At 44.5% G+C, this 123,862-nt stretch overlaps 5 protein-coding genes across 17 annotated transcripts; 2 read left to right on the top strand and 3 right to left on the bottom strand.

Annotated features, from left to right (window-relative positions):
* Positions 1-7,094: 7,094 nt before the first annotated feature.
* Positions 7,095-41,095, bottom strand: LOC118364652 (mucin-17-like). Of its 7 annotated transcripts, XM_052491251.1 has the most exons (7): positions 40,836-41,095; positions 40,678-40,756; positions 36,725-36,811; positions 24,657-25,373; positions 24,219-24,306; positions 12,396-12,622; positions 7,095-12,203 (listed from the first exon to the last, which is right to left on the bottom strand). In XM_052491251.1, the coding sequence occupies exons 4-7, from the start codon at positions 25,276-25,278 to the stop codon at positions 8,074-8,076; spliced, it is 5,067 nt and encodes a 1,688-aa protein (XP_052347211.1). In that variant the 5' UTR covers positions 25,279-25,373; positions 36,725-36,811; positions 40,678-40,756; positions 40,836-41,095; the 3' UTR covers positions 7,095-8,073. The 7 variants fall into 7 exon arrangements, with proteins under 7 accessions (XP_052347211.1, XP_052347210.1, XP_052347214.1 ...); XM_052491250.1 differs by having other exon boundaries at positions 40,678-41,095; XM_052491254.1 differs by lacking the exon at positions 36,725-36,811 and having other exon boundaries at positions 7,095-11,331; positions 11,404-12,203; positions 40,678-41,095.
* A 3,414-nt stretch (positions 41,096-44,509) lies between these two features.
* LOC118365546 (mucolipin-1) lies at positions 44,510-58,894 on the bottom strand. Of its 3 annotated transcripts, XR_008088678.1 has the most exons (16): positions 58,751-58,894; positions 58,532-58,601; positions 52,468-52,706; positions 52,209-52,370; positions 51,856-52,012; positions 50,777-50,858; positions 50,433-50,529; positions 49,785-49,884; positions 49,533-49,639; positions 47,534-47,683; positions 47,303-47,404; positions 47,032-47,154; positions 46,695-46,901; positions 46,335-46,473; positions 46,148-46,242; positions 44,510-45,710 (listed from the first exon to the last, which is right to left on the bottom strand). XR_008088678.1 is itself a non-coding variant. In XM_052491247.1 (15 exons), the coding sequence occupies exons 1-14, from the start codon at positions 58,772-58,774 to the stop codon at positions 46,342-46,344; spliced, it is 1,752 nt and encodes a 583-aa protein (XP_052347207.1). In that variant the 5' UTR covers positions 58,775-58,894; the 3' UTR covers positions 44,510-46,242; positions 46,335-46,341. The 3 variants fall into 3 exon arrangements, 2 of the variants coding, with proteins under 2 accessions (XP_052347207.1, XP_052347208.1); XM_052491247.1 differs by having other exon boundaries at positions 44,510-46,242; XM_052491248.1 differs by having other exon boundaries at positions 44,510-46,242; positions 58,684-58,831.
* LOC118365544 (N-acetylmuramoyl-L-alanine amidase-like) lies at positions 57,957-68,501 on the top strand. Of its 2 annotated transcripts, XM_035747841.2 has the most exons (6): positions 57,957-57,975; positions 62,130-62,264; positions 62,525-63,370; positions 63,592-63,802; positions 67,696-67,990; positions 68,420-68,501. In XM_035747841.2, exons 2-6 carry the CDS (start codon positions 62,153-62,155, stop codon positions 68,432-68,434), a joined length of 1,479 nt encoding a protein of 492 aa, XP_035603734.1. In that variant the 5' UTR covers positions 57,957-57,975; positions 62,130-62,152; the 3' UTR covers positions 68,435-68,501. The 2 variants fall into 2 exon arrangements, with proteins under 2 accessions (XP_035603734.1, XP_035603735.1); XM_035747842.2 differs by lacking the exon at positions 57,957-57,975 and having other exon boundaries at positions 62,111-62,264.
* Positions 59,394-61,589, bottom strand: LOC118365545 (trafficking protein particle complex subunit 5-like). Of its 4 annotated transcripts, none has more exons than XM_035747845.2 (4): positions 61,413-61,589; positions 60,941-61,093; positions 60,415-60,702; positions 59,394-60,291 (listed from the first exon to the last, which is right to left on the bottom strand). In XM_035747845.2, exons 3-4 carry the CDS (start codon positions 60,682-60,684, stop codon positions 59,995-59,997), a joined length of 567 nt encoding a protein of 188 aa, XP_035603738.2. In that variant the 5' UTR covers positions 60,685-60,702; positions 60,941-61,093; positions 61,413-61,589; the 3' UTR covers positions 59,394-59,994. The 4 variants fall into 4 exon arrangements, with proteins under 4 accessions (XP_035603738.2, XP_035603737.2, XP_035603740.2 ...); XM_035747844.2 differs by having other exon boundaries at positions 60,415-60,687; positions 61,413-61,547; XM_035747847.2 differs by lacking the exon at positions 60,941-61,093 and having other exon boundaries at positions 61,413-61,585.
* Positions 68,502-69,308: 807 nt separating the features above from the next.
* LOC118364651 (protein Wiz) lies at positions 69,309-91,123 on the top strand. The gene is made up of 18 exons (XM_052490271.1): positions 69,309-69,573; positions 70,172-70,367; positions 70,520-70,703; positions 71,040-71,115; positions 74,203-74,351; positions 74,452-76,167; positions 77,550-77,966; positions 78,143-78,577; positions 81,637-81,756; positions 83,327-83,759; positions 83,811-83,839; positions 83,933-84,376; positions 84,515-85,006; positions 85,136-85,678; positions 85,904-86,118; positions 86,921-87,212; positions 87,305-87,470; positions 87,795-91,123. Exons 2-18 carry the CDS (start codon positions 70,242-70,244, stop codon positions 88,168-88,170), a joined length of 6,213 nt encoding a protein of 2,070 aa, XP_052346231.1. The 5' UTR covers positions 69,309-69,573; positions 70,172-70,241; the 3' UTR covers positions 88,171-91,123.
* The last annotated feature ends 32,739 nt before the right edge of the window (positions 91,124-123,862 follow it).

Raw genomic sequence — 123,862 nt, 5'->3', positions numbered from 1 at the left:
CTAATCTGACATTGCAAAGTGGAAATGACCAACTTCAGAAGTCTTTATAAACCTCAAAAACACTACATGCTTTAAATGTCCTGCATAGCAGGAAAGTTCTCCTGCAACAGGGTGATTCAATTAAGACCCTACACCTGTAGCTACTGTCTGGAATAGATTATTGCATATCATTGCATGTCGTACTAGGAATACAGTACTACAGCTACTTGATTTCTTTATTTTCTAAAAATGTATTGGTGCAGTAAATGCATTGTATCCATAGCATTCATCTTCACATAGTATCATTTGGGATGTATTTATGAACTGTTGTCCAACATCCAGCACACTCACCACCCACCTCTAACCACAGGCATAGTTTGATTGGGTCAGGATTGCATCATGGGGTTCACCTTGTCCCCGACACAGCTGTTTACACAACATTAGCGAGCCCGTTCAATCCGACCCACCGGTAGTTTGAGTTTGTTTTGGGTGGGGGAAAATAGTTTTTTGAAAAAGTTCAAAAACATAATCAAAACTGTGTAGAAATGATAATGGATGTACATGTATAGGCTCTTCACTCTGTCCAGCTTGATAACAGTAATTGAAACAAAAGCTAGACAGCGACAAATTCAAATATTTTTGGACAGTGGACTATTTTTTTGAAAGAAAATAATACATTTTAATGCGTCCCTCCGGACGCGGTGAAGACCGAATGCGGCCCACGTGCAAAATGAGTTGGACACCCCTGGTTTAAAGAACTGAATGCATTAAATAAATATCCTTTTCACAAACGCTGCATTCAAACTGAAATAAGTTGTCATACACAGCATCACATACATTTATAATATCACCATGCGGATACATACATATATACTTTTAAAAATATTAGCCTACCTGTCAAAATAGTTTCATAGATGTGCTTGCACAATACTAACATTTTATATCCCACTGTACTGATAATGGATAGAAGACAGATTACATGGGGCTACAGTATTTGTTTACAGTAGTCTAACTCAACCATTAGGTGGCAGTGTTCATCTACCTCTATTTACAAACGGAACTAAAAGAAGACATACAGTATACTAGCCTTTAATAATTAATGCAAATAAAAAATTGACACTACATATACCTGTATAGATGATAAAATTAGAACGAATTTGCATAAATAAACTAAAATTCTCATTAAGTCTAAACTAAATGATGTGCAACTGATATTACTAATATTGCACAATTCACCATACATTTCTGATTGCACATAACAGTAGAATTATATAAAAATTGCTTTAAATTTGGCATCCCGACTGAAACTCTACCCAGCCATTGTGCAGCCTTCCCAAGTAGGATGTACATACATGACATACTATAGTAGACCTGCCACCAAGGTAGTACAAGCAGGAATCAAAACTGCTGCGTATTCAGAACTCCAAAACAGACACAGGTGGCTCATAGTTTAAATCAATTTGTTGATAAATCAACTGTTTACATGGAGATAGATGAAGGATATTCATTTGACAAATGTAGCATACGTTTGAGGCTTTGTTTGAGGCTTCAGGAACCTAGTTTCCCCCTCCTTTGAGCCATTATGGCATTTGTCATACACAGCACTTCTTTAGTACAATGTTAAAGTCCTTCCAACACTTCATATCCAGTTTCCCATCTCACAACATTGCCTCGTCACTACTGCAAATAACTCCCTCTCTTGGGGCGTTTAATAAATGGCAATGTATGTTGATGTAATTCTCTGAACAGTTAGTTACATTTTTATCAGTGCTCTGAGTGTTGTGCTCTCTCTGTGTGGTAGTGTCGCTGTCTCTGACTTCTGTTTCTCTCCTATCATGACATCATTTGTAACCTCGGGAAACCCATTGAATAAAGGCCGACCCAAGAAATGAGGTTATAGCTTTGGAATGCAGGGTGAGACCCCCCACCACCACTACTGTGTGAAAGGCAGAGCAGAACAAGGACGTCCTTCTCTCACCCTCCCTCTTTTCCTGTGTGATTGACAGCCCGATTATTTTGAGACATTGCGCTCTCCTTAAAAGGGTGTTCTTCTACAGACAAAGGATTGTGTCAATTCAAAGCAGTCAATTTGGTCCAGACCATAGCTAGCAGCAGTATTTTCTCCACAAACAAAACAGCTTCTCTGAGGATTTGAAGCTGATGATAATTTAACACAACCAAATCTAATCCCACTTACCTGTAACATTTAAATTAATCAACAAGTCGCTCATAACTATTGCTCAGAATAAGGTTCATACTGTACAGTTCATCAAATTTGGATTTTGGTTCAAAGCAATACACATAGTATTATCTCTCTCTCATATATATTATAGTACACCTATGTGTATTATTAAAGTATATTAGTTGCAGTACCAATGGGGGATGTGCCATTCTTAGTTCTCCACTGATGAGTAATAATATATACCATTCTCTGAAGATTAGTTTGACAATACAGTGAATGTGGATTTCTATGTAGATATGAAGTTAGAATGTATAGCATGCTCTTTTTGTGAGATGGTGTGGTTTGATCAGTGTACAGTGTACCTCGCTGTTATTCTGGCCCATGTCATGAATTTATAGTGTGGAGATGTAGTGCCAACTTGTGTCGTGTGAATACAGTATGCAGTGCATAGATATGACAGTGATGAGTGGTGTGTCGTCCTCCTTCCCTGGCTTTCAGTGCTGTGTCTCCAGCTCCACCACGGTCCAGTCTCCCTGGGGTGAGCTGCCCTGGCTGTCTGGGGAGTAGCTGCTGACAGAGGTGACAGTGGCAGAGGGAGGACTGAGCGGGGACAGCAGGTTGGGCCACATGCTGCTCTCCAGGGGGCTCAGGGTGCCCCCGCTGCCCACAGGCAGCAGGAACAGAGGGGGGCAGCCCCTGTCTCCAGACATCAGCAGGGTTTGGTTGATAAGCTGCTGGACGATGTCCACCTTCTTGCTCCAGTCCAGATCCGTTGGAGGAATGGGACGCGGCCCCTGCTGGCGTGAGTCTGGCCAAGTCTGCTTGGATGTCCACTTCTCCTGCTGCATCCTTGTTTCCCTCTCTCTGTTCTGCTCTCTTTCCTCACTCTCGTCCTCGCTGGTTTCCATGGCCTCATAGATGGTGCATAGCCCAGAGGATGGGGAGAGCATGACTGCAGACGGACTCCTCAACTGCTGCTGCTGTTGTTGTTTCTGCTGCTGTCTGAGCTGTTGTTTGAGTTGTTGCTCCAGCTCTAGCTGCCACTGCAGCACCTGGCGGCGGTGTCTGTGCTCCTGCTGCTGCTGCTGGAGTTGGAGCTGGAGGAGCTCCCGACGCTGCCTCTCCAGCCGCATCTGCTGCTCCTGCCTCAGACACTCCTCCTCCAGCCACTGCCTCTTCTGCCTCTCCTGCTCTCTCAGGTGCTTCTGGTGCTGCTCCAGCCTGCACAGCTGACCGTTGGCTACAGCTGCAGACTGGAAGGACCTGGAGGTGGTGTCAGTGGGTCTCCTGTTGCACTGCTGCTCTGCGAGGTAGTGGGCGTTCACTACGAGATGAGGAAGCTGGATGTGGTCCTCTTCCTGTAGGCCCATGGTTGGCGCATCCCAATTCTTCTCCTCCAGTAGGCCCACGGGTGGCCCGCTCTGCTTCTGTTGTGACTGGTGGGACTCCTCGGTCTCCGCTTCGTCACTCTTGGGCCCTCCTGCTAGACAGTCAAGATAACTTGGGATGTGCGTTAGAGACGCATGCACCAAAAAGGAGGGGTAGGACAGAATCCAGGGCCAGAGGATTCAAGGAGAAGAATCAAAAGGAGTGAAGGGAAGACGCAAAGCAAAATGAGGGAAGTGCTGAGGGATTGACGTCTTTACACAAAGGAATAAAGTAAACAAAAACCTCTGTCTCGATCAGTTGAAAAAGGACAAATAAATTAAGTGCGACCACAGTTTACTATTATGTTAGGTTTGTTATAATACTTAGATGAGCCAATACATAACAGTCTTTGTATTCTGTTATTTTTGGGTATACATTTGTGATGTGGGAGGACATACCAAATTCTTACTGATCAGACCGTCACATCGAATCTTTGTGGTCTGGCTTCAAATGTCCCCGAGGGTAATAGCGACTGAGTAGTGGAAAACGAGTGGAGGATGGCATGCATCCTGGACTCATCCTAAATCCTCCCTTATCTTATTGGAACATGCAATGACTCATTATTAACATGACATCTGTCTAATTGGAGTACTTGCCAACATCTATGACCTAATCTAATACATACTACATAACCCATCTACTATATAGAAACAGTATTACAGTCAAATGAGGTCTAGAGTTTGCTCTCAAATAATTTGGAACAAAGGTTATGAAGATGACATTGAGTTGAGGTTTCTCTATAATTGTTAAATTGTGGAGACACTTCATGGATTTATCAACAGCTACTACAGTACATGTCTATACATTTAATATGATAAGACATTTCAGACAGTTCTAAAATCCTCAGAAACCCAGAACTAAAATCTCATGTAATAGCGTCAGAGTTTAGGTAATTTAGATACATTTGCAACCCATTCATACAATGTAATAAATTGGTGCGCAACATTGTTGGAAATTATTTTGTCTTAAGTCTTTGCCCTCAAGATGCTGGCCTGATACTCAGAACAACTATATGTAGTAGAGGTCGACCGATTCATCGGAATGGCCGATTAATTAGGGCTGATTTCAAGTTTTCATAACAATCGGATTTTACACATTTTTTTTTTTTTACACCTTTATTTAATCTTTATTTAACTAGGCAAGTCAGTTAAGAACACATTCTTATTTTCAATGACGGCCTAGGAACGAACGGTGGGTTAACTGCCTCGTTCAGGGGCAGAAAGACAGATTTTCAACTTGTCAGCTCGGGGGATCCAATCATGCAACCTTACAGTTAACTAGTCCAAAGCAATAACGACCTGCCTCTTCTCTCTCGTTGCACTCAACAAGGAGACTGCCTGTTACGCAAATGCAGTAAACCAAGGTAAGTTGCTTGCTAGCATTAAACTTGTCTTATAAAAAACAAATCATAATCACTAGTTAACTAACTACACATGGTTGATGATATTACTAGATATTATCTAGCGTGTCCTGTGTTGCATATAATCTGACTGAGCATACAAGTATCTGACTGAGCGGTGGTAGGCAGAAGCACGCTCGTAAACAAACAGCACTTTCGTGTGTTTTGCCAGCAGCTCTTCGTTGTGCGTCAAGCATTGCGCTGTTTATGACTTCAAACCTATCAACTCCCGAGATGAGGCTAATGTGACCGAAGTGAAATGGCTAGTTGGTTAGCGTGCTCTAATAGCGTTTCAAACTTCACTCGCTCTGAGCCTGTGGTTGATTCCCTTGCTCTGCATGGGTAACGCTGCTTCGATGTGGTGGCTGTTGTCGTTGTGTTGCTGGTTCGAGCCCAGGGAGGAGCGAGGAGAGGGAAGGAAGCTCTACTGTTACACTGGCAATACTAAAGTGCCTATAAGAATATCCAATAGTCAAAGGTTAATGAAATACAAATGGTAGAGGGAAATAGTCCTATAATAACTACAACCTAAAACTTCTTAACTGGGAATATTGAAGACTCATATTAAAAGGAACCACCAGCTTTCATATGTTCCCATGTTCTGAGCAAGGAACTGAAACGCTTTCTTACATAGCACATATTGCACTTTTACGTTCTTCTCCAACACTATGTTTTTGCATTATTTAAACCAAATTGAACATGTTTCATTATCTACTTGAGGCTAAATACATTTTGATGTATTATATTAAGTTAAAATAAGTGTTAATTCAGTATTGTTGTAATTGTCATTATTACAAATACATTTTTTTAAATATAAAATTGGCCGATTACTCGGTATCGGCGTTTTTGGTCCTCCAATAATCGGTATTGGTGTTGAAAAATCATAATCGGCCGACCTCTAATATGTAGCCCTAATATGGGATAAAGATCACATGACTAGGAGCAATTAATCTCCTTTGGCTCTATGGTCTGGCATTTAACTACCATTAATCCAAAAATGAATTGACACATTTAAAAATGTCCCAGCGAAATATCCCCACATAAAGGCTAGATTGTGATAACATGAGCATTAACATGACAGACCTGACAAGCCAGGGACTAGACAAAGAAAATGGGGAACAAGGGATTAACCATTTTACTTAGGAACTAAATCATAAACTACTCTGATAAAGTTGACCAACCAGATAGTTTCTTCGTATGTGTGGTGTCACCACATACACCTGACTGTTTTGACAAGCATTCTATCCCACATCAAAATAAAAAAAATAAACTCAGCCAACACAAAGATGCCCCTGGGACCTGCTCGGCTAATTACCAAAAACATGCACCTCAACATTGACCATGCCTTACTCAAGGGCAGCCATGGCCCCAACAGACACATACAGTACTATACATGCAACAGAGCGTTCCCAAAGCAACATGAGACACCTGTATGTTCATGATAGGCCTACTGGGCAAAACACCAAATCTGGCACTTATTTTATTTTAGGAAGACCATAATGGTGAAGAAGGTAGGAGAGAAGGAACACGGGATGCTCTGATTTCAGGACTGACAAACATAGGGATCCAAGGGCTTTCCTTGTCTGGGTTGAGCAGGAGCAGGCAGATCTCTCATCCGCTTCTTCTTAACCACCACATTCAGGTGGGTGTGGGGTAATGCCCGTGTGTGTGTGTGTGTGTGTGTGTGTGTTGGGTGGAGCATTCAGGAGGATACAGGCAGGTTTGAGCTTCACATCGCAGACGAAGAGGATGTGAAACCTTCAGGACATACAGTAAAGGGACCCAGGAGGAGGAGTCTTCCCTGGTGTCTGTTTGGGGACTAACACCTACCAAGGACATTTACAAATGTGGTGTTGGTCTGCGTTGAATCCATGGAGGTCAGAGAGAAACATATACATGCTGGAAAACAGGGTATGGGACACCAGGTGGATTGCCTCCTAACCAAAATTCCATTGCGCATCAACACCATTCCACAGATAAAACGTCACTTCCTGATGGAAAGTGATTCCCATGGTGAGGACAGTGATGTCATTGAAATACATAAAACTGACCTAGACAACAATTGAGACATGCTACGCTAATGGGAAATAACAAGAAACAGGAACGTGCCTTGCAATGATGTTTAATGGAATTTTGAAACACCTACTTAGCGTGAACCATTCATTTATGAACATCCCTACTGTATAATGGTTTAATCAGATACAATTTCAATGTTAGCACATGCAAGTTGGAATATGCAATATCACTAAAAGCGTTTCAGTGAGAAAAGCATTCTAAAATGCAGAGGAATGCACGGTTTTCCCCCAGAAATAGTTGTTAGTTGGTTCTGAAGCACAAATGATCAACTAAGAGGCATGAACACTTAAAACAGATGCCTCAAAAAACACTGTACATGACAACTTTACTTGCCATGGTAATCTATGCAGGGAGAGGCAAACTTCCTGTAGCGCAAATTAAAACTAGACAAACTTCAAATTGAACACTCCCATACCGACCTCGACAAAACTAGAAGGGGAGGAAAGCCATGTTAAATATCTAGTCTTTATTCAATACTAAAATGGTGCTGAAAACAAGACAAACTTGTAAAAAAAAGAGAGTAGGATATCTCTACGGTGCAGGATCAAATGGAGCCTGTACATAGGGGAGGGAGGACCAGGTTCCAACTAAACAAGTACAAAAACAAAAGAACTGACATTTGTTTGGTAAAAACAGTAGGATAAATACACATGTAGGTAGAGTCCATTCTCCTTTTACTCCTTTTCTTTTAAGAGCTTTGTCCCAACGGACCAGTCAGTCAATGCCCCCTCAGGGGTTACGGAGTACGCAGTGTTACTTAAAAAGAACATTCTAATAGAAAATGGTAGCTAGTGTAGATATAAAGTAGTGCCAGACATTCATAACCATAATAGTAGTATGAAAGAGGGAGGCTTCACTGATCTACAGTCTTTTTCGTTCCCCTTGCTTTTTTTGTTTCCTACCATCATTTGCTTGTTTTTCTAAAACCATCTAACCCACCTGGAGAGAAAAACTAAGAACAACAAGGGGGAGGGGTGCGAGGGAGAAGGTGCATTCCAGGGGTAGGGACTTATACGTTACCTGCCAGAAAGCTATCAGTCTTATCGCATATAGCAGAGTAGTAGGGTGGCTGGCCCTCGCTGGCCTCCCCGGCATGCTGGGGCCCCAGGCGGAGGGTGTCCTCCAGGTCGTCAGCATCCATCTTCCCCCCCAGCATGTAGTGGTGCTGGTCCCCAGGCTGGCCCAGGGGCAGCAGGTCTACAGGGCCTCCCAGCAGCTCCTCTGACTGGGCGGCCGCTGCAGGCAGGGTCAGCTCCTTGATGAGAGAGGGGTCCTTGGCCTCCTCAGGCAACTGGTCCTCGTTCTCCAGGGAGAAGATGCCGGGACTCTTACCGCAGCTCTCGGCAGTGGAGTGGGCGTTGGAGTTGGACATGGTGCAGTCGAAGCCGTAAGACGCCACCGAGTTGGCAGACTGGGGTGTGCCGCCACCCCCGTCCTCCTCCTCTCCTCCGGCCGGCGCCTCCACCACCTCCTCATCCTCTTCCAGGGCAGGCAGGATACGGGCGGAGGGTGGACTGTCGAACTCAGCGCTGTCATCCATGGTGACGGGGACATCTGGGTCATTGATCTGCATCTCACCCTCCGTGTCACTGGCCTCGTCTCCCGAGGTGGAGGGGGAGGAGGGGGCAGAGGCAGGGGCAGTAGGAGGGCCTGCTCCCAGGACCTCGTCAGCAGGGAGCGTCTCAGCCTCCTCCTCCTCGTCACCTCGCTCCAGATGGATGCCCAAGTCCTGCTCCAGGTCAGGCTGCACATTGGATGGCACGGGAGTCTGCTGCTTGTCAGAGCGTGACTCCACCCCAGAGCTGCTGTCATAGTCACGGAGCTCCTCGGGAGTGCTGGTTTCACTGCTGCTGTGGACGGCCAGGGCCGTGCCACTCAGGGTGCTGGACTGAGACATGCCCACAGCAGGGGGGCCTGGGGGGGCAGAGGCCTCCACTGGGGAAGAGCTCTCCATCTCCTCAGGGACAGACTGAGGCTCTGAGGGCTGCTCTGACCGGAGCATCAGAGAGGGGGCACTGAGATCCAACCAGGCCTGGGCAGAGGACTGGGTGGGCGTCTCAGGGCCGTCAGCCCCGTGGTCAGACAGGGGGCTGGAGGCGGTGTGGGGGGAGGAGAGGTGGGGCTGGGCCCAGGGGTCAGTGAAGGGGTTTGTCTGACCCCAGGCTGAGGAAGGTGGGACGGTCGAACGGTTGAGGTTGTCCAAACGGTCCTCCTCTGTGTAGTCATCCTCATCTGCATTCCCACAGCTCTCCAGTCCACTCTCCGTCACCCCTTCGCTGGGCATCTCCACATCATCATCCTCCTCATCCTCTTGCTGACACACGTTCTGGTGGTCCACTGCCCGCTCTGAGCTCACATCCATATCATCAACTCGCTCCTCATCGTTGGACAGGGTCTCCACATTGGTGGTACCCGTGAAGGCCCCTTCTCCCTCGGAGCCCTTGAGGCTGGAGTCTACCAGGACGTCGGAGCTCTGGGTACCCTGCAGCAGGCCCGTATGCTGGGTGCTGCTAATCTCTGATGACCCCTGCAGGCGGCTGCTCACATCCTCAGAGTCCATCCCTGACAAGACGTCATCCCCATGCCAACCGGTGGAACCACTGAAGCCTGCAGGTTTGGCCTCCTCTGAGGGCTGAGAGCTACTCATGGCCAACAGTGATGTCGGCTTACACACTTTCCTATCCTCATATTCCTCTTCATCTTCATCTTCCTCCTCATCGTTGGACAGGGTCTCCACATTGGGGGAGCCCATGAAGGCCCCTTCTCCCTCGGAGCCCTTGAGGCCGGAGTCTACCAGGACTGTCCTCTCCTCTTCCTCATCATCATCATCTCCGTTGATCTCCTCACCCTGCAGCAGGCCCCTATGCTGGGTGCTGCTAATCTCTGATGACCCCTGCAGGCGGCTGCTCACATCCTCAGAGTCCATCCCTGACAAGACGTCATCCCCATGCCAACCGGTGGAACCACTGAAGCCTACAGGTTTGGCCTCCTCTGAGGGCTGAGAGCTACTCATGTCAAACAGTGATGTCGGCTTACACACTTTCCTATCCTCATATTCCTCTTCCTCTTCATCTTCCTCATCGTTGGACAGGGTCTCCACATTGGGGGAGCCCATGAAGGCCCCTTCTCCCTTGGAGCCCTTGAGGCCGGAGTCTACCAGGACTGTCCTCTCCTCTTCATCATCATCTCCGTTGATCTCCTCACCCTGCAGCAGGCCCCTATGCTGGGTGCTGCTAATCTCTGATGACCCCTGCAGGCGGCTGCTCACATCCTCAGAGTCCATCCCTGACAAGACGTCATCCCCATGCCAACCGGTGGAACCACTGAAGCCTGCAGGTTTGGCCTCCTCTGAGGGCTGAGAGCTACTCATGTCCAACAGTGCTGTCGGCTTGCACACTTTCCTATCCTCATATTCCTCTTCATCTTCCTCCTCATCGTTGGACAGGGTCTCCACATTGGGGGATCCCATGAAGGCCCCTTCTCCATCGGAGCCCTTGAGGCTGGAGTCTACCAGGACGTCGGAGCTCTGGGTACCCTGCAGCAGGCCCGTATGCTGGGTGCTGCTAATCTCTGATGACCCCTGCAGGCGGCTGCTCACATCCTCAGAGTCCATCCCTGACAAGACGTCATCCCCATGCCAACCGGTGGAACCACTGAAGCCTACAGGTTTGGCCTCCTCTGAGGGCTGAGAGCTACTCATGTCAAACAGTGATGTCGGCTTGCACACTTTCCTATCCTCATATTCCTCTTCCTCCTCATCGTTGGACAGGGTCTCTACATTGGGGGAGCCCATGAAGGCCCCTTCTCCATCAGAGCCCTTGAGGCTGGAGTCTACCAGGGCGTCGGAGCTCTGGGTACCTTGCAGCAGGCCCATATGCTGGGTGCTACTAATCTGTGACGCCCCCTGCAGGCGGCTGCTCATACTGCTCACATCCTCAGAATCCATCTCTGACAAGACATGATCCCGATGCCAACCGGTAGCACCACCGAAGCCTGCAGGATTGGTCTCCTCTGAGGGCTGAGAGCTACTCATGTCCAACAGTAATGTCGGCTTGCCCACTGTCCTCTCCTCTTCCTCCTCATCATCATCATCTTCGTTGATCTCCTCATCTGCCTTCTCCACTGCCTCTTCCTGGTCCTGAGAGGGAGAGACCAGGACCTCTGAGGTGAACTCATCCATGGGCTGAGACATTATGCTGAATGCAGCAGGGGCTGAAGAGGAGGGCATGAGGAGGTCCTCCTGCTGCTCATCTGGCTGGACCTTCACCTCCTCCTGGACCGGGCTCTGTGGAGCTATGGCAGACTGGGTCTGGGCCCAGGAGTCTGACTGGAATATCACCTCCTCCTGGACCGGGCTCTGTGGAGCCATGGCAGACTGGTTCTGGGCCCAGGAGTCTGACTGGAATATCACCTCCTCCTGGACCGGGCTCTGTGGAGCCATGGCAGACTGGTTCTGGGAACTGGGTTCTGGCTGCACGTGCATGTCCAGCAGAGCAGAGGCATTCTGGGGCTCCCTGACCGGGGACATGGGCCCGGTGGGGGAGCATGGAGGAGACATGACCGTGGTGCCCAGGGGAGACACTGTGTCTGCTGGCTCTTCCAGGGGGACCAGGTTCAGCTGAGCTGACAGCTGAGAGATAAAGGCCTCTGGGGCCTCCTCTGGCTGGCTGGCCTGAGGGGGCACCGTCTCCTTCTCCTCTGGGACCACAGCCACCACTGCTTCTTCCGAGGTTGCCATGGAGACCACAGCAGCCACGGCAGCTGCAGATATGGTGGCAGCAACAGCGGCGTCCTGGGTCTCACCCTCTTTAGTTGCGGGCTCTGCCGCCATCGTGGGTTTGGGGCCACGCTTCACTGCCATGGGAGTGTTGCTGCCCACAGTCTTCTTAGGGGTGGAAGCCTTCCCTGCTGGCTTGCTACTAGGGGTCTTGGGGCCAGCACTGACATCCTTTGAAGGCGTGGGCTTGCTTGGCGTCTTCTTGGTGTCTGCGGCCTTGCTGCTGGCAGCCGGCTTCTTGGGGGTGGAGTCTGGCTTGGATGCGGAGGATGATTTGGGAGTCTCAGGTTTGGTGGTCTTGGCTGGTGAGGTGCGATTGAGAGGAGCCGCTGCAGGCTTCTTGGTGGCTGATTTGGTAACATCTGGAGGAAGAGTATAATAAGTAGATGTTTGTGAAGAGGAAAAGGACAAGGGTTGGATGGAAACTTAATTATGATGAACAAATTATCTAATAGATATATTTTGAAAAATGTAACAGTGTAATGCTAGTAATAAAAAGTTAAAACCTTTGTAATTAAAAAAGAAATTGAACCAAAACTGATGTCCCCTCTTACCTTTCTTGATGGGAGTCGCGGTTTTTGAGGGCTGTGATGTTGGTATCCGTCCAGCAGAGGGTGTTGTAGAGCCAGCTTTGGCAGAGGCTGGTCTGGGAGTGGTGGAGGTGGTTTTAGCCGTGGGGGTGCCAGGCTTGGCTGTGGATGTGGAGCTCTTGGCTGTGCTGGCTGTGGCTGGCCTGGCTGCAGCAGAGGCAGGGCGAGATCCTGGAGCAGCAGTGGCAGGCCTGAGGGACAACAGGAGAGCGGTGGGGTCAGAATCACTGAGCACGGCTTTCAAACCAGGGGGGTCATCTACCAGACACCATGAACCAGTATTTCTGTAGAGGTGATAAAATATTGAAATGGAGACATGACTGCGAGGGCTATATATTTAAATACAAATAAAGTGACAAACAACAATGTTTAAACAGACTCTTTTGCGTCGTCAAGCGAACGTTGGTCCCTCGAGTTCCACATGCTGGTAACCCCTGGGCCATAAATCACAGAGCAAGAGGCCCTGTCGACTGTATTCACAAGTCATTCTGTTAGTCCCTTCTACAGCCCTGCCAGACACTAGACACCCTCAGGAACACAGCACAGAGAGGTCATAAACCAAGTGACGACGGAGAAAACACAACAAGAACATGAGAGGACGAAGAGGAGTCAACTTCCATTCACTCCTCATCTCTTCAATGCCTGGAGTGGCTGGCCCCGACAGGGCACTAATACAGTAACTCACCCAGTCAACCCAGCAACCCCCTCCCCACATCACCACAACACCCTGAGGCATCTGAAGCAGTGCAGTCTGGGAGATGAGTCACACCACACATACAGAGTGGAGCCCCCCCAACTGCCAAGCCCACCCCCATCCTCCTCCCTGCTACATCCAGCCCACCTCTCCTGACATGAGGGTAATGTGCACTCTGGTCAAGTAGCTTCCACGTCAGGCCAGTGCAAAGTAGCCGACATGCAGTGACACAGTCGTGAGATCTCGTTAGCCTACGCTGCACTGCACCACCGCCTCTAAATAAAGAACAGAGTTAGCATCGGCGGCGGGGAGAGGGAAGATCGCTGCGGTCATGTTCATCTTTAATTCACACGGAGCACTGAAATAACTTGCTCAAATCCCTGTTGGAAATATGGATGGAGTTAAAAGCATATTTCATTGTACAAGAGCAAACGCCGCCAGTTTTTACACGGTAAGGAAACCCAGAGTGCCACGCACACCCTGTCAAGTATATGCCTAATTGAACACACAGCGTGTCTGGTAACATCTAGCCACGACATGATGTCCACTGGACACTAGCAATGGATTACAGTCATGCACAGCTTCCTTCCCTGTACAGTATGAGTTGTCATAGGTAGAGAATGAAGAGCGGTGAAGAGGGAGGGAAGCAGCTGATGACCCTGTACAGTATGAGTTGTCATAGGTAGAGAATGAAGAGCAGTGAAGAGGGAGGGAAGCAGCTGATGACCCTGTACAGTATGAGTTGTCATAGGTAGAAAATGAAGAGTGGTGAAGAGGGAGGGAAGCAGCTGATGACCTTGTAGAGTATGAGTTGTCATAGGTAGAGAATGAAGAGTGGTGAAGAGGGAGGGAAGCAGCTGATGACCTTGTAGAGTATGAGTTGTCATAGGTAGAGAATGAAGAGTGGTGAAGAGGGAGGGAAGCAGCTGATGACCCTGTACAGTATGAGTTGTCATAGGTAGAAAATGAAGAGTGGTGAAGAGGGAGGGAAGCAGCTGATGACCTTGTAGAGTATGAGTTGTCATAGGTAGAGAATGAAGAGTGGTGAAGAGGGAGGGAAGCAGCTGATGACCCTGTACAGTATGAGTTGTCATAGGTAGAGAATGAAGAGTGGTGAAGAGGGGGGGAAGCAGCTGATGACCCTGTACAGTATGAGTTGTCATAGGTAGAGAATGAAGAGTGGTGAAGAGGGGGGGAAGCAGCTAATGACCCTGTACAGTATGAGTTGTCATAGGTAGAGAATGAAGAGTGGTGAAGAGGGAGGGAAGCAGCTGATGACCCTGTACAGTATGAGTTGTCATAGGTAGAGAATGAAGAGTGGTGAAGAGGGAGGGAAGCAGCTGATGACCCTGTACAGTATGAGTTGTCATACATAGGCAGAGAATGAAGAGTGGTGAAGAGGGAGGGAAGCAGCTGATGACCCTGTTGTACCAAAACAAGAGAATGCCTGTTATTACTCTAAAGATGAGGGATTACAAGCTCATGTTAATGATATTGTTTGGTGTGGTGACGTCTAGACTAAGGCTTCTTATGAAGCATTAACAGCCTAGGTCATGGTACAAAAAGGCTATTGTTTCTATCCAGAGTTGAATCACAAAAACTGGCCCTTTCCTCTAATAGAATGCATGATAACCTAGTCCAGGAGAAGAGCTTTTTAATTGGCTGGCCCTTCAGCTGATTAACTCCGAGCGAGCAGAACGTGACATTCACTGTGGTTTCCTCAGGTATCAATCTGACAGGTCTAGACGTAAGTGAGGACACACTAAAAAGAAAAGTAACGTGGTAAAATCCTACATTTAGGTGATTTGTAAAAAGTGTGTGCTAACAGAAAAAAATGGAATTAAAGATTAGAAAATAATTACAGGACGAACTGAATAGAGGGTAGAGAGAATGCAGGAGAGATGATGACAGAGTATTTATCTTAATCTGTGTGACGAAAGGAATATGGCTAATCCAAAATGACAAGATGACTCCGTTTAGGTAGGGAAGCAAGGCAGATTAGTGGGCCATCGTCAAAGGCAGTAGGAGAGAGGGAGCGAGAAAACGCTCATCCGATTACACGTCATTAACCTTCTATCACTGCCGCTTCTCAAATCGGTCCGGTCGCTGTTGTAGGAGCCAGTGCGGCCGTTATAGAATAATGGGGCATGGCCGAACAATAATAAAAAGACAGACAGGATGTGTTACAAAATTAATACATGCTTCTCGGCAGTTAGGCACAATGAAAAGGCTCCACTGAGGCATTACAGTGAAATGATACTTGAATTGTTATAAGCTTTTTTGTTTTTTTCCCTTATTCTCTAATTAAGTTCACTGTCACCCAAATGACTGAGGCAGCGTTGATCATGTTAGACTCCTGATCAGAGTTTAATAGCTTGGACACAATGAAGGAAAATTGCTGTGCATTGTTTCTCAAACTTGCCAACGGCCTTGCCATTGGGAACATCATCACAAATTGGGGTTAAAGAAAATGTAGGGATAAAGCCTAGAAATTCACTGAAGCTTAAAAAATGAGCGCAGAGACAATTAAAGTCCACCAAAGTCGCCTGGGGTTTTTAAAATGTAACATTTTAGTTTCATTACGGATTCTGGAACTTTACGGATGTGGAGCGTTGCGGTGATTAACATAAAAAGGTTGTGTGCCTTCGCGTGGCAAATCAAAGTGGGGCTACGATTAAGTCAATGAGATGCATAAGCAAGGCTAGTGCCTCCCCTGCAGCAGAGCAAACAGCAGAGAGCCAGCTACCATGGGGACGGACCTCCTCCCGGGGAGACAGCTGGCATATTAGAGATGATGCCATTTTAGTTCAGCAGAAAGACTGGGAGGGACACTTCACCCTGGTTAAAAGGAGGAGACTACCTCCAGGACATCCACACAGGGCTTCAGAGATATGGGAACCCCACATAAATCTCACTCTAACCCAGGAACAAAAAGGTATCAGTCCTTTGCTTGCAATTACCCAGAGAAATTCACCAGGTAGTTAGTTTCCTTGGAGCTAGAGAGACCCTTATACTGCCGCAGCAGCACTCAAGAGGGGCTTTGAGCGAAAGGAGAAGACATTACACAGGGTGCCGCCTTAACCTGATGAACCAGTTATAGTTGGTTCTGCTTGAGGGAAATAGCATTTAAAAATAACAATATATCAAAAGGACAGTCAACCTACTGAAGATGGAGCTGAGGTGTCGAGTAACAGTCAAATGGTTTCCATCTCCTAGCAGTAGAGGGACAAAGAGGAAACCAGTGAGAGAACAAAGAGCAGGTAGAGCCTGCTGGGTGGGTGACGATGCAGGTCCCTGTATGACTGTGGTGAAGCAGAAGCCTATAGAACCCCTGCCTTCCCAGAGAGTCCTCTGCAACATCCATCACGTCTGCCATACTTCTAGAGCATGAGCTCACACACACACACTTTAGGTGATTAGGTCTGCTGTTGCACCTCCCATAAAACCATGGCATCACAGAGTGGTCTGCCTGTCACACCCACAGCCCAGCAGGAGAGGAGATTTACAGCCTGCACAACTGGCCTGCTTCAAATTGTACACGACTGGCAGCCTACTGCTCCATTACTGTTTAGTACAGCAGGACAAGGGAGAGAACCACCACCCCTGTCCTCTTCTCCTAGCCTTTCATGGCTTCCTCCAAATTCATAGAACACCGACGCTCCTTACTCAATACAGGCCCAACAATGCACTGTTTATGGGGTCCTGTATAGTGTGCATGGGGTCCTGTATAGTGTGCATGGGGTCCTGTATAGTGTGCATGGGGTCCTGTATAGTGTGCATGGGGTCCTGTATAATGTGCATGGGGTCCTGTATAATGTGCATGGGGTCCTGTATAATGTGCATGGGGTCCTGTATAGTGTGCATGGGGTCCTGTATAGTGTGCATGGGGTCCTGTATAGTGTGCATGGGGTCCTGTATAGTGTGCATGGGGTCCTGTATAATGTGCATGGGGTCCTGTATAGTGTGCATGGGGTCCTGTATAGTGTGCATGGGGTCCTGTATAGTGTGCATGGGGTCCTGTATAATGTGCATGGGGTCCTGTATAGTGTGCATGGGGTCCTGTATAGTGTGCATGGGGTCCTGTATAGTGTGCATGGGGTCCTGTATAATGTGCATGGGGTCCTGTATAGTGTGCATGGGGTCCTGTATAATGTGCATGGGGTCCTGTATAGTGTGCATGGGGTCCTGTATAGTGTGCATGGGGTCCTGTATAGTGTGCATGGGGTCCTGTATAATGTGCATGGGGTCCTGTATAGTGTGCATGGGGTCCTGTATAGTGTGCATGGGGTCCTGTATAGTGTGCATGGGGTCCTGTATAATGTGCATGGGGTCCTGTATAGTGTGCATGGGGTCCTGTATAGTGTGCATGGGGTCCTGTATAGTGTGCATGGGGTCCTGTATAATGTGCATGGGGTCCTGTATAGTGTGCATGGGGTCCTGTATAGTGTGCATGGGGTCCTGTATAGTGTGCATGGGGTCCTGTATAGTGTGCATTGGGTCCATCTCCCTCTCACACATCCTTTGCTGTTCTATTTAGATCCCCCACCCCCTCACTGCGCTCACTCATCTCCATATGCCCTCCTAGCAGTGACGAGGCTCAGCAGGGACATATGACTTATTCATCTGTGTAGCATCCATCCTCCTCAGCCCTTTAGGCTGCAACATGTTCAGCTACATACTCTACTGAAGCCATGACGTGCAACATGTTCAGCTACATACTACACTGAAGCCATGACGTGCAACATGTTCAGCTACATACTACGCTGAAGCCATGACGTGCAACATGTTCAGCTACATACTCTACTGAAGCCATGACGTGCAACATGTTCAGCTACATACTCTACTGAAGCCATGACGTGCAACATGTTCAGCTACATACTCTACTGAAGCCATGACGTGCAACATGTTCAGCTACATACTACACTGAAGCCATGACGTGCAACATGTTCAGCTACATACTCTACTGAAGCCATGACGTGCAACATGTTCAGCTACATACTACACTGAAGCCATGACGTGCAACATGTTCAGCTACATACTCTACTGAAGCCATGACGTGCAACATGTTCAGCTACATACTCTACTGAAGCCATGACGTGCAACATGTTCAGCTACATACTACACTGAAGCCATGACGTAGTATGTAGCTGAACATGTTGCACGTCATGGCTTCAGTGTGGTATGTAGCTGAACATGTTGCACGTCATGGCTTCAGTGTAGTATGTAGCTGAACATGTTGCACGTCATGGCTTCAGTGTGGTATGTAGCTGAACATGTTTCACCTTGTCAGCTCAGGAGACCCATTCTTGCAACCGTAAAGTTAACTAGTCCAACGCTCTAACCATTGCACTCCACGAGGAGCCTGCCTGTTACGCAAGTAGAAGCCAAGGTAAATTTCTAGCTAGCATTAAACTCGTCTTATAAAAAACAAATCACTAGTTATAACTACTAATCCAGTTTAGCAGGCAATATTAACCAGGTTAAATTGTGTCATTTCTCTTGCATTCATTGCACACAGAGTCAAGATATATGCAACAATTTGGGCCGCCTGGCTCATTGCGAACTAATTTGCCAGAATTTTACGTAATTCTGACATAACATTGAAGGTTGTGCAATGTAACAAGAATATTTAGACTTAAGGATGCCATCCGTTAGATCAAATACCGAACGGTTCCGTATTTCACTGAAAGAATAAACGTCTTGTTTTCGAGATGATAGTTTCCGGATTCAATCATATTAATGACCAAAGGCTTGTATTTCTGTGTGTTATTATGTTATAATTAAGTCTATGATTTGATGAGCCTGCTGCTGCTCAGTCAGACTTCTCTGTTATCATTCAATCAAACAGCACTTTCGTGCGTTTTGCCAGCAGTTCTTCGCAAGCACAGCGCTGTTTATGACTTCATGCCCATCAGCATAATGGCTGGTGTAACCGATGTGAAATGGCTAGCTAGTTAGCTGGGTGTGCGCTAATGCCGTTTCAAAGGTCACTCACTCCCTTTTAGATTTGGAGTAGTGATTCCCCTTGCGCTGCAAGGGCCGCGGCTTTTGTGGAGCGATGGGTAACGCTGCTTCGAGTGTGGCTGTTGTCGATGTGTTCCTGGTTCGAGCCCAGGTAGGGGCGAGGAGAGGCACGGAAGCTATACTGTTACACTGGCAATACTATAGTGCCTATAAGAGCATCCAATAGTCAAAGGTATATGAAATACAAATGGTAGAGAGAGAAATAGTCCTATAAATACTATATTAACTACAACTTAAAACCTCTTACCTTGGAATATTGAAGTCTCATGTTAAAAGGAACCACCAACTTTCATATATTCTCATGTTCTGAGCAAGGAACTCAAATGTTATCTTTATTACATGGCACACATTTTTACATGGCACATACGTGGCACATATTGCATATTGACACATTACTTTCTTCTCCAACACTTTGTTTTTGCATTATTTAAACCAAATTGAACATGTTTCATTATTTATTTGAGGCTAAATTGATTTTATTGATTTATATTAAGTTAAAATAAGTGTTAATTCGGTATTATTGTATTTGTCATTATTACAAAATAAATACAAATAAATGTTTTTAAAAAATCGTCCGATTAAATCTGTATCGGCTTTTTTGGTCCTCCAATAATCGGTATCGGTGTTGAAAAATCATAATTGGTCGACCTCTACCATCAAACATTGCATTTGTCAGCGTACTGCAGGTATGAAAGGTGCAGTGAAATGCTTGTGCTAGCTTCCTCAACGCAGTACATTAATCAATAACAGTCAAGTCAAAAACAGAAGTAATAAATAAAATCAGAAAAAAATAACACCAAAATTAGACTGTAAAGTTGGCTAAGCGCTAGCAACAGGGCAACGATCATTGGCGCCATTTTGTTGTTGGACTACATGCACACATACAGCGTGCTGATTAACATACACAGCCTCCCAGCAATACAGGCCTGCACAGCATATACGACACTAGCATACGCATGCCAGCAAACCGTCACCCAATGAGCAATGACAGGCACTGCATGATGTCATCTCAACTATTCTCAAAACACACATGCCTTCCCCCACACCACCCACTGTGTCCAACACCACATAATGACTTATTTTTCAGCATACACTAAATCAGACCCAGAGGTTTCCTGTCACAAGCTGTAGATCTAACATTATACAGGCAATCAGTATCAAACAGCAGACATGCACAGAGAGTACCAACAGCCCTACAACAGTGTTGGCTTGAGCAAATGTGTGCACACCTCATCACACAGACAAATTGGTACTGCAAAAACAAATGGCACACACACATCGCGGCCAAATAGTGTTCACACCTCTACCACACCCACCAACCAGGAAGTAGTGAAAGGTATTAAGTGCTACTGTAAAAGGAGAGGTGGAATACTGAGAAATCGTGTGCTGCTGCAGGCTATTCATTTCACACACATATTTTCAGCTGCCACCGACAAAGTCTGAGGTTGAACTTCAGAATCAATCTGAGATGTGTCACCAGCAGGCTGGATCTAGTGTTTGGAGGGGTCAGAGGAGTGAGACTAAAACAGAACAAAAAGCAGAACCGTTTCAGGACAAACAGAACAGACCGGACTTGATAAATGTCAACGGAACCAAAACAACCATGATGCGTAGGGCTTTTACAATTATTATATAATTGTGTAACCGACAATTAGGAGCGATATCCAGGAACAAAATAATCATCATAATCGTCATTTTAGGCGAAGGGGGATTCAAATTCATATTGAAGTACACACGGAGTGTACAAAACATCAGGAACACCTTCCTTTTGAGCTAAGAACAGCCTCAATTCGTCGGGCATGGACTGTGGAAAGCTTTCCGCAGGGATGCTGGCCTATGTTGACACCAATGCTTCCCACAGTCTTGCCCATTCACCCTCTGAATGGGACACATACACAATCCATGTCTCAATCATATCAAGACTTAAGAATCCATCTTTAACCTGTCTCCTCCCTTTCATCTACACAGATTGAAAGGGAAGAGACAGGTGACCTCAATAAGGGACCACAGCTTTCACCTGGACAATGTCATGGAAAGGTGTTCCTAATGTTTTGTACCCTATAGTTGACCCAATAGCAGTTTGTTATTTTAACATGGAATTGGGTAAAGTTGGTAGCTTAATCATTTTACGAGCAAAACAGCATGGTTGGGAGAGACGTTCCAAACGGTCAAATATTTATAACTTTTAAAATGGCCACCATGTTAATGCCTTTGAGCATTTCCTTTATCCATTCATTATGAGAATTTGGAATCTTGTACATAGCATTGTTTAAAATTCAGAAAATTCGATTAATTGCTATTGGCCAACATTGCACATGGGGAGCTATTATCGCTGCCATGGAACGCAGGGTCATGTAGATGCATCATAATAATATGCATAAACTTCAATGTCCAAACCTTTCAAATATATGTCTCAGTTAAAAACCATTTGTGAGACAGGAGTGTCACCAAAGCAGTGTCATATTCATTAAGTATCTCGTAGGACATTTTCAAAAATGCATTACAAGCTCAAAACATTTGTTAAAAAATATATATATATATATATATATATAAAAAATAAATTAAAAATCGCAATTAAGACAACCATGGCCATTTACATGACATTTAGCCTACTGGTTATTCTATAATTGTCACAGCCATAATGATGTGATTCAGTCAAATTAGATTTGGGCCATTTGTAGCTGTAGGATCGTAAAAAAACCTATATATATTTGCGTTCCAATCTTTTCTGTCTGATAACAAAATCTCCTAAAGAGTGAACTTTAATAAATTGAGGGACAAAATGAGTAATGTGTGTGAGAGTCAGCGGTCTCAGTGAGCAGGGAGACAGGCGGTGTCTGATATGCCAGAACGTATCCACTCATACGCTCATCTGATACAGACATGCATTAAAAAGAGGGAGCAGGAAGGGAAAGGGCTAAATCTAATTACAGCAGAGATTTATGACCCTGTCACAGTCTGTTACCCCTCCAGTGCAGGCTGGCTGGGTACACAACGCTCACTGCACCCATCAGCCTCCATCTCCCTCAGCCATATGTTGCACAACGCTCACTGCACCCATCAGCCTCCATCTCCCTCAGCCATATGTTGCACAACGCTCACTGCACCCATCAGCCTCCATCTCCCTCAGCCATATGTTGCACAACGCTCACTGCACCCATCAGCCTCCATCTCCCTCAGCCATATGTTGCACAACGCTCACTGCACCCATCAGCCTCCATCTCCCTCAGCCATATGTTGCACAACGCTCACTGCACCCATCAGCCTCCATCTCCCTCAGCCATATGTTGCACAACGCTCACTGCACCCATCAGCCTCCATCTCCCTCAGCCATATGTTGCACAACGCTCACTGCACCCATCAGCCTCCATCTCCCTCAGCCATATGTTGCACAACGCTCACTGCACCCATCAGCCTCCATCTCCCTCAGCCATATGTTGCACAACGCTCACTGCACCCATCAGCCTCCATCTCCTCAGCCATATGTTGCACAACGCTCACTGCACCCATCAGCCTCCATCTCCCTCAGCCATATGTTGCACAACGCTCACTGCACCCATCAGCCTCCATCTCCCTCAGCCATATGTTGCACAACGCTCACTGCACCCATCAGCCTCCATCTCCCTCAGCCATATGTTGCACAACGCTCACTGCACCCATCAGCCTCCATCTCCCTCAGCCATATGTTGCACAACGCTCACTGCACCCATCAGCCTCCATCTCCCTCAGCCATATGTTGCACAACGCTCACTGCACCCATCAGCCTCCATCTCCCTCAGCCATATGTTGCACAACGCTCACTGCACCCATCAGCCTCCATCTCCCTCAGCCATATGTTGCACAACGCTCACTGCACCCATCAGCCTCCATCTCCCTCAGCCATATGTTGCACAACGCTCACTGCACCCATCAGCCTCCATCTCCCTCAGCCATATGTTGCACAACGCTCACTGCACCCATCAGCCTCCATCTCCCTCAGCCATATGTTGCACAACGCTCACTGCACCCATCAGCCTCCATCTCCCTCAGCCATATGTTGCACAACGCTCACTGCACCCATCAGCCTCCATCTCCCTCAGCCATATGTTGCACAACGCAAAGTTCACTGTTGTGTTCCGTAATGTATGGATTAAATTCCCTGCTTACCTCATAGTTTAACTTCACCAGAGATTGTCGCACTCGCAAAAAAAAAACGCGAAAATCGCTATCTGTTGACTGGTATGTACTCGCTAGATCCTGTTAGATTGTTGGAAGGGGAGCTATGAAAAGTAAGGAACTATGAAAGTAAGAGACCACAGTTCCCTTGGTACACAAACAACACAGGAGGGGAAAGGGGAGGTTGGGCAGGGGGAGTGAGGGCCTATTCAAAGAACAGCCAAACACCTTAGGACATCCCTGGTCATCACCCCTCTTCACAGACAAAAGGCTTGTTGAGCCACCTCGCCGCAGCCCATGACTCTCTGGTGTTGCTCCCTGGGGTTACGCGTGTCTCTGCTGGAACGCCACACAGCGTGACTCAGGTACTGTCTGGGCCTAATCTGACCTGATTCTACTCACTGCCAAACAGAGGTCCAAAACACCCTGGTCTGTCTCCTGGAGTTGGTTATTATTTATTCTGAGGGGTGCAGACTAATCTCTGGATGCGATTTGCAAACCCAAAACAGCGCTGCGATACCTGGCTCAGAGTGACTGCTGGCCTACTTCTGAGGACTTCTTAAAGCCCCTCTCTGTGTAGGGACATTGTGCCTGTTCCTCCGGAGTGTTTTAACCAGTCCCTTTCAGCCGGCAACATTCCCAAATGAAGCAACTGGTTTCTCAGTCGCAACTGGAGCGTTACACTGAATTTATTAGAACAATTCATTACTACTGCTGTAGTTGCACATGTATTGCACAGTGAATTGAAGTCGGCATCAAACAAAAGGCTGCCCAGCTAGGTAGACAGATAATCAGCTTTTGCCTGGAGGAAGCTTGAAGTGAGGACCAATTACTGCCTACTATGTTGTTATCTACACACTCACAGTCTCTCCCCAGGGGAGGGGCTACGAGCTCTACACCAATGGTTGGCCTACCTGGTTGTCTTGGAAACAGGGGGCCTATCAGGCTTGGGAGCAGCGGCAGTGCTGGGCTTGGTGGTAGCTGCAGAGACAGGCCGGGGAGCTGGGGAGATGAGATATGGGAAGGTGAGGAAGAGAGGGAAGGACAAAGAGATAGATATACAACATGAGTAAGATTATTTCACTTGAAAGACGCAGCCAATGATTTACGTCATAACATTTATTTCATGAGGAACCAGGCCAATGTATTTCTATATTTATTGCAGTCATTCCAGCGTGTCATACATCTTCAGCTGAATAGATCTGGATGTGCTGTATGCCAACATTCACAGTACAATGTCATACTTTGCCTCAGGGAAAATGTACATTTGCTGTGTACAGAAGACAATTGGCAACTGATGGCAAATGCAAGGCTTCAAGTAGCTTTCAGTGAGTGAAAATGACTGGTCCTACCTGTGGGCTTCTTAGCAGCGGTGGTGGTGGCTTTGACACCATTAGTTGGCGCGGCAGGTGTCTTCTTTGCTGCTGTTCCTGTGGTGGCCTTCACCCCATTGGTGGCAGCAGGAGCCGATGCAGGGCGGGTGGTGCCCGCTGGCTTCTTCTCACCAACCTTGGCGGTGGTCTTAGTGGTAGGGGCAACGGCTGTGCCTACGGGCCTCTTGGGCGTAGTCTTCTCTGGGGCACCAGTGGTGGTCTTCTTGGCCACTCCGTTGGCATGTGGCTTGGAAACCCCATTGGTCAGTCGGCTCTGGGCGGTGTTGGGTCGAGACCCTGGTCCGGTCGTGGTCTTAATTGTGGTGGTGGTCCCAGGCTTCGTCTTAGCAGCGGGGGCCTTGGTCTTGGTTTTTGGGTCTGCTGCAGCCTTGTTGTTCCCCGTCTTGGTGGGGGCCACCTGGGCTGGCTCTGGTTGAGGCTCACCCTGCCCCATCTCTCCCTGCTGGCCAACTCCCTCCGTCTGAGGTGCCGGCGCAGCCTGGTCAGGCTCCTCTCCCATCGCAACTGACTCGTTTACCGGATCGGCATCCAGTGCTTCCATTGGCTCCATCGCTGCCGTGGCAACCCCATCCGGTTTCATCTCCCCTCAGTCCTGGCTGTCCGTCTCTTCAGAGGAGGGCTGGAGAGCTTGAGACTGAAGATGGTAACTGCACTCAGGCGATGGTGGAGTCTGATCTGGCAAAGAGAAGAGAATAGTATCGTCAGGCTGTAACAAGACTGGACATGCATGACACTGAGCCTTCATATCAGCAGACAGGCCACAGAGGGATCAGATAAAGACTTTCCTACAGACAGATATACAGACATACAGCGTACGCCAAAATATTGTTTTGAATGTAGAGAAAACATGTTTAAGGTCAATGATCCTAACAGATTAGGAGCAGACAGAACAGGGTGTGCCATTCTGCAGAGAGCTTCATTGCTAAACAACCCTGGAGGGAACTCACACGATACGTGTGACAATATATTCTGGGGGAAGAGAATGAGGGACAACAATATAAAAACAATTTTTTAGACACATTCTGTTCTAAGTACAAACTCAAGGCAAAACAGAGCTGGCAAATCTTGTTTTTAAACATTAACAAGCCAGAGAATGCACTTGAGTGTATTATATCCTAGGTCTACATACAGAAGCAGCATCAGACCCACTCGTTTTGAAGACAAGCCATCCTTCAACCGAAGCGAGGGGAAATCGCAAAAGTCCCTTCCACTCCTAACAAACAGAGTCAGAAGGAGCTCTCTCTACAACATGCTCTAGTTCAGACAAGACCGCAAAGCTAAGGAACCACACGCCACTCAGATGTGGTGAACCAAACCACTCACAAGGAGATGTAAAGGAAATGACATGCATGTCAACAATGCCATAAGAACTGACTAGCAGGCAGTTGCACTGGGGAAGTAGCATAAACACAGATGCTTTGCCGTCAGGGTGGAGAGGTAAGACCTGAAGTGTGGAGCAGAGGCCTAATAACAGGGAGACGTAAAGAGTCAGTAGTCTGACAGGACAGGAGACTTGGCTCCACGGTGAAGCAACACCGAGGTAGAGAAAGTGGCTTGGTCTGAGGAGCATGGGAACAGGAGGGGATACAGTCTGCAAAGCTTGGAACGACTCTAGAAGGCCTCTCCACTTCCTCTCAGCCCCCCTCTCCCCCATACCCATATCTGCTGCTCCCCCTCCTTTCTCGAGGAGAGAGTCAGTCTTTATACTGTCAGCTTCCTGGAACCACTCCCCACACAGCCCCCGTTTCTCTCTTCTCTCATCTCTTACTCATCCTCTAAAACTAAATACATTACTGTGCTTTCCTTCGTTCCCCTGCCAAACCTCCCATTTTCTCCTTTTCCTCAACTTCCCCCACCCTTGCACTCTCTCTACCCCTCTGTTCTCTGTTTGCGTTCACACAGATGGCCTGAGCAGCTGAGCAAGGCCAGAGGGTAAGAGAGAGAGGGAGAAGGAGAGAGATAAAAAGCCCTCGGGGAGATGTCCATACCGCAAGTAACACACACACACACACACACACACACACACACACACACACACACACACACACACACACACACACACACACACACACACACACACACACACACACACACACACACACACAGGGGCAGTGAGAGGGGGAGGAGAGAGCCCTGCCAGAGCACACAGGGCAATCAGATTAATTGAGTGACACACCAGTCACATTTGGAGTGAGGTGTCTGTTGGATGCAAGTGAAAGCTACAGCAACCGTGCTTCACACATGTACATGTTAAGCTCAGCCCAACAGAGATTCTCTGTTCAAGAACCAGGTCCTCACACCATGCTGCTCTGCCTATAACAGAGCTCTACACTAACATCAGACGCCTGCCCTTTTCTCCAACCCTTCAAAAAGAAAGCCAACAACAAAATCCAACTCCAGATTGACACCAGGGACTCTCACATGTCAATAGCCCTGACAACTCAACTAGGGGAAAAAATCAAGTCAAAGCCAATCGGTGCCTTTCTCCCTCTACCTCCCCATCCTGTGTTTTGAACAGTTCCATTCCTGCAGTTTCTGAACAGCCAGACTGTGCTTTTCCCAGCTCTGCTCTGTTGTGGTGATAAATCTCCAGCCCTCAGCCAGAGGAACACTGCTCTGCTCTTTTTCCTCCAGTTGGGAAATTACACAGCTCTAGTCTTAAGGCCCTCGCCCCGTCGACATCACCCTATGTAGTAAGGAACATACAACTACGCCCAATGATACATGTGTTGGCACTGGCAATATTTTGACACTTTGGACAACCCTGCAATGTTGTAGTTGTCTTTGGTGAAATATTTTTGGACGGTCTTTGCAGTCATATGCTTGATTAGAGATGGATGGCGTTAGGATTCCCTGTTCATAAAACATCTCAAGCTGATTCTCCACAGATGGTAGTGTGTTAGATATACATTGTTCATTGGAGTGGGATATCAGAAGCTGTCGGCTGCTAAACGGCTAGAGGATGTGGGTTGCAGCCTAGATGGAAGATGACAAGGGTCAACCAGCTGCATCACAACCCCAAGGACGCTCGCCACCCCCCAAGAGGAGAGGAACAGCTTCCTGTCCATGTTGTCTGGAGAACTCATTGTTATTTAGGGAAGCAATAAAGAGAGGAAGAGGAGTACAGACATATTTGTTGTTACTATCATGTAGAGTTGCATGTTTTTATTTATACATCGTTAGCTTAGGTTCAGAAAGATAAATAAGTTAGCATAAAAAAAAAAAAATGTCCCTTGGACAGTGATGGTTTCGATATCTTCCCAAACAGCGGCTCCATCTTATCAAACTGCATCTCACATAACATTCTCGACAAGCCTCACCGATGAGCAACACAGATACAGAGAACACACACACGTCATTAAAATACTACGCATACACACCACCAAGGGCAGGGGTTCACGGTCACGTCAAGGAGAAACCAAACAATAGGATGAACGTGCACACACACACACACACACGCACCGTTATCTCATTATTGTTAATCAATCATAGACAAGACGCTTAATGCCCTTCGGCAGCTGATGATAGAACACCAGCTGGGCAAAGTATGATCATCCTCCAAGAGCCATATTCAATTTAAACGAACCTGCCTCCGTGTGTCTCAGACACATACAGGCCTATACTGACATCTGGCAGGCCTCCAACAGCACTGGGAGATCCCAGCTTTTCTGATTGTCTAGACATGTGTTTGAGGAGCCCTCAGAATTGTTATTTAACTAGGCAAGTCAGTTAAGGACAAATTCTTATTTACAATGACAGCCTACACCGGCCAAACCCAGACGACGCTGGGCCAATTGTGCACCGCTATATGGGACTCCCAATCAGGTCATGAGCATATTCTAACGGTAATCATCACCGTGACATTTTAAAACACTGTGCAGGCTCTGTGTGTACACCTATACAAGCATTTGCATGTGTATGGCTGTGTTTTGGGGCATTTGGTCAATTTGTTTGATAAAACGGACAACAAAAACCTATTGGCGTAAATGATACATGTTCAATTCCCAATGAATGTCCCCAGCAGGAGTGGGTGGGCTAAACGCTAACTTAATGTCATCTCTCCTGGTGGCCAGTGTGTGCATGTCTAATCAGGGCCTCCCTTTGCCCGGAACAAAAGCCTGGCTACTGAAAATCCCAGCGGTCAACGGCACTTACCAACAGCTAGCAATGGCAACCGCCACCGCAATAGTAGTACACTGCTGTGTGTACATACATTCTCTGTGCCTGCATGTCCCCCAGGGTCAGCTGTAAATAGCCGTCAATGGGAGGATTGTAGCGGAAGGAAGCCGGGCAAGCGAACAGGAGATCAGTTTGGTGTGCTTCTCCTAACGCTCCCCTAACCTTCCCTTAATGCCTGAATGATAGAATTGATAACCCTGGCACCAGAGAGAGAGGATTCAAGAGTTTACAGTCGGGAGTCTGGTTTGAAGAGGCCAGTTTAACGGCCTCTGAACCCATCAACACACATTCATCACCACATGCTGCCAACACTGGGATCCGGTGTCTTTACTCCTCGGCCAGTGTTAAGACACCCTGGTGCCTGTGTTGACAGAACATCTCTCAGTTTAATGTTGAGACTGTGTGGCGTCTTCATCTAGAAACCACTGCTCTTATTCAACACCACTGAAGTAAGTTCCACAAGGTTTATGTTCCACGCAAACATGTTCATTTCAGTTAAACGATTTGAAATTAACATTCCAATAGGTTAGAGTGAACGTTAATGTTTGAGGCACCACGCGCTGGCATAGAGCCAGAGGTAAACTCTAAAACAGACACCCTGCAGCATTCCACTATTCCTCTGAGGGAGGACAGGCATACACACCAGACATGGTGCGTTGAGGATCAGAACACATGAAACATTCTGTTGAACGATGCAGCAGAGTCCACAAGCAAGTCTGGGGAATTGAAACAGTCGCAGCTGAAACCAGAATGGGTGGTACTACCAGTCTTCGACAAGATACACAAAGAATAAAAGGTTAGACCCATGGCAACAACCTCATTTGGGGTTGGTGCAGATGGTTCCGATACAAAAGAAGAGAAGGGAAACAGAGGAGTGTGCTAGAGGGCGCTACAGAGGGCCCAAAACAGAAACTAACAGCACCGCCTCCAAAAGCTACAACCCCCCCATTAATACGCTCCATCATGTATCATCTCAGAGGGAAATCTTGGCACTAAACCCTGAACAGCTGCTGTGCCTTACTAATATCATTCATTTCAAAGTACAATTAATACATTGTAGAGAATGACAAATCTGCAAGTGTGATTAAAAGTCATTCAGGATCTTACAATAGATCACATCCAAAAATACATGCTTTCCAAGGCTTTCAAGAGACGTCATGAGCATCATCATCATCATAAAAGCATTACATAACACCATACCCATCATCATAGTCCCTTTCAGCGACTACTGTACACACCAGTTCATCTCTCCACTCAATCAGCAGGATGCTTTCCCTGCATGGTACCGTCCCTCTCTCTGCTTTAACAGAAACCATTATACACTTCTGTAGCCTTGGGGCGGCTATCTACAAGAACCCAAGAGACTGAGGGACTGATTGTTGCTGTGCGCTGCCCAGCTAAGAAAGGAGAGCACAAAAGACAAATGACACTGTCCCAGCTGAGTCAGTGTGCTGCCTTCATCACCCTGACACTAATCGCGGCTCGCACATTCCCAAACAGGCCCGGCCAAAGGTCCGGAAGCCACCCCATGCCCCACACACAAACAAACCTTTCCAAACAAAGTTGACTCCTCTCCACGGAATTCCTTCCCTGAACACGGTGTAGGAGGGAGACGAGATGGGATTGTGAGGCCCTTCTCGGACGGTGACGTCAGGACATGCCCGACAAATGAGGCTGTGGACACAACTCCCCAGACAGGATCCAAATCTGCTGCTTTCTGTTCTGTCTCCTGGGCTATAGCCTACAATGCACCATGGTTTCAACCTTATCATTTCTATTGACAACTCAATGGTCTTGGTAACAGACATTGGACAAAGTAAACTCAGTTCAGGAATATGCTTTTCTCTTGTTCACTGGTCTGCTGCCTGTGTCAGTCAAGGCAACATCTTGTGTGACAGACACCTGAATCACAGAACCATGTGACGTGACAGAAGTTTAGTAGGAGCCAAAAGCAGATTTAGAGTCTGTACCGCTATGGCACGACTGGTAGAGACTTCAAATGAGAGAAGGGTACTATCTACATCACATGCCTTTGCTCCCAGACCTATCAAGTGATTATGCTGGTCCCAAACACACACACTACCCCCACTTTACCAGCGTGCGTCACCCATCTCCCAGCCTCAGGAGACTCGCCCCCCCGGGGACAGGGAGATTAACACATGACAGAGCTTGTTAACCCTGAACAAAGAGATTTGCTAATCCTGTACGATCAGACCGACTGTCCTCCAGCGCCGGCCCAGAGACTACCCACAGAGACAGAGAGCGCCCAGGACAGAGGCCTAGTGTCTCCCAGAAACCAAGCAAAAAGACCTGGCTCCATCACAACAATGGAGAGATGGAGACGACAACAAACAAGGTCCCAACAGCGCATGGTCTACCTACAGTAGACCACTGAGAGGAACAGCGGGGTGATGGTGATCTTGACCATGCCGATATTGATCGTGGGGGAGAAAGTGAGGATGTGGGCTACTCAGATTGTGAGAAGCGTCAGTGCATTAGAGAGGCAGACAGGGACCTGTTCCACTAATGGGGTCCCTTGCCTGGGGGTTACCCACCAGTGAGGCTGGTGTGGAGGGACTGAAGGAGAGGGTAATGTGTCACTTGAAGAGCAGGTCCTTCTCCATAATGGGCAGTGTCCCCACTGACAGACTCCACTCAGGGGGTAAATGACATTAGGCCAGATAGAGCCATCTGGTGGGTTGGATCGATGACACCAGACAGGACGGAGAGGAACAAGGCAGGCATCTGGATGGGACAGCAAAACATACCCTTGAGGCTCCAGCTCTCTAGCAGCCACTCTCTACTGGAACTGACTCTGGCCATAAGAGGATTATGTCCTCCTGTTTGAAGCAGAGAAGGCACGTTCCAGATGGAATCTGATCCCTCGCAGGTTGTCAACACCACCAGGGCTAACCGGGGCTTTTCAACAAAATAACAGCTGGGCTAACACCACATAAAACTCTACCTAGCCTTTACCCAGAAATTGACATGGCATTTGGGCCTTGGGTCAAAAGGCTTCTTAAATAGAAATGACAGGACAATAGCATTTCAAATTACTCAAAACATCTGACAAATCTCCCCCTGGACAACTCTCATAAATGTAGCCATAATTCTATCGTCGGGAACTTTTGGCATCCATATCATGCCAGACTGGCCCATGGTGTAGACAGGCTGCCACAGCACTGACATAATGCTGAATGCATTGGGCATTTACTTTTGTCATGCATAAAGTAGATATCCTAACAGACTTGCCAAAAGTAGTTTGTTTACAAGAAATTTGTGGAGTGGTTGAAAAATTAGTTTGAATGACTCCAACCTAAGTGTATGTAAACTTCTGACTTCTGTAATTGATTGGACGTGATTTGGAAAGGCACACCTGTCTATATAAAGGTCAGAGCAAAAACCAGAGGAATTGTCCGTTGAGGTCCGAGACAGGATTGTGTCGAGGCACAGATCTGCAGAAGGGTACCAGAAAATGTCTGAAGCATTGAAGGTCCAAGAACAGTGGCCTCAATCATTCTTAATAAATAGAGAAGGTTTGGAACCACCAAACTTAGCAATCAGGAGAGAAGGGCCTTGGTCAGGAAGAACCCAATGGTCGCTCTGACAGAGTTCCAAATTTACTCTGTGGAGATGGTTGCACTTCTGGAAGGTTCTCCCATCTCTGCAGCACTCCACCAATCACACTGTTATGGTAGAGTGGCCAGACAGAAGCCACTCCTCAGTAAAAGGCACGACAGCCCACTTGGAGTTTGGCAGAAGGCACCTAAAGGACACTCAGACCATGTGAAACAAGATTCTCTGGTCTGATGAAACCAAGATTGAAATCTTTGGCCTGAACGCCACGCAACACGTCTGGAGGAAACCTGGGACCATCCCTTTGGTGAAGCATGGTGGTGGCAGCAGCATGCCGTGGGGATGTTTCTCAGCGGCAGGGACTGGGAGACTTGTTAGTATCGGGGGAAAGATGGAGCAAAGTACAGAGAGATCCTTGATGAAAACATGCTACAGAGCTCTCAGGACCTCAGACTGGGGCGAAGGTTCACCTTCCAACAGGACAACAACCCTAAGCACACAGCCTTGAACTAGATCAAACCTTTATTTGAGACACCTGAAATTAGCTGTGCAGCAATGCTCCCTATCCAACCTGAGAGCTTGAGAGGATCTGCAGAGAAGAATGGGAGAAACTACCCAAATACAGGTGTGCCTAGCTTGTAGCGTCATACCCAAGACTAGAGGTAGTAATCGCTGCCAAAGGTGCTTCAACAAAGTACAGAGTAAAGGGTCTGAATACTTATGTAAATGTGATATTTAATAAATTAGCAAACATTTCTATAAACCCGTTTTGTTTCTCATTATGGGATATTGTGTGTAGATTGAGGGGGGGAGAATAACGATTGAATCCATATTAGAATAAGGCTGTTAAAAAAGGGGGAACAGTCAAGGAGTCTGAATACTTTCCTAATGCACTGTGTCAGCTACAGGTGGCAGAATGATGCTCAATCACTAGAAACTAGTGATGCACCGATGACATTTCTGACCGATATCCAATATATTTCCTTGCCAAAAGAAAAAGATACTTAAAATGTTTGCAGCCTTAAGCATTCTAGTACAGTTAAATAGTTAACACACAGGGGTCTAAGGCACTGCATCTCAGTGCAAGAGGCATCACTACAGTCCCTGGTTCAAATCCAGGCTATATCGCATCTGGTCGTGATTGGGAGTCCCATAGGGTGGCGCACAATTGGCCCAGCATCGTCGGGGGTTTGGACGGGGTAGGCCGTCATTGTAAATAAGAATGTGTTCTTAACAGACTTGCCTAAGTTAAATAAAAGGTTACACACACACCAAAAAGTTATTTTGTTTGTTGGCATTTACGTAAGTACCGATTACCAGTAAAACATCTTTCACTAACTTGCTGTGCTGTTTCGTTGTTCAGTCGTTTCATTCTCAACCAGGATTCCTATGGAACCCCGTTTAGGTCTTTGCATGCCAAAAAAGATGCGTCAAATAACACTATTTAACGTGTCAAATAAGCTTTTTGACCAATCAGGACCTGAATATGACTGCACGTCACATAATTTAACGTGTTAATACATTTTTTACATAATTATTACACTATCACTCATATTTCACAACGATTCATGGATACGTATGCTACGATGCTGGTAAAGTTGTTTCGCGCACATACAGTGCTGGCATTAAAAAAGCTAGCTAACTCATGGATGCAAACATGTTCTTCCCCAAAAACATTGCAAAATGACAAACTATATAGCTAGGTGTCATCATCTAAAACAACCCTAATTTATAAGACAGTTCTTATTTGGTGGTCGGACCCATCTATGTGAAGCTAGCCACAATAAGGATTAGCCACAAGTGGACTTTGCGTTAGCCTTTGAAATAAGGGTCATTGACAGCGATGCAAATGAATAAAAATAGTAGAATTACGCCGTTATTGAACAGATCGTGCTAATGTTGGAATGTTATATAAATTCAACAAAAGACCACGTTAATTTGACAAAAAATCTGTTGAAATCACACTGGATGGATTATACTTTAGAATTGCATTGGGAGCATACTTATTTCACTGTACAGCCTTACCCCATGTCATTGATTCACAATCCATAGGTATCAGCCTACCCAGTGACACAGAGAGAATATTAGGGTCGTAGCTCTAATTGTGGGACTCTGAAAAAACTGAATTGAGCCACATTCATTGACAACCTGTGTGTATTGAACACTATTTCTGTGGTAAAACAATACTGTGTGGAAGTTTGAGTCTGATAACTCTGAGGACGACTTTGGGAAAAAGTATCTTGGGTGTTGAGTAGACTGATACCACAATCCTTAGGTAAAGCTGTACAGTGCAACATGAATGTCAATACACACAATAGGCTGACTGGGGAGGTGATTTATCACAGTCCCGCGATAAGAGATACAATGCTAACATTTGCGTAAACTCTTCACAATTGTGTTCTGTGGGTGTCTCCGAGTAGACTGACAACCTATTTCATTGATTCACATTTCAACCTTGTTTAACATTATGTAGTCTAAATATGGCATGATTCCACCAATTGTAACCTCATGCATCACTTTCAAAATAGGTACTTTTATTTTGAAGGCAAACCGCAAATTCTGCCATTGTGCCTAATCCATATTGTGGCGAGCTTCACAACACATAACCCGGTCCGGTCTAGCCTCACTAGCCAGATGAAGCTAGCTGGCCGTTTATAACCCCGTTGCCCAAAGCTAACGTTAAGTAGCTGGCTAGCTATTTATTTTCATGAACTGAAGTTCAATATGCGAACAAGTGGCTACCTAGCTAATACTTACAAGGATTCCTAAATCATTGCTAAGAACAATGAAAATGACTGCAGTTTCTAATGGTCATTGTTTTCAGGCTGGTTGTATTGGTGCTAGCTAGGTACCAAGCTAAAGCTAGCTACCCCAGAAGTTGCGGTCTAACAAATAATGCTTTATTACCAACGCGGTATTGTAAACACATCGTTCATGGCCGGTATACTTGTTCAGCTTTGACAGCGCTACTGATAGTAGTGGTGGCGCTTGGTTTGCACGTGCAAATTCAGAACACACAACATTCTATAATAGAACTGTGTTATTTGACCTGCAAAGACCCAAATGGCGTTCCATATGTCATACCAGTGACGCTATTACGGTGTAACTCCGATAGGGCAACATCTGAAAAATAGCACAATTGGTAGTGTGTCCCGGTGCTCAACCAGTCAGTGAAAGCCAACATCACCCACGAAAGAGAACGGTTGATTGTCAAGGGCAATGAATTCCATTATAATGGATTTGGCCTTTGAGTTTACTCTTTCAAATGACTGCTCGATCCACAGCAGACATTGTGGGCTAGGTTAGGAATGCTGTGTTGTGCAACATTTTATGTGGCGTCATTACGTCATGTACCTACATTATATAGGTATGCACGTCAGCTTTGACACCGATTTTGCACATCGGCCGATACCGATGTTGACACTTTCAACTAATATCGTCAGTTCTGATAGGTTTACCTATATATCATGCAGCCCTTCTAGAAACCAGCAAGCCTTTAGTTTCTGACAGTATTAAAGATAATTTCAGTCAGCAACCACAGCAATCCAGGCAAAATTGTGAAAGTGGTGAGGGAGGCATAGCAACAGGGTTCTGAACCATGTCCATTATCCAGCCTCCCACTGGAAGAATTCAGAGCCTCAACACAGAAAATTAATGACTGCAGCTGCTGGCATATATACCCTCAAAACTGCGCAGCAACTGTCAGGACTGACAACTGTGATACCACTGAGGCAGCTATCTTGGCTGGACCAATGTCCGTAGCAGAATTATTGTGACGACCATCGCAAACAATGGAGTGGCACTACAGAAACCACTACTACAGTCCCACATCTGTGGTTAAAATAATCTCACGACTTTATTCATAAGCGATGGTGACAGAAAGTGCCAAAGGTCATACAGTTCAAGCTGAACTGTTCAGCCCACTGAGCAATAAAAGCACTAGAGACAGCGTCCAAGATGGCCGATTCATGGACCGCCAATATCCAAGGTGCATCCAGTTTAATCTGACTTCTATGTGGGGCCGTCTATGGGAATTGTCTTTCTGGGCCGGACATCAGTTAAACTGCAGTACCGACTAGAGGTCAACCGATTATGATTTTTACACATACATATTTTTGTAATAATGACAATTGCAACAATACTGAATGAACAATAAACACTTTTATTTTAACTTTAATATAATACATGTGGGGTTTTGGATGGGTGTTCTTAAGGTGATTCCACAGGTTGGAGGTATTTTTTTATTTAGTCGTTGCTGACCCCATGCTTACATCTTAATCTCAAATAAGACACCTTGCTTTCCCTGGTGCCAATTCCATGTAACAGTCCCACACTGGTGCTCTGCTTTTCACTGCCATCTGTAAAACACACACACAGCTCTGAAGTGACAATGATACTGAAGAATCTGCTTAGGAGACAAATACTCAACTGTTTGAATAAAAATAGAGTTTAAGTTACCTGTGATGAATGTTGAAAACAAAAACTAATTTCTATATGCAGGAAATCCTATTTTAATAAAGGACATGGTAAGATTTGACTACCAAAGTGCGAGTCATAATTCCCATGACACCTAGCAAAATCTGAAAAGCAGTTCCTTCATTAACTTATTCCATAGGATATTTTTAGATTCACTTAAAATAAGGTCTGTGCTTTGATTAGGCTTACACCACCTTTCCAATTTTATAACTGTGTAGATATCCATAGGACAAGGTAACTCTGATCAATATTGGCTAAATATAAGCGAAGTTCATTTTTTTTGTAGAATGGATTTATGAAAATATTTTGACAAATATTACCTTATCCTAGTGAGATTTACATGGGTATCAAAACACCTAGGTGGTTTAAGCACGAAACACAGACCTTATTTGAAGTAGATCAAGACATTCTCTATGGAAGACATGAACGGAAAATAACAAAGGAACCCCTTTCAAGTTCAGCCGCAAGTTATTACAGGAATTATAACACGTCGACTATCTCTCTCTAAACCACATACCTTTGACTATTACGAACCTACTGCTGCCTACCACCCCTCAGTCAGACTGCTCTATCAAATCATAGACTTACCGTAACTATAATAAACACACAGAAATACGAGCCTTCGGTCAAATCCGGAAACTGTCACCTCGAAAACAACATTTATTCCGTTCCGTATTTTATCTAACGGGTGGCATCCATGAGTCTAAATATTCCTGTTACATTGCACAACCTTCAATGTTGTCATAATTACGTAAAATTCTGGCATATTAGTTCGCAAAGAGCCAGGCGGCCCAAACGGTTGCATATACTCTGACTCTGCGTGCAATGAACGCAAGAGAAGTGACAATTTCACCTGGTTAATATTGCCTGCTTACCCGTATTTCTTTTAGTTAAATATACAGGTTTAAAATTATATACTTATGTATTGATTTTAAGAAAGGCATTGATGTTTATGGTTAAGTACACATTGGCGCAACAACAGTCGTTGATTGATTGTTTTTTATAAGATAACTTTAATGCTAGCTAGCAACTTACCTTGGCTTACTGCATTCGCGTTACAGGCAGGCTCCTCGTGAGGCAGGTGGTTAGAGCATTGGACTAGTTAACTGTAAGGTTGAAAGATTGGATCCCCTGAGCCGACAAGGTACGAATCTGTCGTTCTGCCTCGTTCCTAGGCCGTCATTGAAAATAAGAATGTGTTCTTAACTGACTTGCCTAATTAAATAAAGATGCAAATATTTTTTTTTTAATAATTTCAAAATCGGCACCCAAAAATACAGATTTCCGATTGTTATGAAAACTTGAAATCGGCCCTAATTAATCAGCCATTTCGATTAATCGGTCGACCTCTAGTACCGACGCAAGACTGTAGGTGCAGTCGAAAGCGTGCTTCCAGACCGGAACCCTGGCCCTTGGTTCAGCCTGAGGGGGATCTGGTGAGTAGGAGACCAGTCCAGGGCAGGCAGAGGACACACAAATTTGGATATTTACAGTTAGGGACGTCACTGTATCAACCTATTATTAAGCCTACTACGCCCGAGGGCAACCGAGGCACAAATTACTGGAGGCATCTCCCCGACAGCCCATGGCATAGGTCAGAGGAAGGGCAGAGCAAAGAGAAGTGTCGGTCATAAAATCACCCGAGTATGAATTCCTCATGGAATTGCATCTCTTCTGATCGCAGACATCTAAGCCCTCCTTTGGCCAACTGTTTCAGCAGGCTTACTAAAACATGTGCATGGCATTATATGAGAGACTTAAAATAGGTGTGACAGACAATGTAATAACAAAAATGCCAGCGGAGACATATGAGAGGAGGAATCCGTTTTCAGCCTATTGTGAAAGTGGCAAGGGGAATTTGGTACCAAATGTCACAATGCTGAAACATTGGTTGAAAGTACAAAGATAACACTTTTGCTAAAACAAGATAAAGGATATTTAACACAGAAATCTGTCTTATCATTAGATTCATAGACATGATGTATATATATATATTTTTTTTTATGTAACAAGCCAGCAGCACTTGGGTAAAACAGGACCTGCCTTTAATTTCACATGAATGCATCAGTCCCATGTCTGAGCGTGTCTCCATCCCGCTGCCTCATTCACTTGCTTGCTTTGTGAGTCAGCCATCGCTCATTAATGCACCAGAGGGTTGACTAGCATGTTGGAGCCTCTCTAAGCCAGACAAGGCCATGCCTGAAAAGTGCTCACATTAATCACCCTGGGATGCAATTTATTCCCGAGTGGCATCAATACATCATGGCAGATCATTGCAGAATATTGACCTACCCATGCCCACTACCCCACCCTATATCGCTCATTGTCATCCGAACATCAGGGGCAGCGGTTAGGCCTGTGGGCCATCTATAATGATTAACTGTAACTGTATATGGTACCTACACGTTGAGGGTTTTGGAGACTAACGTTATTCACCCGTTATTTTGGAGAGAAGAGTGTCGTCTAGTTGCATAACATTAACACAAGCAAAAAAATAGCTCCGAGTTAATTGCCTGAAGCCACAATGTTAGCCTATATGATACAGTTTGAACCAAGTGTTTTATTGCATTGAGAGTACAGTACTTGTAATGAATGACTCACGTTCTAATAATCCTGAGAATTGGGGGAGGCTTCAAAGACCTCTCAACCTCGATTTACGCCATCCTACAAGAGTAGCCTATGCCACGTTCGCTGATTAATGCAAAAGATAACAGAATTAGCCTAAATTACCCAACACGTCGCCTGGGGGCAAATAACGAAGCAGTTCTCACTGAGAACACTTGGCCGCACAGAACAATAGGCTTCAACCATGAAGGATGAAGAGCCTGAGAGAACTAAAGTTAATATAATGAAGTGAATACGTCGAATTGCTTTTGAAAAGGCAAATAATCCACATGATTACACACCGATCCCTTCACAAAAGGAAGACTGTTATTTTTGCCAGTTCATTCGTCGGTTAGCTAAATAGCTGGTGATCAATTTCAGCCACCACGCAGGGCTGCCACCGCCCCATCACCCCCTCCCAATTGCAATCGAATTCCGAATCTAAAACATCCTCTTTAGGGCTTGAGTCGCTCACTGGCAGAAGGAAAATGCAACGATTCACTTGCTCCTATTCTCGTTCTTGTGCGACCCAACAGACTCGCGTGGATAGTTCTGCTAGCAAGTAGCCTATTTAGTTAGCTAGCATTTCAACAAGGCTTATTTGTATGGCGCGGTTTCCAATTCAAGTTGACGTTTATGTCATGAATCTTGCCCTCAGAGGCATAACTGGGCGATTTCCGCTCCACGAGCCAGCTGCAAAGTCAAATTTGCCTTATTTTAAACAATCACGAAAACACAAAAGCGTGCATTTGTCTTAAATTAAAGTTGGGCATTAGGGTTAGCAGCGTGGTTAAGATTAGGTTTAAAATCAGATTTTATGACTGTGGTTGTGCCAACTAGTGACCACTCTGCAGACCTGCCTCCAGAACAAGATCCATGACGAAAAACGCTAACCTGCGTTTGAAATAGGAAATCATGAATTGCACTTGCAATGTCGACAAAGACATTCACCCACTATATGATTTTTCACCAATTCTACCCAGACTATCTACCAAACACTAAATATAAAAATGTATATTTTAGGAGACGAAAAACATTTGTTAAAGCATCACATCGTAACTTGCATTTAATATTTGTGATTTAAGTGTATGTTTAGTTGCACAGCTAGCTAACATGCTAACGCTCAACCAGTCTCTACACTTACCAACGCAGTGTAGCTTGCTATAGCTTGATCTCCAGCTACGCCCAGTGTTTGACAATATCCTCCGACTCCTTTCAGTATCCTCGAATACAAAGTGTAACAAATTACAAAATGAAACCGAACAAGATGAGAAACAGGCCAAAATACAGCAGCCAGATTACCAAGAAACTTCGGTCGACCGCAGTTTCCAGAAGTGATGCGCGTCCCTTCCAAAGAAAGGAAAAGCGATTTGCAATCCACGCACACACTCTCTACTGGCCAGGATGGATGGACAGGCAGAGAGGGTTTTACCACGGCATTGCGCGCGGGGGTGAAATTGAAAGGGATGAATAGCCAAGTAACTCGACTTTCTCCATCTCACGACCAATCACTACCCCGGCTGGGATTTATTCAAATGAGGAATGATGTCATCTCTCAAATCATCCTACTTTCTTTCTTCCCATCCTTCCCAAGTTGCACTGGTTGTCTCCCCCTTCCCGTATCCCTCTACCAGTTTCCCGCGTCCCCTCCCTCCATGCAGACTCCACGCTCATCCTGCACCCACCTCCTGCAGTTTCTTTTCAACGGCGCATTCTCTCCACACAATGGTGGCATGTTCGAGTTCTCCATTGGTTCTGGACCACTGGATGCTGAGATTTCAGCCACAAAGGGTACCACAGCATAGTCTGTCATATTTTGATTTTGTATAGGTCTACTGCCATTAGTTACTACCATATTATTCTAATATGGTAATGAAACAAACATCTTTATTAGTTGTACAAGGACTAAAAATGTCCTGCTGCACATACATAATGAATATTGATTACCACTCATGCTAAAATGTGTCAAAGTTAAAGAATCAGGTAATATAATCATATCCATAAACATCTTCAGAGATATTGATAACACTAGGTTTATTGCAGTGGCACATTCTTAATTGTTATGACAAGATATCTAATTGGTTGCAGACAAGCCCCCACACTGACAAGACCAAACATGTTTGACCTGTCAAAGAGGCTGTCGGGAGAATCACCAGTGCATAAAGATACAATTTTTGTCAGATTGTAACAGAGTCAGAGACATGGTGGAATCAAAGGAGGCAGAAACAAGCTGAAGAGGGAATAGAAACAGAAGAAAGTTAAAGAGCTGCCACTGTCTGTACAGTGTTTTTCCCCCAGACACAATTGTCTCCCTCGACTGATTGGGGGCGTTTTTTTTCATAGGCTTTGTCTGTGTGTGCCGCTCCTGTCTTCACACCAGACTTCTGAGACAGTCTCGGTGGGCATGCTGCCTGTCCGTCTACACTGCTGTTGTTCAGCTCTCCCAGTGAAGCCAGAGTTGTCCACATGAGCCAGGCTTTTGTGCCAGGGTCTGCACTGGCTAGGCAGCATTGTGCTTCACATTGTGTCACCTTCGGCTCTCACCCTATGGAATTCATCATAACACACTTCCCCAGGATGTTTACCTCGGTGAACAGTGCTTAATGGTGCGCTGACCTGTGTGGTTGTGTTGTGGTTACATTGTCACTAGGCAATGTAAAATAGCCTCGTGCTGCTACGTATTTGTTGATATGCTAAGATTGATATCGCTTGTTTTGTATTCTATCATGCAATAACCAACTCCCTACAGCCTTTCTCTCTCAAAATGATCAGCAAAGGTAAACCCTCTGGCCCACACCTACACAATTAGTTACACATGCTTGACTAACATGACTTTCAATAAACACACAAACAGACCAAAGCAGACAGAAATGTAGTTAAGGAAATGTATTGTGAAGGAAGCAGAGAAGTAGAAACATAGCAAACACACCAAAACAGAGGTACCCTCACACACACACAAGAACTATGACGCAGAGTAAAGAGAGAGGAAAACCAGAGAAAGGCAAGGAAAAGAGGGTGGGAGTTTGGGGGTCCTATACTAGGTTCGGCCTGCCGGAGATGGACATATTGGCTTGGTGAAACAGGCACAACAAAGAGAGGACGTTTTCTTTCCACCCAGGCTGTGGTGTGCTGCAGTGGAGACAGGAAGGGGCAGGGCAGTGTACTCGCCACCTAGTTCCCCTGTTATTTATCTCATTGTTGTTTCCCCTTGGCCAGCAGCCCAGCTGGGGCAACGCAGCACAAAAGAACTGGCGCACAGTCAGTGAAACAAAGCCAAGCCTCTGGATGTTCTTGCGCTAACTTTGACAAGGAATACACACTAACACCTGCGAGCAGACACACACACACACACACACACACACACACACACACACAAGCTTGAGTGCTGTTCTCATATCAGTCAAATCACACAAAGGAGGAAAGAGGTATTGTGCAAAAAAGAAAAAGGGAAACACCCATCTTATCCGACAGTCTATATCCTCAAAAGAAATTCACAGACACGTGTTTCTGAAATGGACTTAGAATATAAATGGACTTAGAATATCTAGGATGTAAACATTACAACACAGGGCATGGTAGCCTGTTCATCATTACATGCCTCTGAATACCATGTTCACAAGTTAGCACACGCCAGCAGTGCACCTGCTTCTGTCCTGTGTGAGCATGGGCTCCCAGGAGAACCGAACGTGCCAACACGGCATTACATTAACATGCTGCATACTAACACACATGAAGAACATGTAACACACATACATCACCGACTATATACTTACGACTAGTCAATTATAACCTAATCTCACTGAGACATGAACGTTTCTTATGTTAAAACAAAATGTCATAATAGAACATTTCAGATAAACAAAGATAGCTGTATCATGGTCCTTCTGTAGCTCAGTTGGTAGAGCATGGCGCTTGTAACGCCAGGGTAGTGGGTTCGATCCCCGGGACCACCCATATGTATAATGTATGCACACATGACTGTAAGTCGCTTTGGATAAAAGCGTCTGCTAAATGGCATATATTATTATTATATATTATACAGATGCATTATGCACACAGCCTAGTAAAATCCACATCTCATGTTATCACCTAGTTTCACTCTAAACACTAAAATAGAGGAGGCCTCGTGTCTCATGCTTTCGAGGACTTTCTGTTTAATTGGAATTGTTACCCTGAAACCTGATGATGTCCAGGCAGGCCAGTTTCTGGTTGATGGGTTTAGTGGAAGTGCTTCCCAGCCCTTTCTGGCTGCATTCTGCTGTTAATAATGCATGCTGCTACTAAGGGAATCGGACAGGGGCCCCTCTCCTCTATACCACTCAGACGAAGCTACATTAAGAGCACTGACTGTGCAGATCTCGGCACTGATCTTCCCTCCCCCATCTTGACATGTACTTTTCAATTATGTGCATTTATCTAGACTCACTTCAGCCATGCATCTCCTTTCACTTATCTTTTGTTTTTTCAATGTGCAATTATACTGGCGTGTGGTACATTTTGGCCCCTTAAAAACAAGCTACTTTGAACTATTTACCTCTCGTCCCCTTTGTTTCGGTTCTCTCTTTCTTTATGGTCTCAGACAGCTATTGATTTTCTTTGACTTGCTGGCTGGTGGAGGTTATGTAGTCAGACAAGAGGCTCCTTTCTCCCTCTAGTGGTGCTATCATACCACCACAGTCACACTGTACTGGGCAGGCCCTGGCATGAAGATGAGAAGCAATGATGATCTGATCAAGTACAATTCACCATGAATCCATATACATAGAAAATTGTCTTTAAGCAAGTTTGTTACATTACCCTTTAAAAGTTAATAACAGGTGGATCACGTAACCGACATAACTGACAAAGGGAAAGTGTTGTTCTGCCTCATTGACCATGAAGAGGACTAAATGTAAAATGTCCTTGACGAGAGCAGAAAAGCGACAACATGGACCACATCACCAGAAAATAGGACTCTGCTTGGTAGAAATAAACAGTACGCTTTCAATAGTTTTAATTGGAGGTGGTTTACTGGTATTAGCCAGAGAGGTGGCACAGATATGCAATGTACTGGGAAAAAAAGGGCAAAAAACGAGAACAGCTTTAAAAATAAATATGTACAAGCGAGATTCTCATCCAAAATGTAGATGTTGAGCAATTTGGCCATACTAAAATTATTAGTATCAGTCTAACCAACACTAACAGAGTAAAACAATGAGAAATACATCAGAAAGTATCAAGTTAGCAGAGTATAAAACACATGTAGTTAAGAAATACACTACAACAACAATCCTTACAAGTAATCTTCTACACCACTGTGCTGCATGCCATGAGACATTTAGCACTGGTTCTAGTTCTGTCATCGTGGCTCATCGTACATGTGTTCCTGATCATCTCAAGCAAGATAAATGTACTAAGTAAAAACATTCAAAGAATGGGAAGGAAAAAAAAAAAATGTACATTTCTAGTCATCAACACATACTTGAATAAATCACTTTAGAAAACATGTAATGGAAAAACACCTTCACCAGAATCAGTACATTCTGGGTACACATCAATGATTTCTCTATTTGTACTATACTGACAACCCTTCCCTTCCTTTTGATCGCTTACGAATCTTGTGCAATGAGTCCTTTTGTCTCCTAATGAACATCACTATTAGCTTTCATAACATTTCATACAATTAAATTACATTATCACTTCAAAAGGCTTTTCAAATAAAACAGATAAAATATGGTAATTCAGTCCCTTTCCTTCAGTGAATCATGATTTGGACCACATACTGGTTTGCAGAATTAATTTGCCTGGAGAGAGATTCAATAAATTAACACTGAATTCAATATAACAATGTCAGATATATATATCTCATAAAATAATATTTTACTGGCCTTGTATTTCAGTCAGGTGCAACAGTCATCCAACAAAATAATTAATAAGGGTGGTTAAAACATTTAGCATTGTTTAAAATTCAAATGTGTCTTTTCCTCAGCAATATGGAGTCTGTACAGTGCACTATAAAACCCACTATAGCGGTCTTGCAGTACATTGGTGTTCAGGTCAGGGTCACCTGTCTCTTTACACCAAAGGCTTCATACATATTGATGACTAACTACGGCTGCAGGTCCCGTCCTTGAACATGTCGTCATCCCATCCAGAGGAGGAGAGGTGAATAAAGGACCAAAGAGTGAGTAGCCTTCCCTAAAAATACAGTACATAACGGTGTGCACGTTTCAGCCTGTCTGTTAGTGCGTGTCTCTGTAATAAACATAATTCAGAGGACAATCATAATGTTCAGGGCCCCCAGGCACAGTAAAGCACAATTAAACCATTGCCGTCCCTCAGTCATAGGTTCATGCAGACCCAATTCAACAAAGGCTTATCAACAATATAAATCAAAACTGCACCATAAATAAAATTCCTATTTAGTAAAACATATTCAGATATACAGTACGTTGTGCAAAATCAGTTCTCGGAAAGGACAGCTAGCTATATTGTTGTATTACAGTCATGAATTAGCTAGCAGAATGAGCTAGCCATATGAATGTAACTTGTTAGCTATAAAAACCCAATGAACTGGTATATTAAATATTAATGTGCGATTTACAGCAGTTAGTAAGTTGTACGTTGTACTGTACCCGTCTGAATTTAAATGCACCGAAGTGCCACATCCTACAGAGGACAGTGTAGTCTAAGGTCCGATCACCAAGAAGACATCCTCCCACTGGAGGATCTGAAATAGAGAAATAACCAATCTATGTCAATGGAATTGAGATTACTTCAAAGACAAAAACATCAAACCCTGAATGACGCACGAACACTCACTCTCTCTTCAGTCACAGCAGCAGAAGAATGAACAGGAGGATGCCTCTGGGCCACGGAACTTTCCAGAGCAAGGTGTATCAGTACACTCTGCTATGAAAGCATGCAGGTCTGTGATGTGCATCGGCTCCTGGGTTTGGGCCTGTAGAGAGACAGAGTGCTTCGATAAAAATGACTAAAGAATCCTCTTCCATCCTACTTCTGGTACATTGCACCCTTTCTCCATATGGCACTCATCAACACTTCATCTTTTATTTTAACGTCAGTAAATCTGTCCTGCATTTCTCCATTCACTCCTTCCACCCACCATCCCTCATCCTCCCCTTCTATCAGTCCCCTCATCCTTCATCCCTCCCACAGTACCATGATGGCATCGTAGGCTCCGGTGATGAGCGCAATGAAGAGGGAGAGCACCATGTAGATGAAGAGGGAGATGAAGGTGTAGAGGTAGACCTGGCTGAACACCCACACCAGCGTGCCACTCTTCTGCATCTCAGCAAACGTCACAAACATATCGTCCCCGTTGATCAGAGAAAACAGGCACTCTGAGACCATGGACAGAGAGCGGAACTGCAGGGACAGAGGTTGAGTTGGTGTATTAGAACACATTTATTTTTCACAGTTTCAGCAATTTGTGATATTTTTTATGAATAATAAAAATACACAAATACATGTGTGCATCCTGTCCATGACCAAATACCTTGGTATGGTAAGGACCCAGCACGATCCAGCCACAGAAGCAATAACCCAGGTATATGGCAGCTACACAGAGGCAGAAGCGGATTACATTAGGGAAGGCAGCCCGCAGCGTCACAATCAGGATCTGAGAATGAAGAAGAGAGAAAATGTAAGACAAATTTACACATGGAAAAATAAAAATAAAAGTGGGAAGTGACGCAAAACCTCCCCAGAAAGACATTCAACTTAAATGTCAATGTGTGCATTTTTGTGTGACTGATTATGTCACTCACATTGTACTTCTGGAAGAAACTGAGGTAGCGGAGGACTCCCACCCACACCAGCAGAGTGGAGGTACCGAGCAGAATCCCACACACATCATACAACGACATGTTCTGTAGGACAGAGTCATTTAAATTATTTTAATAATGATATTATTTGCTCTGTCTAATTCTAAAAGGTGGGGGGACTGGCACAGGCCTGGAAAGATATGAAACTAAAAGCAATGCAATGTTCTGTATTACCTTGGACTCTATGCCAATCTTGATGAAGCTGCCAGTGATGGTGAGCAGGTCACTGATGATGAGCAGGATGAACCAGCCGTTAATGAACTCCATCCTGTCTGCCCAGCACACACTGTGATTCAGTCTGTGTCTGAAGAACTGGACATACTCCTGTCAGAAACACACAAAGACGGGACAGACAAATGAACAGGGGGGGTCGCCTGATATGGCCTTGCTGTCCCCAGTCCACCTGATCGTGCTGCTGCTCCAGTTTCAACTGTTCTGCCTGCGGTTAAGGAACCCTGACCTGTTCACCTGACGTGCTACCTTGTTCCGGACCTGCTGTGTTCGACTGTCGAGCTACCACACCTGCTGTCTCGAACTCAGAATGATCAGCTATGAAAAGCCAACTGACATTTACGCCGGAGGTACTGGCCTGTTCAACCTCTACAACCACTGATTATTATCATTTGATCCTGCTGGTCATCTATGAACATCTTGGCCATGTACTGTTATAATTTCCACCTGGCACAGCCAGAAGAGGACTGGCCACACTGGTTCCTCTCTAGGTTCCTCCCTTTCAAGGGAATTCTTCCAAGCCACTGTGCTTCTACATCTGCATTGCTTGCTGTTTGGGCTTTTAGGCTGGGTTTCTGTATAGCTCTTAGTGACATCGGCTGATGTAAAAAGGGCTTTATAAATACATTTGATTGATTGATATGAAAATTGGGTTGCAAGCTGACACCTACTCATTTAAGGGTTTTTATTTATTTTTTTCATTGTAGAATGGTGACGACATCAAAACTATGAAATAACACATATGGAATCATGTAGTAACCAAAAAAAGTGTAATATCAAAATATATTTTAGATTTGAAACACTCTTGGCATTCTCTCAAGCAGCTTCATGAGGTAGTGATAAGAGAATTATGTTCTCCAGGTACATCACCCAATCTAATTATATTTACTCTCAGTCTGCAAACCAGAATTTGTAAGATCCTGGTCGAATGAAACAGACGGAGGCCCAGCTAAATAGACAAAAAGGTTTATTCACGGAACGTTCTGAAATTAAGAATACCTGGATTGCATTTCAATTAACAGGTGTGCCTTGTTAAAAGTTAATTTGTGTAATTTCTTTCCTTCTTATTGCGTTTGAGCCAATCAGCTGTGTTGTGACAAGGTAGGGTGGTATACAGAAGATAACCCTATTTGGTAAAAGACCAAGTCCATATTATGGCAAGAACAGATCAAATAAGCAAAGAAAAACAGTCTATTACGTAAGACAACTTTAAACATTTCTTCAAGTGCAGTCGCAAAAACCATCAAGCGCTATGATGAAACTGGCTCTCATTCGGACCGCCACAGGAAAAGACCAAGTTACCTCTGCTGCAGAGGATAAATTCATTAGAGTTAACTGCACCTTAAAAATTGCAGCCCAAATAAATGCTTCACATAGGTCAAGTAAGAGAAATCAAGAGAAATCAACAGTTCAGTGTAGACTCCATGAAATCAGACCTTCATGGTCGAATTGCTGCAAAGAAACCACTACTGAAGGACATGATTAAGAAGAAGAGACTTGCTTGGGCCAAGAAACAAACAATGAACATTAGACCGGTGGAAATCTGTCCTTTGGTCTGATGAGTACAAATTTTTGGTTCCAACCGCCGTGTCTTTGTGAGACGCAGAGTAGGTGAACGGATGATCTCCGCATGTGTGGTTCCAACCGTGAAGCATGGAGGAAGTGGTGTGGGGGTGCTTTGCTGGTGACACCGTCTGATTTATTTAGAATTCAAGGCACACTTAACCAGCATGGCTCCACAGCATTCTGCAGCGATACACCATCCCATATGGTTTGCGCTTAGTGGGACTATCATTAGTTTGTTAGTCTTGTGAAATCCATAGATTAGGGCCAAATTAATTTAAATTGACTGATTTCCTTCTATGAACTATGGGTAAAATATTTTAAATTGCTGCATTTATATTCTTGTTCATATAAATTACAATGTCAGCCTTAGTCTTACATGTTGTAGGATGACTCCTCTGAGGATGGAGCGACCACACAGCAGCAGGGACAGCAGACACACTATGGCCACCAGCACGTCAAAAGCCTCCCGTGCATAGTTCTCCGCTATAGGAGGAAGAGGAAAGGAGGGTTGTTTGAATGAATTAAGTCAGGGAGTGAAGGGAAGGAAGAGGCAAACAGCTAGTAAGGAACAGCAGGAAAGAAGTGAATCAATCTCAAGCAGTACCCCCCCACCCTCGCTCTCTCTCACCATGTCCCCACACGTTGGGGTCTTTGCACTTCTTGATGGAGGCATGGTTGAGCAGGCTGATCTTCACTCTGCCGCTGTGAGCCTTGTTATCCAGGACAACCTGACAGCAGCCACAATACACACACACTGTATACGTAGCTACAACACAAATCCTGGCTTTATAACAGCTGTCTAAGATAACGTGGGCTGTGTGGGGCTGCAGTGTTTCCCCTATGATTTTTTTCAGCTGCATTGGAAAAGTTGGGCGAAGGGGTGTGGCGTGCTAGTGGGCATGGCCAATGGCACAGTTTTAGAGGCCCTCCTCTTGGCCGCGGAGACAATTTTGCTGTTTTAAAGCAAATTTTCTGCAATTCTACACATTTCGCCATGGTTTACACCGTGTTCTTATGCAATCGGAGTGACTCAAATTATAACAAAATCAGTGGGGGCCACATGCCATAACTACATAGTTTCTTTTTGGTGATTGTTAGTTCTCAAAGATTCTTATTTCTAAATATATTGCGCCATCCTATATTTTCTACATACATTATATATGTATTTAGTCGCTTACGTTTACACTGAAAACATTTTAAAACATTTGTGGAGGCCACAATTTAAATGCATATAGGGGAACTGGGCTGTTCAGGGGAAATTAGTAAGTCATCTCACCATAATATCAAAGGTGTAGCAGTCAGGAATCTCATTGTTGATGATGGTCTGGATGTTTATGGCCTTCAGCTGGAACTGAATGGTCACATTGATCAGCCTGGAGACCAAGAAGAAGACGAGAGACAAGATCCAGTAAGAGGAATGCATGTAATCTCAATAGAGAAGTGATATTACCCAGTAATGTTCCATGTTGATATGTAATGCATTACATAAGCATTACCATAAGCAATATATTAACATAAGGACTGACAAAATGACAAAAATGGGATTCAAAACCCTATGAGGAATTGCATGCTAGAATAAAAAGGGGGAGAGGGAGCAAGGGACACCATTGTGTGTCTCACTTGTGAAACTGGAGAGTGAAGTTCTTGTAGTTACTGTAATCAGGAGAAGGAGGGTCTGGTAGTGGGTCCACACCAATGCAATCTGAAAAAGACCGAAGGATGGAATAAAAGCAAGTTGAGAGAGAGAGTAGGAACAAAAACAGAAATCCAGGAGATTTATTTCCAGAAGCATCTACAGAGTATTCCAAACATTAGGAACACCTTCCTAATATTGTGTTGCACCCTCCCCCCCAGTTGTGTCACGTTGGCTGGATGCCCTTTGGGTGGACCATTCTTGATACACACGTGTTGCAGTTCTTGACACAAACGGTGCATTTGGCACCTACTACCATACCCCGTTCAAAAGCCCTTAAATCTTTTGTCTTGCCCATTCACCCTCTGAATGGCTCACATACACAATCTCCATGTCTCCTCCCCTTCATCTACACTGATTGAAGTGGATTAAACAATTAGCATCAATAAGGGAACATAGACTGACCAGGGGAATCCAGGTGAAGCTATGTCATGGAAATAGCAGGTCTTCTTAATATTTTGGACACTCAATGTACATTTGACACTTGCAAGTATTCTGTTATTCACTTTTTTCCCCCCAAAGCCAATGGAAAATACTTTCACAACTTCAACATTTTGAAATACTAGGTTATCTTAACTACTTCTGTTTAGTTGCCAACCTTGACTCAACCACTTTTGATAACATTTCAAACAATGGTCCATTGCCAAAACACATTAAAAAAAAAACTGTGCCAATGAACCATCTTTGTGAAATCAGCAGGTGAATTGAACAGAAGACGTCCATTTGGCCAGCTCTCTATTATTTTGCTGATGTTAGTGGAAATAGCACTTATATGGTTGATGCTTTTATGGACAGGATCTATTCTCAGCACTGAAAGTAGGGCACGGTTAGAGGGCAACTCTTGACATATGTGGAGCTTTGAGTCAATAACAGTTACTTCCTGACGGGCCAAAGACAACTGGGAGTGGATTTAAAAAACAAGACCAACAGACTGATGTCAAATACATGGAGGTGGAATTTGATAGACAACTTAATGAACAGAAAAAGGAGAATGCGGCCAGGGTACCGGTAATAACTTTGGGGTCGATGTCAAAGGTGTCGTTGATGGGGTCGATGATGCCCCTCTTGTAGTACCGCTGGCACAGAGAGAGGGCACTCTCATTCACACCCTCACCCCACACATATGCATACCGCCCCACTGATGTCTGTGGTAGAGCCAGGAACTGAGGAAAAGAAAATAGAAAGGATGATATATGGAATAGGTAACATACAGTTATACTAATAGCAAGACATCATATAGACAGACAAGGAAGACAAAAGATCATTTAATAACAAGGCATACATAGAACAAAATGAGAGGGTTGAGAAGTCACTCATCTGCCGGTCTCTGATTAGTGTTGCATACTGAGATACTAGTACCTGATCTACAGCATAATAAATATGGCTATAGAGTTCACTCTGTGTGTGGATTGCCATTGAAGAGCCATCCCGGTAGTCTTTAAGGAAAAGGTGTTTGAAGGATGCTGTGTTCTCTTCCTTGAATGTCACCACCATCTGGTTACTCAAGCCAAACAGGACTAACTAGAGAAGGGAGTGACAGGGGATTAAGGGTTAAAACACTGAAAATCAACAGAAGACCCATCATGAATACCAATTCTTCAGTTCAGTAAAGGCCCACCTGTACAGTGACAATGAGGATCTTGAGCAGCTGCAGGACTAGTTTAAAGGGCTTGCGGCCTTTGGCGTGGTACTTGTCACAGGGGCTCATGAAAAAGTACTTGAGCTTCCTCCGCAGTGCCTCCTCCTCCTGCTGCGGTTGCCTGAGCTCGGAGCCTACCAGACCGGTGACCCGGGGGTTCCCGCCACTGAGGTCATCGGACCTGTAGCTGTTCACAGGTGAGAACAGCTCATCCTTCTCTGAGAGAGAATCAATGACAGAAATTAGTTTCTACATACAACATAGAGAAGGCCTATTTGAAAAGAGCACTCATAAGCTTGATATTGCTGCAGAAAAAGAGGAAGTGGGAAAGCGATGTGGTACTGTAATTTTACTATAATTATATAATTCAAGCATGCATTGGATCAGTAGGTATGATATAGCCCATTCAATAAAAAAAATAGAGAACCCTTGACTATTTCCACATTGTTATGTTAGCCTTATTTTAAAATTGCTAGGTTTTTTTCCCCCTCAATCTACCCAAAATAACCCACAATGACAAAGCAAAAACAAGTTGACATTTTGTAAATGTATTAAAACAAAAAAAATGAAATAGCAAATTTACACAAGTATTCAGACCCCTTACTCAGTACTTTGTTGATGCACCTTCGGCAGCAATTACATCTTTGAGTCATCTTGGGTATGACGCTACAAGCTTGGCACACCTGTATTTGTTCCGAAGCCACACCTGCGTTGTCTTGGCCGTGTGCTTGGGGTCGTTGTCCTGTTGACAATGACCCCAAGTCTGAGGTCTGGATCAGGTTTTCATCAAGGGATTTCTCTGTACTTTGCACCATTCATCTTCACTCAATCCAGACTAGTCTCCCAGTCCCTGACGCTAAAAAACATCCCCACAGCATGATGCTCCCACCATCACCATGCTTCACCGTAGGGAGGTCCCATGTTTCCTACAGACATGACACTTGGCATTCAGGCCAAAGAGTTCAATCTTGGTTTCATCAGACCAGAAAATCTTGTTTCTCATGGTCAGAGTCATTTAAGTGCCTTTTGACAAACTCCAAGTGGGCTGTCATGTGCCTTTTACTGAGGCGTGGCTTTTGTCTGGCCACTCTAACATAAATGCCTGATTGATGGAGTGCTGCAGAGATGGTTGTCCTTCTGGAAGATTCTTCCATCTCAACAGAGGAACTCTGGAGCTCTGTCAGCTCTGCTCTCCCTGACCAAGGCCCTTCTCCCCCAATTGCTCAGTTTGGCTCTAGGAAGAGAGCTGGCCGTCGATTCTCAATTTAAGAATGATGGAGGCCACTGTGTTCTTGGGGACCTTCAATGCTGCAGAAATGTTTTGGTACCCTTCCCCAGATCTGTGCCTTGACACAAACCTGTCGCGGAGCTGTACGGACAATTCCTTTGGCCTCATTGCTTGATTTTTGCTCTGACATTAACTGCCAACTGTAGGACCTTATATAGACAGGTGTGTGCCTTTCCAAATCATGTCCAATCAATTGAATTTACCATAGATGGACTCAGATCAAGTTGTAGAAACATGTTAAGGATGATCAACGGAAACAGGATGCACCTGAGCTCAATTTCAACTCATAGCAAAGGGTTTGAATAGTTATGTAAATAAGGTATTTTTTTATTAACTGAAATACCTATATTGGTTCATCTGACCAGTCTCATCATTGATTTGATTTAGGGCTACTTATTTAGGCATTTTAAGGTTTTTCCATGTAGTTGTCTAATGATGGTTAGGCATGTTAACCTGTTTTCTTGAATCTCTATGATCAATAAATGTTCTTCTTGAGTGTACTTTTAACAGAGCTGAGATATACCTCAGTGCATTCACCCAACTTACAGCCTGCCACCTATCAAGTTGTTTCAGATCAACACAAGTGCCTAGGAAGGAGGGGGTAGGGTTTCTTCTGGACAGGACATGGCCCAACTATAGTGTAGGTGTGTTGTAACTTGCTAAATAATGACATTAACAAACACTGAGCATGAAAAACATTAGGAACACCTCTTTTCATGACAGACTGAGCAGATAAAAGTTATGATCCATTATTGATGTCACTTTTTAAATCTACTTCAAAATCAGTATAGATGGGCTACCCAGACCCCTATTTTTATGCTGCTGCTACTGTTTATAATCTATGCATAGTCACTTTAACTACCTACATATTACCTCAATTAGCCCGACTAACCGGTGCCCCTGCACATTGTACCGTTACCCCCTGTATATAGTCTCGCTTGTTATTTTACTGCTGCTGATGAATTATTTGTTACTTTATTTTCTATTTTACATTCTTTACTTAACACTTTTATTTTTTACTTCTTAAAGCATTGTTGGTTAAGGGCTTGTAAGTAAGCATTTCACTTTAAGGTCTACACTAGTTGTCTCCTCACCTACATCTCAAATCAAATTTTATTTGTCACGTGCCGAATACAGGCTAAAGAAGGATTTTTAAGCCCTGAGACAGGTCACTGACCATTCGAATCCCACCGTACCTTCTCCGCTGTGCAATCTGGTTTCCGAGCCGGTCACGGGTGCACCTCAGCCACACTCAAGGTACTAAATGATATCATAACCGCCATCGATAAAAGACAGTACTGTGCAGCCGTCTTCATCGACCTCGCCAAGGCTTTCCTCTGTCAATCACCAAATTCTTATCGGCAGACTCAACAGCCTCGGTTTTTCGGATGACTGCCTTGCCTGGTTCACCAATTACTTTGCAGACAGAGTTCAGTGTGTCAAATCAGAGGGCATGCTGTCCGGTCCTCTGGCAGTCTCTATGGGGGTGCCACAGGGTTCAATTCTCGGGCTCTTTTCTCTGTATATATCAATGATGTTGCTCTTGCTGCGGGCGATTCCCTGATCCACCTCTACGCAGACGACACCATTCTATATACTTTCGGCCCGTCATTGGACACTGTGCTATCAAACCTCCAAACGAGCTTCAATGCCATACAGCACTCCTTCCGTGGCCTCCAACTGCTCTTAAACGCGAGTAAAACCAAATGCATGCTTTTCAACCGATCGCTGCCTGCACCTGCATGCCCGACTAGCATCACCACCCTGGATGGTTCCAACCTTGAATATGTGGACATCTATAAGTACCTAGGTGTCTGGCTAGACTGCAAACTCTCCTTCCAGACTCACATCAAACATCTCCAATCAAAAATCAAATCCAGAGTCGGCTTTCTATTCCGCAACAAAGCCTCCTTCACTCACGCTGCCAAGCTTACCCTAGTAAAACTGACTATCCTACCGATCCTCGACTTCGGCGATGTCATCTACAAAATGGCTTCCAACACTCTACTCAGCAAACTGGATGCAGTCTATCACAGTGCCATCCGTTTTGTCACTAAAGCACCTTATACCACCCACCACTGCGACTTGTATGCTCTAGTCGGCTGGCCCTCACTACATATTCGTCGCCAGACCCACTGGCTCCAGGTCATTTACAAGTCCATGCTAGGTAAAGCTCCGCCTTATCTCAGTTCACTGGTCACGATGGCAACACCCATCCGTAGCACGCGCTCCAGCAGGTGTATCTCACTGATCATCCCTAAAGCCAACACCTCATTTGGCCGCCTTTCGTTCCAGTACTCTGCTGCCTGTGACTGGAACGAATTGTAAAAATCGCTGAAGTTGGAGACTTTTATCTCCCTCACCAACTTCAAACATCAGCTATCCGAGCAGCTAACCGATCGCTGCAGCTGTACATAGTCTATAGGTAAATAGCTCACCCTTTTCACCTGCCTCATTCCCATACTGTTTTTATACTGTTTTTATTTATTTACTTTTCTGCTCTTTTGCACACCAATATCACAATATCTCTACCTGTACATGCCCATCTGATCATTTATCACTCCAGTGTTAATCTGCAAAATTGTATTATTCGCCTACCTCCTCATGCCTTTTGCACACATTGTATATAGATTGCCCATTTTTTTCTACTGTGTTATTGACTTGCTAATTGTTTACTCCATGTGTAACTCTGTTGTCTGTTCACACTGCTATGCTTTATCTTGGCCAGGTCGCAGTTGCAAATGAGAACTTGTTCTCAACTAGCCTACCTGGTTAATTAAAAAAATTATATGTGACATTGAGGGTGAATGGGCAAAACAAAAGATATAAGTTCCTTTTAAACCACGTTATAGTAGTAGGTGCACCGGTTTGAGTGTGTCAAGAACTGCAACACTGCTGGGTTTTTCTAAGCTCAACAGTTTCCCTTGTGCATCAAAAATGGTCCACCACCCAAAGGACATCCAGTCAACTTGACAACTATGGGAAATATTGGAGTCAAAATGTTCCAGCATCCCTGTGGAACAATTGACACCTTGTGGAGTCCATGCCCCAACGAATTGAGACTGTTCCGAAGGCAGAAGCAGGTGTAAATGAATGAGGAAGGTGTTCCTAATGTTTCGTACACTCAGTGTATATTGCTAAGAATGAGAAAGTAGAGTGACTCTCCTAGCAGGTCTGGAACCCAGATCTCCATTACCAATGACAAATGTCCTAACCACTGTCCCAATAATGATATCTCTTGGGCATGTGCTTAATGGGGCAGTATAGTTAGACCAATAGGCCCTGTCCAGAAGAAACCCTAACCCCTCCATCTAGCATGTATATAGATGAAACAACTTGATAGGCTTAAGCAATAGGGCGAATGCAATTTGAAGTAAATATCACCTCTGTTAAAAGTACTTGAGAAAATCTATTTTATTGATCATAGTGATTCAGGAATATCATTAAAAACAGGTTAACATGCCCCACCAACATTAAACCACTACACAGAAAGCCCTGTAAATGATCAGCCGATGTCCTGACAACTGATACAGAAATGTTCTTGCAACAGTCCCATGACACTCGTCTAGAACATTAACTTATGTTCAGACAACATGGCAACCATGTTCTGAGTATGTTTGGTGGGACAATGATGGAATATTCTAATAACCCTCAGAAAACTGGACACAATCATTTGTATTTTATTTAACCTTTATTTAACTAGGCAAGTCAGTTAAGAACACATGTTTACATAGTCTAACTTTATATAGAACAAATTGTACTTGAAATTAACATTTCTTTAAGGTTATTGCAAATAAAAGCATATTTTCACTTTTCTGCAACAATCACTGAATTAGTTAGATTTTTTTTTTTATGCAATATTTTAGATTTTATGTATTTCTATCAAATCAAAACTGGAATTTCTATTCAAAGCAAAGGTTGAAAAGTATAGACATTTATAGACTAAATCAAACCTAGTATGATGATTATGTCATAATCAGTGAAAACGTTGATTTTTTTTTACATTTGTAACATTTCTTTTGGCGAATGTCTGTTGAATGTAAAACCAATTGTACCTCGGTTTGTTTACGGAAGTCGGAGGCGACTACCTGTGCTAATTAGCTATCTGAGTCTCCCAACACATTTGTGGGAACAAGGACGCCACAAACGTGTTGTAACTGAAAAATACTTCCGGCTGCAACGGTTAAAAACAGGATACAGTAAGTGTATATTTGGAATTTGTTAAATTATTTTGGTGATATGAAAGTAGAAAGCTTAATGTTTCTAGAACCGTACCACAATTGAGGATCGATTCACGTTTAGATCGATTATTTGGCTGCCAGAGTCAATTCGCCTCTGAAAATAACATTTATTATATTCTTGGGCGAGGTACGATACAGCAATGGAAGCATTATTGACATACAATTAGCCTATTATGATCATATTGCGATGCTAGGCACTCACAGATGACATGCAGTCTTCCAATTTAACACTATACAACAAATACATTATCCTTATGAAATGTGGTATTTTATACACTTTTAGGTTTACCAAACTCGGCCCTCGGGACCCCAAGGGGTGCATGTTTTGCTTCTTCCCTTAACAGTACACAGCTGATATAAATCATCAATAACCAAACATCAAGCCTTGATCATTTGTAGTGTTTGGGCAAAAACCAAAACGTGCACCCATTGGGGTCCCGAGGACAGCGTTTGGTAAATGCTGGTTAACATTAAAAATTAGGCTTAGACTGATAAATTGAAGTACATGACCAACCTGTACCGTCTTGGATGCAGTTACAGTTCGATGATGCCATGGCGATGCTTTGCAGGACATGAATGAATTCCTACGAATAATACAATTTAAGAAATTAATAGAAATATTAGTTTAGGACTGTCAGAAAGCTAAACATTGAGGAAACAAATTACAAGGGAATAGGGACGCTGCGCTCCACAATCACAAAGTCGCAGCTTCCAACAGTCACATGACAATCACCATGTGATATGCCTTGACGGTCATTGGTCTCAAACTATCTCATTCGTGATAGCGTTTGTGGCCCCACCCATTGCATTGATAGTCAAACGATCAATGCTAGGCTGCGTTCAGTACAACGGAAACGGTGTTATAATGAACGACCAGTTGAAAAACGGGGAGGGGTTATGGGTTCAAAATGTATCCGCTGCCCTTTAAATGTCACTCATTTATTTCACGCTACACTCCGGGACAACCACCGTAAGGAGCAAATGTACGTCACACTGTTCAAAAACGTACAAGGAAGTCTAGGGAAAACGTGTAGATATAGTGTTTTCTAAATTACTAAAATGTATGTGTTAAGTTCAAATTGTTGAACGTAGCAAACACATTGAACACACCCCTGGATTCATCGACTTTCTACATATGATCACCTGATCTTTAGAATTACTCGGCAAGTCTTAATATCAGTTAATCGCTAAAATGCTTACAGACGGTGATAAACAGTAAAAGTATTTCAAACATGTCTAGATAGAAACAAATAAAGGTGTAAAATGAAACTACACCTACAAACCTGAGTCAGGACATTTTTGCCAACATAATGCTCTATGGAAATGACCACTGATAACTTTCAATTTTCACATATTTTGAATAATAGCTTAAAATATAATTTGTTTAGGGAACACAATGCCAGTCTTTAATTGCACCATGTTGAACTCAGTTGGAGGGTAAACCATTGCACATATTGATGTATTATACTGCAGCCCATATCGTCAATGTGTTGGTCCTTTGTGTGATTCCGAAATGTCTTGGGATATCAAAAACAAAAGAGATGACATTCACATACATCCTATGCAGTCCTGAGAGATGGTTTAAGATACACTGTCAGTGAGAATGTCAAAGTCATTAGATAAGGGTTGACTGACAAGAAACACAAGAAACATAGACCTTTCTAAACGTCATCTCATATGGACTCTTCTTGGACCAAATAAATACAATAGCTCAGAATTGGAATTAACATTCTAATCATTCATTCATATTTACTCTCATGTGGTGATATAGACATCCTGTTTCACTTCTCAATATACTGTATATTCACAACTCAACTACTCATATGCAGACTTGCCTACAGACCAATCATTCACTCAGTCCATATCTCACATTACTGGCTCGTTAACTCGCCAGAGCATATTGAGACCTAATAGTGATAATGATGATCAACTTCATCATTCTCTTATTCTATCATGTGTACACCAACACTCTCTCCTCTATCTGCTATCCAGGGCCTTGTCTCTGGCTATCACAGCTTCATCAAACTTGATCATGAGCGTGGTGCCCTTGTGCCAGTGGGCTGTGACCTTGGCAGGGAAGCCACTGTGTGTGAGAATGGCCTCTACGATGCCAGCGGTGAATGCAGCACAGTTTAGTGTGCTGTTCTCCTTGGGCACAGAGATGTAAGCGTTGATCAGTGGCTCCTTCTCTATGATGTAGTAGGTCTTGTCATCATCGTTGGCCTGCTCCAGCTTGTCTGCCTCCTTACCGAACATGGCTTTCCATACTGACACCTATATGAAGCAAATTGAAAATTATAGACATGTACTTATGCACGGGCATAATGACAAGTGTTACACCTTATCAGACTGTTACACATATGAACTTATCTACCTTGAGCCCATGCAAGCACGTACCTTGACGAAGAGCAGTATGTTAAGCACCTTGGTCTCCCTCTTCCCATTCTTCTCCCTCAGCACCAGCACGTCCAGCATACTGGCGCCAACGCTCTGACCCATGTCTGCCAAGCGTTGCTGCAGCTCGGACACAGAGTACACGCGGCTCTGGCAGTACTGCACCATCTCAGAGAAGAGCAGTGCAAAGGCACTCACACTGACTTCAGTCTTGGGACGGGTTAGAGGCCGTTCCAGGATGTTTGACTTTCCTCTCGTGAACCGAGTGTCCATTTTCTGAAAGAGAATGATCTGTAAATAGAAGTAAAATAGCCTGAAGTGATAATATGCTAGCCATGTCAATTCCAAATCAACCCCTCACCACTACCCAAGGCAGGTGAAGATCTGAGAGGATTAGCTATAGCTATAGATATATAACACTTTCAACTAGCCTAGGGGGCTGGATCTTCAACCACAATGTTTAGCTATCCGTCTTTTAACAAGTTAGTATTTGCCTATGGTGGTAGTATGGTGGTAGTATGGCTCACACCTCTCGAATTCGTCACAGCTCGCTGTGTAGATACGTGCCTCGCGCGTAAATCAGGTGAAAGGGGTAGGGCCTATGGGGGTTGTTTTGGGATTCAGGTCGCCGCGCCTCAAGAGGGCCAGCTTCGGCTCATGTGCGGGCTGTGGCAATCTTTACCTGCAGTACATATGCAAAGAGATTAGCCAACGACGATTCCGTGAATTAGGAGGAGCTAACTGCGTTGAAGAAACAACAAAGTGGCTGCTTGTGCAGACGAAAGGGGAAGATAAAATATATTGGATGCTAGCGTAACTAGCCAGCTAATGTCGCTGCGAGCTAGTGCAAATGTAGTTAATATTGTCAAGCAAGTTAGCGAACTCACTTGACGACAGAAAGGCCAGAACTCAGTCATTCAGAATGTTAACAAGCTAACATTAAACATATTTATTTATTTATATAGTTCATTATTCTTATACAAGGACCTAAAACCACTTACCGTGCTTCAATGTTTTTAGCCTGCTGTTGTGTTGGTGACTTCCTGTTCTGGTCATGTGTCTTGTTCTAGTGAAGCACTGATCTGTGAACAGCAGTGCATGTGCTCATCTGACACATACCTGTTTCCAAATGTGTCATCTAAATTACATGCTTTGAAAAATATTTTTAAAATGCAAGATTTCCTAATGTCAATTGCATGGTTAAACAAAATATTCCTGTTAAATGATGCATGGGAATTTCCTTTGTGAGTTCTTGCTGTGTATTTCTAGGGCCATTTGGAAAAGGAACAAGTACATGCTTGCATTCTCATGCGTCACATACCTTTCAGTGATTTAAAAGATACTGTTACCTAAACACGAAATACAATATGATGCTGCTTGCTGTACAGTACTTTTTAACAGAATTTTGTTTAATATTGAGATATTCTGAAACAACAGTCTATACAAAGTACTCGAGGAGAAGAGGAAAATAAATTGCAGACCTAAAGGTTGTACTTGTGACAGTGGTGTAATGCAATAATGTAACAAAATGAAACGTTTAAATTCAGAAAGACCTTGAGCCATAAGGACAAACACACATGTACACACACACCTACCTAACAGTTGCCAATTTCCCACACCATGTCCCTCAAATGACTCAAATGAACCAGCACCGTATCTGTTTGTACAGTGGTTGCATAATCCACTTGATGTGTTTTCCTTCCTATAAATGTTTCAAGGTAGGCGATGCCATGCATAATACATGTCAGGAGCACAGGGCGTCGAAGGCTCAATGATTTCTCCAATGGAACCGCACTGGAAAGGGTGTCTGACCCTTCTTGTGGTCTTGGTCAGTGCTCACACTGATACCAAAGGTAACTCAATCTGTTTGTGTTCACATTTTTCCAATTTATTTAGAGGTCGTGAGCAGTCAAACTCTTTTCGAGAGAGAGAATGAAAGTCAGCAAGGAAATGCATTACAGCTACTTAGAGGAAGAAGTTGCAAGAAAATGCTATTTTAGGAAATATAGGGTGCAGTTATTAATACACAGTACAAAACAGTATGTAGTTTCCGTTTATAGAAAAGCGATGCTGAATATTATCAAATGTAAACAAGTGTGTTTTCTGATTTCAGTCACATCCTCCCAGCATATGGATGACTTCATCAGAATGTTGGAGCAGGTAGAATACAGAAACCCTGGACTGGAGCCTGTAAATGTGTTGAGAGGCCTGCGCAGGGCAACTGGTCTCAGAGATGAGTTCATGCAGCACTTCTTGGGCACTATCAGGGAGGACAGCACCTCAGAGGCACCAGTTATGGACTCCAATCTCTCAGATTTCATTGGCAGAGCTGTGCGCCATCAGGTGACAGAGAGAGGTAGAGAGGAAGGGGTTGTCCTTACTGCTGATGGCACCACTGTTGCTATGAGCCCAGTCCTTCTGGGTATTGAAGCTGGGCTAGTGTCTAAGACGAGGTGTCAAGTCCGTGGCCTGTACCCCCTCACTCTGGCTAGGAACTTGGGTCTATCCTTCCAGCGCTTCAATAGCTCTCTCCTCTCCCAACGCCTGGGCCCTGATGGCTGCTGGGATGACGTGACTTCGCCTCAGGTCTTCACCCTCTCCGACAAGCCCTCCCTCGCCACCGATGCCCTGGTTAACGGCGGTATGGATGGTGTGATTCTAGGGATGGAGGTCTCAGCTCAGTCCCAGCGTCCACTCAAGCTGAGCAGCCTACTGAGGATGTACTACTGTCATCGTCTTGAGGGGGAAGGATTGGACACTGCTCCTCGTCTGATCAGCCGCCTACGCAGGGAGAACTTCAGAGAACTGGCCAGGCCCCCCCTCCTGCAGAGGCAGGTGGTGAGATCCCTTGTCCTACAGAGGAGACTGATCGACCACTCTACGATGTTGTCACAGGAAAAGGAAGAGCTGACAGCTGTGGTGAGGGAAGGAATAAAGGAGTTTGTCCACAGATACATGGGTAAGTAAACCCCACTGCAGAGGGAGACAGTAGAGATACAGAGGGTTACTGTGGTGCAGGGAAAGCTAAAAAGGATAGGTCAACATTTATTGGAATAATTTTGACTTTGATCCAAGAAAGCACAAATAGTAACAATAATTGAGACATGGTGTTATTGTTGAAAAAAATGAGTGGATAAACATGTTAAAACTCAATCTCTCTCTGGATCGCCCTACCTCTAGACTGTCCAGCTATTATCCCACGGTGTCAGTGGGGGGCTGCACCATACCGGGGCACCCCCACCCCCCTGTCCCTCCCCCTCTCGTTCATGTACATCCACCACACATACCAGCCTGGCCAGCCTTGTCTCACCTTTCAGCAGTGTTCTGCAGACATGAGGTCCATGCAACGCTTTCACCAGGATGACCGGGGCTGGGACGATATTGGATACAGGTATGTGTAGTACACAGGTTTTAGGATATACAGTGCCTTCAGAAAGTATTAATACCCCTTGACTTAGGTGATTGAGTCCAGGTGAGTCCAATAATCGCTGATACGCGTGATGGGGGGAGGCAGGTGTGCGTAATGATGGTGGCAGGAGTGTGTAATGCTGGGGAGCCTGGTGCCTTCGAGCGCCAGGGAGGGGGAGCAGGAGCAGGCGTGACATTAAGAGCTTTGCACACCTGGATTGTACAATATTTGCACATTATTATTTTTTAAATCTTCAAGCTCTGTCAAGTTGGTTGTTGATCATTGCTAGATAGTCATTTCTTTTTTTATATATTTTATTTTTGCATTTTCCAATTAAGAACATTCAAAACAAAAGTGAAAAGATATTAGACAACGATAGGACAAAGTGACAGTAACAGACGAGCGTAACACAAATAAATAATAATTATTATTATTATATAAACAAACATACAATAAGAAAAAATAATAACGAGACATGCCGTAGGCTACATATTATACATTACGTGTGAAACATTGTGAGGATTCTATATAGATTCAATCAATGAGATGTGGGGGGAGATTCTCCATATAGTCAATAAAAGGTTGCCAAATTCTGTAAAATGTATTTAACTTATTCCTCAAGCAGTAAGTGATTTTCTCCAAAGGGATACAACTATTAACTTCCGATAGCCACATTGCAACTGGCAGGGAGGAATCCAATTTCCATTTCAAGGCAATACATTTCTTGGCAATCGCTAGCAATATTTCTGTTAGCTTTATAGTATGGCTTTGCCTAAGATTTGTGTTAGTAAAGTTACCCAGTAGACAGACCTCCGGGTCTAAAGGGAATGCAACCCCGTGAATTGAGGATATGGTATCGCATACCCCCTGCCAGAAACCGTGTAGTTTTGAACACTGCCAAGTGGAATGGAGGAATGTTCCTTCATCTGAGCCACATCTAAAACATAGGGAGGAGACATCTGGGTTGAACTTGTGCAGTCTAGATGGGGTGATATAGAGCTGATGGAGGAAATTAAACTGGATCAGTCTGTAGACAGTCATTTTTAAGTAATGACATCGCTTTTCAAGCTAATTTAAGTCAAAACTGTAACTAGGTCACTCAGGAACATTCAGTGTCATCTTGGAAAGCAACTCGAGTGTATATTTGGCCTTGTGTTTTAGGTTATTATCCAGCTGAATGGTGAATTTGTCTCCCAGTGTCTCAGTAGTCTATCAGGAGACTGAACCAGGTTTTCCTCTAGGATCTATTCCATTACTTTTTATCCTAAAAAACTCCTCAGTCCTTGCCAATGACAAGCATACCCATAATATGATGCAACCACCGACCATACTTGAAAATATGAAGAGTATTACTCAGTAATGTGTTGTGTTGGATTTGCCCCAAACATAACGCTTTGTTTTCAGGACATTAAGTACATTTACTTTCCACATTTTTGGCAGCCGTATTGCAAACAGGATGCATGTTTTCTAATATTTTTTATTCTGTACAAGCTTCCTTCTTTTCACACTGTCATTTATTTTAGTATTGTGGAGTAACTACAATGTTGTTGATCCATCCTCAGTTTTCTCCTATCACAGCCATTAAACTCTGCAACTGTTTTAAAATCACCATTGGCCTCATGGTGAAATCCCTGAATGGTTTCCTTCCTCTCTGGCAACTAATTTAAGAAGGACGCCTGTATCTTTGTAATGACTGGGTGTATTGACACACCATCCAAAGTGTATTAATAAATCAAATCAAATCAAATTTATTTATATAGCCCTTCGTACATCAGCTGATATCTCAAAGTGCTGTACAGAAACCCAGCCTAAAACCCCAAACAGCAAGCAATGCAGGTGTAGAAGCACGGTGGCTAGGAAAAACTCCATAGAAAGGCCAAAACCTAGGAAGAAACCTAGAGAGGAACCAGGCTATGTGGGGTGGCCAGTCCTCTTCTGGCTGTGCCAGGTGGAGATTATAACAGAACATGGCCAAGATGTTCAAATGTTCATAAATGACCAGCATGGTCGTATAATAATAAGGCAGAACAGTTGAAACTGGAGCAGCAGCACGGTCAGGTGGACTGGGGACAGTAAGGAGTCATCATGTCAGGTAGTCCTGGGGCATGGTCCTAGGGCTCAGGTCCTCCGAGAGAGAGAAAGAAAGAGAGAATTAGAGAGAGCATATGTGGGGTGGCCAGTCCTCTTCTGGCTGTGCTGGGTGGAGATTGTAACAGAACATGGCCAAGTTGTTAAAATGTTCATAAATGACCAGCATAGTCGAATAATAATAAGGCAGAACAGTTGAAACTGGAGCAGCAGCACGGCCAGGTGGACTGGGGACAGCAAGGAGTCATCATGTCAGGTAGTCCTGGGGCATGGTCCTAGGGCTCAGGTCCTCCGAGAGAGAGAAAGAAAGAGAGAAAGAGAGAATTAGAGAACGCACACTTAGATTCACACAGGACACCGAATAGGACAGGAGAAGTACTCCAGATATAACAAACTGACCCTAGCCCCCCGACACATAAACTACTGCAGCATAAATACTGGAGGCTGAGACAATAACTTAACCATGCTCAAAGGGGATATTCACTGTCTGCTTTTTTGTTTTGTTTTATCCATCTACCAATAGATGCCCTTCTTTGCGAGGCATTGGAAAACCTCCCTGGTGTTTGTGGTTGAATCTGTTTTTGAAATTCACTGCTCGACTGAGGGACCTTATACAGTAGATAATTGTATGTTTATGCCGGGTTACAGAGATGAGGTAGTCATTCAAAAATATGTTAAAACTTCTTCGGAATCGCTGTCCTGTCCATGGGATGGCTGAGCTAACGTACAGTAGGCTAATGCGATTAGCATGAGGTTGTAAGTAACAAGAACATTTCCCAGGACATAGACATACCTGATATTGGCAGAAAGCTTAAATTCTTGTTAATCTAACTACACTGTCCAATTTACAGCAGCTATTACAGTGAAAGAATACCATGCTATTGTTTGAGGAGAGTGCACAATTTTGAACATGAAAAGTTATTAATAAACAAATTAGGCACATTTGGGCAGTCTTGATACAACATTTTGAACAGAAATACCATGGTTCATTGGATCAGTCTAAAGCTTTGCACATACACCTCTGCCATCTAGTGGCCAAAATCTAAATTTCACCTTGGCTGGAATAATACATTATGGCCTTTCTCTTGCATTTTGAAGATGATGGTACAAAACCTTTTACCAGATCTATTGTGTTACGTTATTCTACATCCCTTTCACATTTCCACAAACATCAAAGTGTTTCCTTTCAAATGGTACAAAGAATATATGCATATGTTTGCTTTGAATTTTTCGGCAAAAATTTGAAAAAAGGGGCAGATCCTTTTAAACACTATTATTGCACACGGAGCGAGTCCATGCACCTTATTATATGACTTGTTAAGTAAAGTTTTACTCCTGAATTTATTTAGGCTTGCCATAACAAAGGGGTTTAATACTTATTGACTCAAGACATTTCAGATTTTCATTATTAATGAATTTGAGAAAATGCCTAAAAACATAATTTCACTTTGACATTATAGGGTATTGTGTGTAGTGACACAAAATCTAAATGTAAGAAATGTAAAATTCAGGCTGTAACACGACAATGTGAAAAAAGTAAAGGGATGTGAATACTTTCTGAAGGCGCTGTACAGTTGGACACTACACAGCCTCCCCGTAAACCACAATGCTTATGTAATGTGTCAAGTTTGAGTATACAGTATGTGTGTGTGTCGCTCTCATAATTAGGAGTTAGAAATTAGCCACTGTCCAATGCTTCTGGGAATTGTTGTTTACCAAGCAAGATGTGACTTGATGATGAATCACTCATGATGAATGACTCATCCCTTGCCGATGTTTGCCTCCAGCTTTGTGGCAGGCTCTGACGGGTACCTCTATGAAGGGCGTGGGTGGCACTGGCAAGGGGCCCACACTAAGGGCTATAACTCCAAGGGCTACGGGGTGTCATTCATCGGTGACTACACCTCCAGATTACCATCACAACAGACCATGGAACTGGTGAGAGATCGTCTGGCATCCTGTGCTGTGGGAGGCGGGCGACTGGTCGGCAACTTCACCCTGTATGGCCACAGACAGCTGGTTAAGACTTCCTGTCCTGGAGACGCCTTCTACTCAGAGATCACAGGCTGGGAGCACTTTGGGGTAAGAGAGTGTGTGCAGTATGTACAGATGTAGAATCTTAATTTGATCACCCTATTGGAGGATAACTTTCCTGCAATGCAGGACATTTAACATTTGTAGTGTATTTGAGGTTTACAAATGCTTCTGAAGTTTGCAATTTCCACTTTGAAATCTTAGACTTGATTTTTCATTGCAAAAAAATGTATCAACCCGTAAAAAAATATTCATTAATTATAATCCACATAATAATTCAAATTTCCTGTTGCTGCTGGATTATTTTCCTGCTGTAGCAAACTGACTCAAATTAAGAGCCTACATCTGTGTGTATATGTATATGTGGGGATTATAAGGCTGTTATTAACAATGAATAGGCCTATGTGTTTTTGTTATTTCATGTCTAATGGTCTTATCTCTCCACAAACTTACTTTCATACTTTCCATTTTCCCCAGGAGGTTCAAAACTGAAGATATGGTGAAAAGTGGAGTGATTAATCTTGACCAGTATCACAGAATAAATATTTCATATCTAAAATGCCAGTGTTGCCTTTTTTTTATCAACAAATGTTATATATGACTTTCTGATAGCTGATCTGATAGAGCTGATCTGAATAGGTCAGGAAATTATGTTGTTAGTTTTGCGTCGGCACCAATCAGTCAATTGACAGCTTTTATTATTAATCATTATGTACACCTGATCATCTTGGTGAGACACCCGCAGGGAGTGGGGTCACGGCCAGGGGCACCATTGTACAGCGCACCTGGAGCAGTTAGGATTAAGTGCCTTGCTCAAGGGCACAGCAACAGACAATTTCACCTTATCTGTGCTGGTATTTGAACCAGCAACCTCTTACTGGCCCAACGCTCTAACCCTGCCCCTTTGTGCATAATACACAAATTGATGCAGTTTGTGATATGAGAAATTCTATAGTTCAGTTCATGGGCTGAAAGCTAGGTCTTCATAAGTCTACATTGTCATAGGTTTAGTACATAATCTGATTGTTGGTCACAGGCAGCTCACTAGTGTCACCTACTGTAAAATGTAAAAAAAAAAAATAGATGTAAAAGACAGAAACAAAGATTTACACATTTTAGTACACAATTTATGAAATTGTTCTGTTTATCATGTTGAATCATAAATACCAAAAAATACTAGTGCATAACATCAAACACACATTTTACCATTGCACTTTTCCAGTGCAATGCAATCAACTTGAATTTGACCGCAGAAGTTGAACCTGAACGTTTGCTCTAAACTCTTTTCCGCTGTCCAACACTGCGATCAAGCTATCCGTGGTCAAGCTATCAGCATTATACCGTATTGTCAGTGTAGTGGCGCATATAAATTTAAACATGGATTTGAGAGCGATAGCATGAACGCAGTTCTGAATCGACGTCACTCACGTAGCCTTGGCGTGCCTGCAGGCAAATAACATGGAGTCGAGCGGGTTCATGGAAAAAAATGTAGCACCGATGTGACAAAATTATAGCAACACACTCTACATGCATTCATGGACTGAGGATATCCGTAGCTTTGTTCCATATGAAGCATGGAGAACGGTGCGTAAACAACTCCTTTCCTCAGACCTCAAGCCAGGCCGTTTTCCGTGAGTACATAATAACGGGCGTTATTACATTATAAACATTTTTTCACATATTTATATAATGCTTGCTACATCCATCCACAATGCCCTTGCAGGTAGATATATTTTTCCCCCCACCTTGATGTGTTAGCTACTTGCATTTGCGTTTATTTTTAGCTAACACGCGAGACAGGGCCTGAATAAAAGTATACTTTTGTACGTGGCCATTTGGGAAATATGCTATATTCTCACAATATCACCAGACATTGTGAAAATGGGTCAGACATTCCCAAAATTGCAGTGGGCTGAACCTGTGACGCCACTGCGCGATGCTTGTTACCATCTCTTGCGTTTACGATTTGTCAAATTCATCAAGGTCTTGGTGTGATATTGTGGCTCACTGACAATGCAGCATTTGAAGCAGAAAATCAAGTGACCAACCCAGACCCCCAAATTAGTGACATGATTTTCCAATTACTTTAAATGGGTTGTTTTGTGTGCATCAGAACACCTTTTATGGAGTGCTGCTTATCTCTCTGTTATGACAGTATTATGGAAGTGTACCCCGTATGTGTATGTGTATGTGTGTGTGTGTGTGTGTTGTTTGTGTATATGAAAACAGTGGAAGAGAACACCACACAATGTAGACTGTAGTGGTCAGTAGTGGGACGCCATACTGTGCTCTGGGGACCATGGAGCTAGAGGGGGACTCTCTTTCTCCCAGGGATTCCTTCACCTCAGTGAGCAGCTATGGGCCACCACCCTCATTCTCAGCACAGGACACCGCAACACACAACCTCCTAAATCACACCTTACAGGTAAAGATAATCCTTTCATGGTCGACCACCACATTCTGCATTTGCTGAAACATAGGCTTTTACATAAGTGAAAATCACAGACTTCAGAATCAATGTCAGTTGCATTCAGTATGCTGCCTCTTGCTGTGAGCTTGCATCAATGTCATCAACAGGTTTCAGACGAGCTCACCTTCAGTGGGAGCCCATGGTCCAGTGGTGACAATGGGGACTTTGAGAGGACCGGAGGCCCCTTATCCCAGGTGGAATCAGGGAGGAGTGCACAGAGGAGCATCAGGCCCTCAGCCTTTCCCTCCTCCCTGACCTGGGACTCTGACTCTGAGAAAGAGACACTAGACGGTAGTTACCACACTGGTTTATTACGGAGCTTTGTATGAACACAACATGAATCATTCTATTGCATTTTTAAGTGTGTCCCATCTATGTCAGTGGTGTAGTTTATGGGCTTTCCTAAATGTGATGCTATCAGTTCAACTTGTTGCTATCACCCACAGCTATATTTGTTGACACTTCCGGGAATGGTTCAATGTTCCTCCATCTGCTTGTAGTCAGAACTGTGTCTCTTACTAGGAATGACTACTGTAAATCTTTGCCTATGATTTTACCTGTGGGTGGCCCGACATGTGAAGTGACGTTCCTGTTGTTGTCTGTTTTGTGGTTTGCGCTGTCTGTCAGAGGAGGAGCTACAGCACTTTTCTAACCCTCATGGTCTGGCCGCTCACAGCCCAGGATCCCCCTCCTCTGGACTCAGGTGAGATGGAGGAATAGAAGGGCAGCCAGCAGGAAGATAGTTACAGGTGAAGTCAGAAGTTTACATACACCTCAGCCAAATACATTTAAACTCAGATTTTCACAATTCCTGACATTCAATCCTAGTAAAACTTCCCTGTCTCAGGTCAGTTAGGATCACCACTTTATTTTAAGAATTGGAATGTCAGAATAATAGTAGAAAGAAGGATTTATTTAAGCTTTTATGTCTTTCATCACATTCCCAGTGGGTCAGAAGTGTACATACACTCAATTAGTATTTGGTAGCATAACCTTTAAATTGTCTAACTTGGGTCAAACGTTTTGGGTCGCCTTCCACAAGCTTCCCACAATAAGTTGGGGCAATTTTGGACCATTCCTCCTGACTGAGCTGGTGTAACTGAGTCAGGTTTTTAGGCCTCCTTGCTTGCACAGTTCTGCCCACAAATTTTCTATAGGATTGAGGTCAGGGCTTTGTGATGGCCACTCCAATACCTTGACGTTGTTGTCCTTAAGCCATTCTGCCACAACTTTGGAAGTATGCTTGGGGTCATTGTCCATATGGAAGACCCATTTGTGACCAAGCTTTAACTTCCTGACTAATGTCTTGAGATGTTGCTTCAATATATCCGCATCATTTTATTTCCTCATGATTACATTTATTTTGTGAAGTGCACCAGTCCTTCCTGCAACAAAGCACCCCTACAACATGATGCTGCCACGGTTGGGATGATGTTCTCCGCCTTGCAAGCCTCCCCCTTTTTCCTCCAAACATTACGATGGTCAATATGCCCAAACAATAGAGGTTGACCGATTCATCGGAATGGCCGATTAATTAGGGCCGATTTCAAGTTTTCATAACAATCGGTATTTTTGGGCACCGATTTTGACAATTATTTTTTTATTTTATTTTACACCTTTATTTAATCTTTATTTAACCAGGCTAGTCAGTTAAGAACAAATTCTTATTTTCAATGACAACCTAGGAACGGTGGGTTAACTGCCTCGTTCAGGGGCAGAACGAAAGTCTTTTTCACCTTGTCAGCTCGGCGGATTCAATCTTGCAACCTTACAGTTAACTAGTCCTTGTGCACTCCACAAGGACACTGCCTGTTATCTTATAAAAACAATCAATCAATCTTGATCACTATTTAATTACACATTGTTGTGGATATTACTAGATATTATCTAGCGTGTCCTGCGTTGTATATAATCTGACTGAGCATACAAGCATACAAGTATCTAACTATCTGACTGAGCAGTGGTAGGCAGAAGTAGGCTCGTAAACATTAATTCAAACAGCACTTTCGTTCGTTTTGCCAGCAGCTCTTCGTTGTGTGCGTCAAGCATTGCGCTGTTTATGACTTCAAGCCTATCAACTCTCGAGATGAGGCTGGTGTAACCGAAGTGAAATGGCTAGCTGGTTAGCGCGCGCTAATAGCGTTTCAAACGTCACTGCTCTGAGCCTGTGGTTGTTTCCCTTGCTCTGCATGGGTAATGCTGCTTCGAGGGTGGCTGTTGTCGGTGTGTTCCTGGTTCGAGCCCGCGTAGGGACGAGGAGAGGGACGGAAGCTATACTGTTACACTGGCAATACTAAAGTGCCTATAAGAACATCCAATAGTCAAAGGTTAATGAAACACAAATGCTATAGAGGGAAATAGTCCTATAATAACTACAACCTAAAACTTCTTACCTGGGAATATTGAAGACTCATGTTAAAAGGAACCACCAGATTTCATATGTTCTCATGTTCTGAGCAAGGAACTTAAACGTTAGCTTTCTTACATGGCACTTTTACTTTCTTCTCCAACACTTTGTTTTTGCATTATTTAAACCAAATTGAACATGTTTCATTATTTATTTGAGGCTAAATTGATTTTATTGATGTATTATATTAAGTTAAAATAAGTGTTCATTCAGTATTGTTGTAATTGTCATTATTACAAATCAAAATAGTTTAAAAATCAGCCGATTAATCGGTATCGGCTTTTTTGGGCCTCCAATAATCGGTATCAGCGCTGAAAAATCATAATTGGTCGACCTCTACCAAACAGTTCTATTTTTGTTTCATTAGACCAGAGGACATTTCTCCAAAAAGTACGATCTTTGTCCCCATGTGCAGTTGCAAATCGTAGTCTGGCTTTTTTATGGCGGTTTTGGAGCAGTGGCTTCTTCCTTGCTGAGCGGCCTTTCAGGGTATGTCGATATAGGACTAGTTTTACTGTGGATATAGATACTTTTGTACCTGTTTCCTCCAGCATCTTCACAAGGTCCTTTGCTGTTGTTCTGGGATTGATTTGCACTTTTCGCACCAAAGTATCTTCATCTCTAGGAGATAGAATGCGTCTTCTTCCTGAGCGGTATGACGGCTGTGTGTTCCCATGGTGTTTGTACTTGCATACTATTGTTTGTACAGATGAACGTGGTACAGTCAGGCATTTGAAAATTGCTCCCAAGGATGAACCAGACTTGTGGTCTACAATTTTTTTTCTGAGGTCTTGGCTGATTTCTTTTGATTTTCCCATGATGTCAAGCAGAGGCACTGAGTTTGAACGTAGGCCTTGAAATACATCCACAGGTACACCCCCAATTGACCCAAATTATGTCAATTAGCCTATCAGAAGCTTCTAAAGCCATGACATAATTTTGGGGAATTTTCCAAGCTGTTTAAAGGCACAGTCAAATTAGTGTATGTAAACTTCTGACCCACTGGAATTGTGATACAGTGAATTATAAGTGAAATAATCTGTCTGTGAACAATTGTTGGAAAAATTACTTGTGTCATGCACAAAATAGATGCCCTAACCGACTTTCCAAAACTATAGTTTGTTAACAAGAAATTTGTGGAGTGGTTGAAAAACGAGTTTTAATGACTCCAACCTAAGTGTATGTAATCTTCCGACTTCCACTGTATGAGTGATAGGACACGACACTACAAGGCAGACAGACAGTAAACCAGAGAGGTCAAATAAAGTTACAATCGGACACACTAACAGGTTAGGCGGACACATGGTCAGATAGACAGATAGGGACTCATTGCTCTTTCTGACCCACTCATACAACTGTCTCTTTCTGTATAATTTTGTCCAGACCTGACAGTGAGGATCACCAAGCACCTGAACAATTGCAGCACGTACCCACTGAGACAAACCTACTCAGCCATGTGGAGGAGCGGGACCAAGACAAGCCTAACACACACAGAGAGAAGCCAAAAAAGGGCCAACATAGTTCAAAAGAATGTAAGCATGATGGGGAGCAAGGTTAAACACCAGATAAAACAAAGTTTATTTTCAAAATAACTCCTTTTCTAATTTCCTTTTGTCTCTTAACCATCCACAGTGGGAGATGACAGAGTCTGGAATATATCGGAGAAAGCTGAACTGTTTCAGTCCAAAGTGACATCAAAGGAGGGGCGCAAAATTGAAGAGGAAAAAGAGGAAGAGGACCTGACAGGGAAGGACAAGGAACCTGAGCGGGATGTGTACACCTTTCCTGGAGACTCAGACACAGAGAGCCCCCCACCAGCACCCTGGGCACACTGCACCTTCATCCAGCGTCGGAAGAAGAAAAGGGCCCTGCTCAGGCCCTTCTCTGGTCAGGGCTCCTGGGAACGCACATCGACAGGAGCTGGTAAGAAGGCAAGGGGTGCTTCCTCAAGAGCAAAGAGCTTGGTGCCAGTGAAGGTGAGTGGAGGGGCCTATGACTTTAAGGAGGACTTGGAAAAGGCAACAGAGGATCTGGAGAAGGTAGAAGAGGAAAAGGGTGGTGAAGAAGGAGGAGGAGAGGGAGAGCTTGGTGAAGAGATTTTCACATGTGTGGAATGTAGCATTTACTTCAAGAAGCAGGTCTACCTGCAGGATCACATGCAAGAGCACAGTCAGAGCAGGCCGGGGGCTGGCAGGAGGGAGCGCGGAGTGAAGGGCGCACGATTTCGGTGCGCGGAGTGTGGATGGAACCTGTCAAACAGGCTGGCTCTGGCGGACCACAACAGACGACACCAGGAGTCTCGTCAGAAGATCCTGGAGGAGATTGGGAAGCTGAGTGACAGTGGGAAAGGAGAGACTACGCAGGGTGAGCCGAGCAAGGTGACCAAACCTGCAAGCCCAGTCCTAGAACCATATGTAGCTCCAGTCATGACTCCAACTCTAGTCCCATTCACAGAGCCAGTCCCAGCTCCATTCACAGAGCCAGATCCAGCTCCATTCACAGAGCCAGATCCAGCTACATTCACAGAGCCAGATCCAGCTCCATTCACAGAGCCAGATCCAGTCCCAGTTCCAGTCCGGGCCCCAGTCAAAGCTCGAGCCAAAACCCCAGTCAAAGCAAAGGTCAAAGGCCCAGCCAATCGTCGCTATCTCTGCCTCAAGTGTGACTTCAGTACACGCACCTCACAGGCATTGGCCAACCACGCCAAGACCCACAACAGAAAACCTACTGGTCTGCAGCGAGCCTCTCCACGCTTTCAGCCAAAGCTCACTCCTATGGAGCCTCCTGTGTCACCTGGATCTGCCTCTGGCTTGACCTCCATCTCTCTCACTTGTGATCAGTGTGCCTTCCAGGCCTCCAGTCAAACTGTTCTAAAGGAGCACCAACACGTGGCTCACCCTGCGCAGACCTCCATCTGTGGGGAAGGGCCTGAAGAGATTAACCGTCCAGGGTCCAGAATTGATGCCTCCTCTCCACCATGTTCTGATAAGCTTTCTAAGCCTGTCTCTCCACCAGAGGGCCAAAGCCAGTCAAAGGCCAGTAAGTCTTCCTCTAGTTGGATCTCTGCTATGAAGGACAGTGACACACAGCCCCAACCATCAAACACTGCTACAGCTCCCCAGCGTAGAGAGTTAGCCTTTAAGACCATCGGGAACACGAGGGCAAATAGGAGAGGGAAGGCGGGGACAGAACTCCTCCGGCCAAATCCCAGACTGGACAGCGGTCCACCTGAGACCGATGATGCACAAAGACAGCGCCAGAGCCCTGACCTGGCAGCCGATATGAACCAAAAAGAGACTGAATCACTTGTTGGATCCAAACCGCTCACCAGGGCTCGATCCCTCCGAGGTGAGACTAAGCTGCATAACCTATCCCCTCAAGCCTTCTCGAATACAGTTGAAAGAAGCCAATACCTTAGACTTTCTTTAGAGGCTCACCTATTAAACTGCTCTCATGCTAATTCTGAGACAAACCTTTCATCATTAATGATCTGATACACTAGAGCAGTGATTCCCAACTGCAGTCCTCATGTATCCCCAACAGCACACTTTTTTGTTGTAGCCCCGGACAAATAACACCTTATAAGGGCCTGATAATTAGTTGACAAGTTGAATCAGGTGTGGTTGTCTGGAGCTCCAATAAACATGTGTACTGTTGGGGGTACTTGTGGACTGGGGTTGGGAACCACTGCACTAGAGAATGGCCACACTATATGCATATCCATAAGCAAAAATATTCTACTGTCCAGAATATTTTGGACTCCTGAGGCTACTCCGAATTCCAATTCAATATTTTCTCTCTTTGTTTTCAACTTGGACCTGCATAGTTGGGTAACCTGTGATATTTGTCCTTCAATATTGAAATTATTATATTCACTGAGAATGCATAACTTGTGCTTCATTCATGTGTACTGTTGGACAGTGCTATCAAATAATATCATAATATCACAAGCCTGCAGATCAGTCACTGGGTTGGCCGTAACTGAAAATGCTCAGCAGTCCCTGCCTGGCCCATAACTGAACCTGGGTTGCCCGTTGCTTCCCTTCCATGCCCTGTGGATGTGCCTGCCCCGGCCATGCAGCTGAAACTCATTTTCTCAGCTAGCCTGCGGGGGGCAGCAGAGTGCCTGGGGCTGACTGAGCAGGCCCAGCTAAGACACACGCTGTCCCTTGTCCTCAATGAGCCCAACCACTTTGACCCCCAACTCTCCTCTCTTACCTTGGTCGTTGGGAGGGAGGCAAGGCGATGGGTGAGTGACAGGCTGAGTTGTGAAGTAGCCACCTGGCATGCAGTGATGCATGGCTCCCCTCACCAAATACAATATAGTCAGCCTTATCTTCCTTGCGCTCTCCCCTAATCAATATAAAGGCTCAGTTGCTAGGTGAGTAGATGTCTGTTTCTAATTTCACCCCATTGCATCTTATCACTGTGTTCTTCATGTTACGTCTGTTTGAATGGCCTCTGTAGTGTTTGTTCCATCACTGCCCTGAAGGGTCTCTGTATATGATGCCTATTCTTGATGTGCCATTATAGCACGTAGTAAATTGACGTGATATAAAGTTATCTCATCTGCTGTTGAAGATTGTTTGAGCCAGTTACTGACACAGCAAAAACCCAGCGGCACATTGGCTCTCCGGGACTGGGATTGAACACTTCTCTATTATAATACTGTGTACTAAATGGCTGTCTCAGCTCAGCCTCATACTATATCCCTTTCCTTCCTGTGCTAGATGACTCCTCTCTAAAACAACAGAGCCTCACAGCCTCAAGCTCTACAGAAGGGAAGCCCGTGAAGGAAGAGGAAGAGGACGGGGAGACAAAGGTTGCTTTTGAAAAGAAGAGTAACAAGGTTTTTGCTGCTGAAAATGACGATGAAGAGGAAGAGGAGAATATCCGGCGTTTCCTAGAGGAGGGCATATCAGATGAGGATTATGAGGAGATTGATGAGGAAACAGGGACCCTGAAGAGCGTGGAGAGGAAATGCCCGTACTGCCCTGATCGCTTCCACAACGGCATCGGGCTGGCCAATCATGTGAGGGGCCACCTCAACCGAGTGGGCGTCAGCTATAACGTGCGCCACTTCATATCCCCTGAGGAGGTCAATGCCATTGAGAAGAAGTTCTCCTACCAGAAGAAGAAGAAAAAGGGTATCTGGAATCTTTGTTATTACATTGTTAGGACCTTGTCTGGTGTATGATGCGGTATATTTGTGATAAACTATAATGTAACAAAGTAACAAGTATCAGTCAGGGTAGAGGATGTATACAACTTCCAGGTCGGTCTGTAAACTGCTGACCTTTTATGTGCCCTTCTCTTTCTCCAGTTGCCAACTTTGACCCGGATACGTTCAGTGTGATGCGCTGTGAGTTCTGCAGTGCTGGCTTTGACACCCGGGCTGGCCTGTCCAGCCACGCCAGGGCGCACCTGCGGGACTTTGGGATTACTAACTGGGAGGTGACTGTCTCGCCCATCCATATCCTCCGGGAGCTCTTCTCCAGCCGCCCAGACCTGGTCCTCCCCACAGCCCCCCCACGCAGCCCAGCCTCAGACGAGGAGGAGGAAGACCTGGTCCTCCCCACAGCCCCCCAAAGCAGCCCAGCCTCAGATGAGGAGGAGGACGAAGACCTGGAGACGGAGGAGGAAGAACCAGGGGGAGGGGAGGGGAGTGAAGAGGCAACAGGTGCAACAGTCTCCAACCTACTGCCATCGTCGCCTTCTCAGCCTTGGAAGAAAGACCACAGCGTTGGTGAGCCTGAAGGTGTGTGTGTACCTGGTGTGTATACTGTAGGATGCCTTTTTGAGCTGGCGTGGTGGTTTATGAATACAACACACTGTGGTCTGACTGTGTTATAGGTTGTTGGTAGATTACATGATGGTTGATCAGCGTGAATAAGACTTCCAAAGAAATGTCTCTGTGCTGAATATGGTAACTAATGGTAACGACAGTGGCAATGCAATGCACAAGGGATATTGAATGATGAAAACGATTCTGTGCAATAGTTTTGCAACTATTTTGTATTATGGAACTACTCTCCTGATGTGGCACTTTGCCTGTTGGTGTTGTAATATCAGTCCCTAGTTGTGAGACTTGTGTGATGTAGCAGATTTCTTGTCTATGATGAACTGCAGTATTTGGGACAAAGTGTTACTGTAAATCGAGCATATTAGAGGGAGATGTGGTGCTCAGCGCGTTTGTCCCAGCCTCTGCTCGATTGGTCACGCCTTAGTTTAGCGGTGCATGTGTACGGGGGCAAAATGGCTGCTTCCACCTCCCTGCAGACACAAACAATAGCGGAAAAACTGTCTGGCTTTCGCTGGTGGGAGTCCGATGCACCGCAGCTACTGACCGGTGAGTACCACGCACCGTAACGCCAGTGCCCTTTAAACATTAATCGGCTTCATTGTTGCACGTCGCGTCGTAGCCCGTATTGTTTGCTGTACGTCAAAATTGTCTCAAGACACATTATCCGTAAAAAATCAAATAATATTAGACCATTTAAAATCACTGTCGCGCGCTAAAGGTGAGATAGACAAAGTCAAGCCATTGGCTACAAATGTGTCATTCTTGTCATTGTTCGAGTTGCTTGTATCACTGTAGCTACGCGCGCAGGAATGTGTTTTGCGACATTTGATGTGGACTGTCATTTTCTGTGTGATATATTTTGTGCGTCTCGAATGACGTTCACTATTTCCAATACTGCAGGATTTCTAAAATTACCTACAGTTCCCAAATCCTCGCCATTTTACTTTCCTTTGATTTCTTGAATGTGGTCGCTCTGGTGTCATTCTTTATGAATGCATTGCCTCATGCTTATAATACAGGAATAACGGACTACAAATCTGTAGTCGTATCAAAACTTATTTTGATCTTAAAAATACATTTAAGTGTCACTTTATTAAGTGTCAGGTTACCTGATGTTACTGTAGGCCTACTACTGCTATATAATGAAAACTGAAGTCCGGATTTTGTAACTTTGTTACTTTTAATAGTTTTATCAAATCAGGGTATCATTTTGCTGCAGTGATCACATTTTTGATGCTGCAAATAAAGCGAGAAAAATCAAAGGTGTCATTTGCTCTGCGAGCACCCTGAGACGAGATCAACTGACAAGCGCAGAGCCGCCCACCGGACAAAAAGCATTGTCTACTCACGTCGCTTATGATTTACCGTTTTGTCGCAGAAAATGGTAGTTTTGTCCCAGAAATACACAATCGCAATGAAAGGCATGTGTCTGTTACGAAATGTACAACAACAGGAAAACGAAGAGTGTTTTGCCATTATCACAGGTCTACACACTTGAAGAAGTGATTTATTTGACAGACTATGTCTGAAGCGCCAATAATTGACGAGCGCTGCAAATTGCAGTTATTTTAATGAATATCGTATTATTATCATTATTAGCTGCTCCATTGTAAAGGTTTTATGTATTTTTTGTTATTCATAAAGAAACATAACACATTGTATTATTTAAAAACGATTTAATTTGCCTATGCATACATTATATATACAAAGTATGTGGACACCCCTTCAAGTTAGTGGATTCGGTTATTACAGCCACACCCATGTCAGGCAGGTGTATAAAACCGAGCCCACAGCCATGCAATCCCCCTACAAACATTGGCATTAGAATGGCCTTACTGAAGAGCGCAGTGACTTGGCACCGTCATAGGATTTCAGTTAGGATTTCAGTTAGTCAAATTTCTGCCCTGCTGGAGCTGCCCCGGTCAACTGTAAGTGCTGTTATTGTGAAGTGGAAACGTCGAGGAGCAACGGCGGCTCAGCCACAAAGTGGTAGGCCACACAAAAGCTCACAGAACGGGGACACCAAATGCTGAAGCGCGTAGCGCATAAAAAATGTCTGTCCTTGGTTGCAACACTCACTACTAAGTTCCAAACTGCCTCTGGAAGCAATGTCAGCACAAGCACTGTTCTCTGGGAGTTTCATGAAATGGGTTTCCATGGCCGAGTAGCCGCACACAAGCCTAAGATCACCATGCAAAATGCCAATCGTTGGCTGGAGTTTTGTAAAGCTCGCCTCTATTGGACTCTGGAGGAGAGGAAACGCGTTCTCTGGAGTGATGAATCACGCTTCACCATCTGGCAGTCCGACGAACGAATCTGGGCTTGGTGGATGCCAGGATAACGCTACCTGCCCCAGTGCATAGTGCCAATTGTAAAGTTTGGTGGAGGAGGAATAATGGTCTGGGGCTGTTTTTCATGGTTCAGGCTAGACCCCTTTGTTCCAGTGAAGGGAAATCTTAACGTTACAGCATACAATGACATTCTAGACAATTCTGTGCTTCCAACTTTGTGGCAACAGTTTGGGTAAGGCCCTTTCCTGTTTCAGCATGACAATGCTCCTGTTCACAAAACGAGGTCCATACAGAAATGGTTTGTCGAGATCGGTGTGGAAGAACTTGACTGGCCTGCACAGAGCCCTGACCTCAACTCCATCGAGCACCTTTGGGATGAATTGAAACGCAGACTGCGAGCCAGGCCTAATCGCCCAACAATTAGTCCCCACAGCAATGTTCCAACATCTAGTGGAAAGCCTTCCCAGAAGAGTGGAGGCTGTTATATCAGCAAAGGGGCGACCAACTCCATATTAATGCCCATGATATTGGACTGAGATGTTTGACGAGCAGGTGTCCATATACTTTTCGTCATGTTGTGTATTTTCATGTGTTACTAGTTACCAAAATGAGTACTTACGTAATTTTCCTGGTGACATTAGGCTCCATGTTTAATTCACATCCTCCCAGGTTAATGACTCTTTAATGAATGACTCATTCATTTGGTTGTGTATTGTGTTTCAGGCGGGGAGGAGGAAGAGCAGATGCCAGCACTGGACAGCTTGACCTCCAGCCCAGGGAGGAAGGGTCTGTTTTCCCTGGACCCAGAGAGCCCCTCCCCGAGGGATGAAGCTGACATCAAGGGTGAGACTGAACAACATGGGGCAAGATGAGATGAGACATAAAGCTACCCTGTGATCTGGAGGCTTTGTTAAGTGGCAGACAGATGAGGTTACCATAGCCCCTAGCTGAGAATTTTCAACACGATATGTACATCACAGTTAGTCAGTTTTACATGGCAGGAGAGTAGAAATTCCAGCCAGATTAACCTAATGTTTTTTGGCAAACTCCAAGGTCTTCTGATAATGCTAGTCCTGTGCATAACGACATCCCTGTGTTTTTCGAGTCATTACAAGAGCTTGACAGGTGCTGAGCACAATAACAAGAACTGATTTGATGAATTGATGCTTAAGCAAAGTGCTACACATATTTTATATTAATGGCTTAAATTGATCAAGTTTCACAGTGAATACTTTTGTTTATAGGCTATGTTTTGTGCCAATGAATTGAAGTTGAACATCGCCAAATGCGTCAGTTTTAATTAAATGTGCAATAAAAAAACATTGTGCCGAGGCTTATTTCATTCAACCGTGGCTGTTGATGTAAGCAATAGGTTGCAAACAGGGCATCCCTGATTCCCCACTGAGCTAAACTTTTTTGGAATTGGCAAGTTCACTTTCTCATCCATAGACGCATCTCAAGTGCAAGAGCACTGTTCAACAGCTCACATCAGCAGGATGGGAGGCCTTGTCATTAGGACAGTCTACCGTCAATCCCTAACATAATGATTATGATCACACTTCCGCAATTTAAACATGGGGACACCTTTACATTTGGCCACCAAGCATGAGTTATCAGTGTAGCCTTTATTGTCTAGACATGATGTTGACATATCTTCACGCTGAGAATAAAACCGTCCAGGCTTCCATCATAAGAGTCAATTGAATGAAAACAAATGAAGAATTAAAGGCTGCAAGATGTTAAAACGTATACCGTGCAAATTGTCCTCTGGAATAATTAAAATGCTGGTGTATTAATTGCATAACCAGCGTCTCTGCTAATACTAGTCCCGTCTGAATAGGGCTATAATGTGACCTTTGTCAAATTGTGCTGCATAATTCACTGTTTTCCAATGGAGTATGAAGTTAGCGACTTCAAACATGCACTGCCACTCGATACTTAAAAATGTTTAATTTTTCAAACATTTACTTTGTACCTGTGCTTGTCCAGATTGTCATACAGCTGTCAGAGGGAGTTGTATCCGTAGTTTTTGATGACAATTGCATTCTATGCATCTCCTGCCAAAACAAAAACAATCGTCCTTCAACGATGGGGCTGTTCCTTCTTCATTAGCAAACAACGGTGTAGGTCACTTAAAATGCTGTTTGTATCAAAAACTACGCATTGCAGCAAACTCATTGCCACTCAACTCCATTGTATCATGGAGTTGAGAATTCTCAGCTACACAGCCTCCTGCTCTTTTTGTCACCGTCCGTTAATTGAAGTGCTATAAACGATGTAATAATACATTCACCAGTGCTGAACAATGACTTAAATAAAATATGCAAAGGGACATTTTTCCATATTCTGTGTATTTTGCTGTGTGCTGGTCAGCTGCATCTCTTCCCTCTCACTGTTGTCCTCTCTATTGTAGTGTCCAACCTTTTAAAGTGTGAGGTGTGCAGTGCCCCCTTTGAGACGAGGCGGGGCCTATCTAGTCACGCCCGTTCCCACCTGCGCCAGCTGGGCATCGGCATGTCGGAGAGCAGCGGGGCACCCATCGACCTCCTCTACCAGATCACCAAGGAGCGTGGTCTGGATGGGCACTTCCCCCCTCCCCTCCCCCTCCCCCCCGTCGCCAAGAAGCCCCTTCCCGTCCTGCCAACCCCACGGAAAGAGGAGAGATATCAAGACACAGACATGGATGAGAAACCCATCCCTCTCTCCATTCCCTCCCCTGTGGCCTCCCCTCCCCCCTCCTCCCTCATCAGGGCCTGCTCCCCTTCTTCTGTGGTGAGGAAGGCCCCCATCTCTTCTCTGCTGCCTGTGTCATCCCCCTACGCTGTCTGGACCATAAGCCTGGAGGGGTGAAGAGCACCACCTCTAACCTCTCTGCCAAACCCTTCTGGGCTCCACAGGAGACTGATGCCCCACTCAACCTCAGTAAGTGTGTCATCCATCCCCAACTGATTAATGCACAAGTTGTAAAGGTGTCTGAAGTAAAACATTTCCTCATACCCCATTTTCCTCGTCTGTGCAGCATTGGAGGTGGACCCCAACAAGGACATAGTGTGCCAGCTGTGTGGCGCCTGGTTCGAGACGCGGAAGGGCCTGTCCAGCCATGCCCGAGCCCACCTGCGTCACTTTGGGGTGGAGTACTCAGAGTCCAAAGGTTCCCCCATAGACCTCCTCAACCAGCTCATTCACACTGATGACTTCAAGCACAGAGCCAGCGCCCTGCAGCCTGAGGGGCCCCAAGGACTCAGGGGCCTCACAGCCAGCCTCTCCTTCCCCAAACGCTCCCTCCTCACAACCTCCTCCACACCTCTCCTCTACAAGGTCACTACGATGGGGGGCGGATCTGGGTCCAAAGCTACCTCTTCCTCAGCTTCCTCAATGTTTGGCCCGCCCTCCAAACGTCCCAAGTCCTCCAAATTACAGGTCTTCCGTTTGAGTGGCGGGGAACTCACGCCCATCCCCCACAGTGAGTGTCTGTCATATGATGGAAACTAAACTCATTCTCCATTCAATGCAATACAGCATCAGTGACTTGTTGATGTACAGTTTCGTGAGGTGCTTATTTTAAGTTGATCTTCATCTCTACTCTCCATCTCTCCTGCAGGTGAACCAGTGAAGGAGATCGGCTGTGAGTTCTGTGGGGAGTACTTTGAGAACCGTAAAGGTCTCTCCAGTCACGCGCGTTCCCACCTGCGCCAGATGGGCATCACAGAGTGGACAGTCAACGGTTCCCCCATAGACACCCTGCGAGAGCTGATCACACGTCGAGGTCTACCATGCGCCCTGCCCCTCAAGCCCCTAAAATCTCCCCCTCCATCCCCCGGACCCCCTCGCTCCCCCTTGTCCTCCCCTGCCTCGCCCAGCCTCCTGAGTCGCCTCCCTTTTGCCTTCGCCCACCCTCCCAGCCACCAGTCCACAGTGCGTAAGATGGGCTCAGCTCCACCGGCCTCCCCTAGCCTGATAGTCAAGCTGAAGCCTGAGCCTATGCAGCTGGAAGTCACCATGCCAGGAGCGGTGGGGGGAGCAGCGGCATACTCCTCTGAGCCACTGAATTGCAGTTGGAGCAGCTCCGACAATATGCTCCCTCTTAACTTGGGTGAGTCCAAGTTGAAAGACCGTCTTGTAATATTAAGGTAATATCCATACTGAAGTGATGCCTTGTTTTTATTCTCTACTGTCTCTTTTTGCATCTCTCTGTCTCCCCCTCCCTTTGTTCCTCCCACAGTCACAGCCCATGAAGTAGAGCCCACTCGGGACATCCGCTGTGAGTTCTGTGGGGAGTACTTTGAGAACCGTAAAGGTCTCTCCAGCCACGCCCGTTCCCACCTGCGCCAGATGGGCATCACAGAGTGGACAGTCAACGGCTCCCCCATAGACACCCTGAGAGAACTCATGCACAAGAATGGGGGCACCTCGTCCCCAGCCCCGGGGCTGAAGAAGGAGACCAGCCAGGAGTCCAGCCCCACCTGGGAAGGCCTGGTGGGGGGCCTGGGTTACCAGTCGCCCAAGTTCTCCCGCAAATCCCCCCTCAACCTGCTGCACTCTGGCTCCCGGCTTCATAAGCACGGCCTGGGGGCGGTGGGCCTCTCCTCCACCCCTCCCGCCGGGAAGTTTTTTGCGGTGTCCCTGCTGGGTAAAAGACCCATGTCGGAGGAGGGCCGTCCAGTTGAGAGGTCACCATCCCACCCCCAGTCCTTTTCGCCCCTGCCACATGACCTCTCCATCAAAGGGAAGTCCTCTCCAGACAAGAATGCCGGAGGGCACCTGGGTAAGCCATGACCTTACTAAAGATCCTCAGAAGAGTTGCAGTCATCCTTTAACTTGCTGACTGTCTTTTAGTACAGACTCATTGCATTTAGCAGAGAATGACACATATGTTATGTTATATACATGTAATTTTATGAAACATTAATGAAATGTCTCTAATTTAAGCCCGGCTCTGACTGACAACACCCCTCCTTTGCCTTCTCTCACCCCCTGACCCCCTCCCCAGGTGCCAGCTGTGAGCTGTGTGGGTTCTACTTTGAGAACCGCAAGGCGTTGGCTAGCCACGCGCGGGCCCACCTGCGGCAGTTTGGCGTGACAGAGTGGTGTGTGAACGGTTCGCCCATCGAGACGCTGAGTGCCTGGATGCGCAGCCGGCCCCACAGGGTGGTGGAGATGCACCGCAGCTACATGCAGGGCTCCAACCGCTCCACCTCCAAGAAGGTCAGGGAGGAATTGATTTATTTAGTAGTTTATCTAATGGTGATAGATGATAGTAAAAGGACTATGCTACTCACAATACTTGCAGTGAGATTTATCTCGAAAGTTCAATTTTTCCAATGTCCTTGCGAAGGCAGCAATTATTTATATTGACTTAGAGTAAACAATATGACATTGTGCTCACAATGCACAATCAAGCTGCAATATTGCAAAGTCGTTTTTTATTAGTGCCGACCTCGTCCATTTAAGTTGTGGGTTTCGGACCGCTATGAGGCCTGTCGGCACAGTGTTAGGGCTGTTTAGACCATTGACATGACAACCCATATCATTAAAGGTCAGGTGAATTGTTTACCATAATGTTTTCACTCTCTCAAACAAACAACACCTGCCAGGAGATGGGCTTTTAAAGGTCAAAAGATGGAATTGGCCTCAGCCACCACCAGACATTTTATGATTTAAATGCATCACCCAGATCTGCTATCATGTAGCTCCAACACAAATATTTTCATATCAGCATATTTCCTCTATGGGGGACACAACAGGTTTAGGTATTGACTTAATAGCTGCTATGGTAACCAGAGCACCGGGTGACATAGATCCTTCATATTCAGATGAATTATGTTCTAGAAAATAGAGTTGCCCATCCCTCCTGAATTAGCATAGTGTATTTGTGTCACCATTACTCCCTCTGTGATGAGTTGACACACATAAAGACTAGAAGATTACTCTGTCATGTCCTTCTATTAGAGTACATTGAGACAGCTATTTTAATGAGAAGCACTCATCCCTCTCCTTTATGTTGCAGAAAAGCAGCTCGTCTCTCTCCCCATCGTCCGACTCTGACCTCCTCCCCCCCATGCCCTCCCAGAAGCATTCCTCCTCCTCCCAGTGGGCGGCTCTGGGGCTGGCCCAGGCCAGACGGGTAGGCCGGGAGCTCACCCTGGCATCACCCCGGGCAGCAGAGGGTGATGCAGGTCTCACTCCCCCCTCCCGACCAAGCCACAGCAGCCACAGTCCCAGCCCCGCCCGACTTTCCAACACCCTTCCTCCCCACACACAGGTGGCCCGCAGCGAGCTCAACGTGCGCCTGCCCAGAGGTGAGTGTGACACACAAACACACACAACTATTCGCCATACACACATACCTGTCCATCTCATGCTCAGCCTGGTGTTCTCTCCTCATGTTCAGGCTTTGAGCGGCGACCTCTTAAACACCCCTCCCACTCAGAGGGAGGAGAGAGGGACAGTGGCACCCCCAAGCCCCCTCGCACCGGCACCATTCCTGCCCTGGTGCCCAAACCCCCTTCCACCCCCCTGGTCAAAGTGGTGGGAAAGATCTACTCCCTCAGGTGCCGGTGAGTTTCTCTGGGGAATTGTGCAGTACTGAACTCATCGGTTAATCTCAAAGTATGCCATATTCCCAATATAGTGCACTCCTTTATAGCCCTGGTCAGAAGTTATACTCTATTTTGGGAATAGGGAGGCACTTGAGATTTGGAAGTTGTGTGAATGAGTGCTTTTAGTCTGTCGGCCCAGGGGCCATAAAAAACGTTCACGATAATTATAATCTGTTGATTTATTAAAGCAACATTTTTTAAATGATCCATGTACCGTTCCTGTCTCCCTCCTGTGGTTGTATGATGCGTGAGTACAGTGTGCTCTCTGCCTCTCTCCGCCAGGTTCTGTGAGGTGGAGTTCCAGGGTCCTCTCTCTGTGCAGGAGGACTGGATCCGCCACCTCCAGCAGCACATCCTCAACCTCAACTACAACAAGCCTGCTCCCTCTACCACAGATCCCCCAGCCCAAGACCACAACCCAACCCCAACCTCAACCTCAGTCCCAGCCACTACCTCCAGCTTCACCACAACTCCTGCCCCCACCTCAACCTCACCCTCCATCCACACCCACACCACAGCTCCTACTGTTCCCCCTCCTTGCAGCCCCTCTCCTCCCCCAATGGCTGAGTCTGCTCCAATTGTCACTGCCACTCCAATGGCAACAGCCTCAGCAGAGTCCACCCTCACCCCAATCCTGATCCCCACCCTGTCCTTGTAACCCCCAGGTCCATAACAATCCACACATTCTTCTAACCATCTTGTTCTGCCACGTCTTTGCCATGCCTTGTTTCCATCCACTTGTTCCTTCGGCCTCAACACTGGGGACCTGTTGTTGAAGTGTTTAAAGAGAAGCTTTCCCCCAACGAGCTCTCTCAACCCCCAGCCTCTCCTAGGAAGCGCTGCAGATGGTTACAAAGCCCCATTGCCATGGGAACCCAAGCTCTCCTGACCAGAGTGGGTGATTGCAACTGTCTAGGGCTTCGCGGTCTGCTGTTTCTTCTTTGTTTGGACTTGTTTGAGCTGAATGTTCAGTTTGTAACGTGGACAGTTACACTTCCTGCCGCTCAGTGGTTAACCGAGAGGTTAACTTAAAACCATATTGAACTTTGACCTATCTCCCTGCTCTAAACAGTGCTTTACAAAGACCTGATAGGCTCCGCCCATTTATATTTGAAGCACTTAAGAGGAGCACACTCATGGCTCCTGCTTTACTTCCCTCAGCAACATTTTAAAAGGAGTTTAAATCATGTTTTTGTATTCATGCTTAGTCTATGGTACAGACTTAAAAAAGCCCATTTACACGTTATTTTGATAAGACAATTTTAACGTAGACAATATCACCTAGCACTTAACTAAATGCCCCATTGATTAGGGCAGTAATGATGAGGAAAAGGCCCCTTTCAGAGAAAAAGAAGGACCCTGTAGAGGAAGCAGCACCTTGAAGGGACGTCCCATTCACCTTAGTGTTAGGCTGACAGGTGCAGTCACACAGTAACTTAATGTTTTCTGAATGTAGTTAAAGGGATAGTTCACCCAAATTACATATTGGTTTCCTGACCCTGTAAGCAGTCTATGGACAAGGTATCACAGCAATCCACGCTGTGGTTTAGTTTCATTGTCACCCTTTCCAAATTTTGTGGCACAAATCCAATTTAAGTAATGGCTATATGATATTAGCATTTTTCTAACATCATGTCCAAATCATTCGGAAAATGTCTAAAAGCACAACAAAGTCACTTATATATAAATGCTGATATCGGTCCCATGGGATTTGAAAACAGTGCCAGGGAAACGAAACCAGGATTGCTGTCATACCTTATCTATAGACTGTTTACAGGGTAAGGAAACCAATGTGTAATTTGGGTGAACTATCCCCTTTAATGCACTTATTATTTGAGATGATTGTGCCATATTAAATTAGGCTGGTCATTATGTTATTCCATAGTTTGATGTCCCCAACACTGTTTAGCTAACTGCGTTTAAGCTCTTGATGAAACTCCTCTATTCTTTAGATGAATGGGTCCATAGAAGTATTGACAGTCACTATTTCAAGTTTCAATGCAGACACACAATGTTGCCATTTCTTTCTTGCCTTGTCAATGAAACCCAAAACCTTGGTTGTTATTTATTATACATTTGAATGTGGTGAACTAGGTTGTTTTTTTAGGCTCAATTAGAACATTGGAATGTTTGAAATTAGGCCAGTGACACTTTTATCTAAGTGCATAAGCTATGTGTGTTTGTTTGTTTGTTTGTGTGTGTGTGTATTTTTGCACAAGAGGTGCATGTGTATGTCTTTCAATGACTTTTAAATGCTAGACAGAGGTCAACAGTAGCTAACACACAGGACCTCTCTGTAGCTACAAATCTAGCTAATCATGGGATCTGGTCTATTTTTCAGTCTGATCAGGACTTGACTGCATCTGCCATTCTCCTAAGGATGTGCCAAAGAGTGTGTTTACTCCCTGGTCTCGCCTCTGTAAGCTGTTTACATGGGACCTGTTCATAGGGAGGAGCTCTGCACAGCTACGGAGCAACCAAGGCTCCTCATTGGACGTGGGACATGTATCGGTGTACATCTGGATCCAGTGTCTCCCAGTATGTGAACCACAGAGTTGACTGACTGTTGCAGTGACATACATAAGCGGCCTTGGCTTCATGGAACTGTTACACTACTGCATTATTGCACCCAGTACACGGACGCCCACAGAGGTTGCTATCTGTCAGAGCTCTGTGAAGTATTGGTGCCCTTAACTCCAGACGCATTACGTATGGCCTCTGGTGGAACAGCTTCTAAATTGGGGCGACGCTGTCGCTCCAGCGTGTCTTCACATTGCTTCAGGTAAGTGTTTATATTTCCTGCAAAGTAAAGCAATAACTGAAGAGTCCATACAGAAATTAACTTTTCAAGTTTGTTCAAGCATTAAACTATGTTGAAAACATGACTGTTTGTCCCTAACAATCCCCCATACCTTTTATGGAATATAGATACGTATATATAACTACATGTACTTATGAAACTGTTGATGCTAATAGAGCTATTAACAGTTCTATTAACAGCTAGTTACAAAACAAATGGATCTTGATTCCTTTTATCGTGATTTAGTTTCATCCTTCTATGACATGTCTTTTTATTGCTCTGTGCATTTGTGTATTTGCAGTCCAGGAGGTGAAACCTTGATGAGTATTTTTTATTTTCTTTGTTAGCTAGTTTCTCCAAGCTGAACATTGGTGCTCATGAGAATGGGATGGTGAGGATGGGGAGTGACTGAAGACGGGAGAAAATGAGTGATTGTTGTGTCCTAAGATCAGAGGACTCTAAATACTTCAGTCTTTAAAGGGGACCACTTTTGCACGTTCAGATTTTCCTCCACCAGTGAGTGTTCACATCGTGATAGGGTTAGCCTCTGGCAGGTTTGTGACTGTGTTACCGTGTAAGATGAGTTTCCGCTGGTGTTACAACTAAGTCCCCTTTAAGATTGCCTGTGTGTACCCCTCAGCTGGTATGACTGGCTGCAGAGGGTTGGTGTGTGTGTGAATGAGTGTGTGGAGAGCTAAGACCATGATCTGATGATGATAATAAAAAATATTGAAGAATTGTACTGTACACAAAGGGTTGAGGTTCATGTGAATCAGCTCCTGAACAAACATTAAATGTGATTTCAAACTCAGCCACGTTTGAATTGAGTCTTCTTAAATGCTTGATCATGTTAATTTAATGTCTGTCCTACAGAAATGCTTTAAAGGGAATGAATGTTGGATACCACTTTACTAACATGTATTGGGCCAGCAGGAGGAGCTAGAAGACAGGTTCTGTACTCCATAGTCATCCTGGAGAGGCTCTCTATGTTGAATATCAAGAAGTTGCTTTTACAATACAAGATCAACAGAACAGCACAGAAAAAACATCCAATACAGAAACAATTATAAAATAGGTCAAGAAAGAAAATGTTATGTATGATTTGGGACACATTTATCAGGCTTGACTACCCCAATTTATAATGCTGAGATTCTGCACAACTGTCATAATCAACTAATTCTTGCTTCCTGAAACCCAGGGAGTCACTTCCTAGATCAATTCCTATTAACCTACATTGTGACCCAATGTCTTCAAGTCAATAAGCTAATGTAGCTAGCTAATCAATGAAGTGAATAATGAGTTACAATAGAATGACTGTACAATTGTTGAAAGCACTTAAATTGGCTTTGACTGCAAATCCATCTTAATTGGACACATTAAAAGTAGAAACCAAAAACCAGCAGTATCACAGCTCATGCTAAGACCCAGATGCAGACACAGGAGGTGGATAGTACAGTCGTGGCCAAAAGTTTTGAGAATGACACAAATATTCATTTCCACAAAGTTTGCTGCTTCAGTGTCTTTAGATATTTGTGTCAGATGTTACTATGGCATACTGAAGTATAATTACAAGCATTTCATAAATGTCAAAGGCTTATATTGACAATTACATGAAGTCAATATTTGCAGTGTTGACCCTTCTTTTTCAACACCTCTGAAATCCGCCCTGGCATGCTGTCAATTAACTTCTGGGCCACACTGATGGCAGCCCATTCTTGCATAATCAGTGCTTGTGGTTTGTCAGAATTTGTGGGTTTTTGTTTGCACCCGTTTCTTGAGGATTGACCACAAGTTCTCAATGGGATTATGGTCTGGGGAGTTTCCTGGCCATGGACCCAAAATATTGATGTTTTGTTCCCCGAGCCACTTAGTTATCACTTTTGCCTTATGGCAAGTTGCTCCATCATGCTGGAAAAGGCATTGTTCGTCACCAAACTGTACCTGGATGGTTGGGAGAAGTTGCTCTCGGAGGATGTGTTGGTACCATTCTTTATTCATGGCTGTGTTCTTAGGCAAAATTGTGAGTGAGCCCTCTCCCTTGGCTGAGAAGCAACCCCACACATGAATGGTCTCAGGATGCTTTACTGTTTGCATGACACAGGACTGATGGTAGCGCTCACCTTGTCTTCTCCAGACAAGCCTTTTTCCGGATGCCCCAAACAATCGGAAAAGGGATTGATGAGGAGGAGTATTAGGAAGGATCGGGGGACCAATGCGCAGTGTGGTAAGTGTCCATATTGTTTTAATAAGAATAATGAACACTGAACAAAACAATAAACGACAACGTGAAATAACTAAACCGAAACAGTTCCGTGTGGAACAAACACTGACGCGGAAAATAATCACCCACAACTCAAAAGTGAAACCAGGCTACCTAAGTATGGTTCTCAATCAGGGACAACCAGGCTACCTAAGTGTGGTTCTCAATCAGGGACAACAATTGACAGCTGCCTCTGATTGAGAACCATACCAGGCCAAACACAGAAATCCCAAATTATAGAAAAGGGAACATAGACTGCCCACCCCAACTCATGCCCTGACCATACTAAAACAAAGACAAAACAAAGGAACTCAGGTCAGAACGTGACACTGCCTAGAGTTCAGGCGCTTGGTGGTGCTGAGATATTCCAGGTTCTTATAGTCAGTCCACAATAAGAATGGCTGTTCCGCCCCCTCCAACCAGTGCCTCCACTCCTCCAACGCCATCTTGACTGCAAGGAGTTCTCAATTTCAGTTCGTACTATCACAGCTCAGGCTAAGACCCAAATGCAGACACAGGAGGCAGATAGTATGAGTGTCAGAGTTTATTATAGTACAAGAGGCAGGCAAAAGGTAAGTCAAGGCAGGCAAAGAGTTGTGATCCAAATCAGAGTCAGGCAAGTACAGGAAGGCAGGCAATCGGTAGGTCAAGGCAGGCAAAGAGTCGTAATCCAAATCATTGTCAGGCAGATACAGGAACGGCAAGCAGGATCAGGACAGGCAGAAAGGTCAGAACTGGGAAGAATAGGAAAAACAAAGACTAGAGCATAGGAAACACGGGAACACGCTGGTAGGACTTGACGGGACAAGACAAACTGGCAACAGACAAAAAGAAATGCCGGTATAAATACACAGGGGATAATGGGGGAAGATGGGAGATGGAGACAAGCACAAAGACAGGTGAGACAGATCAGGGTGTGACAAGCAGACACTCGGCCCCCTCATGTGTAACGGGTTTCTTCCGTTGAAGGAGAGGAGAACCAAAATGCAGTGTGGTTAGTGTTCAATATGTTCAATAAGGACAATAAACGTGAACACTACAAAATACAAAATAACAAATGTGAAAAAAACGAAACAGTCCTATCTGGTGCATAGACACAAAGACAGAAGACAACCAACCACAAAACCCAACACAAAACAGGCTACCTAAATATGGTTCCCAATCAGAGACAATGACAAACACCTGCCTCTGATTGAGAACCATATCAGGCCAAACAACAAACCCAACATAGAAACACAAAACAAGAACCCCACTCCACCATAGTCTTTGTCCACTTTAGTGTCTTCCTAGGAATGGCGACCCTCGCCACCAACCTTGGACTGGCAACCCTACTAAAGGGCCCAACTGGACTAAACAAACTCCTCCGGACTGAGGGGCAGCTCCGGACTGAGGGGTAGCTCAGGACTGAGGGGTAGCTCAGGACTGAGGAGCAGCTCAGGACTGAGGGGTAGCTCAGGTCTGAGGGGTAGCTCAGTACCGAGGGGTAGCTCAGGACCGAGATGTAGCTCAGGACCGAGGGGTAGCTGAGGACTGAGGGGTAGTTCAGGACCGAGGGGTAGCTCAGGCTGGTTGACGGCTCTGGCAGCTTCTGGCTGACTGACTGCTCTGGCAACTCCTGGCTGACTGACGGCTCTGGCGGATCTTGGCTGAATGGCGGCTCTGGCGGATCCTGGCTGAATGGCGGCTCTGGCGGATCTTGGCTGACTGGCGGCTCCGGCGGATCCTGGCAGGCAGACTGGCGACTGGCGGATCCTGGCAGACTGCCGGCTCTGGCGGCTCCTGGCAGACTGCCGGCTCTGGCGGCTCCTGGCAGACTGGAGGCTCTGGCTGCTCCTGGCAGACTGGCGGCTCTGGCGGCTCCTTGCAGACTGGCGGCTCTGGCGGCCCCTTGCAGACTGGCAGCTCTGGCGGCTCCTTGGAGACTGGCGGCTCTGGACAGGCGGGAGACTCTAGCAGCTCTGGACAGGCGGGAGCACCTGTAGACAAAGGACGGAGAGACAGCCTGGTGCAGGGGGCTGCCACCGGAGGGCTGGTGCGTGGAGGTGGCACTGGATGGACTGGACCGTGAAGGCGTACTGGAGATATTGAGAGCAGGGCTGGCACCATCCGCCATGGCTGGATCTTCACCCTAGCCCGGCAGATGTGGGGAGCTGGGATGTAGCGCACCAGGCTAAGCACGCGTACTGGGGACACCGTGCATTCCACCGCATAACACGGTGCCTGACCAGTACAACGCCCGCTACGGTTAGCCCGGCTAGGAGCACTGTAGCGCTGAGCTGGCACAGGACGTGCAGGGCTAGGGAGGTGCACAGGAGGCCTGGTGCGTGAGGCTGGCACAGTCTTAACCAGACGGCTAGAACGCACCTCAGGACGAGTGCCGTGCATACTGCGCCAAACCGACAGCTCTCTCTCTTCACTCTCCTCCAATTTTATCAACAACTCCTCGAATGTCTCATAATCTCCCCTCCATTCACTCTCCTCCAATTTGTCCAATAACTCCTCCACACTCTCAGACGCACACCTCAACTTCACCAACTGCTCTGATTCCATCCTTGGCTCCTCGCGGTAAACAGGGGGAGTTGGCTCAGGTCTGACTCCTGACTCTGCCACACTCTCCCTGTGCCACACCCAATACATTTTTGGGGCTGTGTCTCGGGCTTCCATCCGCGCCGCCGTGCTGCCTCCTCATACCAGCGCCTCTCCACCCTCGCTGCCTCCAGCTCTTCTTTGGGCCGGCGATAATCTCCTGGCTGTGCCCAGGGTCCTTTCCCGTCTAGGATCTCCTCCCAAGTCCATTTCTCTAAATAGTGCTGCCTCTCCTAATGCTGCTGCTGCTGACAATGACAAACACCTGCCTCTTATTGAGAACCATATCAGGCCAAACAACAAACCCAACATAGAAACACAAAACATAGAATGCCCACTCAGCTCACGTCCTGACCAACACTAAAACAAAGAAAACACAAAAGAACTATGGTCAGAACGTGACATCATGGAACAAGTTTGACATCCTGCTGTAGGTTTTATTGGTTTTTGACTTCTCCTTCTGGAATCCTAGCAGAGGTAGATCCTCATATGGTGAATAACTTTGTATCACACAGTAGATGTCTATGTCTAGCGAGACAAGATGGCCCCGAAGAGGATGGCTGACATTTTACATGCTCCTGACCAATTATTAGTTTTTTTTGTGTTGTTTGTAACTTATTTTTTAACTTATTTTGTACATAATGTTGCTGCTACCATCTCGTATGACCGAAAATAACTTCTGGACAGCAGAACAGCAATTACTCACCAGGAACTATAATAATATAAAATAATATATGCCATTTAGCAGACGCTTTTATCCAAAGCGACTTACAGTCATGTGTGCATACATTCTACGTATGGGTGGTCCCGGGAATCGAACCCACTACCCTGGCGTTACAAGCGCCATGCTCTACCAACTGAGCTACAGAAGGACCACCACTGGAAGAAGCTTTTTCCTTTAACCTCTAATGGATCGGCTCCTTTTTTGTACCATCATCTTTGAAATGCAAGAGAAAGGCCATAATGTATTATTCCAGCCCAGGTGAAATTGAGATTTTAGCCACTAGATGGCAGCAGTGCATGTGCAAAGTTTTATACTGATCCAATGAACCATTGCATTTCTGTTCAAAATGTTGTATCAAGACTGCCCAAATGTGCCTAATTTGTTTATTAAAACTTTTCATGTTCAAACTGTGCACTCTCCTCAAACAATAACATAGTAGCTACTGTAGTAAATTGGACAGTGCAGTTAGATTAACAAGAATGTAAGCTTTCTGCCAATATCAGATATGTCTATGTCCTGGGGAAATGTTCTTGTTACTTACAATCTCCTGCTAATCGCAATAGCCTATGTTAGCTCAACCGTCCCGCAGGGGACCCACAAATCCTGAAGAAGTTTAACGAGTCCGATGACTATTGCTCTCCAGGGAACAGGCCCAAATCCCAGTCATTTGCGTGAAGAAAAGACAGAGGAAAAGAGGACGCAGATCAGGCTGCCTTCTGAGAATCCGTAGGTGAGCGAGTCAACTCCCACCGCCTTCCGTTTTAATTGCTAACATGCAATCATTGGAAAATTAAATTGATGACCTACAATTGCGATTATCCTACCAACGGGACATTAAGGACTGTAATATCTTATGTTTCACTGAGTCATGGCTGAACGACGACAGATAATATAGACCTGCCGGGATTTTCAATGCACCGGCAGAACAGAGATGCTCCGTCTGGTAAGACGAGGGCTGGGGGGGTGTCTTTTTGTCAATAACAGCTGCTGTGCGATGTCTAATATTAAAGAAGTCTCGAGGTATTGCTTGCCTGAGGTAGAGTACCTTATGATAAGCTGTAGACAACCATATCTACCAAGCGAGTTCTCATCTATATTATTTGTTGCCCTCTATTTACCACAGACCAATGCTGGCACTAAGACCGCACTCAACCAACTCTATAAGTCCATAAGCAAACAAGAAAATGCCCATCCAGAAGTGGCGCTCCTAGTGGCCGGGAACTTTAATGCATGCAAACTTAAATCAGTTTTACAACATTTTTACCAGCATGTCACATGTGCAACCAGAGGGAAAACAACTCTAGTCCACCTTTTCTCCACACACAGAGATGCATACAAAGACCTCCACCACCTTCCATTTGGCAAATCTGACCATAATTCTATCCTCCTGATTCCTGCTAACAAACAAAAACTAAAGCAGGAAGTACCAATGACTCGCTCAATATGGAAGTGTTCAGATGACGCGGGTGCTACGCTACAGGACTGTTCTGCTAGCACAGACTGAAATATGTTCTGGGATTTATCCAATGGCATTGAGGAGTATACCACCTCAGTGGAGTGCATCGAAGACATTGTCCCCACAGTGACCGTACGCACATATCCCAACCAGAAGCCATGGATTATAGGCAACATCCGTATCGAGCTAAAGGCTAGAGCTGCCACTTTCAATGAGCGGGACACTAATACAGACGCTTACAAGAAATTCCACTATGCCCTCAGACGAACCATCAAACAAGCAAAGCATCAATACAGGATTAAGATTGAATCCTACTACACCGGCTTTGACGCTCGTCGGATGTGGCATGGCTTGAAAACTATTACGGACTACAAAGGGAAACCCAGACGCGAGCTTCCCAGTGACACGAGCCTACCAGACAAGCTAAATGCCTTTTATGCTCGCTTCGAGGCAAGCAACACTGGATCATGCATGAGAGAACCAGCTGTTCTGGATGACTGTGTGATAATGCTCCCGGTAGCCAATGTGAGCAAGACCTTTAAACAGGTCAACATTCACAAAGTCGCGGGGCCAGATGGATTACCAGGACGTACACTCAAAACATTCGCGGACCAACTGGCAAGTGTCTTCACTGACATTTTAAACCTCTCCCTGACTGAGTCTGTAATACCTACATGTTTCAAACAGACCACCATTGTCCCTGTGCTCAAGGAAGTGAAGGTAACCTGCCTAAATGATTACCGCCCCATAGCACTCACGTTGGTAGCCATGAAGTGCTTTAAGAGGCTGGTCATGGTGCCCATCAACACCATTCTCCCGGATACACTCGACACATTCCAAATCGCATACCGCCCCAACAGATCCACAGATAACGCAATCTCAATCGCACTCCACACTGCCCTTTCCCACCTGGACAAAAGGAACACCTATGTGAGAATGCTGTTCATTGATTGACTACAGTTCAGCATTCAACACCATAGTGTCCACGAAGCTTATCACTAAGCTAAGGACCCTGGGACTAAACACCTCCCTCTGCCACTGGATCCTGGACTTCCTGACGAGCCACCACAGGTGGTAAAGGTAGGCAACAACATGTCTGCCATGCCGATCCTCAACACTGGGGCCCCTCAGTGGTGTGGACTTATTCCCCTCCTGTACTCCCTGTGCACCCACAACTGCATGGCCAAACATGACTCCAACACCATCATTATGTTTGCTGATGACACAACAGTGGTCTGATCACCGACAATGATGAGACAGAGAACTTTCAGAGTGGTGCCAGGACAACAACCTCTCCCTCAACAGGCCCCCATTAACATCAACAGGGCCGTAGTGGAGAGGGTCAGAGTTTCAAGTTCCTTGGTGTCCACATCACCAACAAACTATTCAAAATATATATATATATTTCATCTTTATTTAACCAGATAGGCTAGTTGAGAACAAGTTCTCATTTACAACTGCAACCTGGCCAGGATAAAGCAAAGCAGTTCGACACAAACAACAACACAGAGTTACACATGAATGTGCAAGTAGAGATACTGGGATGCAAAGGAGCAGTAACAGTATGGGGATGAGGTAGTTGGATGGGCTATTTACAGATGAGCTATGTACAGATGCAGTGATCTGGTGCTTAAAGTTAGTGAGGGAGATATGAGTCTCCAGCTTCTGTGACTTTTGCAATTCGTCCCAGTCATTGGCAGCAGAGAACTGGAAGGAAAGGCGGTCAAAGGAGGAATTGGCTTTGGTGGTGACCAGTGAATTATACTTGCTAAAGCACGTGCTACAGGTAGGTGCTTCTATGGTGACCAGTGAGCTGAGATAAGGCAGGGCTTTACCTAGCAGAGACTTATAGATGACCTGGAGCCAGTGGGTTTGAATATGAAGCGAGGTCCAGCCAACAAGAGCATACAGGTCGCAGTGGTGGGTAGTATATGGGGCTTTGGTGACAAAACGGATGGCACTGTGATAGACTGCATACAATTTGTTGAGTAGAGTGTTGGAGGCTATTTTGTAAATGACATCGCCGAAGTCAAGGATCGGTAGCATAGTCAGTTTTACGAGGGTATGTTTGGCACCATGAGTGAAGGATGCTTTGTTGCGAAATAGGAAGCTGATTCTATATTTAATTTTGGATTGGATATGCTTAATGTAAGTCTGGAAGGAGAGTTTACAGTCTAACCAGTCACCTAGGTATTTGTAGTTGTCCACAATTTCTAAATCAGAACAGTCCAGATTAGTGATGCTAGACAGGCGGGTGGGTGCGGGCATTTAGTTTTACTTGCATTTAAGAGCAGTTGGAGGCCACAGAAGGAGAGTTGTATGCCATTGAAGCTTGTCTAGAGGTTATGGTCCAAACACACCAAGACAGTCGTGAAGAGGGCAGTACAAAACCTTTTCCTCTCAAGAGACTGAAAATATTTGGCATGGGTCCCCATGGGTCCCCAAGTTCTACAGCTACACACTCAAGAGCATCCTGACCGGTTGCATCACCGCCTAGTGTGGCAACTGCTCGGCATCTGACCGTAAGGCGTTACAAAGGGTAGTGCTTCCTGCCATCCAGGACCTCTATACTAGGCGGTGTCAGAGGAAAGCCCATAAAATTGTCAGACTCCAGTCACCCAAGTCATAGACTGTTTTCTCTGCTACTGCACTGCAAGCGATACCGGAGCGCCTAGTCTAGGACCAAAAGGCTCCTTAACAGCTTCTACCCCCAAGCCATAAGACTGCTGAACAATTAATCAAATGGCAACTGGACTATTACATTGACCCCCCCATTTGTTTTGTACACTGCTGCTACTCGCTGATAATTATCTGCATAGTCACTTCACCGTTACCCACATGTACAAATTACTTCAACTAACCTGTGCCCCCGCACACTGACTCGGTACCGGTACCCCCTGTATTTAACCTCGTTATTGTTATGTTATTGTGTTACTTTTTATGATTTTTAACTAGTATTCTTGGTAAATATTTCCTTAACTCTTCTTGAACTGCCCTGTTGGTTAAGGGCTTGTAAGTAAACATTTGTTGTCTACACTTGTTGTATAACAACAAGTCTACACTTGTTGTATTCGGCGCATGTGAGAAATCAAGTTTGATTTGATTTGATATCAACTGCTGGGGTTACTGTGGTGAGAGATGGAAAGTGGTGCTGAGAGTGGTGGACATCACAAACTTGTAGCTACTGTCCATTGTTGGTTACTATTGGCCATGTTTTATGGTGTGTGAACAAGTACTTAAATCTCAACCCTCTGGTTTCCCTCCCAGTATCTTAGATAGTTTGTTGGCAGATGGTTTTCCGTGATTATAATAACAACATCTTAATAGAGTTATTATTTTGTCAAGATGAATTTAGTCATGAAAAACTAAACATTTAGTAAGGATGGAAAGCATTTTTATACGTACTTGGTTTTTGTTTACATTAAATATTGCTTTGGCTCCCATTTTTTGGTGACACTCATGTCAACTTTCCTTTCAAATTTCTGTGTTGAGGGATGCGTTTTTCCACCAGATGTAGTGTGAAACTCTGACAGATGGAACCCATGGGATGTGGACTGGAAATGTTTCAGAGGAAAATAAAAGGGTCACTAACCCTGCAATTAATAGAATGGGTTGAACCAAACAAAGAGGCAGCCAAAACAGCGAGGTGGTGTAACAACAACCAGGAATATTGTTCTACGTTCTGTGGAGACAGGATGGGTAAACAACAGGACTCAGCCACCCGCACAAACAGATGATCACACTAAGATCAGGGGCCTTCCTTTGTACTGTGGGAGATGCAGTACCAACCTGACCAATCAACCAATTTGTAAACATTCTTGTAACATTCTTGTAAACAAGGAAATTATCTAACATTTTGTAAATGTTCACTTTTGAATAAATATATTACAGGATGAAATTTGTCTGTTGACACATACTAGAGAAAACATTTGTATGCATGATACATAAACAACACAATGAATACTTCAACTTGCTAAATGCGTAAAAAGCCCATGCGATCAGATTTATTTTAGATTAATTCCTGGATACGTTTCATATCCAGGATGGGTAAACAACAGGGCTATCCAGCCACCCGCACAAACTGATGGCAACTAAGGTCAGGGGCCTTGCTTTGAATTGTTGGAGATGCAGTACCAACCTGATCAATCAATCTGACTGACACCCATAGACTACATGAAGTCACTGTATCTGTCAGACAGATTACTCTATACTTGACTCCACACCTTACTCATGAATATGTCTTCTATAGTATTTATCAAAAATTCAGCATTTTTGTAAACAAAGAATTATATAACATTTTGTAAATGTTGAAACATACAGAAACATATTACATGATGTCATTTGTGAGTTGACACATAGTAAATAACATTTTTGTAGGCATGATACTACATAAACAACTAAATAAATTATTAATCATACCAAATGTGTAAAAAGCCCATGTGATCAGACTTATTTTTAGATTAATTCCTGTTTCTATGTTTCATAGAGCATCTCCCAGAAAATAACAAATGCATTCTGTGTTGGTGCAGAAAGCAGCATTCCCAGCTAGCACATTTGGTTCCTTTGAAGTTGTGGGGACGTGTGTTTTTGGTTTCACATTGATTGTGGGAACAAAGCCATAGGTTTCCTGACCTGTAAACCGGAAAGTTTTTTAAAATCTTCTGAGAACAGAAGTTACAATTTTGCCTGTTCCGGGAACGTTTCTTTAGATTGCAGGGAGGTTCTGAGAATGTTTTACTCTGGTTCCTTGAAAATGTATGCTCTCTCTACTGTAAGTCGCTTTGGATAAATGTGTCTGCTAAATGTAAAATTAAAAGTTTTCCTGGGAGGTTTTATTAACACTCTGAGAAAGGAAATTATACGTTTTTTTTGTTTTTTATTTCCAATAACACTGCTATCTTATTATGGATGAACTTTTCTGAATTCCAAGCACAGATAGGACATACATAAATTCATTTCCTTATACATTAATCATTCAAACACATTTTTTGTTGTGAGACAGCATCGGTGAAATTCAAACCTATAATCTTCTGTTTTCTATCCATGGACTTAGTCCTCTGGGCCACTAGGATGGAGCTAGCATGTCATGTTGTTTTATGCATTAAAAGCGGTTCATTTTTGTCTATTTAAACAGACCCCATTTCAAACAAAACAAGCACTCATTAAGATCAGGTGTGACCAATTAGTGGCCAATTGCATTTCGCCACACCCGCAAAAACATCTGCTAAATATATGTATGTAACCAATAAAATTTGATTTGATTATATTTTCTATTTTATTTAACAAGTTAGAGGACAGAGAGAGTTTTGTTGATGCAGAGAATGGAATGTATATGTTTTTAAATAACATTCTTAGAACATTCTCTGAATGTTAGCAAAGTTTTCTTTCAGTTTTTATGGAAAGTTTTCTTAACATTCTCGGAACAGTTTGAGAACATGACTTTAAATAGAACCATGAGAAAACCTGTCGGAAACATTATGCTAAAGAATTGAAATTCCCACAGAAGAATGTTGTTTCTTTACATTCTCTGAACTATTGAGAACATTCCCGACGTAAAACCAGTTGGAGAACATTCCTGGAACATTACCAAAATTGAAATAAAATGTTTAACATTTTTGAAAATGTTCTGTTAAAGTAATTAAATACCAAGAAAATCACGTTTTTTTCTTTGTCAAGTTCCTTAAATGTGCTGAGATTGTTCCTAAGTCAAGCAACTATCCTGCACCATTACCCGAAAGCTCCGGCAAGGTTGTATGGAAAATAACTTTTGGACAGCCACACTCTCACCAAGCTCTAAGAAATGGTTCTCAGAACGTTATGTGCAAGCTGGGTTGTCCTCATGTGTACTTTCCCATTGACTGGATGGAACAAAGCAATGCTTGAACCAAGCCATGTGAATATAGCCCTATTATGTTTGAGGACATCTGAGATGTTACAGCCTGTTTACTGTGAATGGGGGAACTGCAGAAAACTGATACCATCTCAAACTCCGATAAGAGATGTGAATTATTTGAAAGGCAGAACATAAGAAAAGACAATCTGCTAGGTACATTTGAAGCAGAAACTTTTAAGGCCTAGCCTATGCCATTGCACTTGACTGCTACCTGCTACCTACACAAGGTCTGCTTGTGACTCTACTTTGTCCCTTGTTAAAATAGCTAACCCTATCAGTGAACTGAATGCACAGCAGATTGTCTGAGGTCGCTATCTGTTTGCACATGTCAGAGGCAGTGTTTTTATAACTGTACACAATTCATTAAATATGGCCTATAATTCCCACTTTAAGCTAACCATGTAAACTCGGCAAAAAAAGAAACGTCCTCTCGTTGTCAACTGTGTTAATTTTCAGCAAACTTAACGTGTAAATATTTGTATGAGCATAACAAGATTCAACAACTCAGACATAAACTGAACAAGTTCCACAGACATATGACTAACATAAATAGAATAATGTGTCCCAGAACAAAGGGGGGTCAAAATCAAAAGTAACAGTCAGTATCTGGCGTGGCCACCTCCTGCATTAAGTACTGCAGTGCATCTCTTCCTCATGTACTGCACCAGATTTGCCAGTACTTGCTGTGAGATGTTACTCCACTCTTCCACCAAGGCACCTTCAAGTTCCCTGATATTTCTGGGGAGAATGGCCCTAACCCTCACCCTCCGATCCAACAGGTCCCAGACGTGCTCAATGGGATTGAAATCCGGGCTCTTCGCTGGCCATGGCAGAACACTGACATTCCTGTCTTGCAGGAAATCTCACCCAGAATGAGTAGTATGGCTGGTGGCATTTTCATGCTGGGGGGTCATTTTAGGATGAGCCTGCAGGAAGGGTACCACATGAGAGAGGAGGATGTCTTCCCTGTAACGCACAGTGATGAGATTGCCTGCAATGACAACAAGCTCAGTCCGATGGTGCTGTGACAAACCGCCCAAGACCATGACGGACCCTCCACCTCCAAATCGATCCCGCTCCAGAGTACAGGCCTCAGTGTAACGCTCATTCCTTCAACGATAAGCGCGAATCCGACCATCACCCCTGGTGAGACAACACCGCGACTTGTCTGTGAAGAGCACTTTTTGCCAGTCCTGTCTGGTCCAGCGACGGTGGGTTTGTGCCCATAGGCAATGTTGTTTCCGGTGATGTTTGGTGAGGACCTGCCTTACAACAGGCCTACAAGCCCTCAGTCCAGCCTCTCTCACCCTATTGCGGAGAGTCTGAGCACTGATGGAGGAATTGTGCGTTCCTGGTGGAACTCGAGCAGTTGTTGTTGCCATCCTGTACCTGTCCCGCAGGTGTGATGTTCGGATGTACCGATCCTGTGCAAGTGTTGCTACATGTGGTCTGCCACTGCGAGGACGATCAGCTGTCCGTCCTGCCTCCTTGTAGCGCTGTCTTAGGCGTCTCACAGTATGGACATTGCAATTTATAGCCCTGGCCACATCTGCAGTCCTCATGCCTCCTTGCAGCATGCCTAAGGCACATTCATGCACATGGACCCTGTGCATCTTTCTTTTGGTGTTTTTCAGAGTCAGTAGAAAGGCCTTTTTAGTGTCCTAAGTTTTCATAACTGTGACCTTAATTGCCTATCATCTGTAAACTGTTAGTGTCTTAACGACCGTTCCACAGGTGCATGTTCATTATTTGTTCATGGTTCATTGAACATGCAAGGAAACAGTGTTTAAACCCTTTACAATGAAGATCTGTTAAGCTATTTGGATTTTTACGAATTATCTTTGAAAGACAGGGTCCTGAAAAAGGGACATTTCTTTTTTTGCTGAGTTTAGATGAAATAGAGCTTTCTATGTAATTATTATACCCTCCTGAGTATCAAGACACAAGGCGAGACCCAGATGCAGACACAGGAGGCAGATGGTTGGAGTCTTACAATAATAATCCAGAGGGGTAGGCAAGAGAATGGTCGTGGACAGGCAAAAGGTCAAAACCAGATCAGAGTCCAGGAGATACAGAGTGGCAGGCAGGCTTGTGGTCAAGGCAGGCAGAATGGTCAGGCAGACGGGTACAGAGTCCAGAAACAGGCAGAAACCGGGAGGACTAGAAAAAGAGAATAGCAAAAGGAGTACGGGAAAAACACGCTGATTGATTTAACTAAACATACAAGACGAACTGGCACAGAGAGACAGGAAACACAGGGATAAATACACTGGGGAAAATAAGCGACACCTGGAGGGGATGGAGACAATCACAGGAAAAGGTGAAACAGAGGTTTTTAAAAAAAAAAGAAATTTACACAACACAAGTGTTTGGGGTGGAAAAAAACATGTTACCAAGAAAGATTGTTATTTATATTTTATTGTAAATGCAAAATTGTCTTCTGTTGTGGTCATTAGGAAGTAAATATTTTTAAAAATCTGCATTACAGTCAATGGCTATAGTAGGTGAAATACATAGTTGCGGCATGAGGGTGTCTACTACAGAGGACATTTCTTGATAAGCTCTTATTTAGTTCTTATTTAATGTGACAAAATTATTACAGAGTCCTGACAACTCATTTAACTATTCCTGAGATATTCACTTACTAGAAACAATTTGAGTATCAAACTCAAAAAATTATAATGAATAATTACACACTTCCTTTAGAATGTCCATAAAATGTGAACATTTTGACTGCAGACATAGCGAGATACAGTTGTCAAGGTCACACCCCCACATATGTGATATAATTGAAATGCCCAGAATTCCAGAGTCCTCTCAAAGGTACAACAGGACTTAATATAGTGGCTTGTATGGCCTTTGAGATACGGACCAAGAACTGATGTCCACTAGAGAAGACAAAAATGATTTGCTGGGTCTCAGCTGGATCTGGCGTTGTATGATGGATGTCATGGGATAAGCTGGTCTCTGGTGACTTCTCTCACACGCAAGCCATCAGACATTTGATACCAGACATGTTCTAATCCACAGTGATTTATTTCTTTCATGACTTGGCTGCAGGTGTATTTTCAGCTCTCTCTGCTATGACTGAAGATCCTCTGAGATAGCTGACAGATAGACCTCTTCTTTAAGGAATACTTTCTCAAGTGTTTTTATATCGTTATTGAGTTGTTTAAAATAAAATACTTGGATTGATTTTGCGAACATCTGCATCAATGAAATGTTCCTGAGTTATCAGAATCCAGATCTCAGACGAGTATACAGTTGTTTACTCGATCCCTTTTTATATGATGACTTACCTAGCTTTTGTGTAATCGTTCTTATAATATTATTGGAATGACTAATAATGACAGTAGATGCAGAAAGAGTACTGCTTCAATAAACCTCTGGTCAAAATAGTCTAAATGTAGCTACTTTCCTCTGACTGGCTTTACCCAGAGACTATACATTTAGCTTTAAAGTTAAAGTTAAGACATTGTAATAATACAAAATGATTGAACACTTGATCTATCTAGCTATTCAACAAGTTGTTTTGTATTAAATATTACAGCCATTTTGAAGGAATAATCTCCTCATCCTCGGTCCCATTTTCTCGCACGCAACAGTTAAACCAAGGTTCAAGGGGATTATATGTCTATACTGATAATCCAAATGTTTCGATAAATGAATCAGTTTCAGGACACGCTTTGTGCCTTGGGACCTCCTTACCTTGATCCTCAGCCTCACAAAGACATTTGTTTCTAATCCGAAGAGCAAAGATTTTCCATTATAATTTCAAACAACCAAGAGGAGTGAGGGAAAAACAGGAAACGCATATGTCTTTGACCGGACATCACAGATCTTAGGACCCCTGGGGCACTGCTTGGGTTCCCAACTGGACCTATTGTTGAGTATCATGACCAGAGAGAGGCTGGCATACGGTACAAAGAAACACTAACAACATTGGTTCCACATCAACAGAGAAAAAAATGTATAGTGGTGAATTTCACAAGATCTACAAAGAGACATAGCTTGGAATGAATGATTCTCAACTAATGTTGAGCTATACTTTATAATTACACCTGTCACTTAAACAAGAGAAAACAAAACAAAAATCCAGTCTGTTCTAAAACCCTCTATAATTCATCTCTCTTGTGTCGTTGAGGTTTTTTCTTACCGATTGTATAACATTCCTTAAAGATGATAATCATCCAAGGAACGTCTCAGTGGGATTCCTCAACATGGTACTTCATAAGGTAACGAAGACACAATGTTCCTGAGGTCAAAGGGTCTGGGAACACGGTCTCTCCTGTGCTGAGTCTACTAACCAATGCATGTCAGCACTAGTATAGGAATCTGACATGGAATGAAGTTCTGGACTGAAGTTAGCTCTCCCTTCATGTCTGTGCTTTCTTACCATTCTCACAGCTCTAAGCTCGTGAATGATTTTGTATAATGGACAAATATCCCTGTATTCCTGTAAGTACCTCTCCTTTTTCATCCTTTTTCTCCATAATGAATATCAGACTCCTCCAAATGCCAGACAGCCTTCACACTGCATTCCTGCTGAATCAAGGAACACGGATGCATGTTGGAGGAGGCATGATAAATTGAATTAATTATCTTGCATGAACAAATCAGACACTAACATAAACATTTTGATCTGAAGAGTGTTACACAGGTATATAAGACTTGGTGTAGTTGGGGCCAGGTCACGGTCATGTTATGTCTGACTGTTGTGTCTGTTCATCATGTTTTTTCCCAAAAATAATCCAAACAATTGCTGAGAACACCATCAACAATATGACATGAATAGGGTCAAAAGTGTAGAGTGAACAAGTAGACTTAGTATGATTGATGTTGCCTCCCTTGTATACTGAACAAAAATATAAACACAACACACAAGCCGGATGTGGAGGTCCTGGTCAGGAGTGGTTACATGTGGTCTGCGGTTGTAAGGTTGGTTGGACGTTCTGGCAAATTCTCTAAAACAACGTTGGAGGCTGCTTATGGTAGAAAAATTAAGATTGAATTATCTGGCAAAAGCTCTGGTGGACATTCCTGCAGTCAACATGCCAATTGCATGCTCCCTCAAAACTTGAGACATATGTGGCATTGTGTTGTGTGACAAAACTACACCCTTTAGAGTGGCCTTTTATTGTCCCCAGCACAAGGTGCACCTGTGTAATGATCATGCTGTTTAATCAACTTCTTGATATGCCACAACTTTCAAGTGGATTGATTATCTTGGCAAAGGAGAAATGCTCACTAACAGGGATGTAAAAAATAAGCTTTCTGTGAGAATGGAAAATGTATTCTCATAAAACATGATACCAACCCTTTACATGTTGCATTTATAATTTTGTTCAGTGTATTATGTCAGCATAAGATTTAAACTTGCACCAGGACACACCCTTGTGCCAGTACCACTTGTTTGAACTATTTTTCAAGAGAGAAAGTAACTTGTTCACCATGTGTGTGTGCAGATGTGAAGGATGTCCGAGAGATGGTTTTAATTAAGCGATTAGAAGGCAGTGGAAAACCATGAGGGATTTCCAGTCCTTCTCTTGGCAACATTTTGGGAGAGAGTCTTACAGAGTTTCCCCTTTTCTCATATCGGCTAATGAAACCTACCAAGCATTTAATGATTATGGAATGAATATCATGAAATTATTTTCAAGCAATCTTAGCCAACGTTCATGTATCATAATATTATGTGTGGTTCATTGGTACAGCTTGGAAAAGCTGAGATATTGTCACATATCGGCAACAAGCATCAAACATGCTGTCTCTGGAAAATATGTCCAATGAAATACTCTGTAATAGCAATTTGCCGAGATGTGATTGAAACCTCATCTTAGACGTAGAAACTCTGCAGCTCAAAATCTCTACCAGTCCCCCTTGCCTTGCCACACTTATCTCAATAATTTGTTGACAGAGACCTACAGCGTAGCGTTGGCGTGAAGAAGTTCAGCCGTGAGCCAGTCAGGGTTTGGCAGTGGTGTCTCCAGAGGCCCAGTGAGAGCATTCAACAGACATGATTATGTGAGTGGGCTGTCCGACAAGGCTTCTAAACAGAGAGAGTGTGAAGATGAAACCTTCAGGATCTGTTTGTCTCTTTGATGCGGTCTGCCTCCAGACAGTTCCAGAAGAGAAGGGCTGCTCTTTGTCACACGCTAAACCTCCACACTGTCAGCCTGAGCCTGTATGTGTTTCTCTCTCACAGGATGTCTAGCTCTCTTCTCCTCGGCATCTTCTCCAACTGAAGGTGTACTTGACATCTCTGGCGTGTTGTCTAACTGGACACACAAAACAAATATTTATTAGCCTCCAACCTCTTATCCTCTGCTTGAGCCAAGACACCCATTCAATCTGAAAGGCACGCAAAATCAACATGTTTGCCTGGAGTTCAGGACAGCAAGTTCACTGGGCAAGATAACTCACCATTAAATGGAAACAGGCTGTCCACTCCCCGGGACATAGCACAAGGACGCAAGGCCTTGTCTTCAACTTTTCCCCCAAAACACCCAGCCAGGCACCAAGTGGAGGGAAGGGGATCTAACATTGCAGTCATGACCTAGCTGCACCCCTCTTCTCTCTCTCTCTCTCTCTCTCTCTCTCTCTCTCTCTCTCTCTCTCTCTCTCTCTCTCTCTCTCTCTCTCTCTCTCTCTCTCTCTATATCTCTCTCTCTCTCTCTCTGGAAGAAGTGTTTATGCTGGCCACAAGCTGGGCCTGTGACTTATGCTGAAAACACTACATTCTGTTTAGAGAAAAACACGCTGAGGAGTTTTTTTTGTCTCAAGAGAGCACATTTGTTTGGAGAGGATAGTCTCATGTCTAAACAAACCTGACAGAGAAACAGCATCCACCTCAGTAAATTGTTGCTCATCGCTTCTTCACTTTGTTGAATTTAGCAGGTTATAGTATACATTATCTCCTGCTTTTGGGGTAGAGAGATCTTCTGACATTAGTTTAGGTATGAGAGCTTTCTTTGCTTATGGAAATTAAAATAGATTATGGAAAATGTTGGCCAAACATGATTGCGTAGTCCTTTAAATAAAAAAAACTGTTTTTCATGGAAAAGAACGTCCTAAAAAGTAACTGAAAATATGTTGAAATATCCCATCAATTTCACATGAATTGCAGTTCACTGATTATTATGTAACCCTTTAGGGAAAGACAGCAACCAAGGGACTAATAGTGAAGCAAATTCTTTGTATTCCCACTATCAAAATGAACTGGCCTCTTCCAAGATGCAAAGTGGTTTAAAACATCTGGTTGGGAGAGAAAACCCCGAAAGACCAGCTTTTTTCTGGGGCCAAGTCTGTGATCAATCGAGCGGAACATTAGAGCAACACATTAGTGTCTGAAATGTGGTTTTATGGTTCAGTAATTGTCACTTGTTCCATTAAGTCCAGCAGAGTTCAGATCTCTTCCTGGTAACTCTGATTCATGCTCTTGGCTATCTGTACAGGAGTCAGAGGAATCTCTCTTTGATAATCCTTTTCCATATATCAGACCAGAACCTTTGGAACAGAGGACTGGAAGCCTTCAAATCATTATGTTCTCTGCTCCATTGTTGTATAGTAGAGGAAATTAAGGCATATTTCATACTCAGAGACATACATCTGGTCATACATATACATGAACTGTGTATGTATGGAAAGTTCATGCAATACAGATATTACTGATATGTGTGCTTTTACTTCATCCATCACAGTTGGGATGGAGAGTTGGGTCAACAGAGGCTACCTCCTCATATCTCCTCTCTGCACATCAAACAATGAGTATAGAGTACAATAGCAGTATAGAGTACATCAAATCCAAATCAAATGTTATTAGTCACATGTGCCGAATACAATAGGTAGACCTTACAGTGAAATGCTTACTTACGAGCCCCTAACCGACAGTGCAGTTTAAAAAAATACAGATAAGAATAAGAGATAAAAGTAACAAGTAATTAAAGAGGAGCAGTATAAAATAACAATATATACAAGGGGGTGCCAGTACAGAGTCCATGTGCGGGGGCAGTGGTTAGTTGATGTAGTATGTACATGTACAGTAGGTAGAGTTAATTATAGAGACTATGCATAGATGACAACAGAGAGTGTCCGTGGTGTGGAGGGGGGCAATGTGAATAGTCTGGGTAGCCATTTGACTCGATGTTCAGGAGTCTTATTTCTTGGGGGTAGAAGCTGTTTAGAAGCCTCTTGTATCTAGACTTGGTGCACTGGTACCGCTTGCCGTGTGGTGGCAGAGAGATAGGTATATGACTAGGGTGGCTGGAGTCTTTGACTATTTTCAGGGCCTTACTCTGACACCGCCTGGTTTAGAGGTCCTGGATGGCAGGAAGCTTGGCTCCAGTGATGTACTGGGCCGTTCGCACTACCCTCTGTAGTGCCTTGCGGTCAGAGGCCGAGCAGTTGCCATACCAGACAGTGATGCAATCAGTCCGGATGCTCTCAATGGTGCAGCTGTAGAACCTTCTGAAGATCTAAGGACCCATGCCAAATCTTTTCAGTCTCCTGAGGGGGAATAGGTTTTGTCATGCCTGCTTTACGACTGTCATGGTGTGCTTGGAGCGTGTTAGTTTGTTGGTGATAGGGACACCAAGGAACTTGAAGCTCTCAACTTGCTCCTCTGCAGCCCGGTCGATGACAATAGGGTCATGCTTGGTCCTATTTTTCCTGTAGCCCACAATCATCTCCTTTGTCTTGATCACGTGGAGGGATAGGTTGTTGTCCTGGCACCACATGGCCAGGTCTCTGACCTCCTCCCTATAGGCTGTATCGTTGTTGTCGGTGATCAGGTCTACCACTGTTGTTTCATCGGCAAATTAAATGATTGTGTTGGAGTCGTGCCTGGCCGTGCAGTCATGAGTGAACAGGGAGTACAGGAGGGGGCTGAGCACGCACCCCTGAGGGGTCCCTGTGTTGAGGATCAGCGTGGCGGATGTGTTGTTACCTACCCTTACCACCAGGGGGCGGCCCGTCAGGATGTCCAGGATCCAGTTGCAGAGGGAGGCGTTTAGTCCCAGGGTCCTTAGCTTATTGATGAGCTTTGATGGCACTATGGTGTTGAACGCTGAACTGTAGTCAATGATTAGTATTCTCACATAGGTGTTCCTTCTGTCCAGGTGGGAAAGGGCAGTGTGGAGTGCAATAGAGACTGCATCATCTGTGAATCTGTTGGGGCGGTATGCAAATTGGACCTGTCCACAACTTCAAACAGTCACACTCCAAACTCCACTATGGCCAAGAACAAAGAGCTGTCAAAGGACACCAGAAACAAAATTGTAGACCTGCACCAGGCTGGGAAGACTGAATCTGCAATAGGTAAGCAGCTTGGTTTGAATAAATCAACTGTGGGAGCAATTATTAGGAAATGGAAGACATACAAGACCACTGATAATCTCCCTCAATCTGGGGCTCCACGCAAGATCTCACCCCATGGGGTCAAAATGATCACAAGAACGGTGAGCAAAAATCCCAGAACCACACGGGGGGACCTAGTGAATGACCTGCAGAGAGCTGGGACCAAAGTAACAAAGCCTACCATCAGTAACACACTACGCCACCAGGGACTCAAATCCTGCAGTGCCAGACGTGTCCCCCTGCTTAAGCCAGTACATTTCCAGGCCCGTCTGAAGTTTGCTTGAGAGCATTTGGATGATCCAGAAGAAGATTGGGAGAATGTCATATGGTCAGATGAAACCAAAATATAACTTTTTGGTAAAAACTCAACTCGTCGTGTTTTGAGGACAAAGAATGCTGAGTTGTATCCAAAGAACACCATACCTACTGTGAAGCATGGGGGTGGAAACATCATGCTTTGGGGCTGTTTTTCTGCAAAGGGATGAGGACGACTGATCCGTGTAAAGGAAAGAATGAATGGGCCATGTATCGTGAGATTTTGAGTGAAAACCTCCTTCCATCAGCAAGGGCATTGAAGATGAAACGTGGCTGTGTCTTTCAGCATGACAATGATCCCAAACACACCGCCCGGGCAACGAAGGAGTGGCTTCGTAAGAAGAATTTCAAGGTCCTGGAGTGGCCTAGCCAGTCTCCAGATCTCAACCCCATAGAAAATGCCAGCAACAGCCCCAAAACATCACTGCTCTAGAGGAGATCTGCATGGAGGAATGGGCCAAAATACCAGCAACAGTGTGTGAAAACCTTGTGAAGACTTACAGAAAAAGTTTGACTTCTGTCATTGCCAACAAAGGGTATTTAACAAAGTATTGAGATAAACTTTTGTTATTGATCAAATACTTATTTTCCACCATAATTTGCAAATAAATTCATTAAAAATCCTACAATGTGATTTTCTGGATGTTTTTCTCTCATTTTGTCTGTCATAGATGAAGTATACCTATGATGAAAATTACAGGCCTCTCTCATCTTTTTAAGTGGGAGAACTTGCACAATTGGTGGCTGACTAAATACTTTTTTTGGTACACTGTATTTTTACAGTGGAGATTTCCACACATTTTTCTTTTTCTGCCTTTCTGTTTTTCTTCACACCCCACTGGTGGTAAATCTAGTGTGTGTGATATAATATTCCCTGAAACACAAAATATAAAACCACATAGATGTTATTTAAACATCATGTCTGTGAGGTTAAAAGCATCTTTCATGTGTTCCCATTGAAGACTTTGTGAACATCCATTTCTAACAGCAGGAATGGAGAGAGTGGGTTTTACACATAGAGATCCTAATTGTAATTCCTAATTATATGGTTCTACATACATCCCTATGGAGTAACACTACTGTAGTGTAATGTGATTTTAAGTGTATTGATGATTCATTTGTATGTCGTTTAGAAGCAATCATGTTTTCATTAAGAATAGAAATCGACTCTAAGATCTGTTGAAAGGACAGGAAGAGAAAGAGACCCTAATCACCAGACGTCTGAAGATGTCTCAGGCCACAATAGATAGTCTGACTCACGTCACTCCTGATCAATTGTTTTTACAGCATCATCAATCAACTGTTAGTTCAGTAGATTACCTCCTATGTTTATGTGGATCACAATTCTACATACTGCTATACCTCCTTTCTTCTCTAGAGTTCAATTCTCTCACCCCTTTGCTCATTTTGTGCTTAAAAACAACATCAACCATAATATGTATAATTTATTTCATACATGCAATCTGATGGAAGTGGGGTTGATGGCGCCACAGGGCATCAGCGCTACAGGTGTAGGATCTTAATTTGATCACTATGTTGCAGGAGCACCTTCCTGCAATGCAGGAACTTTTAAAATTTATTTTAGGTTTAAAAAGGCTTCGGTACTTTGTAATTTCCACTTTGAAATTTCAGATGAGATTTTCCCTTACGAAAAAGGTATCAACCCCGACAAATATTTCCATGAATTATAATCCACATAACAATTCACATTTCCTGTTGCTGAAGGATTTATTTTCCTGCTGTAGCAAACTGCAGCAAATGAAGATCCTATACCTATCCTGTACATGTGCTATGTGGGATAATGATATTTGCAATGTTCCCTGTAGGGATGGCAGCCAATACGCTCAGATGTCGCCATTGACAAGATGTTCAGAATGCCACCCTGCATGATGCCTATTCTGGGAAAGTCCTGATTGTGAAGATTTGCTCAATTGTGTCTTCCACGCCTTTTTCCTCCAGGTCTTGTCCGCATCCGCATCAGTTTTAATTGCTGTCTGGGGCTCGTCCACACGGGACACCATCTTTTGTTTCTAGGCTGGGCTTCTTCCTGGCTGTGATTGGAATCAATTAGGTAGTTGAGCCCCATGGTAAGCTGCAGTCTAATGAACTCCTATTGAGACATCATACAGTATCAGTGTTCCAGTTAGATGCTCCTCTCATGAGTCCATGTCTCATTACCTCAACATGCATAATTGATAGTGTTGTATTTAGCAGCTACATCTAGCTGAATACTGCATTTCAGTGCTAAAATTAAATTGCCTGTGAGCAAATTTAAATTGGGGCTGACTATGTTGTTGTCTGTAAGCACTTGTTTTGAGACATTTCACAACCCACTGGGCACAGATGTCAGTTCAATGTCTAGTTTTGATTTACGTTTGGCTGAGTTGTCAACCATTGTGAATTCAACGTGAAATCAACAAAACATGTCACTGTGTCATTGGATTTCGGTTAAAAGTTAGGTGAAAATAAATATTAAATGCCCTTATGTTGTTGAGTTTTTGCAAATCAATGAGTTTTCCACGTTGACTCAATGCCATCACATTGAGCTTTTGGGTTGAAATGATGTGGAAACAACGTTGATTCAACAAGTTTTTGCCCAGAGGCTCAAATCCAAGAAATATTTCTGTGGTCACTCACAGTTCGGCATGATTCAGTTGGGACTGTTCTAGTAGGGTTTATTTATGATAGATTTAATGATTTTACTAAATTCTCAACCTAACTCGCCTTTCCTTTTCCAGCCACCTTTGACCCTCACATTACCTCACCACAAAGTTACTCTCATGCGCCTGATTTATTTAATTCCCCACAGGGAAATTCCTCTGCCTCGTTACATTAAAATGTATTGGATTCATCAAGGCCCAAACAGGTTGCTGAAGATATTGAGCCAAACATGTATTCCATGGGCGTGATTCTCTTATTTCTTTTACTGAGCCAAATGAGAAGAGTTGTCAGATTTCCGTCATACAAACATTCTGACTACTGGTACGTCATATGTCGAGGTGTTCCCTGCTCTCACTGACTGACTTAGTCATACATTTGATTTAATATTGGATTAATGTCATTTGTTTGATTGACAGATCATGCCCTGTCTTCGTCTAGTTACAATGTGACATATTTGTGTGTTTAATCAAATGATTGAGAAACTGCAGTAACTGCAGTTCCCCCCATCTCCTGCAGAGGATAGTGGGGCCATTGAGGCAGCTGGCAGTCAAATGCAACTAAATAGAGTGAACTAATAGAATCATTTAGTTTAAAGTAATGATTCAATATAAAAGATAATTGAAAATAACCAGGAATGGCTCAGTATGCAAAGTTGTGCCATGTACTGTATCCTTGGTTGAACTCAAATCTTTCCCTCAGGAGGGAATAAAAGTGAGAATGTATGGAACTTCTGCTAATAACAGACTACGTAAACCTTATCATTCCCTAATGGACTACTGCTACATCCCAGTGACACATAGCGGGTGCCTTGGTTGAGACTTTAAACAGGACAGTACAGTTTTAAACACAGAGCGTAAAAATAAAACCAGTACAGGGGGTGATAAAATCTTCGTAAGAGTGCAGTATTTTGGGGTGTTTACTCTATGTTAACACAGAAACATTCCGCACAGATATGTAACACCCAGTCCCTCTACTCTATTACCGTAGTGGAGTCTATTCAGACAATTTGCGTTGCCATTATTCCATCCTATATAGATACTGTAGGTATCTTGATGCATGGTTAAATATAAACTCCCACATTGAAATAGAGGAATGGCAAAAACAAACTCAGTGGTTGTGAAGTAAGAAGGAATGTGAAAACTGAATCGCTACCTGCCAGCTCATTCACCCAGAGAGATAGAAGATAGTGTTCTGTCACTCATTGTCTTGTGCATAAGACCTTTAGCCTGGTCTATTGGCTAACTGCTGACAGACAGACAGTTGTAATTTAGGTGCAGTCATTGGCAGTCGATGGATCTGAGGAGAGGAAAATCTGTTGTACGTGAGAGATAGAGAACAACACGTGTGGACAGAATAGCCAGCCCAACTTTAAAGACCATTCAATCAAACCCCTGTGACGAGTCCTATTTAGATTTTCTAAATAGGAACATTTTTCCATTGAGTATTTATATCCTCTTAATTTTGTCATTGTTTTCACATGAATTCTCTTCAATCTTCAGTTACAAAATGACCCAGATGTTGGCCAATGCGTGGTTGTTGATGAATGAAGTCCATTTAAGGTTGCGCCGGAAAAGTATGATTCTAAATGTCTCTGTTCGTCAGTCCTCCCCCGACTCAGAACACTGTGTGGGATGCAATGTTAGCCTTCTGCTCTCTTTTTTTCCTTTGTGTGTCGTTGCACAGAAGTCCGTCCTGAATGACACTACCCAGCTGTGTGGATTAGTAGGGCGTCTCTGACCGCTGCCTGACCACAAAAGGACAAGAGGAACACATAGTGAATGTGAGAGGTTGATCACTGCAGATTTAGAGCCAGATTTTAGTGTTATCTGTGGTCTGTTTTGGTCTATACTCATATCAGGAGATCCAAAGATATGGATATACTGTATGTAATGACTCCCATGGAGGATAGTAAGAACAGTGTGGGATTTCCCAAGCCTCCTCTCACTTGAGACGTATCTCCATCCACGACTAAAACACACACACACACACACACACACACACACACACACACACACACACACACACACACACACACACACACACACACACACACACACACACACCCAGGAGCGTTGGTGGTCACTATGAACCCATCAATCTCCAGAAAGGCTAGAAGGATGCATTGCACCCCCAAATCCAGATGGTGTCCAAACCTGCCTAATGTTGCCCATCTTTATGTCAGACTTTGTAGACACTATGTACTGTATAGATATGGTGTATTATTTCCCTCCTCCGTGCAAACATTAGTCTACTTGCTTGCCCATTTACATTTTTTGTTCATTTTTTGTTTCTTTTAGAAGGTGTATCTATTTCAAAGCTATCATTCAATAGGTTTCAGTGCTACTGTATGCCTGAGGTAATGGACTAAAGATTAATTGTTGGCCGTTTTCACTATGACCCAGTAGTAGCCTCTGAACTCCAGATGAGCACATACTCCACTGAATAATTTGACAGGGTAATCTGGTATCATGCAATACTGAGTGAAAAGCTTTACGATGCAATGTTATTTACAAGGGACATGGACAGCCAATCGTTGAGCTCCTGAACAGACAGGTGGAAGCCTACCGCTCATAAATCCAAAAGTATTGAAAGCATGAAGTCATTGGGAGTCTTTCAAGTGGAAAATTCTAGTAAAGAATTTGATTTAAAGTAATACAAAGGGCTTCTTGTGCCCTTTGAGATTTCAGATTGAGATTTCAGGTTTACATGACATAAGAGTTGGTAGGGTGACTTTTTAACAGGTTAGAATAAAACTTTCTTAGCGGTTTCTTTGAAGTTGCAACCTTCACTCCCAGCCATATCCTCCATAAACTCCACTTCTACACAGACTCCCCATTCCAGGATCAGCAGGTGTGCCATTCAGAACGTGCCCAGCTTTAACGTGCACAACTCTGCGGCTGAAAACTACCATTTTTGGGGACTTAAGATGGCAACAACTGACACATTCATATTATAGTAACTAGGCAAAACAATTTACCATCATGTTTCGTCGTACCAGAAATGTGTTCCCCATTAATAACATTACTCTCTCTGTTCTCTTTACTCAAAATAAGGAATAAAACATGTTTCCATTTAGTATTTAGCCTTTATCCAGTGCCAGTCGAGGCGCAGCTCGAGCTGTTGAGTGAAGTGTAGCCTAATGCACAGACCCCTGCTCTGTTTATCGCCATCTTTATCTCTGAACAAGGCTCCCAGGATCAGTGCTGTTATTGCTTCTGAGTGATCACATTACCTGGGTGAGAAGAAAACAACGGAATGAGCAGGTAAAGTAGGCAGTTATGTGTATACTGTAACTTAAGTGCATATTGTCTTCATATGATGTTGATTGTTTCACACTCTCATCCGTTTCCCATAAGGCCTTATGCTTACTAATGGGGTCACTGGGTTATGCAGGGTGAAGTCACATGTTAATTCATAAAGCTATGCAGGTGGGAGAGATGAGAATCAGGACGGTAGAATGGTCAACGGTTTGCATGTATTTTCAACATAATCGTCAATACTGTTTTTTCCATGATTTGGTTTGAACCAATTAAAGACCAATTATACATATCAGCTGGCTTTTGGTTTCAGTGGAGGTGCATGTGTCACTGTTTAAAACTGTGTGACACTAACCAGAACTCAGCAATATGCACATTGGATTTTGTGACCTAAATCAAAACAATTTGTTTCTGATAACAGATCTAATGGACAGACACTTGTGCTCTATTGTGAGTGTGCCTGTTTGTTGAAATCAGGGGATCTGGAAGGACAGATGTGGGTCTGGTCCAGAAGTTTAGAGAACAGTCAGTCTGGCCAAAGGGGATGGGCTGCAGAACAGAGCACAAATAAAATGATTCCACCCCTCAGACTTTTGGCTGAGAAAAAGGAACTAAATCCTACAGGAAATAGTTTGTTATTTGACTTTGTTTAGTTTACTTGATGTCATAATGATGGATGAAATCTATGGGGTCCACTTCCTCAGCAGTGTCTTCCATTAGTTACAGTATATGATGTTTGTGTTGTCAGTTGGACTGTGATTTAAGGATTCATTAAGAAGTGTACTCTTTCATCAGGTTGCACTCCTATTATAAAACAACAAAAATTGTTGTGAGGACATCTCCAGAACCTCACGAAATGGTTGCCAAAAGTCGTCAAGACGTTGTTTCATGGTCATGTGGAGGTTTTGTCTAGTTCCTGGTTTGTTCCGGGGACGTCCCCAAAGATCATTTTAGAATGTTCTCAGGACGTTGTGTCATGGTCATCTGGAGGTTTTTGTACAGTACCTGGTTTGTTCCCGGGACGTTCCCAAGAATTTTAATAAGACGCCCTTAGAACACTCTGTCATGGTTTTTGTCTAGTTCCCGGCTCGTTCCGTGGATGTCACCTGATGGTTGCAAAGAAAAGTTCTCCCCCCAATAAAAAAACATTCCAAACAGGACACATGTGCACTAGTTTCATTGCACATCACCCCTTGTTACTGTTGTCAAGCCCATCAAGGCCCTGCTGGTGAACCATTGATTCATTCACAGCTTTCTGTCTGTTGGAGATGTTAGGGACATCCCCCCCCCCCACACACACTTTGCTTTTAAAATACATATTTGACACACATGATTGCATTGTTAATGTTCATTTATACACAAATTATTATTTAACATATCGTGACAAGGGATTTGAACTCACAACCTCTTGGATCACAGCATTCTGATCTTGTCACGTTCTGACCTTAGTTCTTTTATTATGTCTTTGTTTTAGTATGGTCAGGGCGTGAGTTTGGTGGGTTGTCTATGTTCGTTTTTCTATGTTGTGTTTTGCGTTTGACCTGGTATGGTTCTCAATCAGAGGCAGGTGTCGTTAGTTGTCTCTGATTGAGAATCATACTTAGGTAGCCTTTTTTCACCTGTGTTTCGTGGGTGATTATTTTCTGTTCTGTGTTTTGCATTTCACCGTTCAGGACTGTTTCGTTTCGTGCTCGTTGTTTTTGTTTTGTGTTCATATCATAAATACAATATGGACACTAACCACGCTGCGCATTGGTCCTCAGATCCTTCTTACTAGTCCTCCTCAGAAGAGGAGGACGAGAATCGTTACAGAATCACCCACCACAAAAGGACCAAGCAGCTTGGTAACGGGCAGCAGCAGCAGCAATCTCAGGACTCCTGGACATGGGAGGAGAATCTGGATGGTAAGGGACCCTGGGCACAGGCTGGGGAATATCGCCGCCCCAAGGCAGATTTGGAGGCAGCGAAAGCTGAGAGGCGGTGGTATGAGGTGGCAGCACGGTAGCGCGGCTGGAAGCCTGAGAGGCAGCCCCAAAAATTATTGGGGCGAGGCACAGGGGGACTGTGGTGAAGTCAGGTAGGAGACCTGAGCCAACTCCCCGGGCTTACCATGGAGAGAGAGGGACTGGGCAGGCACCGTGTTATGCTGTGAGGCGCACGGTGTCCCCGGTGCGCGTGCATAGCCCGGTGCGGTATATAGCAGCGCCTCGTATCGATCGGGCTAGAGTGGGCATCGAGCCAGGTGCCATAAAGTCGGCTCAGTGCATCTGGTCTCCAGTGTGTCTCCTCGGGCCGGGGTACATGGCACCAGCCTTACGCATGGTGTCCCTGGTTCGCCAGCACAGCCCAGTGCGGGCTATTCCATCTCGACGCACTGGCCTGGCTACGGGGAGCATTCAACCAGGTAAAGTTGGGCAGGCTCAGTGCTCGAGAGCTCCAGTTCGCCTTCACAGTCCGGTCTATCCGGTGCTACCTCCACGCACCAGCCCTCCGGTGGCAGCCCCCCGCACCAGGCTGTCTCTCCGTCTCCTTCCTACAGGTTCTCCCGCCTGTCCAGTGCTGCCAGTCTTCCTCCTGCCCAGCGCTGTCAGAGTCTCCCGTCTGTCCTGAGCTGCCAGGGTCTCCCGTCTGTCCTGAGCTGCCAGAGTCTCCCGTCTGTTCTGAGCTGCCAGAGTCTCCCGTCTGTTCTGAGCTGCCAGAGTCTCCCGTCTGTCCTGAGCTGCCAGAGTCTCCCATCTGTCCTGAGCTGCTAGAGTCTCCCGTCTGTCCTGAGCTGCCAGAGTCTCCCGTCTGTCCTGAGCTGCCAGAGTCTCTCGTCTGTCCTGAGCTGCCAGAGTCTCCCGTCTGTCCTGAGCTGCCAGAGTCTCCCATCTGTCCTGAGCTGCCAGTCTCCCGTCTGTACTGAGCTGCCAGAGTCTCCCGTCTGTCCTGAGCCGCCAGAGTCGCCCATCTGTCAGGAGCTGTCAGAGACGCCCGCCAGTCAGGAGCTGCCAGAGCCGCCGGTCAGTCAGGAGCTGCCAGAGTCTCCCGGTCAGTCAGGAGTTGCCAGAATCGCCTGTCACGCCAGCGCTGCCGTAATCGCCCTTCACTCCGGAGCTGCCAGAGTCTCCCGCCTGTCCGGTGCTGCCGGAATCTCCTGTCCATTCGGGACCCGTGGCTTGAGTCCCCAGTCCAAGGTCGGCGGCGAGGGTCGCCGCGTTAAAGAGGCCACGGAGGCGGGTAAAGAGGTGGAGAAGGACTATGGTGGAGTGCGGTCCGCGGACAGACACCCACTCAGACCCTCCCCTATAGGTTTAGGTTTTGCGGCCGGAGTCCGCACCTTTGGGGGGTTACTGTCACGTTCTGACCTTAGTTCTTTTATTATGTCTTTGTTTTAGTATGGTCAAGGCGTGAGTTGGGTGGGTTGTCTATGTTCGTTTTTCTATGTTGTGTTTTGCCTGGTATGGTTCTCAATCAGAGGCAGGTGTCGTTGGTTGTCTCTGATTGAGAATCATACTTAGGTAGCCTTTTTTCACCTGTGTTTCGTGGGTGATTATTTTCTGTTCTGTGTTTTATGTATGCACCGTACAGGACTGTTTCGGTTTCATTTTGTTCTCTTTGTTGTTTTATTATTTAGTGTTCTGAGTTATAAATAAATATAATGAACACTTACCACGCTGCACATTGGTCCTCCGATCCTTCTTTACTACTCCTCCTCAGAAGAGGAGGACGAGAATCGTTACAGATCTTCCTGCTATGCCACCATGTCTGCTTCGATTACTGAGTTCACCTGTATTCCTACACGTTGCACTTCATTGTAAATCTCAGTTAAAAATACACCCAAGAAAGCCTATTACATTTATCATAGGGATTCAGGAGTAACATTAAAACAAAATCATATGCCTCACCAATACTAAACAACTATACAGAAACTCCCAAATTGCTGAAATAAGTCAATTCAATCAATGACGAGAGAAGAGTCTGATTAACTGATAACTAAAATAGCAGTGCAGATAGCACTCTCCTGTTAAGTGCAGAGATGTATTATTAGTATTGAATATGTAGGAGCCTTCTGGGAATACTCCAGACATTGTGGTGCTTTGTTGAAAAGTCAGTACTAAGTGATCATGTTAAATGTTATTATTTTGTCATTGATTCAAGCTTTTTCACACTATTTTAGTTGAACAGCATACCACTTACCTTAAAACCCCCATACATTTTCCTTACTTTATTTATAATGGTTTGGGACACCTGGGACCATCACGTGACATCCTGAAGACTAGTAAAATGAAAGTTCTGAGAACATCCTAAAAAGGTCCTGACATGGTCCTCAATGACGTCGTGGTAACTTACAGGGAACTAAACCATAATTCCTGTCACGGTCGTCCTCCTCTTCATCTGAAGAGGAGAGGCGAGAAGGATCGGAGGACCAAAATGCAGCGTGATATGTGTTCATGTTGAATGTTTAATTAAAGAAAGAACTGAACACTGAAACACTATACACAAACAGTAAACAAAATAACAACCGTGAAGCTAATGCGAGCTGCGCTGAAACAAGCCATCAACATAGACAATCACCCACAAACAAACAGTGCAACCCAGGCTACCTAAGTATGATTCTCAATCAGAGACAACTAATGACACCTGCCTCTGATTGAGAACCATACTAGGCCGAAACATAGAAATACCCAAATCATAGAAAAACAAACATAGACTGCCCACCCAACTCACGCCCTGACCATACTAAATAAATACAAAACAAAGGAAATAAAGGTCAGAACTTGACAATTCCCCATGGACCATCATGTGATGTCCCCTTGACCATAAGGAAATGTCCCATGGATAACGTCCTATCAGACCCAAATAGGAAACTTTTTGTAACGTTCCCTAATGGACATCGAAATACCTTATTATAATGTTATACCCCAACCTAACGGGGACCTGTACTGAACGTCTTCTCATGGTCCAGAGGTTAATGTCATGTTTTAATGTTCCTAGAACGTTCTCAGAACGTCAGAGGGATGATGTCTCCCCAAAACTCTTAAAGGGACATAATGGGAACGGT

The sequence above is a fragment of the Oncorhynchus keta genome, chromosome 32 (assembly GCF_023373465.1).
Source record: "Oncorhynchus keta strain PuntledgeMale-10-30-2019 chromosome 32, Oket_V2, whole genome shotgun sequence".
NCBI classification, from domain to species: Eukaryota; Metazoa; Chordata; class Actinopteri; order Salmoniformes; family Salmonidae; genus Oncorhynchus; species Oncorhynchus keta.
The sequence above is the reverse complement of the archived record's forward strand: the minus strand, read 5'-3'. Positions and strand labels throughout refer to the sequence as shown.

What these genes read in the sequence shown, in the direction of transcription:
- LOC118365544 (XM_035747841.2), top strand. Translation starts at nt 62,153, where the DNA reads ATGTCAGGAGCACAGGGCGTCGAAGGCTCAATGATTTCTCCAATGGAA. An exon ending in GTTTGTCCACAGATACATGG is followed by an intron (nt 63,371 to 63,591) that starts GTAAGTAAACCC and finishes CCCTACCTCTAG; the next exon opens with ACTGTCCAGCTATTATCCCA. An exon ending in TGGGACGATATTGGATACAG is followed by an intron (nt 63,803 to 67,695) that starts GTATGTGTAGTA and finishes GTTTGCCTCCAG; the next exon opens with CTTTGTGGCAGGCTCTGACG.
- LOC118365545 (XM_035747845.2), bottom strand. Translation starts at nt 60,684, where the DNA reads ATGGACACTCGGTTCACGAGAGGAAAGTCAAACATCCTGGAACGGCCT. An exon ending in ACATACTGCTCTTCGTCAAG is followed by an intron (nt 60,292 to 60,414) that starts GTACGTGCTTGC and finishes TGCTTCATATAG; the next exon opens with GTGTCAGTATGGAAAGCCAT.
- LOC118365546 (XM_052491247.1), bottom strand. Translation starts at nt 58,774, where the DNA reads ATGACCGTCAAGGCATATCACATG. An exon ending in GCTACACCTTTGATATTATG is followed by an intron (nt 49,885 to 50,432) that starts GTGAGATGACTT and finishes GGCTGCTGTCAG; the next exon opens with GTTGTCCTGGATAACAAGGC. An exon ending in CCCCAACGTGTGGGGACATG is followed by an intron (nt 49,640 to 49,784) that starts GTGAGAGAGAGC and finishes TTCCTCCTATAG; the next exon opens with CGGAGAACTATGCACGGGAG.
- LOC118364651 (XM_052490271.1), top strand. Translation starts at nt 70,242, where the DNA reads ATGGAGCTAGAGGGGGACTCTCTTTCTCCCAGGGATTCCTTCACCTCA. An exon ending in TGGACCATAAGCCTGGAGGG is followed by an intron (nt 83,760 to 83,810) that starts GTGAAGAGCACC and finishes TGGGCTCCACAG; the next exon opens with GAGACTGATGCCCCACTCAA. An exon ending in ATCTACTCCCTCAGGTGCCG is followed by an intron (nt 87,471 to 87,794) that starts GTGAGTTTCTCT and finishes TCTCTCCGCCAG; the next exon opens with GTTCTGTGAGGTGGAGTTCC.
- LOC118364652 (XM_052491250.1), bottom strand. Translation starts at nt 25,278, where the DNA reads ATGAAACCGGATGGGGTTGCCACGGCAGCGATGGAGCCAATGGAAGCA. An exon ending in CGCTGCTAAGAAGCCCACAG is followed by an intron (nt 24,307 to 24,656) that starts GTAGGACCAGTC and finishes TCATCTCCCCAG; the next exon opens with CTCCCCGGCCTGTCTCTGCA. An exon ending in CCTGTTTCCAAGACAACCAG is followed by an intron (nt 12,623 to 24,218) that starts GTAGGCCAACCA and finishes GTTGTCCCTCAG; the next exon opens with GCCTGCCACTGCTGCTCCAG.